At 38.4% G+C, this 144,179-nt stretch overlaps 1 protein-coding gene across 2 annotated transcripts; it reads left to right on the top strand.

The window, feature by feature from the left end:
- Window positions 1-24,397: 24,397 nt before the first annotated feature.
- Window positions 24,398-134,678, top strand: col5a1 (procollagen, type V, alpha 1). 2 transcript variants are annotated; one of them, XM_065243893.2, is made up of 66 exons: window positions 24,398-24,813; window positions 57,726-57,893; window positions 64,073-64,286; window positions 65,466-65,628; window positions 77,997-78,128; window positions 82,463-82,573; window positions 83,885-84,472; window positions 84,602-84,985; window positions 85,149-85,205; window positions 88,733-88,774; window positions 89,657-89,719; window positions 90,605-90,679; window positions 91,611-91,697; window positions 93,063-93,119; window positions 93,215-93,268; window positions 93,374-93,427; window positions 93,533-93,586; window positions 93,808-93,861; window positions 94,008-94,061; window positions 94,157-94,201; window positions 94,885-94,938; window positions 95,094-95,138; window positions 95,274-95,327; window positions 95,412-95,456; window positions 96,021-96,074; window positions 96,321-96,365; window positions 96,466-96,519; window positions 98,645-98,689; window positions 99,028-99,081; window positions 99,445-99,552; window positions 101,930-101,983; window positions 102,249-102,302; window positions 106,088-106,132; window positions 106,249-106,302; window positions 108,091-108,135; window positions 108,245-108,298; window positions 108,387-108,440; window positions 108,524-108,577; window positions 110,443-110,550; window positions 110,639-110,728; window positions 111,007-111,060; window positions 112,407-112,514; window positions 112,591-112,698; window positions 112,815-112,868; window positions 113,016-113,069; window positions 113,143-113,250; window positions 115,894-115,947; window positions 116,036-116,143; window positions 118,835-118,888; window positions 118,990-119,097; window positions 119,171-119,224; window positions 119,311-119,364; window positions 119,448-119,501; window positions 119,585-119,638; window positions 119,725-119,832; window positions 119,983-120,036; window positions 120,117-120,170; window positions 120,378-120,485; window positions 120,590-120,643; window positions 120,769-120,804; window positions 120,895-120,948; window positions 123,587-123,848; window positions 124,047-124,159; window positions 124,770-124,838; window positions 129,374-129,607; window positions 132,212-134,678. In XM_065243893.2, exons 1-66 carry the CDS (start codon window positions 24,711-24,713, stop codon window positions 132,356-132,358), a joined length of 6,048 nt encoding a protein of 2,015 aa, XP_065099965.1. In that variant the 5' UTR covers window positions 24,398-24,710; the 3' UTR covers window positions 132,359-134,678. The 2 variants fall into 2 exon arrangements, with proteins under 2 accessions (XP_065099965.1, XP_065099964.1); XM_065243892.2 differs by lacking the exon at window positions 124,770-124,838 and adding an exon at window positions 124,649-124,717 and having other exon boundaries at window positions 24,399-24,813.
- The last annotated feature ends 9,501 nt before the right edge of the window (window positions 134,679-144,179 follow it).

Raw genomic sequence — 144,179 nt, 5'->3', positions numbered from 1 at the left:
TGGGTGCAGTACAAGTCATAAACCCCGCCTTCTCCATTAAAACGAACGAGACTCAGCTCTAAATCAAAAAGAAATTACACTTCCAATAAAATTTTCCGAAAGATGGATTTGGTCCTTTAAGGTAGTTATTACGTCATTTTTGTAATAAGTTTTATTTTAGCTAATAATTTGATGCTATAAAAACGGGGCGTGTCATTATGATTGACATGTGTGATTGACAGCTTCTCTGAGTGGACTCTCGGAGCTTCGAGGGAGGATATAACCTAACTTTTAATTTTCGATTTCCCTGTTATTTCACACCGAAAAAAAAGAGTTGTGCTTAACTTACCTTATTTAAGCCAGCCAGTCAAATGAGACGGTCCAGTGGCGTGGTTGAATTGGGCGCGCGGGCGTTTGGGTGGAAGTTTGATACCTCGGCTCCACCTTCGGGCTCCATGGACGATTCCTTCTGCGCATGCCCTGGCTCCAAACTGACATTTATTTGCGCAACATAGCATCGCCCATGGTCAGACATTTGCGTTCAATTCATTACAATGGAAGGAAGCGTAGTAGTTTCATCCATCTTTTTTTTTTTACAGTCTATGGTGCCACAGGGATGACGTATTTTTGTAGGCAAACCAGAAGCGAGCATTTAGCACTTACAGTTCCATTGTCCTGAAGTCAATGTTTTTTTTTGTAGGGTTTTGTTTCAACTCCTTTAATAAGATTTTGGGTTAACACAAGCCCAAGATATTTTCACGTCTGTTTTCACACCAGCAACACAGTGCACAATTCCCATCAAAGATTAATCTGCAGATTATTCCCTTATCAGGAATGTTTTAAAATGTGTTTAAAAGAGCTGTCAGAACTTTGTGGTGATGACATTAATGTCGAAAGACTGTGGTGTAGTCCGCTTTTCATTTCTAGTAAACGCATTTAGACTTCAAAATTCATAAAAGTTGTGTCTTACTGTGAACTTGATTATTTAACTTGACAAAACGTGTAAGGGTCATAAACTTTTGTTAAACATAGATTTTTTGCGAAATTCAAAAGAATATTGGAAAAATTAATGGGCCATATATTGAGGGAACCAGTGTGCCACTTACATTTGGGTTTGCCTACAAAAGTGCATCATTCTTGCGACACTCTATATGACTGACATGTAAAGCAACCAATCACAGTTCGCTTTGTGCCACGTAACAATAACATACCGCTGTGCAACCGGTAAATCATTCATTCACAAGCGTAAAAGTTTATAACAACAATGGTAAACACATTAAAATATCTTCACAAATTGCTTCAAACAAAACTCTTTTAAACATCTTTTAGACATCTTTTAAAAATCACTTTATGCCGCGGCACTTTTGATTGTCGATGTAAATATGGCAGCTTTCTTCTTCAATCAGGCGGCTTTGTGTTGTTTCTGGGTGGGCTGTTAAAGAACGCGACACACACGTCTCCCGGAAATCCTGTATAATTCAATCAATCAGAGGACGACTTTGAATCTGTTGAAGTGTTTCCAGTTAAGTGTGCTTTATGTATCAGATGTAAAAGTAAATATTGGATAAAGTAAATATTGGACAGAACCAATAGTTGGGTTATAAATAAACTGATGCTGTTTTTTGTTATCCAACAATGGCTTAAAACACCCCAACGGTTTGCAGGGTTCTTGCAGGTTTCAGCAAGTTAAATTTAAGACCTTTTTAAGACCTTTTAAGACCATTATGAGTAAAATTTAAGACCAACACGACACATTACTAGAAGCATTCAAATGATCTCAGCAATTCTTAAAACGTTCTATTTTTATTGATTCAGTTATAGAAAAATATAAAATTAACGCAGTTTTAAAACAGATAATCAAAATACATGGAAATACATTATGCTTAACTCTATTAGACCGCGAGTGTTGGCGCCGACAAATTTTACCCATAGCCCTTTAGGAAGAGACTTCTGACAATGGAAGCCCAAAAATGGCTCATAGTGAACCATTGAAATACATTGAGTTAGAGGCAAAGAGCTGTGATTTTTCTTAATTAATAGTCAAGAAATGCATTGATTTACAATATTTATACATCACACTAAAATGTGTAAGTAGTATTTTTATAAAATTCTATCAACAATGTTTTTTGACAAATAAAATTCACTAATATTAGATCAGTTAGTATGGTCAGCTGCTGGTTTGTGCCTAGTTTTACACTGCTTCATACAACTTTAAAGCTTTAAAATGCATCACACTCTGTAGTACATAAGCTTATAGGGGAGGTTTCCCAGACAGGGATAAGAGCTTTCCAAACTTGAAAACAATTTGCACTGACATATCTTAAAATACATCAAAATGCACACATGTAATGGTTTTAGTAAGGCATGTTTATTCAAACTAGTTATATATGTCATAATTAAACTAAGACCTAGTCCTGGTTTAAGCTAATCCCTGCCCGGGAAACCACCCCATAATGTTTAATGTACAACTGACTGTGTGCTGTGTATATATCTTGTGCCTGTTTATAAATATACAAAGAACAAAAGATCACTTTCAATTATTATTAATCCCTAAAAGCATTAATATATGCATTTTATTAATACAAGTTTTTAATAAATTAATGTATTGCATTTAATTGAATACAGAATCACAGAGCCAAAAAAACACTCCACCCATACGTTTTATGCATAAATATGCACTATATACTGCCATCAGGTTTAATAGCCTCTCTAATTACACAATAACGGATGAATCTGCATTAAGAAAATGAAATTTACCATTAAAAGGCTGTTTGATATGTGTTGCTAACATTATCCACTATTCTTAGTTAATCGTTAATTGTTGTAATATGCTTATGACTTGCGAATGTAATGCTCAGTTAACTTAAATAAACCAGGCGATGCTGTATGCAGCAGCCTGCCTATGCGAAAGGGCTCTGATCTACCGCTGTTCATTTAACCGTAACTCCTGAAGCATTTGCGCAATCAAAAAGTTTGAATTGTTCCTAAAAGACGACAATTGCACTTTTTTGAAATATATGGTTTATTACGGTACTTTCTTGCTTTCCGTCTGCCAATCGCTGATGTATGTGGAGAGCTGAAGGGGGAGCGCGTTAGGTTCAAGTGCATCGCAGCAAAGAGCAATATTAAAGTCTAAAATATAAAACTGTGTAACACTAAAGTTGACACGCTGTTGGTGGCTCGTGACTCGACGGCCCGACTGTTTAAGTTGATTTTCAATAAAGCAGCATTGATTTTTGTTCGCTTCTGTGTCCTCTATGTTTCAGAACCTGGCAAATGCTCAGGTAAGCCACGGGCTTATAAATTACCCCGAAAAAGATTTTTGCTTATACAGAACTAAGTTTAAGGATTGTTTCTCGCCAAACCCACAGTAAACAGTCAGATCACAACACCTGAAATATATCTTATGGCACGATTTGCGTGGATTATGACAAAGTGCGGAACGTTTCTTTTTAGAGACCCACCATCATACACTTTCTGCCTCCGCCACTGATTAAGTTAGTTCTTCAGCGTTTTAAATTACTATTTTATATTCTGCGGACAACGCTTTTTGGGAATGAAAAGAGGTAAGAAATTTAAGACTTGGGTAAATTAAATTTAAGACCTGGGATAAAAATCTGGGTGTTTTTAAGACTTTTTAAGGCCTTAAATTTAACATTCTGAATTTTAGACTTTTTAAGACTTTTTAAGACCCCGCGGGAACCCTGGTTTGGTTGAAACAACCCAGCATAGGTTTATTTTTAACCCAATAATTGGTTCTGTCCAATATTTGCCCAACCATATAACCCAACATTTATAACTGTGTAGTAAATAAAACTTTACCATGTCACCTGGGGTTCTGAATGCAAAACATCATAGTCAACATCACATGGTTGAGTCATATGAAAAATGTGATGTTGTTGCTGTAGTTTGATTTAAAACTTTGATGTTTGGCATCGTATTTAAAAGCGTAGAAAACTGTCGCCTGTGATGTTAATTAAACACATCTTACTGTCTGGCACTCCACCCTTGTGTGTTTATAGCAGTGGATCTCGCGCTGCCGACAGCACTGACTTGAGAACCGTTGGGTTGGTTCTGTGCCGATGTATGTGGTTTCGCCGTGGCTTGAATAAACTGATCCCACATCAGATCTCGCGCATGTGGTGTGTTGGTAATTACGTGCGCTTGCCGTAAGTGTGTTTTGCAGGCGAGATCTGTTGTGGATGGGGAGGTGGCCGCGTTTAACACGGACATCGTGTTTTATAGTAATGAGAGAACATGCTCGAAGAGTCCCAGGAAAAGCTTTACTTCAGGGTATATTTAAATTAGTTAGAATTACACAAACAACTCAAAAGAGGAAAACATGACATGGTTAATTATATGACTCCGTGTTTACTTCCATTTTTGTTATTTCTGCGTGCGGATGACTTTGATTTGTTTACTTCAAGTACTTGTCAGAATAATAAAAAATGAGTTATGTTCGGTGTAAATATTTTTGTTTTGAAAATATGTTTGTCGCGCATTAATGCTAAAAACATGTCTTAAGTGTTCCTGTAGCTAAGCATGGGAAAAGGTTGAGGGTTCGGTCCCTTGAGAAACAAACATACTGATCAAATCTATTTAGTAAGTCACTTTAGATAAAAGTGCCTGTCAAAGGCATAAACCTAAACGTAAAAAGCGTCCGATCTTGTGTCCACTGTACAGACATCAACAATTTTAACATTAAACTCACAATGAAATTAAAAACTTTATTTTTTTTCAGGATTATTAGTAGTAGTATTAGGTTTTTTTTTATTAATGTGCTCTCATAATCTTTAATCAAAACGCAAATCTCCTTACCTCCCCGAAACGATTTCTCTTTACTTCTGCTACGAGAAATGGCGGGAGGGCGGGGCAAATAGCATCATGACCCAACTTCCATCGATCCAATCAATTCTCGATAGACGACTTCTCAAGTCCCGCCCTATCTTTTTGCTTATTTCAAAAGCCGTTTCACTTGGATATACGTCACGATAGGGAAAATAAGTCAATCGCTGCTTTCGTTTCATTGTGACTTTAAACAAAACCTGTAATCTAATGAGAACTCAGAAAGTTGAGTCTGAAACATTGCGTCAGTTATCATTGTGATGGTGACAGACTTTGAGACTGCTTTTTAAATACACATAAATCCTTGACAGTCCTTTCAGTCGGCCAGAGATGAGCCTTCAACATTAAATGTCTGAAACAAACAGTGTAGTGTTCTGGAGTGACTCAGCCGGAGAGCAGAAAATCTGGACTATGACCTGAAATAACAGCTCACAATGCTCCACATCTTCATGTCAAGAGCTAAATTTGGTAGCAGCGCATGTTGGATTTATTAGTGCTCTTTGAATTTGAATGCTTTTTTAAACTACATTGAATTACCGTGTAATAAAAGCCACCCCAGTTTTTACCTTGTGGGCCAAAAGTGAAAATTGATCGGCCTTCCTGAAGAAGCGTGAGATTTGAAAGTGACACGTGTTCTCTTTAAAAGTGAAGAGCGATTAATTTCTTATCTCTTCTTCGGTGATACCACTATGGTACAAAACCATCACATTATTTAGTTCAGATGCAATCCAGGACCAAATGAAACCAAACATCACCGGTGGCTTTCGGTTGCAAACTAATCCTGAAGGGCTGCTTTTTGAATGACTCTGACACGTGAAAAATAAATAGATTTTGACAGAAAAATGAGGCAGACATTTATTTTCATTAAAAGATGCTGACCACCTTCAGAAAATGGAATAGACGAATAAACAAATAGACATGTTCCTATACATACTCATGTGTGAAGAATGAATGAAGTATTAGCTCACTAAACCCCCATATGATTCAATTCAGAGTTTCCAGACCAATTAAACTGAAAGCTGGTTTGTTTCAACGCATGGTTAGGTCAAATATGGAAATTTCTTTTCTTAATTTAACCCAACTGTTGGGTTCGTTTATACGTGTCCCAACTACTGAATAAAACAACCCAACATTTTGTACCCATGAGCATTTAGTGCTGCCTCAATTTCACCAGTCAAACCCGATGTTCACCTAATTTTAAGCTTCAGGGTAAATCTACAGCACGCGGAGATTACGGAAAATGTAAAATGCATACGGGATTTGTCCGGGATCATTGAAATTTTGGTTCGTTCACACTGCCAATGATTTTCCGGAATCTGTGCGTGCATTCACACACAGTGGTGGCTTGTGACTGCTCATCCAAGGGACGCAAATTCAAAATATGTGTTTGTTGCGTCATGTGAACCATGTGCATCACTTGTTTTGTCAAAAAAAGTGCCTGCTGCACACGCGTGAAAATCGTTTATGATAAAAGAGACGCTCACGTTCACAAAACACACGCAAGACACTCCCTTAAGACTAAACTCTGATTAGTATATGGCAAACGCGGGCATCTCTTTTATCATAAACCCTTTAGACGCGTCTGCAGCAGGCACTTATTTTGGCAAACACATATGATGCACATAGGTTCACTCGACACGTCAACACATATTTTAAAATTACGAACCACACACATGACGGGATTCATACATATTGTGACAAGTTTTAGCCTAGAAATCTAGACGCACCCTAGCGGCCGCAAAATATATTTGCTGCCAGGGTTTAGTCTAGGCACTCACAATACACTTAACAGCTCCAAAAACCAAAATTTGGTCAGGCCAATCACATCGTGTGTAGCGTCTGTGGGGCGGGCTTAACATGATGACGACAGAGCTGCAACGGTTCCTACTTGAAAACAAAGAATGGCTGCTGCTGCTGGCGAACAGCTTTCTTTTGAAGCGGCATTGGCCGCGACTCTGGAGGACTTAGACTTATTTTTTTCTTTGAAAGAAGAGCAAATAACCCTATTGAAGTCCTTTTTAAGCAAGAAAGATGTGTTTGGAGTTTTGCCGACTGGTTACGGTAACTACGTCACCTTCTTCGTTGCTCTGATTGGTCATAGCGCTATCCTATTGCGTGCAGAGGCATTTTGAGGGACAACCTTATATCCCGCCCCTTGCATTGAGCCGTTTGTGTGAAGAGTTGCCAGACCTTACATCTTGAACCAGGCTAGACAAGTTTTGCATCAAGCACCCTCGAAAAAAGAAGTCACCGGCCGCCACTGTTCACACACATAACGTAAAGATATCAAAAATACTTGTGATGTATTTTTTAAAAAATTCCACAGTGTCTGAAGTTCCCTAATTATTCATGATTTATCTCTCAAGAAACAACACGTGCATTTTTGTTAATGTTTGTTTTCATAAGGAGCGCGTGATGCCCTGTTCTGTCATGCTGTTGAATGATCTCAGCTTCAGCGCGGATAGTGACGAGTCCAGTTTGCCACATTTCTTTTTTGTGAATGTTGATCTGTGTTGCGTCTTAGTGCTAAACCATAACTTCTTGTTGCGATGACGTGTCCTCACTATGGCACGCCCCTTACGGCATCGTTGCTGCCGCCTGTTCACACAGGATGCTTTCCGTGAATGTTACCAGGTCCTCTTTACGGAGCAATATATTTGAATTATTATTGCATTTAATGTATTTTACCCTAACTGTAAGGCAAAAAATACTGAATCGAAATAAGTATATGTAATGGACACAACCCACCTGTTTCCAGATCAGTGCTTTAGGTTGTATAAGATACTTAATTGCACTGTCACAAACACACAGGGTGCCAGATTATTCACTGAACATCACAGACAACACTTTTCTTTGTTTTTATGCCAAACATTACAGTTTTATATCATATGTTCCATGAGTCTGAGGACCTACAGTATGAGGATGATGACTTTTCACCTAAACACAAGTGATTTTTCCTACAGTGTGTTCTGGTCTTTTTCCACCATGATGAGTCGACCTGCCTAATGTACATTAAAATAACTTTTACTAAGCTGGAGTCTCATTAAGTGTACATCATCTTATTATACTGTCAAAAAAAAGGTAAAATAAAGGTCCCAAGCTGTCACTGGTGCAGTATATGTCCTAATATGACGGCTATAAGTTAGATATATTTACACCACGTGGCTGTTGAATGCTCTATTCTGATTGGTTGAGAAATGTTCCATAGGTACTGATTATTTTTCTGTAAATCACACACCTGACCTGTCAAATGTCGTAAAATAACAACCAGAGCAATGTTAATTGCCCCAGTGACAACCATTTTCTGACAGTGTAAAACACTTTCTAAATTTTGTTCTCGTTTTATTTAAAGGGGACATTTCACAATGCTTTTTTAGATGTAAAACAAATCTTAGGTGTCCCCAGAGTAAGTATGTGAAGTTCTTGCTCAAAATATCATATTGATAATTTATTATTGTAATGACACGTAATGAGCGGAAGCAAATGCAGGAGATAAATAACACAATGTTTATTAATAACAAACACAGAGAGAGTATTGAGAGTCAATGCGGAAGTAAATAGTCCAGTGTTGTTGTTGTTTGCAATGGTGGCGAAGACTACGGTGGAAGTTGGTGTTTGAGTGCGACGTTGGTGGAGTGGTGAGCAGTGGTGAAATCCAGGCTGAACACGGGAACATCCACACGAAGACGACGACAATACACATCCAACTGAAACTGTAATCCAAACGACACGAGACAACCAAACAACACGGAGCCGAACACAAAGTGAGAATCTGGCAGGGAACAGAAAGTCAGGTGAGTATTTATGGAGGTGATGTAATGATGAACAGCTGGAGCGAGACAATCAACACACAGGTGAAGGGAATCACTCTAACGAGCACATGGCTGGGGTGAGTGAACAAACAAACACACACACACACACATGACACGGTGGAAACAGTGGATTTCCTACCGTGACAGTACCCCCTCCCCTAGGAACACCCCTTGACGTTCCCAGCCTGCTTTACCTGTCGATTGTAGTCATCGATAAGGCGGTGATCCAGTATGTCCCGAGCAGGAACCCACCTTCTCTCCTCCGGACCGTAACCTTCCCAATCCACCAAGTACTGAAATCCGCGTCCCCTCCGTCTGGAGTCCAGAATATGGTTAACCGAATAAGTGGTCTCCCCATTAACGATACGAGGCGGGGGGGGAACCGGGGCAGGCGGATTAAGACGGGATGAAATCACCGGTTTAATTTTGGAAACATGAAAAACGGGGTGAACCCTCCTGTACGCCGGTGGAAGGCTCAGACGCACTGTTACCGGATTGATGATTTTGGTAACAGAAAACGGGCCAATAAATTTGGGAGCAAGCTTATTCGAAACGGAACGCATCGGAATATTCTGGGTTGAAAGCCACACTCTTTGACCGACGACGTAACGGGGAGGCTTTGACCGGTGGCGATCGGCCTTGGCCTTGGTGCGCGACTTTGCCTGGAGCAAAGCTCTGCGAGCTCTGGTCCAGGTACGGTGACCCCTCTGGACTAGTGCGTGTGCGGAGGGGACCGACACCTTGGATTCCGTACTGACAAAATTAGGTGGTTGGTACCCTAAACTACACTTAAATGGAGACATGCCCGTAGATGACACTGGCAGAGAATTGTGTGCATACTCCACAATTGAGAGTTGCTGACACCAGGACGAAGGATTCTTGGAAACCAAACATCGTAACACCCTTTCGACATCCTGGTTAGCTCGTTCGGTTTGACCATTGCTCTGGGGATGGAACCCGGACGAAAGACTAACAGTCGCTCCTAGCAGTTTACAAAATTCTCGCCAAAATTTGGACACAAATTGGGGACCCCTGTCAGAGACCACGTCTGTCAGGAGGCCATGTATCCGGAAGACGTGGTCAATGACAGCTACCGCTGTTTCCTTGTCTGATGGTAATTTGGGCAAGGGAATGAAATGAGTCGCCTTCGAGAACCGGTCCACTACGGTTAAAATCACTGTATTACCCTTAGAGGGTGGGAGGGCGGTAATGAAATCTAGCGATATATGGGACCAGGGTCTCGAAGGGACGGACAACGGTAAGAGTAACCCATCAGGAGGACGATTGGAAGTCTTACCAGTGGCACAAACCGAACAAGCCAAGACGAAGTCGTGGACGTCACGAGCCATACCAGGCCACCAAAATCGTTGCTTGACTAGGAACCTAGTTCTACTAACCCCTGGGTGACAAGCACACTGGCAGAATGACCCCACTGGAGAACGTCAGACCGTAACCTCTCCGGCACAAACAAACGATTCGGTGGGCACCGAGCCGGGGGCGTTACCCCTTCTAAGGCTGACAAAACCTTCGATTCGACCTCCCATCTGATCGCGGAGATGATGATGGTCTCCGGTAAAATGGGCTCGGGAGTAGCAGTGCGATCGGAACGCTCAAAAAGACGGGATAAAGCATCGGGTTTGATGTTTTTGGAACCCGGCCGGTAAGATAATGTAAAATCGAAACGTCCGAAAAAAAGTGCCCACCGAGCCTGCCTGGAGTTAAGTCTTTTGGCGGTTCTAATGTACTCGAGATTCTTATGGTCCGTCCAAACAATGAAAGGTACACCCGACCCCTCAAGCCAGTGACGCCATTCCTCCAGTGCTAGCTTGACAGCCAACAACTCTCGATTGCCAATGTCATAATTAACTTCCGCAGGAGATAAACAGTGAGAAAAATACGCGCAAGGATGAACCCTTTCGTCTGAGGATGCGCGCTGGGAAAGCACTGCTCCTACCCCCACCTCTGACGCATCGACCTCCACTATGAATTGACGTGAGCGATCAGGGGTGACAAGAATGGGAGCTGAAACAAAGCAGCTTTTCAGTTTGGCAAACGCAGCCTCGGCTGCGTCCGACCACCTGAACGTCAAACTAGGGGAAGTCAAGCCGGTCAGAGGTGCGGCTAGTTGGCTGAAATTGCGAATGAAGCGCCGGTAAAAATTGGCAAACCCCAGAAATCTCTGCAGGGCCTTGCGAGATTCTGGGGATGGCCAATCCACCACAGCCTTAACCTTCTCAGGATCCATGCGCACACCCTCAGTCGAAATGATGTGTCCTAGAAAAGAAACAGACTGTGCATGAAAAACGCATTTTTCCGCCTTGACAAAAAGCCCATTCTCTAGCAACCGCAGAAGCACTCGTCGTAGATGTTGCAAATGTTCCTGGAGAGACGAGGAAAAGATCAGTATGTCATCCAGGTAAACATATATAAACTGATCGATCATGTCTCGCAACACGTCATTAACGAGTGCTTGGAAGACCGCTGGCGAGTTTGTGAGCCCGAAAGGCATCACGCAGTACTCAAAATCGCAACGAGGGGTGTTAAAGGCAGTCTTCCATTCATCCCCCTTCCTAATACGGACCAAATGATATGCATTACGTAAGTCCAATTTAGTGAAGACGGACGCTCCTTGCAACCTCTCGAAGGCAGAAGACATTAACGGCAAAGAATAGGTATTCTTTACCGTAATGTTGTTCAACCCTCGGTAGTCAATACAAGGTCGCAAGGACCCGTCCTTCTTACCCACAAAAAAGAACCCCGCCCCCGCTGGAGAAGAGGAAGGACGAATGAACCCCGTTGCCAGAGAATCAGAAATATATTTCTCCATGGCCTCCATCTCAGGAACTGACAGAGAGTATAACTTGCCCTTAGGCGGAAACGTACCTTGCAATAATTCTATCGCACAGTCATAGGGACGATGCGGAGGAAGAGAATCAGCCCGAGACTTACTGAACACCGCCTTCAGGTCGTGGTACTCCGCGGGCACGTTAGACAAATCCACTGCTTCCCCTTGAAACACAGACTCAGAAACAGTTAAACAGGCAGAGACAAGACAGGACTTATGACACTCCTCGCTCCAGCTGGTAACAGAACCCAGTTTCCAGTCAACAGTGGGGTTATGGGAATGGAGCCAAGGATGTCCAAGAGCAATGGGGGAGAGAGCAGTGTCAGTGATAAAAAATAAATTGTCTCCGTGTGATTTCCAGAAGTGATGAGTGTGATGGGTGCGGTGGTGTGCTTGATAGTGGGAAGTTGTTGTCCGTTGAGAGCGAAGGGCGCAATCTGGTGGGTGAGAGGAATAACGGGTATCTGAAGCTTACGTGGCAGTGAGCTGTCGATGAAGTTGCCCTCCGCCCCCGAATCCAGAAGTGCGTGACCAGTGTGAGACTTGGTGGACCACCGTAGCCTCACCGGAAGGAGAGTGGATGTTGTCGAGGTCTTGCTGGCAGAGATCCCGCCCGATAGTAGCCTCAGTCTTACTACCAGGCTTGGTCTTTTACCGGGCATTGCTGACACTGATGACCCGGCTCACCGCAGTACAGACACAATCCCAGGGATCTCCGCCGATTCCTCTCCTCCCGGGGTAACCGAGCTCGACCCACCTGCATGGGCTCCGGATCTGAGAGACCGCCGGCGGAGATTTCGCTGGGCAGATGGGAAACCCCGGTACGTGGCTGGGATGTGGCGGATGACTTCCTACGGGCGGCAATGGATATTCGAGCGTCGACCCGGATCGCCAAATCCACCAGCCCGTTGAGCGTCGTGGGTAGCTCCGCCGTGACGATCTCTCGCTGGATCCGATCCGCCAACCCATGCAGGAAATGATCCCACTGCGCCTCCTCGTTCCACCTGCACTCCGCCGCCAGGGTCCGGAACTCGATGGAATAGTCTGAAACCGACCGCTCCCCCTGTCGAAGCTCCGTGAGGAGACGGGCGGCTTCCTTCCCGGCGACGGAGCGATCGAAGACCCTCTTCATCTCCTGGGATAGCAGGGTGAACGAGGAGCAGCAGATGTCCTTGTTCTCCCACACCGCCGTCCCCCAGAGGGCAGCCTTGCCGGTCAGGAGTGAGAGCGTGAACGCGACCTTAGTTTCCTCGAGGAAAAATGACCGGGGCTTTTGGGCAAAGTGGAGAGAGCAATGAGAGAGAAATGTACGGCAGTACTTTGGCTCACCGGAGTATTTTTCTGGGATGGGTAACCGGGGTTCTGGAAAAGAACTACCCCCTGGAGGTGAAGATGATGCGGGCGGCGTGGGTGGCGCAGTGGGTAGCATGGTGTGTGGAGATCGCTGGGAGAGCTCGGACACTTTCGCCACCATTGCATGGACGGCCTTCCGCATCTCGTCAATGGCTTTGTCCTGATGATCCATCCTAGCCAACGATCGCTGGAGAAACTCTTCCAACGAGGATATGGGTTGTTCTCCCGCTGCTTCCATGTTGGCCAGATTCTTCTGTAATGACACGTAATGAACGGAAGCAAATGCAGGAGATAAATAACACAATGTTTATTAATAACAAACACAGAGAGAGTATTGAGAGTCAATGCGGAAGTAAATAGTCCAGTGTTGTTGTTGTTTGCAATGGTGGCGAAGACTACGGTGGAAGTTGGTGTTTGAGTGCGACGTTGGTGGAGTGGTGAGCAGTGGTGAAATCCAGGCTGAACACGGGAACATCCACACGAAGACGACGACAATACACATCCAACTGAAACTGTAATCCAAACGACACGAGACAACCAAACAACACGGAGCCGAACACAAAGTGAGAATCTGGCAGGGAACAGAAAGTCACGTAGTATTTATGGAGGTGATGTAATGATGAACAGCTGGAGCGAGACAATCAACACACAGGTGAAGGGAATCGCTCTAACGAGCACATGGCTGGGAGGAGTGAACAAACAAACACACACACACACTTGACACGGTGGAAACAGTGGATTTCCTACCGTGACAATTATAGCATGTTAAAATTGACACTTTGTAGGTGTGAGCAAAAATGTGCCGTTTTGGGTGTGTCCTTTTTAAATGCAAATGAGTTGATCTCTGCACTAAATGGCAGCGCGGAGGCTGAATAGTGCAGATTTAGGGGCGGTATTATCCCCTTATGACATTACAAGTAGGGATGCTAAACAATTAATCACGATTAATCGTTAGCAGAATAAAAGTTTTTGTTTACATCACATATGTGTGTAAACTGTGTATAATAAATATGTATATATATAAATATGAACACATTCATGTATAATTTTAAGAAAAAAAAATTATATATTAAGTATTTATATTTATATATAATATAAATTATACATAAATATACAAATGTATATACACATGTAAACATTTCTAAAACATATACATGCATGTGTGTACATTTATTTATACAAAGTTATTATACACAGTTCACACACATATATGATGTAAACAAAAACTCGCGATTAATTGTTAAGCATCCCTAACACAAGGGGAGCCAAAATTCAATGACGTATTTTTTCACATGCTTGCAAAGAATGGTTAACCAAAACTTAATCATTTAACTTAATCATTAGGTTGATAAAAGCACTGATATGTCCCCTTTAAAGGTTTGTGCTTTTGTACCTTTACATACACACATCTATTTCTAGTATTTTGTTGTTGCAAATTGGCTTTACAAACAATACATTTTAGCAATACGGAGATAAAAGAGAAGTATAAACAATATACAAACAGTATAGAAATATGTGACTCTGGACCACAAGTCATAAGGGGATCGCACACCGGCCGCGCAGCTAAGCGCCGCGTCGCGCCTAGGAGAACTCGGAGGTATTGTAAACCGGAAGTGCACATTAAATAGCGTGAGCTTCGTCAGATAGCGTCTACTTCAAAATGCAAAATATACGTTAGCAGTCAATGTTAATCATTAATGATTTGGGACAAATATGATGTTATTTAATGTTAAACTATGTGAGTGGCGCTGTGTGGCGCGACAGGGATTTGAGCAACTTCCTGAGTCACAGCTGGGCGGCGCGGACAGGCGCCACCTGGCGGCGCCGTGTGCGTATACTCTTAGAAAACAATGTGTTCAGTTGATTTAGAACGGTGCGGCGCTGAGCGGCGCGGCCGGTGTGCGATCCCCTATAAGTCGCACAGGTATATTTGTAGCAACAATACATTGTATGGGTCAAAATTATTGTTTTTTTATCATTAGGATATTAAGTAAAGATCATGTTCCAAGATATTTTGTAAATTTCCTACAATAAATATATTAAAAATGTATTCATCATTAGTTATTTGTTTTGCTAAGGACTTCATTTGAACAACTATAAAGGTGATTTTCTCAATATTTAGATTTTTTTGCAGCCTTAAATTCCAGATTTTAAAATTGTTACTTGGCCAAATATTGTCTTATCCTAACAAACCATACATCAATGGAAAGCTTATTTATTCAGCTTGTATTCAGCATGTATGTTTCAGACCTTATTCGATCTTATATTTTCTTTATCCCTTTATTATTTCTGCCAAGAGATGAGGTCATTAACCATTGACATTTATCTGGAAACTAAAAGGATTTAGATGAAGCAATTCTGTACTTGGGGTAAATTCAGCTCAGATGATCAGAGCCAAACACGCTGGAGATTCCCTCGATGGCCCGTGATTGATAGCATTCAGCAGAAATGAAAAGAGATGATGGAAGATCACGCACACACACACGGTTTCCACATGTACAGAGCGATACAGAGATAAGGAGCCTACTCTTCAAACATTAAACTTCTGTAACTTCTGTAATTGTTCAGTGTAAAAGATTATGTGTAAATGAGTTGTATAAGATTGGTATAAGATTCAAATAATTCATTTTCCAAAATGTGTGTCCACAAAAGAACAAGGATTGGAAATGTATGAAAATCTGGATCCAATATCAATGGGTTATTTCTATAAAGGTTCAAAACCCTCTAAGTTGAGGTGAGTTTTTAAAATGAAAAGCGGGGACATTTCTAAGTTCATTGGTCAAATATCATTAACATCTCATTTGTTACTATCTATGAATTAAAAAACGAGGACAAAACCTTTTTGAATGTTTTCGTCTTTTTATTGTTCTGTGTTTGTGGAGGACAGAACACCAAAATACGGGACTGTCCTCGGAAAACGGGAACATCTGGTCACCTTACTGTAAGTGCGTCTGAAATGTTTTCTTGTAAATTAACATTTTGTTTTAGGCTCTTAATGGATTCTGCCAACAAACCAGTATTTCTGAATAACCTAACGTACTGAGGGCATTCAGTTAATATCATTGTTTTGTTTTTGATGGAGGTGTCGTTTAGTGGCTTTTGCATTTGAGCCCCTCAGTTGTTAATCTGATTGATTTGTTAATGCTCACCTGAATGTTTTGGAGTTTATAAAGGAGGTTTAGTAAAAAGCACCGATTTGTTACCTGTATAGATTGACTGATGGACACCCGAGGGAAGAGTGCAGTCTGAACCTCTGATGTTCTGCTTTGTAAGCCAATATGTCCATCACTATTTTTCTCTCAGTTCTTTTGGCAACATATTATCTTCTACATGTTCTCAATGCAACAGGTGGGGATATCAAAGTATTAAGTGCGTTCAAGGTCTTCTCGGGTCCAAAGTACCTGAGCCAAAATTACCCAAATCATTTTTTACCCACCAAGGTAACCGCTAAAATTTACATTTAAAATTTATTGACAGGTCTGTCTCAACGAAAATTAACCACCAGCCACACAATGTCGCAAGTGATTTTGGCAAACAGAGGAAGGTTTGGAAAAGGACTTGATGCACACACAATAGTTTCGGTCGTCCTGGGTCTGCTCGACAAAAACATTTATTTTAATTAACCAGAGACCTGATGCCGCAATTATTATACCCGACCCGTGTCCAAAACACACGTGAAACTTTTAGACCCAAAACCACTCAGTCTCGAGTTGGACCTCGGGTTTTCAGATCTGTGACGCTTTTCCATCGCATAGTACTCCATGGGTCAGTTCATGTCAACTCACTTTGGCTTGGTTAGCTTTTCCATCGAGTTTAGTACCACTTAAGAGTGGGAAAATTTCTAGGCGTGTCGTTATACATCCCCATACATTAATTTACTTCTCTGTCAACCATTTATCAAATTCATCAAAATTGACCCCCACAAATAGATGTTTAGGCGTTAAGTCGACACGCTCCGCTGAGCCTTATTTAAGTTGCAAAAATGCCATGCATGTGGGCATACGCGTCGCGAATGTACCGCCACAAACCGAAAAACAGTTCAGAGAGGGAGGGAGGGAGAGAGAGAGAGATAGAGAGAATTAAATTACTCACTGTAAAATTTAGTTAATTTAACTTAAATATACATATATATTTTAAATACTTTTTTAAAGTTATTATTTTTTATTTATTTATTTTTTAATATTTTTTATGCAACTTTAAGTCAACTAACATCTTTAAGTTGAATGAACTCACCATTTTAAGGCAACCATGTAACTTACTTTTTTAAGTTGAACCAACAAATAATTTTTTTTACAGCGTTTAATATTCAGGACACAACCTGTGGGGTTGCCTTTGCTACCCAAACTGTCCTTTGGAACCAATACTTCGACTGTCGATTTAAAGGTCACGTTCTTCCTGATCCAATTTTTCAAACTTTAGTTAGTGTGTAATGTTGCATAAATAATACCTGTAAAATGATAAAGCTCAAAGTTTACTGCCAAGCGAGATATTAACAGAATTCCCCTTTAAAAGCCTACAGCGAACGGCCGGTTTGGACTACAGCCCTCTACTTCCCGGTTGAATGACGCCAATAAAACACAGGAATACGTCAGTCGCTAAGCTAACGGCACTGCTAAGCTAAGCTGCTATCGAATCGCAACACACTAAACAAACCACACAATCAGAACACATAACATATTTCTGGCACGATATGGCACGTCATTCATTCACAAGGCGCAATCAATCACCCCTGATACTAAGAGTATATAAGCCTTGTACTCACCTGCGTTTGCGTTCATAGATACTGATGCCAGCATTTACAACCCACCCTTCCTGCCACCATCACCAGGTCAGTTCCGCCCATACTCGAGGGGGATTAGATTCTGGCCTGTCCTTATCTTCAGACAGGAACCGCAAGAATCTGTGAACCCCGGATTCGAACTATGGTTGGGCCTAAACCAAAGAACTATACTGTTACATTCCAGCCTTGGTTGCTAACTACTGTTAAATAAACTCATATAAATTCTTAACCTATCAAGTCTTTCTGATAGAACAAGGAAGACATCAGCTTGTTCTTAAGACAATGAAAACAGCGCTATACAGATAAGTAAATTTTGTTAAAAATACCACGTTTTCTACACGTGAAACATGAACACATGTTATATTGCACACTGTAAACACAATCAAAGCTTTAAAAACAGAAAGAACAGGACATTTAATTCTACTTCACTAGCTGAATACTTTTCAATCATTTTGCTTGACAGATATAGTAGCTTCTTCAAGACGCTTCAAATGATTCAAAGGGAAAACTTAATAGCTTGGTGGAAAAGAATTTACTGCAGATCTACCATCTTTTGACACAGGCCCATATGTGTGCAACATGTCTTTCAGAGCGTGTTCTAGTTTAAATTCTTCCAATTGGAATTTCTCTCTCAAATCCCAGAGGATATAAATTGGATAAAGTAGCTCTCTCACCCCAAAGAAAGCATTTTGTGTTCTTCTGGAAAAGACAGACATAGGCAAATAGCCTAAGTTATTATCCTAGCAAACGATTGCTGCAAGAGTAACGAATGTTGCAGCTGGATTGACTCCAGTGATGAATGCTGTTTACATTTATGAGTTGTGTACAGTACTGGCGTTTAGCCATGTTTAATAACTGTCTTCTATTCATAAATGGAAATTGCTGTTGTCATGAGCACATGCTGCTGAGGGCTCTCTGTGATGGAGAGAGAAAGATTATATACGGGAAAGGTTCTCAGTTCTTTAATCATCGACATTAACTCACTCTCAAATGACAGATTACTTGATAATGATCATTTTCATATATACAGTATCAAACTTTTCTCTGTCCCCCCCCAATTTTCCATGATTATTTTGTTTTCCTCTTTTTCGAACATCTGTTGTTTAACCACAACCACAAAATAAGTTAAATACACTTTGTAATTATTTCCACCAATCAGAGTAGAGTATTTGCCCCAGTCATGATCAATGTGAAGAATAACATTGGAATGGGGCTTAGTAGAATTTGGCCCGGTTTCACAGACGCGGCTTAAGCCGAGTCCTAGACTTAAATGCATGTTTGACATGCTTAACTGAAAACATCTTGCCCTGACATTTCTTTAAATTGATCAGTGCCATTGTTTTTTCAGCGGCACATTTATAAAAGCTACTTTAATGTCTTAATTAAAGAGCACATATTTTCCTTTCCATGATTTAAAATTTCTTTTGGTGTGTGTTAGTACGTTAACGTTCTGTAAAGTTACAAATCCCAAAGTATACGATGATGCGAGTTATCAACGGATATCTCTTTTCTGGGACTACAATGAATGCAAGGATTTATATCTTATGTGGCGTTCACACCAGACGCGGAAGAGGCGGCAAGCGCGAGTGATTTACATGTTAAGTCAATGCAAAGACGCAAATAGGCATCCTGCGGCGCGGTACGCACGAATGGGGCGGTGCGAATGGCGCGGCACGGGAAATGCGCAAGTTGAAAAATCTGAACTTTTGCGGATATTTGTGCTGCGTTAACCAATCAGGAGCTTGCTCTAGTAGTGACTTGATTATAGGGAGCGAGTGGAGTCGCAGAAGCCCCTGCCATGATGCGAATTTCCGCATGAATGTCTCGAATGATAAGAATTTTATGCGCGACTTTCACATGCGAATGAAGCGGGTAAACTCAAAATGTTCAAGTGTCCAACTATGCGCAAATAGCACGTTTTTGCCACCTCTACCGTGGCTGGTGTGAACGCACAGTTAGTATCCTTACCTTTTTAATATGTTACGAATATATACTTAATTCGCGCTGACAAAGTTAATTGATCAGCTTGGTCATCGGCATTTTCTGGATCAGATTCAGGCTCTATTGATAAAGTATTAAAGATATTAACTCCTAATGGGATCTGATATTTTAAATATGGTAAGAAGCGTCACATTTTCGTCACACCTCTGTCACACACTTGAGGTATTCGGCCAATCACAACTCACTGGATAGCTGGCTAATCGGAGCACACCACGCTTTTGAGAAAGATAAGCTTTGTAGAAATCAAAGGCAGGGCATAGAGGAGCAATTGTGTACGTTATGTGGAAAATAAATTAAACCATAAACCATGCGAACACATTGTATTTCACCAAAAACTACAATCAAATATTATTTTTAGCAACATAATAGGTGCTCTTAAAACTAATGCTTACTCCTGGTCAAGCTACACAACAAGGATGTAGTAAAAAACGAAAAAGTTTATCCTTTGCATTTATGAACGATTTCACGTACACACCACAGCGCTGTTAAAAAGATCCGCGTTTACACAGATCTGTAATATCTCAATAGTATTACATGTGCCATGCCAGTAGATGGCGATGTTACTTTGTAAAGAAAGAAAAACAACACGCCTGCACACATACATGAGGTATGTTAATTACTACGCTTACTAAGTGACCCTAGACTATAAAGTGGCAAAATTTGATGGGGAAGTGCTAATAAATGCAATACCTTGAGCAGCACAAACACAAGTAAGCTGCCATTGTTGTTTTTTTGGTTATACTTTGGTGCACGCCTATAAACTAAATTAATGCCGCGTTTAAGGCCAGTTTAAATGTCGCACCTCATGATGTCACCATGAGACAATGTTGTGTTTTTGTGCCAATTATGACAGAAACAAGTACTGGATATTTAAAAGGAATAGTCTACTCATTTTCAATATTAAACTATGTTATTACCTTAACTAAGAAGAGTTGATACATACCTCTATCATCTTAGTGCGTGCACGTAAGCGCTGGGGTGCGCTGCGACACTTCGATAGCATTTAGCTTAGCCCCATTCATTCAATGGTTACAAACAGAGATAAAGTTAGAAGTGACCAAACACATCAACGTTTTTCCTATTTAAGACGAGTAGTTATACGAGCAAGTATGGTGGCACAAAATAAAACATAGCGCTTTTCTAAGCGGATTTAAAAGGGTAACTATATTTTATGGCGTAATAGCACTTTTGGGAGTACTTCGACTCGGCGCAGTAACACTCTCCCTCTCCCATTATGAGATGGAGAAGGGGAGCGGATTTTTTAGGCGAGTCGAAGTACTCTTCAAAGTACTCCCTTTAACCTTTATGTTAATACATCGTGTGAACTATAAAAATTGTTTTAAGTTTGTTTAAGGTTCACATAAATTTGCGAAGAGCTAGCCGTCATCTTGTTCACAATGTCAAATGACGCATTTCACTGAGGTCGGGGTTCACCTTTCCAAATTCAAAGGTCCAGACATTTGCCGTACTTCCCTGTTTGAGGGAATATCCGAAGTCCAAGTTGTCTGTAACACAGCATTACACATGACGATACATTTACATGAAGACGACAAGGTATCATTTTCAACGTCCACTTGGAAACCACTTTTCGATAGTTTGCGTTTCCAGTACCCCAAAACGCTGATGTCGTGTAAATGAACTGCTGCCAAACAACCCCATAAAAACTTTACCAGTTTACCGCTTTACCCTTATGTAAGCCATGTCTGTGAAACCAGCCTTTGAAAAATAAATTTTTTTATTTTCAAAACTTTGTTTGCATTGATTTACATTGAGTGGTAACAAAAATGAATAAAGAAAACAGTTTGTAATTAATTATACAAATCATTTTTCAATCGTTAATCAAAATTACTTTTTTAGGATTAGTATGTTGATAAATATGTGTACTGTAATGTGTGGCTGCCTGTTAATGGCCCTTTCTTAATCTTTTTATTGCAGGTGTTCAGGTGTCAGTAGGATGTTTAAACACGTAGAGTATTCTCAGGTATGCATTATAGTACAGCCCATCAAACAAACCCTCACAGCCAATACATTTTCTGTCTTCCCTGACTGAGGTCCTTACTGAGGTCCATGTTGCACTTTCCAAACAGGTTATTTACCCAAGCCAGTTTACTCTGATTTCATTGCTTGTTGTGTCTTATGTTTAACTCTGTGTGTGTCTTTATTAAGGGCTCATACAGGAGTGTTTGCCCCCCGCTGGTTCAGTGACACCCTGCACAAAAGAAGCTGCATTCTTCAAATTCTCTCTGAGGTAACCTGAGGTGGAGTGATACATCACCCCTAAAACATGTGTAACCTGGAGGAAGATCTTTTAACAGTAAACCTGTGCTGAACTACAATTTGATGTCACCTTTCTGATGTCATACACTTAAAGGTAACATGAGACTGGAATTCACGATTGCAAGATTGCAATGCTAAGAAATTAGACAGATTTTTCCAAGATGCAGATTTGTATACGTTGACGTACTGTAGATGTTTCAGCTGCAGATGTCCTGATCATCATGACTCCATCATCTATTATGTGTTTGATTGATTTTGAATGGAAGTGAACATTTAAAAATTTTGTTTTACGTATAACATGGACAGAATTGTCATTCCCTGTTTACATTCAGACTCGTGTCACAAGGTCATGACCTCAATGGCCTTCTTTGCTTCAGCTGTCGTGTGCGTCAGAAGTCCTGAATCGTTTCAGACTCAAAATAGTTTACAAACTTTAATTTTAGGTACAACTCAATATAACCCTCAGTTCCCGTGCAGAGCACTGTTTCTGTTTAACTCTTAATATGCCAGAAGTTTACAAAGCAGTACACTGTAAAAAAAATGCAACATTTTTGTCAAATCAAAGTCTATTTTTATATACAAATTAAGTTAAACAATTTCAACTTGTTTTTATAAGTTATATCAACTTTTTTAATTGGTAAGAAGCGTGTGTGACTTTGCAAGTTGGTTTAACGAATGCTGCATTTTTTTACAGTGACATTATGAAGATAAGTTATTAAAAATAATAAAAAAAAACAATTATTTACATTTTATATATGAAATATACATATTTTACTTATTTATTTTCGAGAGAATTATTTATGAAACAATTTTTTTTCTCGTTCTGTAAATTATGTGTCATCACTTAAAATCATTAAACGTGTCAAATGCACATTGAATGCTTTAATTCAAAGTGACTCACACTGCATTCAATGTATGCATTTGTTCAACATGTGTATTCTTTAAGAATAAAACCCAATATGGGTGATTCTCACGAAATCCAGATTTAAAAGGTATCAGATTTTTTTAAAAAGCCATTGAAGCCAATTTTTTTTGCACATGTAAGATTAAGGTCTGAACTTACTACTGTATAACCATTATTTTTAGAGGATTTAAAAAATATTTCCTATAGAATTATTTACATTTATTAGATAATCATTATCAAAAATGATCATTACCGCAACATGATATTACATTAAATATATGCATTTACAAACTCATATTTCAGTAATGAGAACTAAAAAGTTGTCTAGGTGCTATGACAAACACAATTTCAACTTTTATCTGGAGAGAAAAAATAAGAACTGCTTACCTGGTAGCCATCTTGAGTGTCACAGTCATTTATGTCCCTTACAACAATTTTTTAAAATTGTTAGTTCCTTGAGGGCTTAAACAATGATTGAAAGTTGTTGCGGAGGATGAGAAAATTGGTCTTGGACACATTTATATTCCTTATTATTGTCTCTACATTTACCAATGTTCACCAAATACCACAAGTTTCTTTACTGTAGATGTTTATAGTATAACATGCACTGAAGCTTTTTCTTTTTTAGATTTTTTAATTATAAATATTTCCATGTCAAAGAACCCAAATCCAGTCATGGACACATTGCGGTAATGAAAATTTTCCACTTAAATGTGGAAAAAAAACAAAATTGGTTTGTATGATCTCATTTGAAATCATGTGCAAAATAGTACATGAAGAGATGTTTGTAACTGTATGCTTATTATTTTGATACTCTTACCCTGCATTTACTTTTTTATCAAAATTTTTCATTTCAAGTCTAATTTCGCGAGAATCACCCATATGCATTACATTTACACATTTGGCAAACAATTTATCCAAAGCAACTTACAGTGCATTAAAGTTATACATGTTATCTGTATGTGTGTTTCTTAGGGATCGAGCCCATGACTTTTGTGTTGCAAACATAAGGCTATACCAATATACATTATTTTTGGCAGACATGTTATCCAAAGCAACCTAAGGTGCATTCAAGTTAATCAAATTGAGGGGATCAAACCCACAATCTTTGTGTCGCATGCGCAATGCTCTACGACTTCTATCACTGTAAAAAGCATTCAAAATCTAAAAAACTTACTTCAGTTGGTAACACCTAAAACATTGAAATATTTTCAACTTAAAGTAAGAAAATTGAAGTTAACAAAACTTCACATTTTTAGGTGTTACTAACTGAAGTAATTTTTAAGTTGATGCAACTTTTACTTTTTACATTGTATCTACTGAGCTACAAGAACACCTTTTGCTCTCTGATGTCCCTAAAAAAATCCTCTGTCGCCTATTCTTAGAAACTAAAGATGAGTCAAAGCCTCAAAATGAACAATACACAAAGTAGCAGACAAAAAAGAAAAGGCCTCACTGTACAAACGGGCCTCCCTCTTTTAGCACAAACCAATCAGGAGCCGCGCATTTTTGGATCCTCTCTCCAATGGGCTGCGCTCCTCCTGACTGACGGCCAGTGCGAATGAAGTTTGTTTCCACTTTGGCTCGGTGCAGTTTCAGTGACGGGGGCATCACCGCAGCTGGAGAGAGAGAGAGAGAGAGAGAGAGAGAGAGAGGCAGCGCACCGCAGGCAAGAATACACGGGAACGACGGGAAGAGAGGAGGCTGCCCCATCCATCCGTCCATCCATCCATCCTATGAAGTTTCCCGCAGGACTTTATTCACTTATGGCTGCATGAGAGGCTCTGTACCTCCACGTTCCCCTCTCTTGCTCCTTTTGGGACTTTTGGCTTACCGGTTGTGTCCTGATATAAAGCAGTTGTCAAAAATATAATCCGAGCTCTGTCGATCCACGCGTGGTGTGGACGGGTGGTCATGGATACACCTATCAGATGGAAAGTAAAGAGGAGGTTTAAGGAGTTGCGGCTGTCGGTACTCGTTGTGTTACTGACGTTTGTCACCTCCCGAGCGAGCGCAGGTAAGCGGCGATCAGATTTGCACGGATTGTAACTTTCTTGTATCGCTGTGTTGACGCGGGCCGCGCGAAACCGGGACTGCGCGCGAGCGTCTCGCACGGTCTCTCCGGTGTCCCGGAGCTGGGGTGACCGGAGGAGGAGAAGGGGGGCCTGGAGTGCAAAAACTAAAAGTTTTGTGACTTTTGTGCATACATGATAATAGAGTTAGGATGAGTAGGGAATAACGGAACCGGGAAGATTTCCCGTGCACGCAGCTTTACGTTTGGGATCAGAGCGGCACGGATCGCTATCGATGTACAGTAGTAGCCTATACTCAACCATTGTTATGCAAATATGCCAATAAAGTCCAGGTTTGGTGCAGTGCACAGCCCAAAAAAATTCCTTAAAAAAGTGTGCAGCTCTGCAGGATTTCTTATGTGAGGTTCCTAGTAGTTGGCTGTATTGAGGTTAAAACTCTTCCTGGTGCTATGCTTGTTCTTCAGCATATTGGTTTGTGTGCACCACTACACATTTTTAGAAATAAAGGTCCTTAAAAGGTTCTTGATAGGCATAGAAGAACCATTTTTGGTTCTTTAAAGAACCATTCGTTTTATACCTGTATATAATCTAAAGATCATTTTGTTCATCACCTTTTGTGTAACAAAAAGGTTTTTCAGATGTTAAAGCCAATATTGGTTCTTCTGTGGCATTGTGGTGCACCTTTGTAGTGTACTTAAAAACTAGACACAGTTTGTGGAACTTAACACGGTTCTCTTGTGACATCCCGTCTCTTTTGATCAGTGCCGATGTGTAAAGTGTCTGAACATCAGGCGTAACTCGGCTGATGTTTTATACTTTTAGATGTTTTTAAACGTTTGAGATGCTCTTCCTTAAGACATCTGGCAGAAGGAAGCTTTCTCCAGCAGGCGTGCTGACTGCAGAACGTAATTGGAAAAATATGCAGGATACAGATGAGAAACACACGAGAGAGAGAGAGAGGGAGAGAGAACGCTGTGTTCAGTTTTCCATAGGCACGTACAAACGCAAGCATCCCACCAGCCCACCTCGCCTAAGTCCTGATAGTTTGGTGATTCACATGATAAGAATAAGAGATAAATAAATGTAAATGCCTCTCTCAGAAGGGTCACGACTCCTTGTGTGCTTTAATGGAGAACATCAGTGGGTCGGGTGGAGTCGCCACACGTCCTCTCTAGATCAAAGATGCAAGGGGTGCAACTTGTAATTATCCTGTAAACCGAATGATTGTTGCAGTGTATAGTTTACTATTTATTTGCTTTATCCCTTATGCATGTATTAAGTTATAAGCATTGCACACTTATCAACTGTATAATATCTGGTAAAGTGAATGTACATGTGAATGCCCTATTGCACGCTATGTGCTTTAAGAAAAGTTTTTTTTCTATTCAGCAAAAGTTAACATTTGAAGGTTGTTTAACATCTGGTTTTGGTGTTTCATCATTGTAATGTTTTCTGGTTTGATAGTGTAAATGTGAATCTGTAATTTGTACAGTAATCACAAAGACCAAACAGATGGGATACAATCTCTCATCTTCCTCGGCTCTCCAGCCTATCCCAGGGAGTACTCTCTCTCTCGCCCTCTCTCTCTCTCTCTCTCTCTCTCTCTCTCTTTTACTCTCCTCAGGCTGGAGGGAGGGCGAGAGAGAGAGAAAGAGAGAGAAGGAGGGGAGGTGGGTTGGATATTCTGCTCGGCGTGCGATTAGCTTCATGTCTGATCATGGCCATTTGGCTGCTCATTACAGTAATGAAGTTATTTTAACACATTTAACACATTTTCAGTTCATGAACTTTTTAAAAACATACTCATCGAAAACAGTAAATATAGGCGTAGTTTGGCAAATGCATACTTTGTTTTAGTAATAATAGATTTAGTCTTTAATTGAAAACTAAAAGGTTTTACAGTTTAATGTCATAGGTGAAGCACATGCATGTTTATTCTCCAGTTTTTTTCACAAGACTTTTTAAAGATGTAAAATAAATCCCCAGAGTACATATGTTTTAGCTCAAAATACCATGTTGTAGGTAATTTATTATAGCATGTTAGGTGTGAGCAAACATGTGCCGTTTTTGGGTGTGTCCCTTAAAATGCAAATGAGCTGATGAAATGCAAAACCTGATCACCATGATGTTGGCTTGTTGAAATTAAAACTCAATTGTGCTGTCAATTATTCTCTCTCTTTCTCTCTCTCTCTCTCACTCTCTCTCTCTGTGCACTAAATGCCAGTGCCGTGGTTGGATAGTTGCAGATTAAGGGGCGTTATTATTATAATAAGATCCCCTTCTGACATCACAAGGGGAACCAAAACATGCTTGCAGAGAAAATTTTAATTTTTTTTAAATTTTTTAGGTTGATAGAAGCACTGGGGACCCAATTATAGCACTTTAATGTTAAAATGTTAAAAATCAGCTACATTATGTAAAAAAGCAAAATTTTGATCTGAAGGTTTTTTAACTCTTTCACCGCCAGCATTTTTAAAAAAAGTTGCCAGCCAGCGCCAGCGTTTTTCATGATTTTCACCAAAGTTTAATGCCTTCCAGAAAATGTTCTTCTTTAAATATACAAACATACAAACATATATAAACATATACCAAATGAAAGAACAGACCCTCTGCTTTCAAACAAAAAAAACCGTTTCATCCTACCTTTAGTGGTTCTTTTGCAATCAGCTTTTGAATATGGGTAGGTTTTTGCAAAAACACCATATTTTGAGCAAAAAGCAGAGATAATTCAATTTTTGTGACGGATTTTTCATAGAGATCATATTCAGAGCGATCTTTAAAACAGACACGGACATGCAGCAGCTTGCCATAGGGCAATACTTCCGGTTTTAAAAAGTTGCGGAAGGGCGCCACCTGGTGGATAATAGCGGTATTGCGGAAAGACGGAAAATCTCGTCATTGGCGGGGAAGCGTTTTCTCTTAATTGACGAGATATCTCGTCAATGGCGGGGAAAGAGTTAATGTAACATCTTGAATTTCCCAAGAGTACAGTTCACCCAAAATCATTTACTCACCCTCATTTTGTTACAAAATTTCTTTGTTCTGATGAAACTTTGAAACGTTGAAAGGAAGTTATTTGTAATGAAGCAGAAAACAGAAGCACCATTGACTTCCTAGTAGGAAAAAAATACTACTACTATGGAAGTCAGTTGTGCTTAAAAATGGTTTGGTTACAAACATTGCTCAAAATATCTTCCTTTGGGTTCAGCAGAACAAAGAAATGAATACATGTTTGTTACAACACAGACCTTTCATTTTTGGGTGAGCTATCCCTTTAAGAACTGACTCAATCCCCACACCTCCAAATTTCTTGGTAAGAATTTACCAGCTGGTTATTTTGATGTAATCTGTCGAGTTTAAAGTGTCTCACAAATACGTGCTGCTGACACTTTTGGTTAAAATGAAAAGAGGCTGAACTGATTGCAGTGATGTATTTAATGATGTTTAATGTAAAACATCTGTTATTAAGCTCATTAGAGTAAGTTTAAGATGAACGAATGCTCATTAAAGTCACGTTGATTTAAAACGAGACTCTTTGGTTTCCTTCACAATACCTCAAAATAATGTGAGCTCTGTCTTCAGCTGTGATCCCTGTGTAGTGCATTTCATTTCGTTTCTGAATGCTCCCTCGGTCAAGGCAGAGTACATGTGTTGTGCGGTAATGCAGAAAAGATGGTGGATTTGATTTATTGCAAGTTTTCAAGGATAAACTTTGGAGAGCTTTGAATTTGATTAAGTCAGCAGCTCTCACTGTTTCCATGTGATCTAACAATGATGTAATTCAAGAGGAGGGGCAAAGCCGAATGACATCCGCTGGTGAAGGGTGACGTGTAATCAGGAACTTTTTTGGTGTGGAGTAGTGCATTGTGGGAAACGATGAGACGGTGCATTGTGTTACAGATTAGACAGAAGCAGCTTGTAAAATAAAAATGGCTGACAGGGTCGCAGGCAGCTACACTTCCTTTCCAGGGTTATTCTCCTTTATTACTCCTTTTTATGAGTTTTTACGAACGCGTTCTGTGGACCATCCACACTCATTCAGGCCATTGGGTGTGCTTGACTCCTGGGAGTAAATGGATTCTTTTTAAACAAATGGCGTGTTGTAACGATAGTTTATTGCCCACATGTGTTTTCTCTGTTTTTGGTTACTCTTTGTTATTATCGTGGACATACCTAAACCCAAACGTTCGAAGCCAAACTTTCACACCCTTGGAGCATTTCAAAAATTGTTCTTTCTTGTAATGAGAACAAGATGTCTTTTCCTAATCGTGCTTCATCCAGAGCTTCAGAGTCGTTTTGAGGATAACGCAGAAATCAAATTCATGTTGCCTTTGGCTAAGAAGGTCCATTAACTGTAGAAGTGGTGTTTTCTTCGAAGTATTAAAAGGTTCACATTTGGTTCCAACAGTTGGAGAATGACGGGTTTTCCTCACAATCAGACTGAATCCCAAATTTCATTATAAACATAAGATGAGTGCGTTTCAAATCTTAAGACGTTGATAACCGTATGTCTGTAGTACTATATTTGGTGGATTTTGAAAGTATGCATTTACTTGCATATTGTTATGATTAGGGTTGCAAAGTTTCAGGAATTTTTAAGGGTGGAAACACATTGGAATTAACGGGAATATATGGGAATTAATGGGAATAAACTGGGAATTTGAAAAAATGTAGAATTAGGGTATAACAGGGAACTTAAATGTAGTTAAAAAAATCTTACAGCATAATTTAATGCAATTTCACATGCAAACAGCACACTTCTTACTAGAGATGCACCGATACTGGTATCGGGTATCGGCCTCGATACTACATTTTCTAAAGTACTCGTACTCGTTAAAAGTCCCCCGATACCTGGAATCGATACCAAGGTCTGAGAAAGGTCTATGTTTGAGCGGCGTGTAAGGGGTTAATGCCTCTTGTGTTGTCCAAAGAGGCAGAGTTTACAACAAACTGGAAAACTAATCATTTGTTTTTTTGTTAAATTATATGACGAAAGCTGTTACCTGTAAATTTAAATCATGTTTTTTTTATTAAGTACTCGGTATCGGTATCGGCAAGTACTGAAATGCAAGTACTCGTACTCGTATTCCAAAAATGTGGTATCGGTGCATCCCTACTTCTTACTAAAGGGCCATTGAGGCCACACCCCCTGCATATACTTGCATTTTTCCAAAACATGCCACCCAAAATTTGGACACATTACTATTTTTGATGTTTTTGCAACAAAAAGTCTCTTAAGGTCTATCAAGCATGCATTTACTTGATTAAAAATAATTCAGAAATCATTAATATTAAAATAATTTCTGAAGGATTTTTGATCAAATAAATCCACGGCTTGATGGGCGTAAGTATCAGGATTCTTTAAAATTTGTTTTACATGCATGCATGTCTGCTTATGACCAAACATAATGTTTATTTGAGGGAGTGTATATGATATAATTTCTATGAATTTCTCAAAATTTCCAAATAATTCCTATAGATTCCTGTTAAGTTTAATAATTTGGTCAACCCCAGATGCAGTTCCCATTGAAAGTTTCCAGAAATTTAATGAAAACTTGATACCTTTTTGCAACACTAACTATGATTAGTATGCTAAATTATGCACCAATGTATTGACTCATAATCAATATTGGCAGATAAATGGATCAGAACTTGAAAATGTATTTTTGTCGAGTTTGAATTTGGTAACAAAATTGGATTACGAAAGCTCAGCACTAATAGGATTTCACAACATAACTTGAAACAAAGTGTATAAAGCAGAGCCGTCGATATGTATCGGCATCGGCAAATGTCATTCCAAATAACTGAATATCGGTATCGGCACAGATCTTTTGTATCGGTGCATCCCTAATAGTATGCTGATGCTGTTTCAGATTTTTAGTATGCACCTGTGCATGCTTTTGGAGAGAATATTGCCCATAACTTGCAAGGGCTTTGGGGGAGTCACTTTGAAAGCATACTTTAATAACAAAGTATGTTGCAATACTGTTGTACAGGCGTACTTCACCCTTAAGACTATAAACTTTCCAGCAGTACGTACTTGTCAAAAATATGCGAGTTGGGATGCTGTCTCAGCGCGGGTAGCCTGGAAGCAAAGTGCGATTTGGTTTTACAGTAAATCACATAAAATGCTTTCAGAAGTCACAGAAATCTCAGTTTAGATGCTGGTTCGATAGTTACCATGTCAGCAGATGTAAATTGATGGGTGTTACGTAACAGAGCGGCGCTCAGCCCTGGCTCTGCCCTCAATGTGTTGGAGGTCCAGATCTGGGATCATAAGACAGAGACGTTGTACATTTTGTACAGCATTAGACAGCAGTGCTTCTTTTGGTTTGTGTGGTTTGGAGTTTATAGCATGTGTTTGCAGTGTTTTATGATTTAACCCTATAACTGTCACTGCCCCTTTTGAGTGGGGGGGTGAAAAGGTGATCTGCGCGTTAAAATTACTATAACTCTGGCATTCTTTGGTTTAGAAGCAAAATCTTGGTCTCTTTTTTAAGAAGACAATTTATAGTTTTACACTGAGGTGTTTGAAGTTGTAAATATTAAATGACAAAAAAGTTATACCCGTTTAAATTTATTTTAAATAATAAAAATAATGCAATAAAGTATATACTCTCTAATCAAATGTATATAAAAATTAAAATGTTTTACTCTCAAAACACCACACCAGTAAAGACACAAGTCTCAACTAGTTCTGAACCAAATTTTAGGTGAAAATAACAAAAAATGAAGTTTCTGTCACACTTTTAGTGGTTTTACCAACCAAGGCCACTAGGTGTCAACGGTTAGTTGCAATATCTTGTCAAAAGTTGATAAATTACTGTCTCTGCATTGTGTTTAATGCAAAAAGGTTTTGAAATATGAAAACTACATTCTTAGAGCTTTCCAACGATATATAGTTTGTCAAGATTTTTGAAGATTCATATATTCATTTTGAAGAATATTAGAATTATGAATATATACGAATTCATATGGACTCCTACTGAGTCAGTGACAAATAACAAAATGACTGTCCCTACTAAATTTCCATCCTCAAATGGCCTTGAAATATGAAAACTACATTCCTAGAGCTTTCCAACAATATATAGTTTGTCAAGATTATTTCAAGTTTATAGGGTATTAGTGTTATAAATTTATAATCATTTATATGTATTCCTATGGGGTGAGTGACATTTAACAAAATAACTGTCCCTATACAAATTCTATCATCAAATGGCCTTGAAATATGAAAACTACATTCCCTGAGCTTTCCAACAATATATAGTTTGTCGAGGTTATTTCAGGTTAATGGGATATTTACAAATAAATATGTAATAACATTTTGGGCCCAACTGTTGGTCTGCGATATTTTAGAAAATGACTCTTACTACATACATTTTTTTTCAAAATGGTGTTGATATATTAAAACTACATTCTTAGAGCTTTCCAACGGTATATAGTTTGTCAAGATTGGTGTAGGTTTAGACTATGTAATTATTGTTTTAAATATGTAATGCCAAACGTCCCACCTGTGGGACAGTGACAGTTATAGGGTTAAAGTGCTTTGTTTCTCCCTTCAATCTAAACCCACATCTGGGAGGGAGATAGTTGGTCAAAACCTTAAAGTTTTATTCACAGACAATTAAAATAAGACATTGTGTCTCATTTTGACCCAGACATGTTGACCCAACCTTTCCCCAAATCACATGTCTGTTGTGTAAAACCAGACATGAAGTTAATTGTCGTTGCTATGTTATGCAGTCAGAGACAAGTGATTAATAAATGAATCGTTTGATGTCTGATTCTTTTTTAGTGATTCATTTGAACCAGTTAGCAGAATGATTTATTACTTAATTGTAAGATCTTTGTGTGAAAAAAAGCAATGCTTACATCTTAACATGCAATATTATAATAGTTCAGTGGTAGATTATTGGGTAAGCAGTGCAAAAGGTCATGGGTTTCGAACCCAGGGTACACACATACTTATAAAAATGTACACCTTGTAATGCACTGTAAGTTGCTTTGGATAAAAGCATCTGCCAAATGCATACATCTAAAAAAATTATAATAATAGCCAACATTATTAAATTAAATACAAATTTGTGAATTGTATACTAGTTCATGGAAAAGGATTCTTTACAATAAATTGACTCAACTAAAATTGTTGTGTTGTGAGGCTGAGATGTTTCATTGAATCATTGAAATGAATCATCCAAATGATTCGACTCGCTAAAATGAATCGGCTATGTAGTAAGTAGTTTATGTGTGTCTACTAAAGCAAGGGAAAGTGTAAAAATGATCTGAGTTATAGTAGCTAAAGACAGAAGACCTACAGGAGATGAGGTCAGAGGGTCAGAGGTTAAAGGTGAAATACTGTGGGTGGTGACCTTTAGATTATGACCACCCCAGAGGTTTATAGTGTTGCACCCCAGGATACAGCATCTGGAAAACACATCACACTAAGGAGAGATAGCGAACGAGTGAAAGAGTATAAAAGTGTAATACATTACACCATTTTGAAATGAAAAGTGATTTTGTGAGTTTGTTGTTGTGTCACCAATCTTTTTCAATGAGATCATTAGGAGGCTTTCCTAATTCTGGTTGTCTTAGCAACAGTTATAAACAATTGAGTACAGGGGTGTGCACACCAAAGCTTTTAAACGCGGATAAAAAAGCCAGGCGGATGTCGACTGCTAGCTTTTTTCAGCTGAGAGGTTTGGTTGCTATGATACTTCTGCTTTGTTTATCAGTCGTTGAACGATGCGCTGGTTGGTTGTTGTGATGTTTATCCTGACCCTCCTCCACTGTTATTGGATGGCCATGTGAGAACTGACATCGACGAGCTGAGCTTTTCACACAAAGTTGAATATTTTTCAACTCTCGCACTCAGTGCGGAAAATAAACACCAGCTGCTGGCTTTTTTTGAAAAGTGCCGCACTTCCATTGGAAACAATTGAAAACATACGCTGACCACCTGCGTAAACGCTTTATCCCCCCTCCTCCACTGTGATTGGATGGCCATGTGAGAACTGACATAGACGAGCTGCGCTTTTCACCCACAGTTAAATATATTTGAAATCTCGGCACTTAGTGCAGAAAAAAACGCCAGCTGCTGGCTTTTTTTGAAAAGCGACGCGCTTCCATTGGAAACACCGCCGGCGTAAATGCTTTAGTGTGCATGACCGCTAACCGTCCTCTTAGTAAATGACGAAAGACAGACGACGTGAACGCCATCGCTTCACTTTCAACGGTAGTCGCTCCTACAAATTGCTCATTATTTGCATAAAGTTAAACTTTTTTCAACTTTGTAACAATAACACGCACACTTCTGATCACTGTCACTTTTTTACCAAGCAATCAGAATTGCGAATGCATCAAAATCCCACATAGCATTACAGTTGCGCTATTTTCATTAAACATTTGCGCAAAACTTTAATGTTGTTTTCTAAACGTCGACAAAAAACTTGCGAAATGACGGTTTTCCCATTAACCGTTGTAAGTCGAACCCACCTTTTCTGTCTTGTCCTCCAACCAAACATACCGTGCCATATTTAAAAATGATAATGTGACTTTTCCGCGCGTCAGGTAACCTGTAAATGCAAAAAAACTGTTTCTATTGGAGTTTTGCGATATATTCCTTTTTTGAATTCGCCTAAAAAACCACCTCATCCGAGAGTAACAACTTTTTGCGATATATGGGAGGTAATGCGAAATTTTCCATTGGGCTCATTTTCTATTTGTTATTTCAGTTTGCGCAATTTGATGGGTATTGGAATCGCAGCTACTGACAGAGAGATCTTACCCAGCAAACAATTTAAAAATATGTTTAAAAGCCGTCCAAAGATAACCCAGGCGTCTAGACTAAGTTTGGGCTGTCAGTGAATATTTAATAGACGACTAACCATAAATAAATGAAATTAAATAACTAAATAAATGGAATCAAACTGGAGTATCATACATCCCACAAGTTATTTAGGCAAAAACTACAAACCAAGTTCATTTAAGTGGGTTATAGTCGGACTATATCGGGTCTAAATAGTTAACCTAGACGCTGGTGAAATGACGCCTGTTGCTTGCTTGGTAGTTATATCTAAAGACTTGACTATCGTAGGATCTTTCAGGGTGGTTGCTAGGGTCTATCTGAATAAATTTTATCAAGTTGGTTGTTTATCTTTCGGATTACACCTGGTCCTGATACACCCCACCACCCGTGCAGCTCAAATGCATCACATTGTTTCAGTCATGCATGCGTTTAGATCTTCGGTTCCCAGAGTTTTAGAGTTGAAGTTTTGGGGTATAGCATTTCTGCTCCGTATGAATGGACCCTTTCATGGCGCTGTTAAACGGACGCCATGTTTGGGCTTTGCTAAGGCTTTGTTGTGATTAATTGGGCGGGTCAGAATGTGTGTAAGTGTGTACTGTAAACGTGTGTGTGTGCATCTGGCCCGTCTCAGGTTCTGAGCGCTCCTGCAACGTCTCGAGATTCCCCAGGGCTGTCAAGAACCCCACACATGTCCGGACGCTGCCTCTAGAATTACATTCCCTACATACCTGTACTAGCGCGGCACACTTAGCGTCTGCGGTCGGCAGCAGATGCAGATGATCGCAAAGCATCGTGGGATGTTTGTGTTTTTGGAATGAAAAGCCACAAATGGAGCAACATTAACGGTTTTATTTATTTTATTGCATTTTGGAGGATGAGAGAGAGAGAGTAAGGGAGAGTTGTGTTGCTTTCACATCTGGAAGCTATAGCCGTCATTGTGATGTCTGCTGATTCTGGAGAAAAAGAGGGAAAAAAGAAGGGGGGAAAGGAAAAAATACGTTCCAGATGTTTTTCCTCCCCTCTCTGTGGAACAGCAGAGGGATAAAATACTGTTTCATTAAGAGAAGAAAAATACACGGTCCTTGCAGAAATCTGATAGAGTTTCAGGTTTAGACGTTCAAAGGCGAATTTTACATTTATCGCCCAAAAAACGTATGCTGAACGGCTTGTGTTTCATGCATTTTTGTGTTTGTTTGAGATTCAGAGGTGAATTTTTTGGAAAATGTATGAAATGTTTTGCATTACGCCATGATGTTGCCGATTGAAGCAGGACTCTTGTGCTATTGTTGCTCATAGTATGTGTTTTAAAATGGGATTATAAAGGATGTATTTCTGGTAAAAGCAGATGTCATTTCATATTTTGCATGTGTGTTTGGTGACCTCTATTGCATCCTCTTCCTATATGCCTCATTCATGACCCTGAAACAAAGCTTTATGGGACTACCAGGGGTTTATGGCACACACACACACACATTTTTATGGGATTTTATGGGAGCGAGGCTGACTTCTCTTCATCTTTTAGAAGAAGAAAAGTTTCTTTGTTACAATACAAAGATGAAAAACATCTATATTCATATTCTCAGAAATTTCACACGAAAAAATGTGATGTTCACAGCAGATCAGACATCTGGACCGTCATCCAAATGCTGAGGTCATAACCAGAAACCAGAAGTCTGATTTTTCAGATTTCCAGAACAGTAATCATAGTTTACCCCAAAATAGGGTAGTTACATAGTTACTATAAAATAGCAAAGTAAATGCTATGGGATATCCATCAAACTGCGTAGGAAATCTGTCAAAATACTTTTTTCTAAAGCTTGCAAACTTTTATATACTTGGTATTTTGGCAGGACCATAAAGGTCAGCACATGAAAGCTTTCAGTGTCAAGACTATTTGAGTCTTCAGAAGGTTTTCATTATGCTGTGGATGAAGCCAGTAGTCCCGTAATGGATCATTTGTGCCAAAGGTTACATGCTAAACTCTTTCATATACTGTAGGTGTGTGTGTACAGATCAGATGTTTAGCCCTTATACGTTTCAGCAAGCTGACATCAGCACCGTTTTGACCGTGCACACCTGGAAATGCTAATGAAGTCATGTGTTAAATTCGTACGGATATGTGCAGGTTTTTACCTCGGTTACCCGACACGTGGACTGAAGTCAGTAATGAGCGATTAATAATTGAATGTTCAAGGTATATTGAGGTGATGTTTAAGGAAACCTGCGGGTCCAGACACGAGGGAAGAACTTTTGGATTCTGGAGCGGTTTGTGGAAAGCTAACATTCCTTCCACTGGCCTCATACAGAGAATATAAAATAGTCTCTCTCTCTTTCTCTCTCTCTCTCTCTCTCTCTCTCTCGCTCTCTCTTTCGCTCTCTGCAGTAGCACATTATGAACTAGCCACAAAAGCCACAGAAACGTTCATCTCTCTCCAGCAGAAAGAATTAAGTGAATCTGCAGACACACTTCACTTACACTTATAGGGCAGAACAGAAAGGCTTTTGTATGTATATGTTGTGTCATACGTGCCTGTAGTCATCATCAGCTATATCATATGGCTTCAATTAATGAAACACAGACAATATATTTGATTTATGAACGGTTTTACAGTTTATGATTTTGATGGATTGCAGTGATAGTTTCAGCAGAATGTAAACGTACAATAGGACAACCCTGTTTTTTACATGGTGTCATGGCTTTATACACATGCACCAGGATACTTAAACTGTAATCTTTAAAGTACCTTAAAAAACCATGTTAATACTTTACCACCATGGTACATAAATATTTGAGGAGCTCAGATGCGTTTTACTTTAGCGATGATGAAAATGTTTATTTTAGATGATAAAATATCTTCATGGAACATGACCTTTAATGATTTTGGCATATAAACAGGATAATTTTGACCCATACAATGCATTGTTGGCTATTCTAGTAATATACCTGTGCAACTTATGACTGGTTTTGTGGTCCAGGGTCACTTCATTAGTATTTGACAAATTTGACTCTCTTTTGCTGCAAAACCCTCTAAGTACATTCAAAAAAATGTCTCCAGTTCTTCTTTTCTGTCCCTTCTGAATAAATTATGCTAATATATATTAAATAAATCTTCTTATACTGGTTAAAAAAACTCTTGGACCCCAACGTATGCATGACATCATTTGTCCAGTTCTTTTTTTGTGCACTTAGAGGACTTTGCCAAAAAATCTGAATTTCTGAATGGTCTGAGGCCAGGATTAAGCAGATTTGAAGTGAACGTATTTAATGAACGTATAATATGTGCCAAAAGCATTCAGTCTATATAATTATCTTATTTTTGATGGAGTGGCTTCTGCATCTGAGCTCTTTATTTACATTTATGCATTTGGCAAATGCTTTTGGGTGACTCTCACGAAATCCAGATTTAAAAGGTGTCCAGCATCAGAATTTTCAAAAAGCCCTTGAAGCCCATTTTTTTGCACATACGAGATTAAGGTGTGAACTTACTATAACCATTATTTTCAGAGGATTTAAAATATTTCCTATATAATTATTTAAATTGTTTAGATTATCATTATGAGAAATTATCATTACCGCAACATGATATTACATTAAATATATGCATTTACAAACTTGTCTAGGTACTATGACAAACAAAATTTTAACTTTTATCTGGAGAGAAAAAGTAGCCATCTTGATTGTCACAGTCAATTATGTCCCTTCCAACAATTTTTTTTGAAAAAGTTAGTTCCTTGAGGGCTTAAACAATGATTGAAAATTGTTGCGGAGGATGAGAAAATTTGTCTTGGACACATTTATATTCCTTATTATTGTGTCTACATTTACCAACGATCACCAAATACCACATGTTTCTTTACTGTAAATGTTTATAGTATAACATGCACTGAAGCTTTTTATTTTTTAGATTTTTAAATTCTAAATATTTCCATGTCAAAGAACCCAAATCCAGTTATGGACACGTTGCGGTAATGAAAATGTTCCTCTTAAATGTAGAAAAAACAGCACAATTGGTTTGTATGATGTTATTTGAAATCATGTGCAGAATAGTCTAATTTCGCAAGAATCACCCTTTTATCCAACGTGCCTTTACAGTGCATCCAATTTTTACATTTCTTTTATCAGTACTTGGTATCAAACCCAAGACCTTTTTGTTGTTAACGCAATGCTGTTTACATTAATGGAAGTCATTAAGTACAACAGTCTCTATTAAAGTACCGTGGTATTGCTGTTTGTTGTAAACCTAGTTGGGTTTTATTGTTCTCACATGTGTGTGTGTGTGTTTGTGAGAGATTGCATCTGTTTTGTAGTATTATTATTATCTGATAGGAGAAACTGCTCTGTTCAAAGCCGTGCAATCGTGCCTGGATATGTTGTTGAAATTGGATGTATTTGTACATGAACGTCTGTGTATGTGTGTGATCGCACCAATGAGTCAACGTTTCCATGCAGCGACTAACACACATGCTGTACACCAGCCAGAGATTCAGTCACTAAATCTGTGCTGTTTAACACGGAAAAACACTCCATGGTGCTTTTGCACGAACAAACATAAAAGAGTAACATAATTTTTACTTAATTTTAAGTCTGCATGAACGGATATGTGTGCGACAGACAGACGACGAGAGGTTTTTGCTGAATCAGTCGACCGTCGGTCGCTGCCCTCGCGAACAGTTTTCTGACCAAACCACCAGGCTAGCACACCATGAGCACCAAACCATACCATTATACAGTACTTCAAACAAACCACCAAAAGAGAGAGAAATAAAAAGATAAATATGGGTTTGTAAGCCATGGTGGAGAAAGATAGTATACTATACTTGTACCACAAAAAAACAATGGCAACCTCAGTGAAACTTTATGCACCTGGTGGGAATACCTGTGCTTTTTACCCGTTTGCCCTTTGAACCCTGCCCTCCTGCTCATTATGCTTTTGTCCAGGTGAAAGGTCAACAGCAAATAGTGACATCATGCATGTTGTAATATGTACCTTCACCGCTGTCTTACCCACAGGGCACTCCTTCTGCATGATTGGCTGCTGTTGGGCTGTCAATCACTCAGCTCCAGCCTATCATTAAAGTGTCAGCGCTGGTTTTAGTCCTGCCCCCAGACACGGGTTAGAGATGGAAATGACTTACTGAATTGTCTTAGTGGTGCCTGCCAGGCCGAGCCTCACTATTACTTTTGCTCTGGCAACCTCGTGGTAACATCCGCAGCCATGCAGAGCATCGTATCAATCATAGCAATGGCTTGGCATCGTGATTCGGTGTCGTTCACGTTTTCGGGAGAAATAGTAAAACATTTATGTTTGTTTGAATGCCTTGTCTGTCTTTGTATTAAAGAGATGTGATTTGTACAACGAAAGAGATTTACAACGCACACGGACAGTCACGAACCCGCTGGCCTTTCAACAGAAAAATGTCTTTGATGAAGGATGTATTTCAGAAACATGGAAGTCTCTCTTTCGCTCACCCCTCCTCTCGCTTGCAATTTCCTGAAACATTTCCAAACTACTGAAATGTGTCCACATCAAATGCCACTAAAGCTGAGCCACAGTACTTTATCATGGTGTGCTTTAAATGTTTGATTTTTTTACTGTTTACCTGCAAGTCGGATTAGTAGCACGTAATAGTAATTCTGGTGTGGTTTGGTAGAGCGACTTACAGTATGACAATGAAACCTCCCAAGTCTTTATCTTAAACTCTCATATAGCTAAAACATTTAAAATATGTCTTTGGTTAAAATCCATGCATGCTCACTGTAAACATGAGACATTTTTACTCAGTCCAGATGTGATCTGGTGAAAGTTTTTTTTATGATGCAATGTTGTCTTATAAAGTTTTGTGAAGGAATTTTGATACTATGTGAGAGTGTTGCATTGTGGGAAACTGAGTTGCTGCATGTTAGTTAGTTCTATAAGAAATAATTGACGATTTTCGAAAATAATCACACCTGAGGTAGAGAAAAAAAGTATTTATTTTAGTATATGTGTATTTATTGTTTTTAGTTTTATAATATGAGGAATGAAGGCAATCAGTTTGTTTACTGTACTTACTGTACTTTTTTTAAAATTCTTTTTAAGGCTGTCAATCGATTAAATTATTTATTAATCGCATGATTATTATGAGTTAACTCATGATTAATCTCAACTTAATCGCACATTTTTATCTGTTTTATATTTACCTTAATTAAACACTTTTTATACTCTGATCAGGATGGGCGTGGACAAATATGGATGCTTTATGCAAATGTATGTTTATTATTAGTGAAAGAGTCAGGCAAAATAAAAATCTAGTTAAAGGCGGGGTGCATGATCTCTAAAAGCCAATGGCTTTTCCAAAGTGTTATTCAAAAATCATGCACCCCGCCTTTAAAGATTTTCTAAGGTTCAAAAACAACATCCGTATTATGTTAAACTTTTTTCTGTTTTTATTGTTTGATTGACATTGAGACACATACAGCTTTACGATCTACTCTAATGAAAGGATCTAATATAATGTTACACATTAGATATTTTTTCCCAACAGTTAAACATTTACTTAAGACATAAAAGATTATATCTGCATGAATTCTTGTCAAAACAGATATTTTTAAATTCTGTCTATGTGTGCATATATCGCCCTCGCGTGCCTGAAGATAATAACTATTTAAACTTTAATCAGGTCCCGAACTTTATCCATCTTAATAACTATATTAACATCAAGGATGTCCTGCACTTTATTTTCTAAAACCTGAATGTTTTAAAACCGAAACCAAAATCTCAAATGCGCATGTGGATGGACATGCATCATTTGTATTAGTTAAGCATTTAGGATGGTATAGATCGTTTCAGCAGTAACAACATAAACAAGCGGCTTTCGCGGTCCGCACGTAACTTCCGGTAAACTCCGCTAAGAATAAATAACAACAAAGTTCTTTAAACGTAGTTTATTTGTATAACAAGCAAAAAACAACAACACATAGATTACCTAGGAAACCAAAACATTTGTTATTTTCGACGAGGCATTCTTTCAACAGATCAGTTTATTAACTAGTCAGACCATTAAAAAAACGAAACCGGAAGTAAAGTTCGGATCCAGACGTGTATCACGTGCGTCCGATGAAAGCGACTATACACTGTCAGAAAACGTACAAATAAAGTTCATTTTAGACGCTTGATGACTGTCGCTGCAACATGATCTCACAAATTTCCATGGTGTAGTCACGGAATATTTTGCCCATTTATCCGTGTCATTGTCACGGATCTCCGCATTTTTCTGTGTCCGTACCACAAACTTTTATTTTATTCATTCTTTTAATTTATTTATTTCACTCCCACATATTTATGCTTTATTTGTTGAATTTAATCTTGGCGTAGTGATATGGCGTAGTGAACTTTAATGCAGTCGACAGACCTGGAACTACTTCACAGGTGTGCATTAACAGAAGAATAATCAACACCCTTAGAAAACATTTGTCAACCAATCAGAATGAAGCATTCAACATTCATCCATGATATCTCTGACTTACTTGTACCATAACACGATTCTGTTGTCTGATGTTTGGAAGATGACATATAAAGAGACAAAATAGTATAGCAAGCATTTGTCAAACAGCCATACAGCTCTTTTCACTAATGTGCTCATATAATTTTTGACTCAATGCTTTTTTTTGCTTAAAAGAATAGTTCATCTAAATACGAAAATGTAGTCCTCATGTTATCATGTAAGTTTGATGTTATTGATGTGCCAACATACTTGCCGATGCATTATGGCATATCGAGTCCAGTGATATAGTTCCATGAGTCTGTTATGTATACTTAAGAGGTATGTTAGACAGCATCTCATTGTGTAGATAAACTTCGCTGTACAACTCTGAGATGGAAAATATCCAGAAAAACTGTGTGTGTGATTTTGTTAACAGCAGAGAGAAGTTTGGACGTGTTTCGAGCGGTGGAGTCAATTTTTCCACTTCACAGAATTAGAGACGCACATATTTATCTGCTCTGTGTGTTTGGAAAAGAGGAATCCCTTTGGACAGGCAGGTTAGGAAAAGGACACACACACTTTAGACATGTTGGGTGTGCAAAAATGTATACAAATGAACATATAACAAGTTAAAATTATTATGGCTCTGTCTGGTATATACTTGTGTGTATGCTTGTGTGTGAGTTTCTGATCAAGTCTGTTTCCTGTTGTTGTGTTATTAAAAAATAGACCATGAGTCCTGGCTGGGATCTGATGATAGGAAAGAGAGAGAGAGCTTGTTTTGTCAGCTCTCTTTCCTCTCTCTCTCTCTCTCTCTCTCTCTCTCTCTCTCTCTCTCTCTCTCTCTCTCTCTCTCTCTCTCTCTCTCTACCTTCCTGTGTATGTGTGTGTTTCCTAAAAGCATGGGGGGGTTGAGGTGTGACTGAGCTGTCACATCAGATTGTGTGCTCGAAAGCACTAAAGACTTAGTAAGCGTGTCAGGAAGATCCAAAATAGAAAATATATGCATCTCAAGCACTAGTGGATCCAATATTTTTATAGCGTGACCTTGGTGACCCCTCAGAGCTTAAACTTGGATGACCTCTGATGAAACTGAGCATTATTTTTATCAGCCGCGACACTGACCTGCTGTGATTGGTCCTCAGGGGAACATGTGATCAGTTCCTTAAATATTCACAGAGAGGTCAATCATGTGAAGAGATGGTAATTCTGACCCATAATAGTGTGACGTTAGATTGTATTTTTGCTCATATTACAGATTAATATTAATAATAAAGATGGTAAAATAACCCAGAAAATGCTTACATTTGACCCAACAATTGGTTAAAAAACCCATTTTGTGCTTTGGGTTTGTTCATTTAGACCCATAGTGAAGGTCTGGGAACCATGGCCATCAGGACTGCCCAAGAAGTCATATGGCTGACATGTAAAGCAACCAAGTTTTGTAGATGATTGACAGAAAATAAGATGCATGCTAAACCTGATAATGTTAAAGGAAAACACCACCGTTTTTCAATATTTTACCATGTTCTTATCTCAACTTAGACGAATTAATACATACCTCTCTTTTTTCAAGGCGTGCACTTAATCTTTGTGCAGCGTGTCGTAAATGTGTTAGCATTTAGCCTAGCCCCATTCATTCCTTAGGATCCAAACAGAGATGAATTTAGAAGCCATAAAAAACTGCCATGTTTTCCCTATTTAAAGACTGTTACATGAGTAGTTACACGTGTGAGTATGGTGACACAAAATAAAAAATCTGAACTATGTTGCATGGCAGAAGAGCACTTAGTATGCAGCAATTCGACCTTTAAAGCCACAATATGTAAGATTTTTGTAATAAAATATCCCAAAACCCCTTGCAGATTGTGTTATATTTCATGGTGTTGTGTACTTGGATAATCCCAAAAGTTCAAAAGGATTTGTAAATCCAGAGAAATTCCTATTTTAAATCATGTCTCGTCCCTTGTCTCCCTTGTTATTGTTGCCTATTTAGTGACTTAATATCCACACTATTCTAGTTTTCAGTTGTAGAAACTATGGCAACACAAGTGGACAAATGCGAAAGTGGAGGTTTAGCAGCTGTGGTGCCTTGCAGCCGATTCATTACGATGACATGTGATTAAACGTACAGGAAAAAAATGAATTACCTAATCTATGAACATAATTGGATAATAAAAACATCATCTCCCATTGTTTCACTCTCCTTCATAAGCTATATATGAAATAGCGACCTCTAATGTTCAAATCCTACATATTGTGCCTTTATAGGGCACCAATTATGGCCTTTTTACAAGATGTAAGTCTCAGGTGTGCACAAAATATGTCTCTGAGGTTTCAGCTAAGATCATTTATTATAGCATGTCCAAAATTGCCCCATTTGGGTGGGAGCAAAAACGAGCTGTTTTAATGTCTGTACCTTTAAATGCAAATGAGCTACAGCTCCTCACTTCCTTACAAACAGACAGTGAGCGCTTTCAGTTCAAATAGATCTGATTAATACAGTCTGAGACGATCTAGTGGACAACTCGCTAAGGGTGAAAACTATGGTAATGCAGGACTGTAAGTGGGCTGGGCTTTATCAATGTGACCTCACATTGATAAGAGAATCAAAACGGCATGTCTAATGAGACTTCTTTGGTTTAATCGGGATTCAAAGAGAAGGAACCAATGGATTTTTTTTATCAGAGGGTGGTTATGTTAACACACTGCCAACACACATTATGTCCAAAGTGGATTTTGCATGATAGGTGCCCTTTAAAAAAAGTCAAAGATCTAAACTTGTCTAATAGCACCACTGTTCCTTTAGGAAATGTAAAACGATGGATAAGCATTCCAGTAAAGCTCTTTAATTCAGTGCGACTTGATTTATTGAGCTTTAAAGAAGCTTACACATGTATAAAGTGATCAAGTCATTATGCTAGGACTTTAAAATGAGGTGCTTGCATTTACGACATTTTGTCTTATACAGCCAATTTCATTTGATCTAGGGTGTCATTTCAGAATGGTCTGAGATCATGAGCAGTGTTTTTTGTATGAAAAGTGTCTTTGTGTGTGTGTGTTGTGCAGTTATTTGTGTAGTTTGTACTTTGTGTGCGGTATGGTTTTGGATGTGGTTTTTTTGATGGCAGTGTTGTGTTTATGTTTGGGAGTGTGTGTGTGTGTGCCTTGCATCTGTTTTTGCTCTCAGTATGTTATTAAAAGCTGGCACTGAAAACCCATTATGTTTTATGATGTGCATTATATTCATTTAAAACTTGATCTTGTAGGTGTTTTTTATTGTAAAAGTTTTGTGTCGTCTTGTTGCAATAATCTCAAAGTGTGTGTGGCTGTGTGGTTAGGATGTGAAGTTCCCTCTCTAATACCTTCAGTGTTATTACTGTAGGTGTTATGTTTGTACACAAACACACACGTATACACACCTGAGCTGTGGTCTGCCGGGATGTTTGCTGTAGGAAATGCTGTGGTTAAGGTATATGTGAAAAAGCAATATTTCTCTTCCTCTGGGACGTCTCTTTAACAGAGTAAACACCGACACGCATAGTACAAACACTCCAGCTCAGTTAATGTAAGGTTAACCTCAGTTTACCTGAGCAGGTCTGTGCGAGTCAATACTCGTGTGTTGGGTGTGTGTGTGTTACATGGGATTTTATAGGATGTTGATAGATTCCACTCAACCAGAGCTGTAAAGTACCTTGTTAAAGATCAGCTGCGCTTAGGGTGAAAGTATTTACACACACCTGGAGACAGGTAAAATATGGAGAACACACACCTGATGCAGCATAGCAGGTGTGAATAGTGACAAGAAAGTGAAAAAGTTTATGTCATGTTGAAGATGACCGACTAAACCAGTACACTACAACGAGAGAGAGAGCGAGAGAGAGAGAGAGGGAGAGAGAGAGAGAGAGAGAGAGAGAGAGAGAGAGAGAGAGAGAGAGAGGCCAAAGGTGGGCTTGCTTGCATTTCTATTGGCCTTAAAGGTGCAATCTGGGACTTTTAGCAGCATCTAGTGGTGAGAATGTGAATTGCAACCAGCGTCTCAGTCCATAGCTCAACCCTCCCTTCGCAACACATAGTGAAGCTACGGTATCCACCATAGGACAAACATGACATCGGCCGTGACATCGTCTGTGACAACAAAGTGACGAAACGCTTTGTAGAGCAGTTTGTCCATTTAGGGGCTGTGTACACCAAAACTTTTAAACGCGGCTGAAAACGCCTTGAGGATGCCGAATGCCAGCTGTTTTTCAGCTGAGTGCCAGCTTTCTTCAGCTGAGCGCTTCGGTAGCTGTGATACTTCAGCTGCGAGCCGGCTGGTTGCTGTGGTAATGTCCCGCCCCTCCTCCACTGTGATTGGGCGGCCGTGTGAGAACTGACATTGACGAGCGGAGCTTTTCTCCCCAAGTTGAATCTCTTTCAACTCTCGACGCTCAGCGCCGAGCGCGGAAAAACCGCCGAGCGCCGGTTTTCAGCGCGGAAAAAACCCGCTAGCTGCTGGCTTATTTGAAAAACGCAGAGCTTCCATTGGAAACAATTGAAAACAGGTGCCGGCCGCGGGCGTAAAAGTTTTGGTGTACACAACCCCTTAGGGCTACTGTAGAAACATGGCGGCACAAAATAGCGACTTCCATATAAGGGGTCCCGCTGTGTATGTAGTTAAAAATGGCTCATTGTAAGGTAATAAAAACAATAAAGTTAATTTTAAAAGGTCTATAGACCACTGATAATATAGTGATGTATAATATAGTTATGCATTTCTGTCAAAAGATCCTTCTAAAAGTTACACGATGCACCTTTAAATCTTTTTATATACAGTAATTAGAAGTTCCCTTATCAGTTTGCATAATTATTCATGATTATAGTGTTGTTTTAGTTTGTTTTGGTCTCAAGTTTGAGGCTGTTTACACTTGGCATTAACATGTGTTTTCGTCGATCGGATCACAAGTGGACGACGTTAATGCCAGGTGTAAACGGTGTTCAAAACGTTTTGAGCTCGTCCACTATCGACCACTTTCAACCACATCCAGAAGTAGTCGAAACCACTTTCGATCGGATCGCTTTGGAGTTGCGGAACGCATTTGTGGTTGAATGTGTTCGGACAGCCACACGCGACCGCCTTCTCTCCGCCCATTTATCTAATCTGAGGTATTAAACACAAGTTTTACGTCTTTTTTGACTTCTGACGTGAACATACGGTGAACAGCGCTATTTTTAGCCTTTCGTTGATAAACCTAAAGCGGCTGATCTCCGTAGTTTTGTTTTGAAAGCATGTGAAAGTTGCGCGATCCTATTTCATCAATTGCGCTGAAAATTCAGAGAAAGCTCTTACATACACACGTACAAAACACTGTGCAGCATGTTTACTTGCTAAACAAGCAGTAAACTCCGACATAATATTAGTTTGCGTCCATATAAACTCATAATTACTCCCGCTCGCGTTTGAATGACAGCAGAGAGACTCGCCCACCGTCTCACAGACCATCCCCTCACAGTATTCAAGACAGAAGGGGTCGAAAGTGGACAAAAGAGACGGATTTAAATACCAGGTGTAAACGTAATGTGTCTCTCTCGTCCACTTGTGATCCGATCGATGAAAACACATCTTAATACCAAGTGTAAACAGCCCCTTTGATGCCATAAGCATTTTGAAGTGGCTTGAAGTGTGCAGCTTTGTTTGATGCGATAATGTAATTTCCACTGAAACAGGACATTTGGGCGGGGCATATGGATTGACCACTCCCCCTTTCAAAATAGCTAGTAACTTTTAGTTTACATCATTACAGCGTGGATTCTGTTGAGAAGCTGAAGTGCAAAATTATGTCATAAAACTCATTGATCTGTATTGGTGGAAGTGAGAGACTTTGAGTTCCCTTTCAATACGGTTCACTTCGCATTGCGTCAGTTAGCTGACGCTATGGGGGAAACTCCTGTTTACTCCGTGACTGAAGCCTATTGGTTAACGTCTGTACAAAGTACAGACCAATGACGTTTGAACCCGCGCGCGGGAGGAACGCGTCCCTATATAAGTGCGGTTCAATCGTCAGGAGCTCTTTATTTTCTCCTTCAGCGCGAACCTCTCGCTGCTCCGAAGAAAAAGAAGAAGCCTTACCTCGCCGTTGACAAAAGCCCTGCAGCGGAGTCCAGGCCTAGCGTCTTCCCCTGCCGTTTTCCGGCTGAGAACCGAAGATAGCAGAGTCCAGGTCTAGCGTCTTCCCCTGCCGCTTTCCGGCCGAGAACCGAAGATAGCCTTCGCTTGCCGTGGTACGAGCCCTGTGCAGCGGACACACGCCTGACGAGGTCTCCCCTGCGGCCGCCCGGTAAGATCAATATTTTTAATATAAAGCTATAAGCTAAAAGAGCAGGCGCTGTTGTAATAGCGTCCAGCACAGCGGCTCGGTGAGCCTCTCTGCTATGAATTTCCTCCGAGCGCGTTACCGGTCTGGCACCTCCCACGCCGGGACCGCGCTTATGCTTTGGTTGTCTTATCCATGTTTCGTGCTCCCCCTGCTGTTCCTCTCTCGCCGGGATGAACACACGGCGAGCCATGAGACTAGATGGATGCATAGACAAGCACACACGGACTAACCCCCCCTGTGTTCTGTCACACCGCAACCGTTCATGCTTACAGAGTCCCTTCGCTCCTCTCACATTCAGTGGCGAGATCTCTGGCACATATATTAATCCCCCGAGTGCATCGGGTGATACCGTCACGACGCATGGCTGTTCTGTCTGTGTTGCTGCTCCCCTCTGCCGTTCCTCTCTTGTTGAGATGAACAAGCGGGGAACCGTAGACCTGGATAGATGCATACGACAAGCAAACACGGGCGGTCTGCCCCTGTCTCTGTCATAGCACAGCCACTCGTGCTCCACGCTCGCGGAGTCCCTCGCTCCTTTCCCCACAGTGGTGAGGTCTCTTAACGGCTTAGCTAGCACGCGGTATTACGGCTCGCTGCCTCTAAATGCAGCTGTCCAGTGTTCAACGATTACAGAGCTTCATGCCCCTCCCCTCCTGGAGCGGCGCGATCTCATTCGTCTGCTCGATAGGGCCAATTCGCCGCTATTGGAGCACCAAGAACACTCATTATAAGAGAGCTTCATGCCCCTCCCCTCCTGGAGCGGCACGATCTCATTCGTCTGCTCGATAAGGCGGACACGCCTCTATTGGAGCGCTAAAACACTTATTATAGAGCTTTACTGGCCTGAGCCGATCTCACTTCAGATAGCTCATTTTTCGTCTGCCTGGTAATTTCTCTCTGGTTTAGACGGAATCAGAGGCAGAATGAATTTGTTTATAATATACTGAGGCCCGAATACCTCCCTTTATTCAGTCCCGTCCTATATCAGTGCGCTGAATATTGGTACATTCTTATATATATATACCCGGTTTTTCTGCCCTTTTAATAAACGGCAAAACCGCGGGCCTCGCGGCAGACTTCCTCTCTGCGATGGGTTCAGTCTGACATTAAACTACCTAGACATACTACCCTGCTCCGTGAGCCGTTCGGTCACCGTCACTACTGAGGCTTGTGCACCTGAACGGCTGAGCTCTGGTCTCCGCAGCATAGCTGCATCAACAGAGAACGAAACTGTCTCGGAAAAAGGGGTTATGTCGCGCCTCGGCTGGACTGCCCTGAAATGTTTTCTGTGTGCTGTTTATCCAAACATACTGTGTAATACTGTCGGCTATGCGACCTCACTATAGTGGCGAACGGTATTTAATTCCTCTAAAAAGAGTAATTTCCGTGCTTACTATACTGTGTATTGACACCCACGGTTGTACGGTGTCTCTAAACACTTTATCGCCTTACTGACAAGCAATCAGTAATACGCACACACGGCCCGCTGTCCATAATTCTATCGACGCTAGCCGAAAAAACCCCGGTTTGGCCATATACTGTGTATTGACACCCCACGACTGTACGGTGTCTCTAACACCTTTCCGCCAAATTCGCTCGCAGCCCACCTCAGTTTCTCCGCTACGATGCTGATGGCGCAAACGAGCACGGTCTTACGGCTGTTATTCTCTCTTCCTAGAGGAAGGACAGCCTCAGACTTTTGCATGGCTCCAAGCGTTTGAATCGCGCCCTCTCCGGACGGCCACTCAAAGGCTTACAGCCAAGCGGTTTATGACGTTTTTCGGCCATATAGCTGATTTATATTAGCGGATCCGAAGACGCTCACACCTCCGCTCCAATACTCGGAGATATTAAGGGTAATATCAACCTCAAGTGAGCTTGCTACCCGCCACAATAAGTTTCAAAGCTTAAAGCGCGCGCACAGTCAGACGCGCGCGGCATCTCGTTTAAGACGGGCGCACGTACCCCTCTAACGAGCCTCAGAAAGCTGAATATCGTGGCATTCTGTTCATAAGTCCACTTCAGTTTGACTAAGCAAAGGTCCCGCCCCGAGCTGACGGCCGGGAAGCTTGCTTAAGTTACACACTGCTGCATGAAGTGCTGTCATTACGAGCTAGCCCAGCATTTGCTGTGGGTTGAACACGCTTTACGACGGCAATCAGCCTTCGGCGCGTGGAACGCCGTTTGTCTCATATAAATCACCTTGTACTGTGAATACGGTACATTAAGAGGATGATTTAGCACTGCAGCACTCTCGACCGTGTTATTGTGATAATGCGGTCGGGCAATCTACGGTGGTTTCATTATTTACCGAACCAGACTGAGATCTCGCCCCCTGAACAAGCTGACGAGTCATCTCCTTTATAAACTCATTGCATCGCTTTATAAGCTATGTTCAATCAGAGTGATACGCATCTCATGCTTAAACTACCAATATTAACCCATTACGATGGGCGTGCGGAGATGGCATCCGTGGGACACGACCTACATTACGTGCCTTATGACACATTGACACAAGCTGCTAGGACCCCTTTCACGAGGCGTCCTTATGCAAAGTCTGATCCATTCTGTCTAGTGACATTTGAAAGTCAATACCCCCCGCGAATCGTGGGTGGAACACTTTTCTCCTCACTACAGAGGCACGGCGGCTCTCTCCCCTACCTATATCTATGTGGCCGTGATAACAGCGAACCACGCTTTTACGACCGACCATTCATTTCATTCACAAGCCTGTCATCTCTCAGATGCGGACGGCGGCGGTAACAGCGAACCATGCTTTTACGGCTGGCCATTCACTTTGTTCATAAGCCTGTCATTTCTCAGATGCGGACGGTGCCCGAGGCACAGCGCTCTGGAACTGTCCAAGGTCCTGGATGACACATACGTCTGACGTACATCAGACGATCAGCTGTTCATCTGCGTCACAGATCACTCAAGCACCTGTCAATACAGGCTATTTATGGATCGTTGACGTTATCACCTCCCGTGACAATTATGCTCACTTGTCTTAGAGCATGGGCATGGTCTTAGAGGTTTCTCATTTGACAATTGTGACACGGCCGGCTGGTCCCCGCCGTCCACGTTGTCAGTTTACAGCTTCGACATCCCTGCTTCGCACTACTGAGGTTTGTTGCATTAAAGGTGCGCCCATTAGCTCACCTGTATGCACGATATGGTTTTTAATTATATGCGTCCACCGTGCGCTTAGAGAAGCTCACATGTACACGCTATAACATTTTGGTATACAATAAGATGCGCTTGGGAAAGCTCACCTGTATACACAGCTGTGTTATGATTTGTGACACATACATTGTTGTTCATCTGTGTACGTTCACGGTGCGTTGGGTGCCCACCGTTACGTTCATCAATCATATTTGTACACATTCACGGCGCGTTCTGTGCACTGATTTATCCATACGCATTCACGGTGCACTGAAGAGTTCACCCGTGTGCGCACAATTTATTATCAGAACACATGACGGCGCGCTCGAGAATCTTGCCGGCCTGTGCATTATAACACTCTGATTCATCTATATGCATTCACGATGTATTCAAGTGTTCACCTGTGCCCGTGCAATTTATAGTCAATACACATTTACGGCGCGCTTGGAAAGCTCACCGATCTGTGCACTATAATACTACCTATATGCATCCCGATGCGCTCGAGGGTGCACCTGGGTTCACACTATTGTGGTATCTGTATAATCCCACGCTACGAACCGTTCTGCCGCATATTATAGTCAGATCGGCCGTTCGTGAGCTTCGCAGATCACTCACTACGTATGTCTGTTGCTAACAGTGGTTATTTAGATGGATTGTTGAAACCATCGCACTGGCTCACGCCCCTCTATGAGCTATGTCCTATATAGAGCCCACTCTCTGCGAGTTTGGCTTCTTCATGAACTTGGTCTACAGGGGTATCTATATCTATATTTGATATCTGCTACGCGGCCGGCTGGTCTTCGCCGTCTACGTTGTCAGATTGTACAGCTTAGACGTCCCTGCCCTACGAGCGCAGGTTCTCTCGGCTCAATCATGCACGCTCATGCGTTTTATGTGTACACCACGGTGCGCTCAGCGAGCTCACCAACGTGACTCTGAATTTACTTATCTCGCACACGCACAGCCGCGGCGCGCTCGGTACCTCGCCGTCTTGTGCTATGTTATGTGCCCCCGGTGCGTTTAAAACCCCACCGTGTGCGCGTCAACAATTTATATGGTGCTTACACATTTGCTTTTTAAGCTGTGAATATGCCGGGTATAGGGCCACACGCAGTGTCTCTCCGGTAAGGCACTTCAGTACGTTGTGTATGCACGGCGTGATGGGATTACGTTCCCCCATAGCGTCAGCTAACTGACGCAATGCGAAGTGAACCGTATTGAAAGGGAACGCTTAGGTTACTCACGTAACCCCGGTTCCCTGAAATAACGGGAACGAAGCATTGCGTCTCTTGCCGTGCTACAAACGTCTACGCAGCGAGTGTTATTCGGCTGCGCGCTTCAGTCGAATAATAATGAGCTCCTGACGATTGAACCGCACTTATATAGGGACGCGTTCCTCCCGCGCGCGGGTTCAAACGTCATTGGTCTGTACTTTGTACAGACGTTAACCAATAGGCTTCAGTCACGGAGTAAACAGGAGTTTCCCCCATAGCGTCAGCTAACTGACGCAATGCTTCGTTCCCGTTATTTCAGGGAACCGGGGTTACGTGAGTAACCTAAGCGTTTTGAATGCTTGAATGCTTTTATAATTTAAATGCAAATTTTGTCATTGTTTTAATGCACAATTGTTTATCTTTAGGCTAACATATCCTTAATTAACGGGACACTCCACTTTTTTGAAAATAGGCTCATTTTCAGGCTCATTTTCCAGCTCTCCTAGAGTTAAAAAAAATATTTTTACCTTTTTGGAATCCATTCGGCCGATCTCCGGGTCTGGCGGTAATACTTTTAGCATAGCCATTAGCATCATGTTCAAAACTAACCAAAGAATTTTGATATTTTTCCTATTTTAAACTTGACTCTTCTGTAGGTACATCTGTAGTTACATCGCAGTGCCCGAAAATAGTCAGCTGCTTTTGAGAGTTACCAAAAGGACTATTTTTGGACACTGCGTAATATCATTGCGCCTGCTGCAGCCATGTTACAGCAGCAAAGTCCTTGATTGTTACGCCAGAATGATAGTATAGTTTCTAGCGATATCCTCCTAGAAATTAAAAACTTTTAATTTTCCGTCGGTCTTAGTACACGATGTAACTACAGAAGAGTCAAGTTTTAAATGGGAAAAATATCGAAACTCTTTGGTTATTTTTGAGAGCGATGCTAATGATCTAATCAGATTCAATGAATTATGCTAAGCTATGCTAAAAGTGGTACAGCCAAACCCAAAAATCGGCTGAATGGATTCCAAAACGGTACAAATCAAATGTTTAACTCTAGGGGAGCTAAAAATGAGCCTATTTAAAAAATGTGTAGATTCCCTTTAAAGCAAAAAAAACCTTTCGATTTTGATTTATGGAGACATTAAGTTCGAAGAACTTATTATAACGCAACATCAATAACCTTACATAGCTAAAATGTCATAAAAAGATAATTCATTAGACATCATTAAAGATCATTAATTTTTTTAAAGAGGGGGTGTAGCTTGCCAAAAGTGCTGTCTTATATCTAATAAAGGTAAAACATATTTTATGTTAATTGTGTAGGTTGGTTACTGGTTTAAATTGTGTTTGCAGGTCTTTGTGTCCTCCTGTGAGTTTAGCGTTGGCACATGGTGGTGCTTGTTTGAAATTAACTGTAACATGGACCTAATTGTTGAGAAAATGTATACATACTTTAATGTGTCTTTGACCAATAGCAAATGCATACTATGGTAAATATTATCTCTTTCTGCCAGTGGTGATGTTTTAAGCTCCATAGCAAGCGTGTGTTGATATTGGAAACATCTGTGCCTGTTTACATGAGAGATCATTCTTTATATACACCCTATATCAAACCAACTGATCTTCTTCATGCTTAATAGCTGGCAATAATATCACAATTTAAACTATCAATCACCTAGTGCACACTTCTGTATCTTGCATGATTGTGTCCTAGCGTTTGAAGTTTGTCCCTACTGACGAAAAGTACAAATTATGATTTAGACAAAATTGCAGTGGATGCTCGCCAGGATTATGTTTTTTTCTAACAGAAACATATCATCAGATGGTTTAAACGTGTTATTTTAAGACCTTTAAATAAAACTTTTATGGGGAAGCCCTTGGATTTCACGTTTGGCATCATGTTTCGAGCTTGGCAAACTTCATTGCTACTTTGATAGGGATTGGTGGACAGGTTTGGCTAACCAGAGAACCTCAGTGTGGTTCAAAGTGTTACTGTAGATGAACTGACGTTGACGCCTCTGTCTCCCTTAGCAGGTCTCTTACAGCGTTTACATCTGATATTATACTGCTCATGATTTCTTATCAGGGAAAAGTGAAGCTTTTTCTTAGTATTTGTGTTCCCGAAGGATTGAACATTGAATGCAGTGCTATACCGATACACACATTTTCTTTAAAATCAAATGTTGATGATGATTTATTAACACTTTGGTGTCTTGAAACAACACTGTAATCCGATCGTAATGCTACCGATGAGATGTTTCATGTGATGATGATAACTTGTTTCTCAGAATGCATATGTTTTGATTTGGATTTCCATGGTACAGGTAATGACGGCTAGGTATGACAAGATTAATACATTTTAAGACATGAATATATTTATATACGGGTAACAGGAGTGGATTGTGTGCTATACATGCTTCTTATGATTCTTAATTTTCTTATAGACATAGTTCACCCTAGAATTAATTGATCATGTCGCTTTACATTCGTAAGACATTCGTTCATCTTCGGAACACATTAAAAATTATTTGTTTTTTATAAAACCAAAGCCTAGAAAGACAGTTAAGACATTGTTAAAATAGTTTTTGTGACTACAATGGTTCAGTCTCACTTTATGAAGCAACCAGAATATTTTATTTGTCTCCGACACATATTAATGAAAGCAGCACATGCATGTGTTTAAGTGTCATATATTGTATACGCACCATTAAAGGCTGCGGTCAAAATGGAACGATTAAATGTGGCATCTATGCATACTTATGTCTATAGCTAACGCACAATGCACATGTTGCTTTTGTGAATACGGTGTAGTCGCTTCGTGAAATAAAGAACCTCTGTAGTCACATGGACTATTTTAACAAATAAAAACTGAAAAATGTTCAAATGTGTTCTGTTTTTTATTTTAATTAAGTATTTTATATACAGTCTAAAACTAACATATCTCTCACTTACGTTTAGCTTAAAGTTTCGGTCTTTCTTAAAAATTATTTGACATATTGTTATTTAATGCTATGACATTTCTTAAGTGTTTCCTAAGTGTCCAAATACTTTCTGAGTAGGCCTACTTGAAATGAATCATGTGACATCATAATGACACGTCACTGTACGTTACCCAATGATCCGATTTCTCTACTATTAAAAATGATGGTATCAGATCCAACATTCTTTCTGGGTTGATCTTAGCGAGTGGTAGTAAAATGGCCAGACAGATTTTAGTATAAATATATCATTGAAAAATGTAAACTTTTTGAAGCATCCCGGTGCTGTCGACTCGTAGACTAAATCAGATCTGATCAGACTGTAATGGATAAACAGTGTCTGTCTCATTCTTTCTGTCTGTCTGCATCATTAAAAGCCTGGCTTAAAGGGACAGTCGAACCAAAAATGAAAACTCATGATTTGCTGACTTTCATTTCATTCCAAATCCATGGATTTTTCTTCTGTGGAACACAATATAGGAATGTTTTGGGATGTGATTACAATGTAAGGGGACTAAAGATTGAGCTTTAAAAATATCCAAAAGCAGAATTAAATTAAAGGTGGACATTATTCATATATATTTTTTTATTTTATCAGTAACACACTTAAAAACTATTGATTACTAATAAGTAATTAATTATTAATTATTATTATTATTAAATAAATGTATGTTATTATTTTTAATCTTGTCTCCATAGGTTCACTAATAAAAACGATTGTCCATCTTTTGTCATATATGCATAGCTGTTTATTTTTTAATTAATTTGCATTCATCTATTTATTCAACTATAATAAATGTTCGTATAATGAAAGCTTTTGCACCGAAATTAGCTTTTCTCCGATGTTGGCACAGATTTAAGCTACAAGTATAGTTTTTACTCATACGTGAGGGTCTACGTACAATGCACGTGACGCAAATTTCTTCATCAGAATGGTATGCGCGTACTATACGTGCACCGCTGGATTTTTGCAATCGTGCATACTTTTTACACGTAGGTCGCGCATCTGCATACAGGAAAATATAGTATGTAGCCCAGGATATGAATTGCCACGTTTGTGTATGTTTGACCGTACGCATACGTTTGTGTACACTTAAAAAAGCTATACTTCGGGCTTCACGATCAAACTGAATTTCATTACGACTGCCATTAGGGGGCGAACATCGACAGTTGTGTCTGAATGTCGTGTGCAATGAAAAGGCGCCATTTGTGTTCCATGCAAGAAATAAAGTTTGTAATGAAAAATAATGAGGGTGAGTGCATGATTAGTTACAGGGTTACAGTAAAGGGGATTTCAGATGATACCAGATGGTCTTCTCTTAATATCTCCACCCAAACATCATTTATTTATTAAACGCCTGTCACAAAGCAGACGCATGAACTGTGTGTGGTCTTCACTCGGTATCTCAACTAAAGAGAGCGTAATGGATAGGAGGGATGAAGTTGTGTGTGTTTGTAAATTGTCATTGTAGGAACGGGCATTCGGTGTTCATATGGTCCGTTTAACTTGACTCTAAACACATTAAACGCTTGGCTGTGTTTATTTTTCTGTGGTGGGTCAGAATTGTTTTTTTTTTGTGTAGTGGTGACTTTTAGTTTGCTAATTATACATTTGTGGTTGTCTGGGCACATCGACTATGCTACATATGAAAAACTGGTATATTGCTTACTGCACAGTATACACTGTGTACTGCGTACTTGTACTGCGTCACTGATATCACATGGAGGCGTGGCCTAAACACAGTCTGCTGCTCAGTGATGTGTAACAAAGTAACCCGGCTTGTAAAGTTATATTTGATCATTAATGGCTTAATAGGTTTTAGTTTATTGTCCAATGTAGTTTTATTATATATGTTTGGTTTTTTAATAGCTTTTAAACTGATTTTGCACCTCTCTCTCTTTGTTTTACAGCTCAGCCAGCCGATCTCCTAAAGATTTTAGATTTTCACAGTTTGCCAGATGGCGTAACAAAAACGACAGGTTTCTGCACACACAGGAAGACGTCGAAAGGGCCCGACGTCGCCTACAGAGTCACAAAAGATGCACAACTCAGCGCTCCGACTAAACAACTTTATCCCTGTAAGTACACAAACAGACACGTGTAAGGTTTTTTTACAGACTTTGTATTTTATACCCTTCTACCCATAACCTTTTTATATTTTATTTAGACCTTTGTATTTCTGGCATTATTGCTTTTCAAGTGATTTCTGTGTGTGTCTATAGTAACATACAGGGGCACAGGAGGATAAAATATAAGTATGTTTGTGTCTTTGTTTAGTTTTCGCGGTGTGTGTTTGGTCTGCAAGCGTATTTTAGTGTCTTCAGAGTTAGGTCTCTGCTTACCATCTTTATGACAGAGTGTTTATTACTTTTCAACACTTTATCCCTAAATACCCTTCATCGCTTCTTCATCTTCTCATCCCCGGCAGACACACTGTATACAGTAATCCACTTAGCTAGTTTTCTGTTAATATGACCCAGTGTGGCTCTGAGAATGCAATGCATGTATATACCGTATATAAATGTATAAGCTTGTCGTCTCTTTTTATTAAAATACAAACAGAAAGAACAAGAAATATGGTCACAAAACGATCAGAACAAAATGGCTTCTTTTGGCAAAATCAGTATTTATTTTCCTCTTGGGGTTAAAGACATCTTGAACTCTTTTGAGAAGACTGAAGTCAATTTGATTCGAATTAGAAATGAGATTTTCATTACATTTAGGTTTAAGAGATCCTGCAGGTTCCTGCTATTGGTCAAGTGCAAGAGATCACACCAGATAGCTTATACATTGATTTCGTTTTTAATATTGCATACATATTTCCTGTATTTTCTGCTTTTATTTAAACATAATAATATGCATGCATGCTCATTATACCATTGCATAAACAATAAATCTAATGGTGGCATGGTGGCTTAAGACATTTGCACAGTGCGATATGTTTGTGTTGCATTATGATTTGTGTGTTTGTATGTGGTTGTGTGTGTGTATGTGTCTGTCTGTGCACCTCATCACTGCATTATTAGACGTAATATCATCATGCCCTGAACTCGGCCTTTGGCAGGAATGCCGAAAATTTCAAGAATTTAGGGGAAGGAGGAAGAGAAGCTGTGAATGAGAGAGAGAGAGAAAGATGCCCGTCATGCAGAATAAATAAAAAGAGGATTTCATTCAAACTCCTGTGAGCTTCATACTTAGACAGGATTTGTGGGTATCATAAAACTGTCATAAATATAAAAGCTTTTCAAACATTATGCTTCCTTATTAAATACTTAAAAAAGTCAAAGGCAGCATTGCATGCACTCTTTATAGGCAATGCAATCACAGAATACATTGCAATGAGCTAAACGTTTATGTGAAGATTAAGGAGAGAGTTGTGAAATGTCAGTATTAAAGGGAAAATTCACCCAAAAATGAAAACTCTGTCACCATTTTCTCATCCTCATGTTGTTCTTAAAAAAAGATATTTTGATAAACAGTGGTAAGCACACAGCTGACTGTAACCATTGACTTCCATAATAGGAAAACCAATATTATATAGTATTGTGATAAATGATGAAGAAGATACATTTTTTGATACATTTGTTGACAAAATATTCTTTTGTGGGTGAACTATCCCTTTAAATAACCCTTTAAACAACTTTTAATTTAGTATTAATGTGTTTTATGTATTAGTTTTATATATTGTTAATGTGAGGACCTCCAGTGACCCTTATCTCTCACTTGAGGCTTTGTTAAAGTTAGGATGCTGTCTAAGAAGCATGCTTCCTATGTAGACTGCCTTCAGGACAGCTCACTAGTTTTGAAGAGAGACTGTTTCTCAGTATACAACCTTTTATTTTTTAATAAATCTCTCATTCACAGTTTTTTACAAAAAGTACTACTCGTCTTTATCCATACCTATAGGTCCAATGTCTTCCTTTGTCCTGTGTCTCCATGGCAACAGAGAGGGGTCATAGGTTACTGAAATAGGAATATATAAGGTAGAGAGCTAGACCTGTTAAAATTACACCTATTTGTACCTAAACTCTCAGAAAAAAGGTACAAGAAGGTAGCAAAAGCTTTCACTGGGGTGCTTCCTTTTCAAAAAGTACACTTTTTTTACCTAAAAGTGCATACTGGTACCTCAAAGGTACATATCTGTGCCAAATATTAGAAACTTTTAAAAACTTTTACACCTTTATTTCTTAGACTACCTAAACAAGTTTGTTCAAGATTCTTATAATAACTGTACACCCTTAAAAATAAAGTTCCTAAAAGGGTTACACTGCAAAAAATTACTTCTTAGTTAGTATTTTTGTCTTGTTTTAAGTCTGGTTTTAAGACAAAAAATATACAATTCAAGTGAATTTGTGCTTTAAAAAAGCAAAAAAAAATCTGATAATGGGGTAAGCAAAAAATCTTGAACTTTTTTCTTATACACTTAATTCAAGAAAATTTGCTGACCCCATCGGCAGATTTTTTTTGCTTGTTTATGCACAAAATCACTCAAATTTGATATTTTTGGTCTTAAAACTAGACTTATTTTCTTGGGTCGTTTTGCTCATCAAGAAAAAGCATCTTAATTTAAGATTGTTTTGATATTTTGACTGAAAACAAGACAAAAATACTAAGAAATCTTTTTCTTGAAAATAATTTTTTGAAGTGTTAGTGCTAAAGAAAAACGAAAACTTATTTCAATATTTTTTTCTTACCCCACTGGCATATATTTTTGCTTGTTTTAAGCACAATTTCACTTAAATTGTATATTTTTTATCTAAAAACTAAACTTATTTTCTTATTTGTAATTTTGCAAATCAAGAAAATCCATCTTGATTTAAGAATTTTTAGATATTAAGAAAGTCATTTTTGCAGTGTATTCACAGCGATGTCATAGAGGAACCATGTTTGGTTCTCTAATGTACATTTAATGTCACTTTTTATAGTCTATCGCCCCTTTTCCACTTTTGTGGCACATAAAGGTTTTGAGGATATTGGAGGTACCATACAGCCCAACAAAGACCACTTTAGGAAGCTTTATTTTTATGACTTAAACAAAGATAATAAAGAAAACATCTGTAGACATTTAAGGCTTTTAAAATGATGCCTGAGTAATTCCGAGCACAAAGGAGCAGTATGGAGTAGAGATGAGACTATAGATATGACTTTATTTCTAAATTCTTGTGTTTCGTGTTACCCTGGTGATGGACAGATCTCGTCTCCAGAGGGATGGACAGCGTTTTGTACCCTTTGACCCCTAGACTGACTTCGACCCTGTCACACACACACGCACGCACACACACACACACGAAACCAGGACAAAGTACATTGAATGTCTTGTTGGGATCTGTGTGTGTGTGTGTGTGTGTGTGTGTGTGTGTGTGTGTGTGTGTGTGTGTGTGAATGAGATGTGTTACAAAGTTAGCTGCGCATTTCTTTAAAAAAAACTGGATAGTTGAGTATTTCTTTGTTTGTGTTACTGTGTAATTCTTTTGTGATTAATCACACACAGCAAAAAAACTGAAAACAGGCGTGTGAGACACAGATGCCTTAAATGCTCTGAAAAGAATGAATGATCAAATAAGAAATGAGATGAAATAATGAGGAAAACATAAACTCTTCCTTCATATTTTCTTCTTTCTTTACTCCCACCCATTCATCACTTACAAAACAGTAAATAATATCCCTTATGAAGCGGTAAAACCATTTCAACAAAGCCACAGTTTTTGATGCTCAAAAATACTGTAGTATAGTTTAGTATGTACTATAGTAAATATGTAGTATTCTGTAGTATTACCTATAGTGAGTTAATAAACTGTAGTAAATACAGTAGTATAATTGTAGTATAAATAAATTTACTACACTGTAAACACTGTAGCATATACAGTAGGAATGTTAATGCAGTTTACTATAGTAAATACAAAATTTACTGTGGGTAAGTCTTAAAAACGTACATTTGAGTCTTACATAATAGCAGGTGCCATCATTTCATTTTTGGACATGTATGCCCATGCAACATTTTCCAAATCCTAAGTCACATATTTAAATCAAACCTCCAATTTAAATGAATTCATTTATCAGGAAACATAAAAAAAACCACAAAACTCAAAAATACCCCTGTTGGGTAAAAAAGGGGCAGATAGTAGTGCAGTGAGCTGAGGTGGGGTTATGCTTCACATTTATGCATTTGGCAGACACTTTTATCCAAAGTGACTTACAATGCAATCGATCCATATGTTTTTTATCAGTGTGTATGTTCCCTGGGATTCGAACCCACAACCTTTGCGGTGCTGATGCAAAGCGCTACCTCTTCAGTTACAGAAAGACTTTATTAACACATTCCACCCACACTATGAGCTCATGTACTGTATGGATGCTTTCTCTGTTTGTCTGGAAAACTGACCAGCGCAGATTTTCCCAGAGGTCTCAGCGACAGGCATCTGTCTGGCACATGTGTCTGCGAGAGGAGACATGTCTGTTTTTCTACTTTTAGAAAGGGACTGTTTTATTTCACCTCTTTGTCTGTCTCGGTCGCTTTTGCTGACGTCCACCTTTTTAACATTCTGTTTTTCTTTCTTTGAAGTTTTATAGCTAAAATTTCATTATTAAAATCAAAAAGGTTGAGGTATGATGTTATAGGAGAAGCATTATACAATTATTCTTTGAAACTTCTGGCAAATGACTTTTGGGAAGACAAACTCTGTCATGTACAGTGATAAATGCACAGGAGACCGACTTTGTCAAAGATCTTAAATCTCATTCACATTCCCATATAAACAGGACGTCATATTTATTTGATTTATTTGAGTTTATTTGATTTATATGCCACTTTTTTACAGTGTTGCATTGTTCAAAGCAGCTTTACATGAAAATAAAAGAAACCACAGAAAATGTGGTGGACATAAATAACCCCAAGTTAGAAAACCCCCATTTAAAGTCATAATTGTACAGAAAAGATGAACTCTGAAATATTGCTGCATTTTTTCTCACATGAAAGAAATAGGAAGACATGACACAACTAAACAATGAGTCACATTCACTAAGCATGCATACACACATAAACCCAGTGTTTTATGTCTGGCTGAGCTGGTCCTTTAAAGGAAAACACCACTGTTTTTCAATATTTTACTATGTTATTACCTCAACTAGATGAATTAATATATACCTTTCTTTTTTTAATGCGTGCACTTTTAACCTTTGTACAGCGCTTCGTGAATGTGTTAGCATTTAGCCTAGCCCCATTCATTCCTTAGGATCCAAACAAAAGTTTTATTTTGTGTCACCATACTTACTCATGTAACAGTCTTTAAATAGGGAAAACATGGAAGTGTTTGGTGGCTTATAAATTCATCCCTGTTTGGAGCCATAGGAATGAATGGGGCTAGGCTAAATGCTAACACATTCATGAAGCGTTGTACAAAGATTAAAAGTGCATGCATTAAAAAAAGATTAATTCGTCAAAGTTGAGATAAGAACATAGTAAAATATTGAAAGGAAGATATTTGTAATCAAACAAGAAACAGGAGCACCATTTACTTCCATAGTATGATGAAAAATACTATGTAAGTCAATGGTGCTCAGAAATGAGAGTATAGTTCCCAGCCATACAGTATCTGCCTAGAAAAACGCAACTTTTAAATTTCCGTCGGTCTTAGTATACAATGTAACTACAGAAGAGTCAATTTTTAAATAGGAAAAATATCAAAACTCTTTGGTTATTTTTAAGCTATGTTAAAAATGGTAGCGCCAGACCCAGAGATCAGCTGAATGGATTCCAAAACGGTAAAAACTCTAGCGGAGCTTGAAAATGAGCATATTTTCAAAAAAAGTGTTGTGTCCCTTTAAGAGTTTTATTTTCTTTACTATAGTAATTCTTTCTGTTTATACTCTCCTCCAGTCTCCTTTGGATAAATTGGAGCAATAAAATGTCTCTTAAAAGGAACAGCTGTTCTCTTCATTACACTTTTCTTTACTTGCTCGCTCTTTCTTTCTCTTCTTCCACTACCTCAGTAGATCCAAGACTCTTATCATCACACACACACATACACACACACACGCACGCACGCACAGATAGTAACAGAGTTTCCCCAAGATGTGCCAAGTCCCCATCAGAAGATCCAGAAGTTTTCCATGGTGCTTCTTTCCATGTCACACACTTTATCTATGTTACCTGACAGTATCTCTCTGCCCCAGACGTGATGCAATATTGTCTCACACACTGTCTCTTTTCTCTTACTCTTTCAAAATAGTTATTATTCATCACTATTTCCCTCTTTAGCATCCGTGTTTCCCGAGGACTTCTCTATCCTGGCAACGGTGAAGCCGAAGAAAGGCAGTCAGTCCTTCCTGCTGTCGGTCTATAACGAACAGGGCATCCAGCAGCTCGGATTAGAGGTTGGCCGGTCTCCGGTCTTCCTGTACGAGGATCACCTGGGTAAACCTGGCCCAGAGGACTACCCGCTCTTCAGAGGGGTCAACCTGGCAGACGGAAAGTAAGTAAATGTGTATTCCTAACCAAACACATGTTGGCTGTGATTTTTTATTTAAATAAAGAAAACTTGTTTGATTCTTCAGTGCTGACTTTGATGTCTGGCCAACTTAATCTGTCATGCCGGTACAAAGAAACACCTGCACAGGTGTGCAGACATAGGTGGCAGACATACTGTAGATGAATATGTTGTGGCAAATGTGCAGGTGAGACAGACAGGCAGACATAAATATAGATGGAAATAAATACATGAATAAATAAATAATCTGGGAATACAGCACGTGCTAGCATGCCCACATTCGCCCCTGATAATGGACACATGGCTATTTCGATTTTTAATAATGATTTTCATTACTTTATTACTGTCATAGTCTTTGTTTGTTAGTCTGTTTCTCATTTTTTCCATTTAATTCATCATCATAGTCATTATCCTGTTTATTAGCTCCTCTTTTGTAACTTGTCGTCCTCACCAGTGTCTCGCCTAGTCATCATTAGTTTTTGTATTTATACTGATTATGATTATTATTATAATTTTATTTCAAGATATTTATTGTCAAATGTATCTAGGCACAATGAATTAATAACAGTAACATTAAATAAATTACAAGACAACAGAATATTCACTAAGGACAAAGTAGAAGAAATACAAAATATATACAATACACAAAAGTACAAGGTTAGTTTACAATTTAAGAGATCCCAAGAGAACCCTATTATTATTATTATTATTATTTGGCTATTATTGTTGTTATTATTATTATTATTGTTATTATATTATTATTATTATTATTATTATTATTATTAGGCTGTTGTTATTATTATTGTTATTATTATTGTTAGTATTAGGCTATTATTATTATTGTTGTTATTAGGCTATTATTATTATTATTATTATTAGGCTTTTGTTATTATTATTATTATTGTTATTATTAGGCTATTATTATTATTATTATTATTATTAATAACCTATTATTATTATTATTATTATTAGGTTTATATTATTATTATTATTAGGCTATTATTATTATTATTATTATTGGTATTAATAGGCTATTATTATTATTATTAGTAATACTATTATTATTATTATTGTTGTTGTTGTTATTATTATTATTATTATTATTATTATTATTATTAGTCACTCCGATCAGTTAATAAATGGAGCCGTAAAATTTTCTTTCAGGTGGCACCGTGTGGCGATCAGCATTCACAAACAGAGCATCACTCTGATTTTGGACTGTAAGAAAAAGATCACACGGACGCTATCCAGAAGCCCTCATCCCATCATCGACACCAAAGGGATTGTGGTCTTTGGAACGCGTATACTGGACGAGGAGGTGTTTGAGGTAAGAAAACCTTCTTCTAAATCTTCTTCTAAACCTTAGTGTCTTCTCAGATGGTCCTCAGACTTTAGCAAACGAAGATTTTATTTCTTAACAGTTGCTTTATTGTTTTTTTGTCTGTTGTTTTTCTTAAAATTCTTGAGTTGAAATTAAAATGATCTAAGACTTTACACAAATTATAAGAGTAAAGGGCTATATAATATGTACATTTACAATAAATTTATGATTTTAATACTTCAAAAAGTTAGATTGATGCATATATATTTTATTATAATTTAATTTTAATTTACAAATTTAAAGTGTTATTGCATTGCGCATTGCATATCACATTTATCTTCAGTATTGTGTGGCCCTAGATAAAATGTAAGAAATATTTGACTTCATATTAAAATCTTTGACTTTATTGCTGATGTTGGTAATTCTGAGCTCATTGTTGAGATTTATAAATCTCCAGAGGGGAAACACACATCTCAAGATCAACATTGGAGCTACACGAGACTCCAAGCAGTCTAGGAGAGATCATTGAAATATTTAAGTAATCTTACTGAAGGTTTTGGTGTCTGAGGATTGCGTTTCTTTGTTGGTGTTGGTAAGTTTGTTAAGGGTCTTTATCAGGGCTGTGTGGACGTGTGACTGTCACCCTTAGTGAATGTTAAAATGTTTAGTAACTTCCTGTGACCATTGCGTGAAGATGTGAAAGTTTGTTCAGCACTTAGTTGCGGTTATGTAGCACCAACTTAAGATTGTAGGGTGACCTGTGCCACAAGGTTTTATAGACTGTAATGTGTTGACAGTAAAGGTTTAATGATATACTTTTTTGGTCAGTACTTTGTTGAGTCAAGCGGCACTGACATTTTCTTTAGTCTGATTTAAAAAGTCTTGCTGTAAATTAGGATTGAATGTCTTAAAGAACCAAAGGCTTGTGGTGTCTGAACAGTCCATGATGACACGTGAGACGTTCAGAAGGACAGTAGGTAATGTTTTTGTTTTCTCTTGCGGGTTCGACCGCAGACACACAGATCTCATGGAACGTTGACGTGTCTTCACGGTTTGGTCTACCTTTTTATTTGAAGCTCAAGTGTTTGGAGAAAATGGAAAGAGTGGTGTGCTTTTTTCCACAGAGCGAGACTGCAGGTCACCACAGAACCTTAACCAAACCCCTACTGAAAAATAACCAAAAACATATTTCATTTTAAGAGTCTGCGATGTAATTTGGTTCTTGTAAAGCTTAAAAATTTATAGACGTTGGATTTTAAAGATAAACAGAAATATAGATATTTTATATAGTAAGAAAACAAGTTAAGGGTTGACATAGAGAGTATTTAACACCCAGGAAAGATGCAGAAAAGTGCTTTCTGCACTGATTTATTTTATAATAAACACCTAGGGCTTCATCATATCCAGCGCAATTCGCAACACAAGTGTCTTTTGCTAGTTTCAACTTGGCGCAATGATAACTTTCACGTCCAGTGCCACAATGTTTAAATAGCAAATGCATTAGCGCCCAATTTTGTGCCCATGGGCGTTCTGGTCTGAAAACGAGGTGTGTTCAGAGCGCATTGTTGGCGCGTTGCTATTTTGAGGCAACTAAAATAGACTACGCCATTGACCGACTAAAACCTGCTCTAAAGTCAATGGCACAATATTGTTTTTGTTATTTAATGAGCGTGTTAGTAATATGCACCTATAAACGGGACGACAACGCGTGTTTGCTTAACACATGAATGCGGCAGCGCATAAACATTTTAAAATATGAAAAATCAAAGGATTAAAATTTAAAAGATTATTTTGAGTATCTTGGACATAAATGAGGACCGATTTTTAATATTTAAAAAGAATATATTTGTTAAAGGGCACCTGTTATTCAAAATTTATTTGGACAATAAATGTGTGTTGGCAGTAAAAAGATGGACGACGCCCGTTCGCTCTCTTCCATTGGTGAAAAGTGAAGCCGTCAGTGTCCCGATATGGTGCTGACATCTCGAGTCTGTGCAGTAGCGATTTCGGGACCAGTCCTGCGGAGTAGTGAGCAGGAAGTAAAGCCGCGAAAGCAAGGCCCCGCCCTTGCAGAATACGCATATCACAGCTGTCAATCATGACGTGACACCATCGTTTTTATAGCATTAAATAACTAACAAAAAACAAACTTATTTTAAAAACAAACATTTGAATTTAACATCAGCGTGATAAAAACTACAGTAAATGACAGAAACCTGCTTTGGGAAAAAGATAATTGAAGTGTAATTAAATTGTTTAGTTGGTCTCAAGTTCCATTGAATAACATGGGGAGGCGGGGTTTATGACCTATACTGGGACCAGTCACTGGGGGGCAATCGAGACGTTTTGGCTTCACTTTTCAGGGCTTGTGTGGCGCACAACAACCCTACAATAAAAAAAATCTACCCACTCCTTCTTCTTTAATCTCCATGCTGTTTTGATTCTCCTGTTAATGTGACATCACACTGATAAAGCCCCACCCACGACCACTGACTGGCAGTCTTCAATAACCCTAGTTTCTCCCTCAGTGAGTTGTAAGCTGTCTGCCATATATCAAAAGTGAGATAATATTGTCTGAGATTGTGTTCACACGAGTTTAATTGAAAATGCTCACTGTCTGTTGGTAAGGGAGTGAGGAGCAGAAGCTAATTTGCATATAAAATGTGCACACCCACCATGTTATAATAAACTTTACAGACAATTTGGGTATGCAGTAATAGGTGCCTTTTAACTATTTTAACTTAGTTAGCTATTTAACACATTGTTTGTGACTTCTGGATGTAACAAAGGATATAGAATAGCAGTCGCATAGCAACGCCTAGTCAACCACTTATATCAAGTTCTTGTATAGCTCAGTGATAATACATTGCATTAGCACCGCAAAAGGTCATGGGTTTAAACAAAGGGAATACATATACTGATTAAAATGTATACTTTTACAGTGCATTATAGTCACTTTGGATAAAAGCATCTGCCAAATGCGTAAATGTAAACGTAATAGCTTGGGTTTGACTCCAGGGAGCGCACATAAAAAGTTTAGGTTGAATCCTCTGAATGTCGCTTTGGATAAAAGCATCTGCCATAATGTAAATGTTAACATTACCACACACGCAGTTAATTAATGAAGCATTTTGGTTTGATGTCTTTGAGATGGGGGATAAGGGGATGTAGGTCGTCTCTGGAAAGTTCTGGTCAGGATGACGATGATGTCTGATGACATCATTCGGGGGGTTTCCATAGCGTCCAAACAGGTCAGCAGAAATGTGTGTGGGAGAACGTCTCCCTCGGATAGGAAAAAGTCCTCCAGACATGTGGATAAAATCAACCGTTAGACAATCGCAGGCTGTATTCCCTCGTTCACACGTCTGGCTCGCATTCTCTCCATCTTGCTCACCTGTCTGACATCATAGGACATTGCTGTTGACCAATCAGCATCCAGGACCAGAACCACAACGCTGGCACAGGTTGTGGCTTTGATTCTCTCGGATAAAAATGCATGCAAACATTTGCGTCTGCCAAATGCAAGAATGTAACTCTAAATTAGGAAATGAAATGTGAAAGACGGCTGATGGACAGACAGAGAGGGAGGGGTGGGAGTGAATGAACATGGTAGACAGGCATGTTGCTTTTGGAAGAGGTTTTTGGCACGGTGTGTGTCACTGCGGTTTCCGTGGTTTGGTTTTTTTGATGTTGAAAATGCCCAGACGTGGTCTGGATGTGTGTGTGCACACGTCACGCGTGTGAATATGTGCTTATGGCAATTGGTCTTGAGTTTGCTCTGATCATTTTTTCCTGTGTTGAATGCTGTGTGTGGATCTTTGCTTTATTTCACGCACGCCACGACGATATAATGTGGATAATATTTGTCTTGGGCTGATGAGGTCATAAGCAGATGTAATGATGTCATGAAACTAATGAAGTGCAATATTTGGGTAGATGGATTTTGTGTGAATGTATACTGTATGGGATGGGTGTTATTGCTAGAAAACCTGTCAAGAATATGTCTGGCTTATTGTTCATTTCATAATCAAGTTAAATAAGAATCTTTAGACCACTACATTTTTTTTTTTGCTTTATTATGACTGATTTTTTTATTACTGAACTACAGAAATACACATAATGGTGTTGTTTTGTATTGTTGTATTTATTTTATGTAATAAATTATACTGCGGTACTGAGTATCTAAAGAGATGAAAAATTTGGCTGGAAAATGTGCTGAAATATTGTGAAAATATTATTGGTAATTAAAATAGCTTTTAATTTATTTATTCTGTGTTTTTTTTTTACATGTAGGATCCAATTTAAGCCTGTTTTCATGAGACATGTACATACAGTACATGTGGTATGCATGTGTGGTAAAAAAATTGGCAGTGGTAAACAAGAGATCGAGACAAAATGTTGTTGAGCGCTAAAGGGAACTTGTTGTTCCCCGGGCGTCCTACCAGAAAAGTTTGGGATCATTTATACAGTTTTATTACAGTAATTGACTATAGCACCATCTACCGCCCTCCTCTGGTGATGAAGGGAACTGCATCCATAAAATGATAATTTTTGGAAATACTTTCACCATGTGTGAGCATGTGTATGATGTTTTGGCTGCACATGTGGACATGGGCAGATGCTGAAACAGTTTGCCGGAGCTCAGGAGGGATTTGGAGAGATCCGGAGGAGGAGATGCTCATATTTCAGAGATGCTGACAATGCGATGTCTATTATTTTCTTTCTCTCCCTGTCAGGAATGTGATAAATGTCTCCAAAATCCCAGAATAGATCCATTATCTGTTTATACACCCCCGTCTTTTTCGTTCTCTGTGTTTTGTTTTTTGGGTTGTCATAGCTGCATCACAGTTCTTGGTTTTGTGCATCAAATAATAAATAGTTGTGATGTGCTTATGTCAGCTTTTAGTTTAGTTATTCAGTTTGATATAATGGCTTAATCATTTCAATGTGGTTTGTTTTGAGCCTATACTACAGTAAAAGCTATAAAGTTTTGTAATGAAGTGATAAAATGAACATCATCATGTTTCATTTTCTGTGATTGAGTCATCAGATGTTGTCATTTTTTATTGTTTTTTTTTTTTTACACATAACATTTCAGTACAAATGATGAATGCACTGTTTACAAAAATAATAAAATAAAACAGTAACAACAACAGGGTAAGTCACAGTTCAAGCATGGTTATCAGTCATCCCTTCCCAAGGGGTTTGGTTGCCAAGCTAAAAAAAATTAAAGTCATTATAATGCGAGATTTAAATACACTGTTTAAAAAATGCAGCATGACTTGGTTTTTGCACGTCTATTTAACCTACTATTTTAAGTTTTGACTTGTGATAAATTAACATAACTTATAAAAACAAGTTGAAGTTAATTTGTTAGGTTAAAGGTGCAGTGTGTAATTTTTAGAAGGATCTCTTGACATAAATGCAAAATATTATACAAAACTATATGATCAGGGGTGTATAAAGACCTTTCATAATGCACCGTTATGTTTTTATTACCTTAGAATGAGATGGGTTTATCTACATACACCGAGGTTCCCTTTACATGGAAGTTGCCATTTTGTGTCCACTTTCTTTACTAAATTGTCTCCGACGATGACATGTTTGTCCGGTGGTGGCTGACGTAGCTTCTCTATGCGTTTCAAAAGCGAGGGGTGAGCAGTGGACTGAGCCGTTGGTTGCAATGCGCAACCTCACCACTAGATGCTGCAAAAATTTACACACCGCACCTTTAAAGTAACATAAAGTATATGTGACCAGTCACGGAAAGTAGGGACACAAGTCGGATCTGGGCATTTTGAGTTATTCACAGATTCTGAAAGTGCAGTTTCTAAGCTTTCCAACGATGTGTAACACATGGAAATCTGATAAGATTTGGAGAAGTTGTGGCCATTTGAATATAGGAACTCAGAAATACTCAAACCGAGAAAATCGAGACGAAAGGGACACTTCTTTTCAGCTGGGGGAGACAATAGGGCTCATTTACATCTCATTTAGCTAAGCCATGCCCCCTGTAAAACCCTTTTTGAGATGTTCTAGCATCATATGTAGTATTTTATGACCAAATGACAACCCGCAAAAATAAACATGACTCTTTTACCTTTGTGGGGATCACAAGTCGAATCCAGTCTGTTTCAGATTATCCAATGACCATATTTGTCCACAAATGCGTATAATCCGTGAAATATAGATTGTTTACATCAGATTTCGCATGAATGTCTGGTAATACAATATAATATATAATCTGAAGACTATTTAAATCGTAACATGTAAGGGTATATGAGCTTACACTCCGTTAAACACATGAACCCGCCTTCAAAGTTTGTATTTAAAATAGGGAAGTAGTATAATAGATCATCCAAACAGCGCCGTCGAAAACGTGACATCCTTTAGAGAGGTTACCAATGGCTCGCTCGTTCCTCCATCAGCCAATGACTTCATGGAAAATATTGATAGACAAAACATGTAGCCAATTATATGAAGAATACAACGATATCTGTGTAACTTCTGTGTGTTTGGACTCATGCTGCGCTGCAAGAACTGACATACAGATGACGTCAAAGTACAGCGAGTCGAAATTAAACTACTCCGTAAGATTTCTTGAAGAGCTCTCGCGGTACTTTGACGTCTTCCGACTGCGGCGCCGCATAAAGTCAGTGACGCGGCTGACGTACGATGCGGCTGACTGTTATTTGTTCCGCCCCAGCTTCTTTTATTTTTCTTTTGTTTTGTGCGCCCGAGCTTTACAGTCTGGGGAGACGCAGGCTATAAGTTTGAAAAAAAAAAAAACTTAGCAAACATATCTGAGGAACAGGGCAGCGCGTCACTACAGTCACGTGACTTCAGGCTCGAGCCGGAAGAGAAGACAATGCTGAATAAAGTCGTAATTCTGCTATTTTTGGACCAAACTGTATTTTCGATGCATCAACACAATCTTACTGACCCACTGATGTTACATGGACTACTTTGATGATGTTTTTATTAACTTTCTGGACATGGAAACCATACATAGATTTTCAATGAAGGGGATAGAAAGCTCTCGGACTAAATCTAACGATAAAACATCTTAAACTGTGTTCCGAAGATGAACGGAGGTCTTCCGAGTTTAGAACGACATAAGGGTGAGTCATTACTTACATTATTTTCATTTTTGGGCGAACTATCCTTATTTAGTAGTCACGCTGTTCCCTTTGGGGGCGGAGGCGAAAACAAAAGCTTATACAGTATGTAAATATACACACAGACAATGACGCCCCCCGCTGCACGCTAGAATCTCCGGAAAAACAAGCCTATTTTAACCGCAAAATGTACGCTTTTAAATATACAAAAACTGCTATCTCAAACATGGAGAGGCTTCTTCGTGATCTCAACTAACAGATTCTGCAATAAAACGAAAATCACAAATTTCGAAAAAAAAACTTTGTTTCTCATTTTCTCGAAACTTGTGCTGCCGACTTGAGTCCCTGGTTTCCGTGACGGGTCACATATGTTGAATTGACAAAAATGCTGCATTTTTTTACAGTGTAGTAGTTCTTCAAGGAAAAATAAAAAAAATACAATTACAGAAATAGTTGTAATATTTAAAAAAAAGTAAAACAAATCTCTTTATTCTCATTATATTGACTTTATTCTTAAAATATTACGAGTATTCCTGTAATGTTATTTATTGTTTTAAATAAATAAATAAATAAATATTATAGTATTATATTATATAATTTTTCCCATAATTTTACTTATTTTAGCTATATAAAATATATTATAATGACTTAAATATTGAGTATATTTTTTTTATTTTAGCTTGGCCCTAACCCCCCCTGGTAGTGTAATTTTCATTCAGTTTAGCTAATTGTTTTTTTTCCGTATGATACATCCCTAATCATAAATTGAATCCACAGTTTAAGTGCAAGATATTTTTTTCCGTATGATACATCCCTAATCATAAATTGAATCCACAGTTTAAGTGCAAGATATTTAATATCTTTGTGATGTGACTGCTACCACAGTAACAAGGGAGGACTTGTTATTTTTAATTTGAATTCAATATTTATTGAAGATTTATTTAACTTCCTCCTTAAGAATACCAGTTGTTCACACAAGAAAAATAATAGGATTCATAAAGGTTTATTTACTGTAGTGGTTTCAAATATTTAAGGTTCCAATTTGTGTATATGTGGATTAGGGAGAGTCTGGAGTTTAGATTTTGGATGTAAAACGGCTGTCAAGTTCAAACACATGTTTATACTGGCAAAAAGCATCAGCCAAGCAGAGATGACTACAGTCATTGTTCCTACAGTTAAACCAGAGTACATTGTCATAAGTGATGTGACAATCTCATCTTTCCGCATCCAAAACAAAATACTGTGAATAGAAAATGTAAATTGATACCACTTGAAAGTCCTTTGTGCATACTCAGCAAAACTGTTATATTTTGGAGTTTTTATGTTAAAAACATGATTTGTGTTGTACAAATAACGTAATTCCCAGTAGCAATGAAAATGTGTCTATGGAGAATTATGCAAAATTGACTGTGTTATGTAATTTGTTCAGCTGTTTCAGCTGTTGTGTTTTTGTGGTCGGCACTGGACCGTTCGCTCTGTGCTGTTGAATTCTCTTTGGGTCGAGCTCCACAACTTTGTCTGGTCTCACAGCCAAATCTCCATAAAGCCTGGAGAGCCTTCTGCACTGCTCTCTCTCTCTCTCTCTCTCTCTCTCTCTCTCTCACTCACTCACTCACTCTCACTGTCTCTGTCTGTCTTGTTTTCCCATAATGATTTAACCTCTATTAGATAATTTGTGTGTGTGTGTCCATGTGTGTGTGTTAGTCTCCTCATGTTTCTGTCTGAATGCACAATCGCTTTGCACACTTTTGCTTTGCCTTCTTGTATAAACATTATTCGATCGCTGTGGGAAAAATGTGCATTTGTATACAACAGAGGAAATTCACTCTTAGGCTGATTCATGATCAGTTATTGGCTGATGGTCAAAGTAGGGGCTGCAGAAGTGTCCAAACCACTGTTACCATAGGGTCAGGTTTGTTTTTTTTTGTTCAATCAATAACACACTTCAAACCAATAGCTGTGTTTCTGATTGAATCATAAGAACAGTTTATCAAACAGTTTAAATTAATTAAGTATTAAGTGTAGTGTTGTACTACTCGAGACCGGTCATCATTTTTTGATGGTCTTGGTCTTGTCTTGGTCTCAGACTTACAACTAGACCACAACTGCGGGAATTACACTAAATTGCTGATGCATTGTGTGATTTATGTGTTAACATCATTATTGTGATTAGATGTCAAAACTTCTGGCTTTAAAAGCAATCATTGACTTTCTTTTTTTTACTGTTGTGCCGGTAAGATATGAATGGGGGATTGTCCAAAAAGAAATCTGTCAACAGATGAATACAAAAAATTATATTCAAGATATTATTCCATCATTTTTTTGCTGGTCTTGGCATTGTCTCTGTCTCGACTGTCTTTGATCTCAGGCTTGTCTTGGTCTTGGCCCCTCAAAGTCTTGGTCTTGTCTTGGTCTCGACACCATCTGGTCAAATAATGTGTCAAGAGATTAATTCAATTCAATTCAATTTTATTTATATAGCGCTTTTCACAATTGGTAATTGTTTCAAAAAAGCTTTACATTAATAGAAGCAGTGAAGAGCACAGAAAATCGACAGATAGCCCAACATAATACACGATAGCATAAGCAGCTAAATTTGCTGCGGCTAGGAATCAACATAAGTGAGCATATTACTAATGTAACGTATTGAAGAGGATGCTAAGTTAAGCCCAAGAAGGCTGCCTCCCGGTTGGAAAACCCCCTAGGAGAAAAAAACCCCCTGACTTTTTAGCCGGGGAAATAAAAAACGTTTTAGGAGGGAAAAACCCTCGGGAGATATATATATATATATATATATGTATGTAAACGTATAAGGAGATTAAGCGGAGATTAAGCAGAGATTAAGCGGGTTCTGCCGGTGGTTGTTGGTCAGGCATGAGCTGGGCATCACGTTGAAGGACGGCCAGTAAAGTGTCACACAGTGATGTGGTTTAAATCAGCTTGGTTTCAGACAGGTTAACTATTGCGGCATAAGTATGTTACCCACAGTTGAGGATTTAGCAAATTGGGGGCCCAATGCAAAGGTATCTATGGTAACTATGGGTCACCATCCGATCTTTAAAAGAAAATGAAACATTAAACATCATGACGAATGTTACAGTTCATTCTAGGGTAACACAGTCTCACCCCATGGCGTCAATATTTGACGACACTTGACCATGCGTCAATATGTTTTTTGACGAACTGGGGACTTCAATACTATTACGTCCGTTGCATTCTCTTTCCTATTTTCTTACCATTTTCGCGTCGGTTTAGGGTTAGATTACGCAAAATTAAACAGTGTACGCAAAATTAAACAGTTGTCACCTGGCGTTGGGGTTAGAGTTAGGTACGCGAAATTAAACAGTTGTCACCTGGCGTTGGGGTTAGAGTTAGGTTTGGGTAGGGATGTCATTATGTAAATCTAACCCTAAACCGACGCGAAAATGGTAAGAAAATAGGAAAGAGAATGCAACGGACTTAATAGTATTGAAGTCCCCAGTTCGTCAAAAAATGACGCGAAAGGTATACCCTCCGTGTCAACATATTGACGCATGGTCAAGTGTCGTCAAATATTGACGCCATGGGGTGAGACTGGGTTGTCTAGGGATGCACTGAACATTTTTGGCCGAAAGACTTTTATCACCGAAACAAAACGGCTGAAATGTTGTGATGACGCAAACAGAAACCGCGACCTGCACATGCTTGTCTGAAGCAACATGTTTGCGACATCTCCTACACATGAGTGGGGTCAAGTTAAACATTTTAGTTTGAATTTTATTTTATACTGTGCATTGTTGCAATGTGCTAAATAAATATTTGCATAATTTGTAATTGATTTATTCTTTGAATCTTGAATTTTAGTTAATGCAATTGCATTGCCTTGATTTTAGTAAAGTTAGTACACAGTCATAGGATAAATGCAATGGAACTAATAATTGGCATAATTTCTTTCGCTGTTTCGGTTTTTGGTTTTGGCCAAGAATTTTCATTTCGTTACATCCCTAGTTCATTCATCAAACTTGAAAAAATAAAAACAAAATCAATTCAGTTCAATTGCATGCAGTGTGCTCTATTGTATAGTGCATAACTAGACAAATGCACTTGATGGCTAGACACATAGAAAAGTACTCATATATAGTATATCATACTGCAGAAACAGTGACTATCATGTGTGATATATAAGTGTACAGGTGTCCTAATTCAAATGGACAGCAGACTGCGAGTCAAAAGTCTCTCCTCCCTGTATCTGACCCACTTTTAGTGTTTGTGTGTGTGTTTCCTGTCTTTGTTATTTCAGCATGTGTTTTCTTTTTTTAGTTTTTAAATGAAAGGGTTCATCTGTCATGCAGAAAAATAAATCTTGTGCGGTATGTGCTGTGTATGAATTTGACATTGTCCTGCACATCTTTTGTGTGCATTTCTAGTGCTCTAGTGTTATAGGGGACATCTCATGAAAATCTGACTTTTTTCATGTTTAAGTGCTATAATTGTGTCCCCAGTGCTTCTATCAACCTAGAAAATGTGAAAAAGATCAACCCAGTACCTTAGTTTCTCTGCAAGCTTGTGAAAAAATATGTAATTGAAATTTAGCTCCCCTTGTGATGTCAGAAGGGCACAATACCGCCCCTTAATCTGCACTATCCAATCATGGCACTGTCATTTAGGGCAGAGATCAGCTCATTTGCATTTTAAAGGACACACCCCAAAAACTGCATATTTTTGCTAACACCTACAAAGTTGAGAAAAGTATACAGTAACAACTCAAAGAGCATGCATACTTTGCATAGTAAGCAAATTTACACATGCATGCATAAAATACCTTTGGTACTACACTTGCTAAAATCTCTTTTAGACTTATTTGATCTGCTAAATGTGGAATCACATTACTGATAACTAAATCAGTGCAAATAAATGCAAAATAAATGTTTTTGGATTGTAACTAAACACTCCCTGACTACAGATCATGTGATGAAGTCATGTGACAAATGCTGCAAAGTGATGTCAACAGTGTTTCTGACAAACTGTGAGATGTTTAAGTAAAACCAGCTCTTGATATAATGTACAGTCATGCTAATGCCAACTTGAGTACTACACAGTGTAGTATATATTACAAAGTATTAAGTGAGTGGTAATATAGGGAAGCGGCTGCAGATATTGTGGTTCGGAGCTAAGGAACAAAACCTGATATACATTTCGCCCCTGCATATTTGTGTGTATGTGTTGTGTGTTTTATTATGAAATGAATATAACTGTTTGGTTTCTTTGTTTTATCAGGGTGACATTCAGCAGCTGATGATTGTAGCAGACCACCGGGCAGCATTTGACTACTGTGAGCACTACAGCCCTGACTGTGAGGTTCCCGCCCCAGAACAGCACCAGAACCAAGACCCAAACACTGATGAATATGTAAGTACTTTGAAATTTGTAATAATTAACCCCAGACTCCAGAACTTTTGAGGATGTAAGATTTTTACAGTAAGATTTTCCCAGAATTCTTTGTGTTCTGTGTGGCCCAGTCTGAAAACAGACAGCAGAGATGAGTTGTTTGTAAATTGTGCATGGACTTGTCTTGTTTTTTTCTGCGGGTTAAAAATAAAAATATTTCATTGCTTAGTCATTTCATTAGTATTTAAGCTGTGAATAGTCATTGGGATGCTTTTGGGATAGTTTTGAATTTCCATTTGGGATGGTTCTCATACGAGAATCTGGCAACCCTGGCTGTGCGCTTGTGCATACGTTCGGTTCAGATTCTAAATAATGTACATGTAAACGAACATTTAAGTCAGATTGCAATGTTTAGGGTGCACGTAACCTGTATCGTCGTAACCTTCAATCATATTCAATTCAGTCAGATTAACAAAATTTTGTGCATGGAAACATGGCCATTGTAGCTATGACAGAGATCAAATCTAATGAATTGAAGAACATCATCCGGAAAGCATGAATTTTGTTTCACCTTGGGACCTAGACAACCGCTTTTCACTTGAACCTACAAGCACCCATCGATCAACCACCCAGAATACCCTAGCAACCCCATATGAACAGCAGCCGCATGGCAACGTCCCAACACATCCTCACATGATGAGTTTTCAATTCTTTCTTTAATGGAAAATGGTTTTGGGGTTTAAATTCGGTCAGCTACAGCTTGTCTGCTGTGTGTTTATTAATGCATTAGTTTAATGCACTGAAATAGGGAGCAAATAAAAATGCACTAATGATACCTGTCCATACTTGTGTGTCTGTGTTTTCAACCTTGTTTATTCTTTATGGCTTTTTCCATCTCATAGGAAAAGACCCAGCTGCAGGCGGTCTGTTTAGAATTTAATTTTCCATCTGAACAAATGATCTCATCAGTCAGAGAGAGAGAGAGAGAGAGAGAGAGAGAGAGAGAGAGAGACTTTGTGTTTAGCATTTGTTCTTATTCTTTTTATATCTATAACTTACGGTTGCACTTTTAATTCTGCACTATATACTTTTTAGCTTTATTTGCGCTCTTTGTATGCAGCCCAGCAAATGTTTTGGCAATACAAATGTATAGTTTTTGCCAATACAGCACACTAAAATTTAAATTAAACTTAGAAAGAGAGAGAGAGAGAGAGGAGAGAGAGACTTTGGCTTTTGTAAGTAAATCATGTCTCGGCCTGTATTTCATTTGGGTGCAGTACACGAAAGCGTTCACACCTGTGTTATGTTATTAAATCTAACAACAACCACAGGTGCTAAATTCTTCCTTAAAACCTCATAAAATAATTTCTTTGATGTGTTTATATATTTCCCATTGCAACTGGAAGTAAGGGTGTGGCATATATTCCTTTATTAACTCGCCAGTACTGATGCAAACCCTATGCAGTTCAAATCAAACAATTGAATGCATTAGGTATTCAGTGCATTCAGCTTTAGCCGGCCCGGCATTAACATTTCTCATTCGGGTCCAAAATTGTCGTGATGGAAGTTGAAGAGAAACTTGCTGAGCTAGTTAAATCTTCTAAAGATGTTATTTATTTACTGTGTGAATGCACATCTGGTTTAAGTCCAGCAGACGTTTGAACTCCATCACCCTATTGAGCGCTGAGGTTTATTACAGCCAACATAACCCAAGAATGTGTACAATAAGCCGGTACACATTGTACATGGGCATACCTTATGAAAGTGAATGCTTTTTCAGTCACTTCATGTATTAAAGCTTTATGATTTGATGCCATAGAATCTATAGCAGAATAATCAAGTGTTTCTATGTGTCTTTCTGACCATCTGGCTACACTCAGATGCCAATATCCTCTGAGATAAGACAGGAAGAAATAGATTTAAATAAAAGACTTAAGCATGTAAGCCAAACAATTTAACCATGTGTTTTATACCCGAATGTTTTTACCTACTCATCTAAACACGGCTGTCTGCTTGATGTTATTTATAAGTTATGTCTGTAAAAGGATATAATGTAACTAAAACATGTGTTACATTTTATCATTTCGAGCTTTGATGTCAGCATGTCGCCATGGAAACGAACCTCATGTTCACCTTCATCATGTGAATCAGTAAATCAGAGTGAGGGGTGTCAGTATGAAACTTTCCCATCTATAATAAATGACCAGAACCGTGTTTAAGGGTGAACGCGTGATGAGTTATCCGTCACTAATGTGTGGGATTTTGGGAGAGAAGCAGAGCGGTAGATCTGAGCGAGAGGTCACAGAGCGGTTATAATTCTTCACGTTCGTCGCTTTAGATAAGAGGACATGGATTTCCTCTGGATTCAGCTGAAGGGAATCCCTTCTTTACTCTTTATCCTTATTAAATCAGAACCGATGCTTAAATATCATATTATCATGCAATAAGCAAGTATGAAAAATCGTTTCAGCTGCTTATATGAATAACCAAATACTTTAAAAAAAATTTATTACAGATTATCTATTTATACTAAGTGCAAATAGCGTCCCTTGTTGGCAAATGATATTTACACTAGCTCCACCCACCAAAAATGTCGCAAACAATAGTGAGTAAGGGTCATAGCCTTGGCTTTTGACGCCATGCCACTGGTTTGAATCCCACTCGCTCTTCTCCCTTTCCCTACATCGTATCACATCGAAAAAGTATATATTTTTTTAATAAAAGTGGAAATAAAGTGCTGATCAAGCGTTAAATAAGAATAAAAGTATTAATCGTATGGGGTTAGATGACAGAAAGTGTTTTTCTTCTAATAATGCAGCATCCATTTAATAATTGTAATAAATATAATCATTTACACTTTGTTATTATAGCATCTTGTTAATGAGTTGCAAATTATCTTCCAATATAAAGTATAAAAAGCATCTAATTATTATTGACACTTATTTCAGAGACCTGCTACTTTTACATGGTCTTAACTCTTTCACCGCCAATGACACAATACCGCTATTATCCACCAGGTGGCCTTCTACAACTTTTTAAACCCGGAAGTATTGCCCTATGGCAAGCGGCTGCATGTCCGTGTCTGTTTTAAAGATAGCTCTGAATGGGATCTCTATGAAAAGTCCGTCACAAAAATGGAATTATCTCTGCTTTTTGCTCAAAGTGTGGTGTTTTTGCAGAAACCTACCCATATTCAAAAGCTGATTACAAAAGAACCACTGAAGGTAGGATGAAACGGGTTTTTTTTTGTTTGAAAGCAGAGGGTCTGTTCTTTCATTTGGTATATTGTATGTTTATATATTTAAAGAAGAACATTTTCTGGAAGGCTTTGATGAAAATCATGAAAAACGCTGGCGCTGGCTGGCAACTTTTTTAAAAAACACTGGCAGTGAAAGAGTTAATAATATATCGCTATTTTCACCTACTGTATGTAAATAGTATATCACTAGAAAAAAAATTTTGTTTACGCAGATATGATAGCAGAGGATTTTTAAAGAGCACCTATTGTTCGATTCACTTTTTAAAATTTCCTTTGGTGTGTAAGTGTGTATTAGTACATCGTTACATACAACGATAGGCAAAAGGTACATACCGCAAAGTAAACAATGACGCGAGTTATCGTCTCCAACGTAAATCTCTTTTCTTGGACTACAAACAAACACACGAATTGTAGGCAACAGTTTACTTCCTGGGATTGGTGATGTAGACAAGACCGACATTATCATAATTCCTCCGCTTCGGACTGTAAGTTAACTCCTGTTAGCATAGCATTGTAAGCGAATCTTTCAAACATAGTAAGGAGCGTCACATTTCCTGCTGACGTCAGAGGTATTCAGGCCAATTACAACGTACCAAATACACAAAATAACGTTGTTTTTTAGCAATAAAATAGGTACTCTTTAAATCAGGAGAATACATAATGTTGACTGTTCCTAGTAACGATAATTCGCAATACACAGCACTTATACCGATCTGATATCGATTCTGAATCGCAAAGGCGATGTTATGCACAGATCTTTCATGTACTACGGCTCTTTGATCAATAGTAAGTCCTTATCAATCTAAAATCCCTGTGAGTTTGAGTTATACATTTGAAAAAGCAATACTCGTCAAACATAATCATTATACATATTCTTTATTATCATGAAAATACCTGAAATGGTTTAAAGAACAGCAATATAAATATGCTTATACATTTCCTGGAGCTTCATGTGTGATTTTACTTCTTCTGCAGCGCATAATAAGTTTATGCACAAGAGCGCCCTCTGGCTTTTGGATGTAGCGGCATTTGAACACCAACTATTCTTGGACAATAAAATAAATTGGATAATTAATTTGTAATATTTTACTTTTAGAACACCGATGAAAACTACTATTATGAATATCCATACTATGAGGACATGGAGAAGACGGACGAAACGCCGACAACCGATGAAGCGACTGGAACGACGACAGAAGACCTGACGGTAATGAGCTTTGTTCATCTATAGCACCTCATCTGTCCAATATACAATCACAAACCAGAATTATAGGGTGCTGGCTACAAAATATAGATTTTACAAGGAAAAGACATTAAGATATAAAAATATTATTATATTTTATATTAATTCCTACAATTTACCTTCAGGAAGGTATAAAAAAGTAAAAAAGATCAACCGAAAAAGTTTTGTGGCTTTTGGTAAATTACAGATGCCGAATGTGTGTATGGATCAACTTACATTTACATTTACAATATTTTTACATAAAATCATCTTACATAATATAAAAGACCATTCTGTGAAATATAGAAAAACCAAATATAGTAATCAATGATGAAATAAAATTTTGATGCTTGATGCTCATTAGATTTTGAGATTTTACCAGTGACTGCCCTTGAGGGGTGGGAACTTAAAATTTGTGTTCGGAGTGTCATGCGTGTGGCTCATCATGTCAAAATATGTGTTCGGTGAGTCATGTGAACCCTGACATGTCAAAATACGTTTCTGCTGCACATGCATCAAAGGGTTTATGATTTAAAAAAATGCTCATGTTCACAAAATACTCGCAAGACACTAACTTAAAGGTGCAGTGTGTAAATTTTAGCAGCATCTAGTGGTAAGGTGGTGAATTGCAACCAACGGCTCAGTCCACTGCTTACCCCTCGCTTTTGAAACACATAGAGAAGCTACTGTAGCCGACACCGTACAAACATGTCATCGTTGGAAACAACTTAGTTAAAAAAAGTTTGTCCGTTAAGGGCTTCTGTAGAAACATGCTGGCCCAAAATGGCAACTTCCATGTAGGGGGACCCCCGGTGTATGTAGATAAAAACGTCTCATTCTAAGGTAATAAACACATAACGGTTCATTATGAAAGGTCTTTGTACACCCCTGATAATATAGTTTTGTGTATTATTTTGCATTTCTGTCAAGAGATCCTTTTTAAAATTGCACACTGCACCTTTAACACTAAACTCTGATTACACATGAGATTAAGTGAGTATCTGGCAAACATGAGCGTCTCTTTTATCATAAACCCCTTTGAAGTGTTCACATGACGCGCCAAACACATATTTTGACTGGAAGAGGGCTAAATACATGTTTTGATGAGCTTTGCATCATGCACCCTTGAAAAAGAAGTCACTGGCCGCCACTGGATTTTGCTCTTGATAGTTACAGTCAGGGTCACAAATCTGGAAATCTGTTGTAATTCCCAGCCTTAATGATATTCATTCTTACCTCTCCAATGTCAAATCCTGTACATATTTCTAAATTGTGTCATTTCTACGCAATCACCAGGTGTCTCTTCCGGATAACAGTCGTGTGATTACCTCAGTTATCTCTGGAAGTTCAGGAAGAACTGGAGGATCCAGCAGTTCGTCCAGTAGCTCTTCGACCTCCTCGTCTTCCTCATCTTCATCTTCTGGCTCTTCCCCAAAAACCGGCGAGGACGCGTACGAATCCTACGATGGATACGATACCGGTTACGATGGCTACTACGACGAGTCGACCTCGCGGCCCGACGGCTCTCGGACCATCACGATCACCAGCACAGGTACTGGCGGAGAAGTGGACCTCGGATTGGGCGGAGAAGTGGATCTCGGCTTGGGCGGCGAGGTGGATCTCGGACTGGACGGTGAGGTGGATCTCGGACTGGGAGGAGGAGTGAACAGGCGCGTCATCACATCTGGAGGAGGAGGAAGTGGCAGAGTTCACACAACCTACACTATCACACATAACGGAACCTCTAGTTCTGGATCCGGTGTGAGTACCGGCTCCGGCTCAAGTGTGAGTACCGGCTCTGGCTCCAGCGTTAGTACAGGTTCCGGCTCCAGGGTCGGTGGCGGCTCCAGCTCTAGTGTCAGTACCGGCTCCAGTTCTACCTCGGTCAGTTTAAAAAATGTATCTTTGCAATTACTAGTTAATATCTGTTTGTCTCTATACCTATTTTACTGTGATTTATGTAGATTATTATCATTATTGAGTCGGCATGTGTACTTTTGTGTGTTTATGCAGGTCAGTGGTTATGATGACAACAATTACGGAGACTATGAAGTTGGTAACAATGGAGGATATGAAGATGGAGATTACACACTGGGCGGTGGCGGCAGCAGCAGCAGCACCTCTGTGTCCGTTGGAGGTGGGTCTGTTTCTTCAAGTGGCTCAGTGGGAGGGGGCGGGTCCACCAGTGCCGGCACCAGCGTGGGGACGGGATCCACTGCCACAGGAGCTGGACAGGGAGGAATCGACGGAGAGAGGGGATCCATTGATATTGACAAGTTCAAGGAGGAGTCCATTGGAGATTACACAGATGAAGACCTGGAGAATTATGACTATGACAACGAATACACTGATCCAATTAAAGGGCTTCCTGCGGAGACCGGCGAGTCCTACGGCCAGGTAATCTCTTGTTGCCACCTCGGTTATCTGTAATCCGAGTTTATACAGACCTCAAAAGATCTTAATTAGGAAATTTGGGACTTATTACATGGGTGTTAGATTGAGTCCATCTATATGCACACAGCCTAAATTCAATCAAGCAAATGTTTGTGTGTTTCAAAAGGTGGATGGAATCAGAGGAGAGAAAGGCCAGAAGGGAGAGCCTGCTATCATTGAACCAGTAAGTAACTTGTTTGATGACATTTATAACCGTTTCTTTCTAAGAGTAACTTAGATTCACTTCTAATCTGCATTCACATTCAAAAAGATCAGGTCAATTCAGTTTTAGACTCAGCAATGTGACTTGTTTTTTATTCACTCAGCATCACAGCTGAATTCTCCATGCAAAGCATGAAATTATATTCATATGATGGAACACACTGGACTTTTTATGTTTTCTTTGCATAATACGCTCTCCACTTTCATGAACTGCTCACGTGGCTCTTGATGTTAAACAGCTGTGAGATGTCAAACAGATGTCACTGTAAAGTATGTGTTTGAGTAGATTTGTGTGTTTTTACATTTCTGATTTCCTTTACAACATGAGAGCATGCCGTGGTAGGCCATCCGGGACATATGGGTTTATTTTTAATAAGCTCAGAGTTGTTGAACATTACAATAGGTTATAGAAAGGAACCAAAGCATAAGAGCTGAAAGAGATAGAGAGAAAGAGTGAGAGAAAGATATGTAAAGGAAGCAAACTTATTTCAAACCAAGGGAGAAGTGGCCATTGCCACTACAGCACTCTCTGAGGATGCCATTGTCAAAATTGCTCTTAAAACACAGTGCATTCAACTCTTTCAACAGAGAGTTGCACACTGTTTTCCACTAGATCTCTCATGAGCCTCTTGTATCTCATGAACCTGTGCTCTATATCTTCCACAAAGCAGTACTCATGTATCTCATGAACCTGTGCTCTAGATCTCTCATGAACTTGTGCTCATGTCTCTCATGAACCTCTGCTTTAGATATCTCATAAACCTGTGCTCTACGTCTCTCATAAACATGTGCTCATGTCTCTCATAAACATGTGCTCATGTCTCTTAAAAACCTGTGGTCTACGTTGCTCATAAACCTGTGATCTACGTATTTTATAAACCTGTGCTCATGTCTCTCATAAACCTGAGCTCATGATTCTTATAAACCTGTGTTCTACGTCTCTAATAAACCTATGCTCATGTCTCTCATAAACCTGTGCTCCACGTCTCCCATAAACATCTCTCTAGATCTCTTATGAACCTGTGCTCTACATCTCTTAAACTTGTGTTCATGTCTCTGATAAACCTGTGCTCTAGATCTCTAATGAACCTGTGCTTATGTCTCTTATGAACCTGTGCTCATGTCTCTTATGAACCTGTGCTCATGTCTCTTATGGACCTGTGCTCTAGGTCTTTCATAAACCTGTGCTCATGTATCTCATGAATCTGTGCTCATGTCTCCTATAACACTGTGCTTATGTATAACATGAACCTATGCTCATGTTTCTTTTGACCCTGTGCTCTAGATCTTACAAGAACCTGTGCTCTTGTCTCTCATAGACCTGTGCTCATGTCTCATAAACCTGTGCTCATGTATCTCATGAACCTGTGCTTTACGTCTCTCATAAACCTGTGCTCCTGTCTCTCATGAACCTGTGCTCCTGTCTCTCATGAACCTGTGCTCTAGATATCTCATGAACATGTGCTCTATGTCTCTCATAAATCTGTGCTCATGTCTCTTATGAACCTGTGCGCTAGGTCTCTCATGAACCTGTGCTCTTGTCTCTCATAGACCTGTGTTCTAGGTTCTTTTTATAAACCTGTGCTCATGTATCTCATGAACCAGTGCTAATGTCTTTTATGAACCTGTGCTTTACATCTCTTAAAACTGTCTTCATGTCTCTAATGAACCTGTGCTCATGTCTCTTATGAACCTGTGCTTATATCTCTCATGAACCTGTGCTCTAGGTCTTTCATAAACCTGTGCTCATCTATCTCATGAATCTGTGCTCATGTCTCCTATAAACCTGTGCTTATTTATAACATGACCCTATGCTCATGTCTCTTTTGACCCTGTGCTCTAGTTCTCACAAGAACCTGTGCTCTTGTCTCTCATAGACCTGTGCTCATGTCTCATAAACCTGTGCTCATGTCTCTCATGAGCCTGTGCTCTATGTTGTTTATACACCTGTGCTCATGTCTCTCATGAATCTGCGCTCTACATCTCTCACAAACCTGTGTTCATGTCTCTCATGAACCTGTGCTCTAGATCTTTCATACACCTGTGCTCATGTCTCTCATGAATCTATCCTCTACGTTTCTCATAAACCTGTGCTCATGTCTCTTATGAATCTGCGCTCATGTCTCTCATGAATCTGCACTCTGCGTCTCTCACCAACCTGTGTTCATGTCTCTCATGAACCTGTGCTCTAGATCTCTCATTAACCTGTGCTCTACATCTTTCATACACCTGTGCTTATGTCTGTCATGAATCTGTCCTCTACGTTTCTCATAAACCTGTGCTAGATCTCTCATGAACCTGTGCTCTACACTGCAAAAAATTATTTACAAGAAAAAAAATTCTTAGTATTTTTGTCTTGTTTTCAGTAGAAATATCAAAAAATTCTTAAATGAAGATGCCTTTTCTTGATGAGCTAAACGACCCAAGAAAATAAGTAGTTTTTAGACCGAAAATATCGAATTTAAGTGATTTTGTGCAAAAAAATCTGCCAATGGGGTAATACTAATTTTTTTTCTTCTTGAAAATCATTTTTTGCAGTGCATAAGCCTGTTATCTACTGTAGATCTCCCTTTAACCTGTCCTCTACTGTAGATCTCTCATAAACCCGTCCTCTACCCATAAACTTGTCCTCTTGATATATCAGAGGCCTGTGCTCTGTGGTCCAAATCTCTTTGTAAGTTCCAAGCCTTTTTGTGACTGCTCTGTTTTATTTATGACAGTTGCACTGTTTCGGTTATGATGCAACTCGTGCAAGCTGCATATTTTGATCAACATTTAAACGTAACTGATGATTTCTAGATAAAATATCTCAGTACAGTACTGTAAGTCATGGAACAGATCACAGTTTACTGGGTGTGTGTGAATACAACATTTGTAAAGCTTGTGCAGTGGAAACATGGATGTGAAGGCCACACAGAGAGGTTGTCCATTCACATAAAATGAGAAAATGAGTGATTAGTGAACCACAGTGTAACATCCTTACTTTCCGTGGTAAAATCACTGACTTACTGCTTTGGTAAAACGGACTAGAGGTGACAATAAAGTTTGTCAGTAATGACGTAAGTTGCACAATAATTTTTTTTTGGCTCTACGTCTTGATCTTTCTGATCATTTCCATAAAAATTAATAATTTCCACGTATTGGAATCTGCAGTAGCAGTTATTCCAACATGATGTGAATGCAAGGTTCAGAAATTTCATGCTGCTCTCTGGTATGTTCAGTCTGTACAGAAGATCATATCAAATGCTTCATAAACAGTCAGAAGTAGAAACAGTGCTTTTCCAGACTTTGTCATGTAATCTGTTTGGTACATTCATTACAGAGAAGTCTCTCTCTCTCTCTCTCTCTCTCTCTCTCTCTCACACACACAAACACTGAGAAAGAAACGGACAAAAAGGAATTAAATATGCTTGTTTATGCTAAAAGATCATCACATTTTTGTACATGTTGTGTTGACACTGTTGTGTTACTGTGTTTGTGTTGCTCTAGGGGATGCTGGTTGAAGGACCTCCTGGTCCAGAGGGTCCCACGGTAAGTCTGTGTGCGTCCACATGTGTTATTTATGTGTTTGAAAACAACATCTGAAACTGAATTTTTTGCCAAGCTGCTCATAATTGTTAAGGAGGGTAAATTAAATCCAAGCTGCTCCTGTTATGAATTTCCAGATGAAAAATAAAGAGATTATTGATAAAAAGATGAATTTTAAAAATGTAAATAAATTTAACCATATAGGCCTTCTGTACAGTACTTACTGCACCATCATCTGCCTTTCAGCCAATCAGGTAGGGCCATTAATGCTTGGCCTATTAATGATAAAATCCATGATGACCTAATTATAACACTGATGTATATAGCAGGTTTTCTGTTTGATGTGTTGATTGATCTATAGGGCTGTTTTATTAAAGGGGACATATCATGAAAATCAGACTTTTTTCATGTTTAAGTGCTATAATTGGGTCCCAAGTGCTTTTATCAATATAGAAAATAAAAAAAAGATCAACCTAGTAACTTAGTTTTGGTAAACCATTCTCTGCAAGCATGTGAAAAAATAGCTCATTGAAATTTGGCTCCCCCTGTGATGTCAGAAGGGGATAATACCACCCCTTAATCTGCACTATCCAACCACCGGCAGTGTCATTTAGTGCAGAGATCAACTCATTTGCATTACACACCCAAAAATGGCACATTTTGCTTATACCTACAAAGTTGCAGTTTTAGATAATAAATTATCTGTGGGGTATTTTGAGCTAAAACTCTGGAGACACCAAATATTTATTTTAAATCTTTAAAAAGTCAAAATTTTTACATGTCTGTGACCTAAAAATGCTACAAACCTCACCGATCAGCATCCATGCTTAAGGTGTATGTGATTGATTTGTGTTCATTTCTTACCGAGCCTTTGTGTCATTCTAGGGTCTCCCCGGTCCTCCAGGTACATCAGGACCCCCAGGTAGCCCGGGAGAGACTGGTGAGAGGGTAGGTAACCTTGACGACCATCACAAGCTAATACATGCATCTTATATGCTGCTAAACGTCCAAGTTGGTGCCACTATGACTGGGTGCGTTTCACGAAAACTGTATGGGTCATGTTTTTAATCCTCTGGTTGAAGATTTTGATTTTTATGTGGAAAGCTAAGCAGAGAGTTTTGTTTATGGATATACATAATTTATTTACTCTGGTATCAGAAGAAGATGATAAATTCTTTTCGCACGTACCACACAAAAACAGAGGTTTTTGTCCATTTATGGAGTTAAACTGTGAAACACCTGGGACTATAAACTGAGTGCTACAAAAGTGTTTGTAAATTTAAGAGTTTGTATAAGAAAAAAATACAGGAAGGCTATAAAAATTGATGACTAATATGCTTAAAAAGATGATGATTAAATGCAAAAAAATAGGGTGTTTGGGGTGAGGATTGGGGTTGATCCAGTTATGTAGTAGTTGTTTTTTTGTTTGGGTTTTTTTCTTCTTTTTTGTTGTTGTTTTTTACATGTGCTTCAATAAGTGACAGGTATTGTAAGATTTTCTTCCTGTTTCTTTTCTTTTCTTCCGTTCATGCATGCAATGAATGAATGAATTAAATGAATAAAGTATTGAACTCAATCCTGTAATGCAAAAAATATACATTGTAGATATAATATGTATGCGGATATGTAGATTATATCCATCCGAAATGAATTTATAACATTTCTTGCATTACATTTGGGGTGGGATATTGTGTTTTAAAAATGCCACAATACAAAAACCTTTTTTGTATTTTAAATGGAAAATATGACCTTGACATTTATTTGTGAATGCATTCCTCTTTTAACACACAAAGCTGTGAAATGCATCACCCAGAATCCTTTGCTCTTTGGCAGGGTCTTCCTGGTCGCTCTGGTCTGCCCGGTGCTGATGGTCTACCAGGACCTCCAGGGACAGTTCTGATGTTGCCTGTATGTATATCTGTACATGTATAATGCACAAAAACTTTGTTATTATTTTAAAATGAGATGGGTGTATTTAACTAATACTAATCTAACTGTTTGGGTAAAGCATTTTGCCCCTTTGATTTGCTGTACTGTACTGGTTTAATTTACACTTGAGTGTTTTAACAGAGATAATTATGTCAGAGAGTTATCAAAAACAAAGTTGTCCCTATAATCTTCTCGATCAATCATGCGCTGGTAAATGTAGCGAGACGTTTCCCAAATTCCACATATTGCCGGCTGTTCCAAATGTCCTCTTTCCCAGCCGTTACTCCAGTATTTTTACTGCAAGGATTTTGATACCGGAACATCTATAAACATCACAGTGCCTTTCAGTTTAGTGGTCTGGAACGCTTCCACGGCGAGCACAGATGTTTTCAAACATCATTTTTATATGATGTTGATGATGTTGTCTGTGGTGTATATATATGTGTTTACCTTTAACATGTGATTGTAGTTATATAGTCAAACATTTCCATCCTCTACTCGTGAAAATCAATTGCAGGTCACATTAATAATCATCTTTCATTTAAGCAGAGAGATTCACTTTAGACGCAGCAGTCTGACTCACGAAAGTGTAGTGATGCTGTTCAGCCACCAGATGGCACCTTTGAATAATTGAACTCGTGCATACTGTAGATGCCGATACAGCAACCAGAGATGTCTTGTGTTACTCAGTATTACAGTTTCATCTCAGAATTGCATGACTTTTATTGTATTTGTTTTTAAAAGTGTGACGTTTGTACAAGTGGGCTAATATTTTAAACAGTTTGACATAATAATATAAAATTTTTGGAATATTAGAAATAGTTCACTGACAAGTTTTAGGCTTTAAGAGTTTATTTGCACTCATACACAGTTTTCGTGATGTATTTTGGATCTGTATTTCTCTCTGTAGTTCCGCATGAGTACTGGAGGAGACAGTAAAGGTCCTGCTGCTTCTGCACAAGAGGCTCAGATGCAAGCCATCATGCAACAGGCCAGGGTACGACACACAAGCACGCACACACGCACATGCATGCACGCACGCACACACATATATACACACACAAGCCATTAGGGCTGCAAGATCATCAAAATATTGTAAATGTGGATATCACAATAATACACATTTTGCAATAATTTGCAATAACTAAATGATTTAATAATGCAAAAAGTTATTGTGAATCATGCATGTTGTTATATAATTTTTATTTATACCACGGGCCTCTTGAATGCTTTATTCTGATTGGCTGAGAAATGTTCCTCGGGTGTTGATTATTTTTCTGTAAACCGCACACCTAACCTTTTAAATTTCTTTAAAACAGGCACCAGAGCAATGTTTGTGGTATACGAGCCGAGGTATAAGAGGAATAATTGACTCCGGTCCCTTGAATTATTTGAAAATAATGCACACTTATTTTATTATAATTTGATGGCCCGTCGTCAATTATTCCTTACATATATTGTATTATTCAAATTGATTTAAAGAACTTCTAAAGAACTCATTGACGAATTTACTTTGTCAATTAAGAGAAAACATTTCCCTGCCAATGATGCTTTCCTGGCGAGTTTTTACGGTAATCTGTAATTTTGCTATCATCCATTAGATGGTGCTCTTAACCAATTAATTAAAAAAACTGAAGCAAAAAAACTAATTTAACTAATTTTAAACTCTGAGTATGTTCTGATAATCGTTATTATGAATCTTATTTCTAACAAAATTCCTTTACAAAAATGCAATTATTTCAGATTTTGCTCAAAATTTGGTATTTTTGGAAAAACCTACCCATATATAAGAGGTAATAAAAAGAGAAATAAATTAAGATAGGATGAAAGTTTTTTCCCCCCGTTTTGTTTGTTTGTTTGTTTGAAAGAGGAGGGTCTGTTCTTTTATTTGATATATTTGTATGTTTATATATTTATAAAATTTTCCTGAAAGGCATTTTGCAAAACTTTCAAAAATTACCAAAAATGCTGGTGGGCAACTTTTTAAAAAAAGGCTGGCGGGGAATGAGTTACTGTGGCTTGACGCCAGCCGCGAGTTCAACGATTTCCGCGAGTAGATTACATACAAAGTCAAGGCAAAGACGCAATCAGACGTGTCCTCGCGTGGGACGATGCGAATAACGCGATATAGGCGACTCGTTTGCAGGAAAACATTAACTTTTAGCCTTAAATGTGTCTTCACCAAAATTGAAAATATTCATTTCGAGCGAAATATTTGCATATAATATTGTGCAGCCCTACAAGGCATCATTCAGCAGTCCCGCATACATGCACAATACACACACACACTGTGAGACTAATACACAAACACACAATGTATATAAATAAAGCTGACATTGACATTAACATTGTTTTTATACAGCTGGCAATGAGAGGTCCAACCGGACCAATGGGATTGACCGGCCGTCCTGGTCCTCTGGTATGAATATCAGTGTGTCTAAAGCTATTGTGGTCAATACTGTACCACAATGATATAGGTTATCTTCATTATTTCGTTTGTTTTTTATTCCCCAGGGTCCTCCTGGTGTGCCTGGATTAAAAGGAGAGTCTGGAGAGGCAGGACCACAGGTTTGCCCATTACAGATTACCCACAATCCTCAGACGTCAGCTATCTTCAACTACTAAAATACAGAATAGAGCTCTTGTGATATCTGTGTGTGTGTATTTTTCTAGGGTCCCCGTGGTCCATTGGGATCTATGGGCCCTGCTGGAAAGCCAGGTAGAAGGGTACGTTTACATTTACATTTTGTCCAAAACTACCGGAACATAACCTTAACATTAAGCCACTACGATTGTTGCCCGTTATAATTTTTCCTGTGTTTGCTTCTTTAGGGTCGATCCGGAGCAGATGGAGCGAGAGGAATGCCTGGGCAGACCGGACCGAAGGTAAAGTTGAATTGACTAAGAAACACAATCAGGGTCAAAAATTAACCTGGAGGGCACCAAAATGGTTAATGGTAGTTAACGCAACACACGTAACGTGACCCATAGCTGAGTCATCTAAAAATTCATCTACAAAACAACTTAATTTTGCGTCTGTCATGATGTAAACTACATTTGTATTTTTGCATTTTGTAAATGTTTCCACCGATCTCTGTGCTTTACAGGGTGACAGAGGATTTGATGGTCTTGCTGGTTTGCCTGGTGAAAAAGGCCACAGAGTAAACATTCAAGTTTTTTAGCATTTTAAAATAATTTTTATATGACATTTTTTAAAGCATACACCTGAAGCACCTGTTAGTACTGTAAGACATCTCTATAATATCCCTATATGAATATTAATGAGCATTTATTTTTGGTTGTTTAGGGTGAGACGGGACCTCAGGGCCCACCGGGACCTCCAGGAGAAGACGGAGAAAGAGTATGATATGTTTCTTTTTAATCCTTCACCATGTCATTTTTATCTATGTTTATATCTGTAAGTGGATTGTAATGATGTCATTTCTGTCTTTCTAGGGTGACGATGGTGAGGTTGGACCCAGGGGTCTGCCTGGAGAGTCAGTAAGTAAATAATTTCTAAAGTATCCCACCTAGGGCTGTTCACGACTATTCGTTTGCAGAATAAAAGTTTTTGTTTACATAATTATTATACACAGTACATCAACAAATATTGTGTATATAAATACAAGCACATGTATGTATAATTTTAAGTCAAATATATTGATATAATAAATATTTATATTTATATATGATATAAATTATATGTAAATATAAAAATGTTTATACACTTGTAAATATTTCTTAAATATATACATGCATGTGTACATGAGATGTAAGATGGGGTTGAGAGAAGTATAAACCATTATAGAGACAAAACCTTAGATGAACTGTCAATTAATTCACTAATAAAAAACTTGCAGTTTTACATATTGTCCAGCAGGCGGCGCCCCATATTTGCATTTAGATTGAATACATGGGGCACAAATATGAACACTTTTCCAGTTTAAAGATGCATTAAGATTTTTCACAGATTATGCATATATTATGAAAAATATTTGGATTGAACAGGTGCTAGATTCACACCTGTAGTTGAGTTAACCAGCGAAACAAAAATTTAATAATTAATGCATTTTTTACACTAATAAAACATAATTCATATTATAAACAAATTATTAATATAATAACATTATAATGTGAGGTTAGTAAATATAGGAAAGTCACATCTCTCTTTCTCTCTTATTCAGGGTCCTCGTGGTTTGCTGGGCCCCAAAGGTCCCCAGGGTCCCCCAGGATCTCCCGTGAGTACAAACATAATCTGAAATAATTAATTGAATTCATTGTGAAGTCAGCCATCTGCTTTCATATCACCTGCTTAATGAATTGCCTTTTTGTTCATCAAAATCACAATCAAATTCATTCCTGTTTATTTTGATTTATGGCTGTTCATCTCCAGGGTGTGACCGGAATGGACGGTCATCCAGGACCTAAAGGAAACATTGTAAGTCATGTGACACAAACACACACAAAGGTGTACACATTTTTATCTTGTATTTCCTGAGATTTAAAACCTCAACTTCTGCGATAGAGAAATGCTTTAACGCACGATGCTCATGTTATTATTTGTTTTTATCAGGGACCTCAAGGTGAGCCCGGCCCTCCTGGACAACAAGGCAACCCTGGAGCTCAGGTAAACAGATTTAAACTATTCGACCCACCTGTTATTTACTTTATTATCCAATCAGAAAGCTTTAACTCCATCCTTATTCTACAGGGACTTCCAGGTCCTCAGGGAGCAATCGGACCACCAGGAGAGAAGGTAAGCCCAAGATAAATATTTGTTTTGCCTTTAATGGTGTACGTGTATAGCCCTTGTTACTGAGAGATTCCTAAAAATGCACTTTAAATGTGTCCAGGATTAATCCGGAGTTTAATTTTGTTTCATTCAAACTACCAGTGTTTTTTTTTTGGAATTTATGCGTGCTTTTCCACACATCCCATAAACGTCCTGTTAAGACACGTGACGCATTTGTAATCATGCACTTGGTGCTTGTGGATAGCAAGGAGATCCTCAGATTTGTTTACACAGGGCTCATTCCGGGACTGATCCCGGCAATGGTACTAGGCCCTCATCCTGGGATAAATCCCGGGATCAATTCTGGAAAATGTTTACGTTCAAATAGAAGGCGCTTTACTGTAGCAGTTTTCTAGGATTAACGCTCTGCGTACAGTTCATATAATTGCGTTGCGGGCCACATTAACCCATCGATTAATCGAAGTACTCAGTGTTATGTATGTGTGTTGCACTTGAAGTGTGCAGCGAACGTGTTTTATGCCGGTAATGGGTTGTGAGTGCCTCTTACATTGGTTTTTCTCTCCTTAGGGTCCCAATGGAAAGCCGGGACTACCGGGAATGCCAGGAGCAGATGGACCTCCGGTGAGACATGAAAACACACAGACAGATATATACAGACTATATTCCTGATGCATTAGGGAGATGTCATGCTTAATGTACTGTATGTGTAATCATGATGTCCCGACTGACACATTTCCAGCTTCACAGATGCCCATTGTTCAAATTTGTTCATCTCACGGCCTGTTCTGTCAGCTGAAAGCTCATTGTAGATGTAATTATTATGGTATAACTGGTAATTTCTCATCTTTATTCTTTATGCAATCACAGGGTCACCCTGGTAAAGAAGGACCTTCTGGGGAGAAAGGACATCTGGTACATATTTATGTCTTTTCTTTTATGAAAAATTACAGTTTGACAAATATAACCTTAGACAGGTAAACTCAGACTTTAAAGGTTTTTTTGTATTTTACAGGGACCACCTGGTGCTCAAGGGCCTATTGGATATCCTGGGCCTAGAGGTGTAAAGGTAGGTGTTTTAAATCTTGCATCTCATTGGTCACAGTACTATCTTCGATCGGTTATTAGTGGATTTTAGTGTAGTCCTTCAGTTTTGTGGTTAAGATGTTATTCAAATGTCCCACCATTGGCTTAAAAGCATTGCGTTTAGCTTTTTACCCATAATGCACAGAGGCAGTGGTGCTCGGCTGTCTACTTCATAATTTTTAATATAATTATGATGCCTTCCTTCTTATGGCCAAAATCTAAAGCATTATAGTGCTGTAGTGTGTGTATCACAAAGCCCAGCAATCCCAAAATGCAATGCAAAATGCAGTAATGATTACATTAAAAAAAATCCAAATAAAGATCATTTACATCAGGGGTTCCCAAATCCCTGGTGGTTAGTGAGGGAATTGCAGGGAGTTTGTGAGTTTTTTTTAAATGACAATTAAATGATAAAATGTAAATAAAAATACTCACTAACAGAAAATATGTATTTTATTTGTTTAATCTGCATGTCGTATAACCATCACACAACAATATATCAGAAAACTGAAAATATTTTATGTAGGGCTGTCAAAAGATTCATTGCAATTAATTGAATGCAAGATAAAAGTTTATGTTTGCATAATATATTTGTGTGTGTGTTATGTGTAATTATTATGTATATATAAATACACTCATACATATATAAATTTATTAAAAAAAATTATATACTTATATTTTTTGTTTATATTTAATATATAATATTTAAAAATCTAAAAAAATATACATACATGTTAATGTTTCTTAAATACATGCATGTGTGTGTATTTATATATAAAAAATAATTACAAACAGTGCACACACATATATTATGCAAAAATATATATATATATATTGTATGCGATTAATCGCGATTAATCTTTTGACAGCCATAGTTTTATGCACCAATAAACGAAAATGACCAGATTAAAGTCCAATAACATGTAATAATAACAATAATGATGTAAAATACTACTGATACAAACTGGATAAAAAATGTATGTTTTTAATGTTAAAGATTACAAATGTGCTATTTAATTATTTAAAATTTTACTTAAAATCTTAGGGAGTACTTCAAGTAAATAATTTAGGTCAAGGCGGTTCAGCTGACAAAAAAGTGGAAAACCCCTGATTTATAATATATAAAACAAAAACTATTTTTGGTTAAAAATGAACTAAATAAATTAATATTAAAAAATAATTACAAATGGTGCACATGCATATATTATGCAAAAAACTTTTATTTTTTTATGCGATTAATCGCTATTAATTTTTTGACAGCCCTAATTTTATGCACCAATAAATGAAAATGAGCAGATTAAATTCCAATAACATGTAGTAATAATAATAATAATGATTTAAAATACTACTGATACAAATCAGATAAAATAATTACGTTTTTGATGTTAAAAATTAAAATGTGCTATTTAATTATTGTCATTTTTACTTAAAATTATTTAATTCAAGTAAATAATTTAGGTCAAGGGGGTTCAGCTGACAAAAAAGATTGAAAACCCCTGATTTACAGTATATAAAACAAAAAACTAGTTTTGGTCAAAAATAGACTAAATAAATGTATAATAAATATTAAAAATAATTACGATTTATAAGTTAAACTTACGGGGCCGCATTTTGCAGGAAATGTCTGTTGTGTTTCAGTAAAGATATGTAAAGTAAACTGCAATTTTACCTTTCAAACAAAGATGGCGATAAAGAGGCAAAAGTTAAACTTTAGCTGTGATTTAGTATTAAAAAATAGTGTCAAAGGGGAAACTTTTTGACAGTCAAGTATCACAATTGATCTAAATCCATCCTATATTTAATGCAATTTGTTTTACTCAATATTTGTGTGTGTGCTGTGTATTTTCACAGTCGGTATGTATGCGTCAAATGTAGTCAACGTAATTTTCCTGTATTTTTTCATCTAAAGCTACTTAGGACAAACCAATATGAATTGAATCAAAATTAAAGTTTTGCATATAATAAACAGCGTTTGTGTGGCACAAAAGTTGCAGTTTTTTCAGATCATTCACTTCTATTTCAGTATATATATGTCGCCTTTAGAAGTCATTTATGTAGGCAGCGGACAACAGGACGGCTTACTGTTTTATTTCTTTGTTGATCTGCAGGGTGCTGATGGAATCCGCGGGCTGAAAGGAAACAAGGGTGAAAAGGTAATTTTAGCGTGTGTGCGGCTGTGTTTGTGTTTTTATGTCTCGAGGACCGGCTGTATGGATATGAGTTGTTGTGTGTGCAGATGGCTAATGCACCATTCCTGCGCCATTAATGTTTCATTTGTGCGTCTGAATATGAAACCCATAAAATGCTCAGAGATGGATGTTTAGACCTCTCGCTTGAGTTGTTAAAAAAGTTTCAACCTGCCAGAAAAATAAAATCAGGCAAACAGCAGGAATAGCAGTTGCCATGGAGATCGGTCCCTCAGCATTTGTCAAAAAGGGGTAATATGTGTGTCTCAGTGTCAAATATTAATCTGAACGTCTTTTTCTTTTAGGGAGAAGATGGTTTTCCTGGATTTAAAGGAGATATGGGCATCAAAGGAGATCGGGTAAGACTGGCTATATACAATAATATCTCACTTCGATAAAGAGTGCATTTGTGTTCGGTTCTTTAGAGAAAGTTTTTGTCTATATTCTACTCTTTTGTTTGTAAGAACACACTTTTAATTGATCGCCAGCAAGTTTTGTTTCTATCGTTTCCTGTTGAGTGTCAAGAGTGAACCACAAACACATTACTCCTTTCATGCCAAACCCAATCTACTGCAAGACACACTACATCAAATAAAATGACATAGCTGTATGACACCGGCTGTATATAGATATAAAAAGCGTCACTCCTCATTGTGAATCTTCAATTAGCAATGAAATCAATGAAAAATCTTGAAAAATGTTCATGATGTTTGTGTGTTCAGGGAGAACTTGGAGCCGCTGGACCCAGAGGTGAAGATGGACCAGAAGGACCCAAAGGAAGATCCGGTCTCCCCGGAGACCCTGGACCTCTCGGGTCAACCGGAGATAAGGTGAATATGATGCAGATGCTCGGTTTCAAACCCCAACTGGCATTGACTAAATGAATGTGAAATCCAAAACAGTACAAATGTCATAGATTTAAAGGGGACATATCATGAAAATCTGACTTTGGCCATGTTTAAATGCTATAATTGGGTCCTGGTGCTTTTATCAACCTATAAAATGTGAGAAAGATCAACCCAGTAACGTAGTTTTGGTAAACCGTTCTCCACAAGCATGTGAAAAATAGGTAATCATAATTTTTCTCCCCTTGTGATGTCAGAAGGGGATAATAACGCCCCTTAATCTGCACTATCCAACCACGGCACTGCCATTTAGTGCAGAGATCAGCTCATTTGCATGTTAAAGGACACAATATTTTTGCTCACACCAACAAAGTGGCAATTTCAATATTTTTTTAATAATAATAATTTATCTATATGAAATTTTGAGTTAAAACTTCACATATGTACTCCGGGGACACCAAAGATTTATTTGACATCTTAAAAAAGTCTTGTGAAATGTCCCCTTTAATACACATTTTTTTACTCGGAGGCCGCGATTTTGTTAACATCACAATTCATGACATCAAAAATCCCTTCTATTAACACTACAGCGAGGTAAACACGATAAAACGTCTTCATTCAATAAATTGTGAAATGATATTGAACAGAAAGAGAAGAGTTATAAATGTACACAGACAGCAGGTGGCGCTTTTTAAACGTGCATGCCATTAAAATACAAGAACATCAACGTCTTTTGTTCAGGAGTTTTAATGTGAACCAGAGAGTAACATAAATGATGAACAATACAGAAAACATAAAAGGTAAAAATGTAGGAGTAAAATTCTCCCATAAAACATTCTCACGTAAAAATCTACAGTAGATACCATAGTATTTACAATAGTAAACTGTAGTTATATTTCGCAACAACCATTCAAATCATCGACCCAGAATGCACTCTGCAAAAAACATAATGGCGCCCTCCATGGTTCAAAATGAGTATTACATGTTGGGATTTTTAAAGGGGACCTACACATACAAGCAGTTTTGGGAAAAAGTTTCTTTTTTGAAAAGTAAATCATTACAATATTAAGTTACTCCCCAATAAAGTAACTAATTGCGTTACTCAGTTACTTTTCATGGAAAGTAATGTTTACGTTACTTTTAAGTTACTTTTGCGTTGCTTTTTCTTACTTGGCTGAGGCTTGATATCTTTCAGGCCTTGCAGGTGTTTTTTATGATCGCTAAAATTTCAAGCACTGGCCTGCTATCTCCGTTTCTGACTCAAACTGTTCCTGGCGCACAGAGTACGCAATTCAACGTTAATAAGTTCAGTTTAATTCAGTACATTATTTTATTTTTAAATTGAATTAATTAAACTGAAAAGTACCTCACATTACTTTTTTTTAAAGTAACTGAAATATTAAAGTGTACATTTATAAAGTAATGCGTTACTTTACTCGTTACTTCAGAAAAGTATTATTACGTAATGCACATCATAATTTATCATAGCAAAAACGCGCTGTTTTAATGTCTGTACCTTTAAATGCAAATGAGCTACAGCTCCTCACTTCCTTACAAACAGACAGTGAGCACTTTATATTAAAATATATCTGATTAATACAGTCTAAGACAATAATATCTAGTGGACAGAGTACAACTCGCTGAAGGTGGAAACTATGGTAATGTAGGACTGTAATAGGGCGGGGCTTTACCAATGTGACCTCACACTGATAAGAGTATCAAAACGGCTTGTCTAATAAGACTGATTTGGTTTAATGGGGATTAAAAGACAAGGAGCGGGTGGATTTTTTCATCTATGGTGTCCAACAAACATTATGTCCATTATTTATGGATTTTGCATAATAGGTGCCCTTTAAAGTAATGAAAATATTCACTGTTTTGATTTTAGTATGGATTTTCATTGCTTAAAGATAAGTTCTAATGCTTTTTCGAGGGAAGTTGTCTATCTAGGGTGTAGACTGCAGGGTGAAAGTTTAAACTGTGCTTTGTGTGTGTTTCTTTCATTAAAGTACTTACTCTCATTAGCTGGAGAGTTTCATTTATCTTAATTCTAGAGCGACAGCTGTGATGTTTAGATGTTTGTTTTCTTACGGCTGGCCGTCCAGCACGACCGCTTTTCATTGTTCATTACACCTGAGTCTCTCTGTCTGTCCGCTTTCTTGTTCAAAAGAAAGGCAAGGTTCGAATACTAACAAGGTACCATAATATACCATGGCAATACCAGGAATCTTTGGATATTATGTCTATATTAGATGATGTCTTGAAACACCATGGAAGGAAAACTCCATTTACCCATTCTTTATCGCCTGTTATCTCGACTAAACTGACCAGCTGCTTTTAATTTCATTTGTTTTGATTTTAGGGTAAGCTCGGTGTGCCCGGTTTGCCAGGTTATCCAGGAAGACAAGGCCCCAAGGTAAATCTACTCAATATCTGCCTGTTATCGTAAGCGCCGTTTGAGTGTTTGCATGCATTGATATTAGTGTGCGCGCATGCATTAGTGTGGTATTGGAAGGCAGACATGTTTGAACTTCTTGATCAAAGCTAAGTGGATTTACCCATAATGCCATCTGGTGTCAGCTTTCCATTTAACCGTGACCCAGCATGCACTGCTTCAACAGCACTTTTCTTTTCGCTTTGATGGACTTGTGAATTAATCTGTCTCTTTTTTTCCTTTCTAGGGTTCTCAAGGATTCCAGGGTTTCCAAGGAGCCAGTGGAGAGAAAGGCACAAGGGTATGTCGAAGAAAAAGATAACATTCTCTTTTTGTCCTGAGTATTGAGTATAATGCGCTGGTATACTTCACAATCAATAATGGCACATTAATGGTTCCTGTATCATGAAAAAAACAAGCCGTGCAATAAGCGCTTGTAAAAAATGTGAATGAATTATTCACCAGTAGATTTGAAAAGACATAAGAGTGAAATAATAAGAGAAATTTTGGGTGTACTGTCCCTTTAAATTCCGCGGTGCATTATTTAGGATTAATTCGGAAGTTCATGGCTGCTTTCTCAGTATGTGGAAGGCTCAGAAGTGTAGTTATGCCTGCGATCAAAGCCATTATGACTGAGTAAAGCTGGGAAAGTCTGAGAGTAAACTCTCTGCTCTCTGCCTGGATACTTTATGGGCTCAGTATATCAGCACATTTAAGCTGAGAGCAGCAACCGCCTGCCATTAGGAAGACAATGCACTCCCATAAACACATTATAATACAGAAACCTCTTATTCTTTTAGACCATTACACACACACACACACACACACACACACACACACACACACACACACACACACACACAAAACACGCACTAAAACACATACACTTACATTAGGTTCATTCCATAACTCTATACATTAAGTATTTATAAAAAGGATAGTGCTAACCTAATCTACACATAATTCAATTACTAACATTATTTTCAATGAGATTAAAGAATGTATTGCATACAGTTTTATTTTTAATTGACCATTGCATTTTTAATAAATCCTAAATTTGTTAAAAAGGTTGTATATTAAATCATTTATGTTGTTCATCTTTTTATACTGTAGCTTCAGCTTTAGTCCTACATCTAAAGCATTGTAGGGTAACACTTTACTTGAAGGGGTGTTCATAAGACTGACATGACACCTTCATAATCATGACATGACACGTGTCATGAACATGAAGGAGATTTTATGCACATTTATGACAACTGTCATTAAGTGTCATTTATATATTAACCTGTCATTTAAATATCATTAAGTGTTAATACTCTGTCAAATAATTTTAAATACCTTAACAAAACGCAAAAGATTATACTTAACTTCATATATGTGCGCAATACATTAAAAAAGGACAACTAACAGAATTTTTCATTCTTCCTCACACAGAGGGTTCTGAAATTTTCTGACATAGAAGAAAAAAATAACAAAACATTTCATTAATTTAATGTAATGTAATTAAATTGTTTTCCAGCGATATGGACCCAATGGCTTAACCCATTATGTGCTGTTTTCATTTAATTTGAGGTGAATCGATCTCCAAATGCAATAAAATGTAATTTTATCCATTTGAATTATTGTTATTATTATTATTGGATGATTGATTTTATTTCTTAAACACATGGAGGAAACTTAAAAAAAACATGACCTGAAGAATATTTATGATGTTGTTATAAAACTATATGACAGAGTATTAACACTTAATGACATTTTAATGACAAATTATATTTGTACCACTGTAGTCGAGGTCAAGAAAAATATTCATGGCGCTGTTATAAAACTATTTGACAGAGTATAAACACTAAATGACATTTTAATGACAAATTATATTTGTACCACTGTAGTTGAGGTCAAGAAAAATATTCATGACGCTGTTATAAAACTAAATGACAGAGTATAAACACTTAATGACATTTTAATGACACATTCAATTTGTATCACTGTAGTTGAGGTCAAGAAAAATATTCATGACGCTGTTATAAAACTATTTGACAGAGTATAAACACTAAATGACATTTTAATGACAAGTTATATTTGTACCACTGTAGTCGAGGTCAAGAAAAATATTCATGGCGCTGTTATAAAACTATTTGACAGAGTATTAACACTTAAAATGACATTTTAATGACAAATTACATTTGTTCCACTGTAGTTGAGGTCAAGAAAAATATTCATGACGTTGTTATAAAACTATTTGACAGAGTATTTACACTTAATGATATTTTAATGACAAATTATATTTGTACCACTGTAGTTGAGGTCAAGAAAAATATTCATGACGCTGTTATAAAACTATTTGACAGAGTATTAACACTTAATGATATTTTAATGACAAATTATATTTGTACCACTGTAGTTGAGGTCAAGAAAAATATTCATGACGCTGTTATAAAACTATTTGACAGAGTATTAACACTTAATGATATTTTAATGACAAATTACATTTGTTCCACTGTAGTTGAGGTCAAGAAAAATATTCATGATGTTGTTATAAAACTATTTGACAGAGTATTAACACTTAATGATATTTTAATGACAAATTACATTTGTTCCACTGTAGTTGAGGTCAAGAAAAATATTCATGATGTTGTTATAAAACTATTTGACAGAGTATTAACACTTAATGACATTTTAATGACAAATTATATTTGTACCACTGTAGTTGAGGTCAAGAAAAATATTCATGACGCTGTTATAAAACTATTTGACAGAGTATTAACACTTAATGATATTTTAATGACAAATTATATTTGTACCACTGTAGTTGAGGTCAAGAAAAATATTCATGACGCTGTTATAAAACTATTTGACAGAGTATTAACACTTAATGATATTTTAATGACAAATTATATTTGTACCACTGTAGTCGAGGTCAAGAAAAATATTCATGATGCTTTTATAAAACTATTTGACAGAGTATTAACACTTAATGATATTTTTAATGACACATTCAATTTGTATCACTGGTAAAAAGTGGTCAGTTATGTTGTCTTGGTAATGTCAAGTTGTCATGACAAATTATGATGTGTTGGTTAATGTCAAGTTGTCATCATAAAGACATCTCAAACAATGACATCTTTGCATAAAAAATTACCCAATTGAATGAAAGTTGTCATCAACGTGTTCATAAAATCTCCTTCATGTTCATTGCATGTGTCATGATTATAAAGGTGTCATGTCAGTCTTATGAACACCCCTTCAAGTAAAGTGTTAATGCATTGGTGACTATACTTATTGTTGGCTACTTGTTAAATCCTCTATAAGTCACTTTGGATAAAAGCATCTCCTAAATAATTTAATCTAAATGTATTTTACAGCTGTCATTATTTCTCTGCTACAGTTTAATGGCCTAAGTAAGGAATTTTAAAATAATGCACATCCCAGGTGGTAATCGTGCATTATTTTCAAATTCTTAAATGGACCAGAGTCAATTATTCTGCTTATAGCACAGTAACCACACAATAAGTCAATAAGCCGGATGTTTAATTTAAAGACATTTGATAAGTTTTGGCCCTAAAATGCTGTTGTAATTGTATGTAGGACTATTTTCTCATCTGAAGCCTCAGTGTTTGCAGTAATGGGAACAAGTTGGCCTATCAATATTTCTGTATTATTTGTTTCATTATATTCTTATGTGTTTTTGTTTCATATTATCAGGAATGAAGCAAAAACAAAACTGAACAAGCTTGAGTTATTTTATTCATTCTTTTTTAATTTCTTTCATTCGCTAGCACACATATATTTATGCTTTATTTGTTTAAGTTAATCTTGGGGTAGTGATATGAAGCTGTAATGCGGTCCACAGATCTGGAACTACTACATAGGTGTGCGTAGACAAAAAAATAATGCCCGCCCTTAAACGTTTATCAAACACTGAGGATGAAGCATTTAACAGCCCTGTGGTATAGACAATGTAACTTTATTTATTTATTTATTAGCTGTCAATATATATTTACATTTTAATAAAACAGCTGTCAACAAAAACAGTAAACAGAATTAAATTTTTCCTTAAATTATATATATTTTTTCTCACACACACAGGGGACCCCAGGGAAGCCAGGTCCACGGGGACAGAGAGGACCAACGGTAAGAAGATAAAAAACATGTCCTCTTTTTCTGATCTGTTAATAGCGCCATACATCAGTACTACTTGACATGAATGACTTTCTTAGACAGTTTTCTTCTTCTGATTCTCTTTGTAGGGACCTCGAGGAGAAAGAGGACCCAGGGGACCCACAGGAAAAGCAGGACCAAAGGTGAGCCGATACTTTAACTCCTGCATTTTGAAGTACGCATACGAAACGAGTGATGGAAACGCCAAATTTTAAATAAAAATCCTTTAATTCGCAAAAACAAGTTTTTACGCTAGCTCAAAATGGTTTTTGACTTGTGCGAAAAAGAGTCAAATGTGAATAATGGGAGATGGAATCCAATTTGACAAATAAAATCTGACATAGCGGACATTAAACACTGCAAAAATGACTTTCTTACTTAGTATTTTGGTCTTGTTTTTAGTAAAAATATTTAAAAATTCTTAAAATAAGATTTATTGTCTTGATGAGCAAAATGACCTAAAAAAATAAGTGTAGTTTTTAGACAAAAAATATAAAAATGTAAGCGAATTTGTGCTTAAAACAAGCTAAAAAAGGGTTTATGAAAAAAGTAAACTTATTTCAAGAATTTTTTTCTTATTCCATTGGCAGATTTTTTTTTTTGGTTGTTTTAAGCACTGCAAAAAATATTTTCTAGAAAAAAAAAATCTTAGTATTTTTATCTTGTTTTCAGTAAAAATTTCTAAAAATTCTTAAATTAAGATGCTTTTTCTTGAGCAAAACGACCCAAGAAAATAAGTCTAGTTTTTAGACCAAAAATATCAAATTTAAGTTATTTTGTAAATAAAACAAACAAAAAAAATCTGCCAATGGGGTAAGCTAATTTTTCTTGAATTTTGTGTTTAAGAAAAATTTTCAAGATTTTTTTGCTTACCCCATTGGCAGATTTTTTTGCTTGTTTAATCAACAAATTCACTTAAATTTGATATTTTTGATCTAAAAACTAGACTTATTTTCTTGGGTCGTTTTGCTCATCAAGAAAAAGCATCTTAATTTAAGAATTTTTTGACATTTTTACTGAAAACAAAACAAAAATACTAAGAAATTTTTTTCTTTGAAAAAATTTTTTTGCGGTGTAATTTCCTTAAAGTTTTTATTTTTTGTCTAAAAACTAGACTTATTTTCCTAGGTCATTTTGCTCATCAAGAAAATACATTTTAATTTAAGAATTTTTAGATGTTTTTACTAAGTAAGTACAAGGTTAAAGTAAAATGTTAAAATACTAAGTAAGAAAGTCATTTTTTGCAGTGAACCCACGTGATTGATCGATCAGCTGTATCAGGTGACATTGTTTTTCATATATGGGGCTCAACTTCGTCTTTATGCCCTTGCTGCTGGTGCCTGCATCAAAAGGCGAAAATTTTGCGCATTTTAAAAAGATTCGCTTTACGTTTGGATGGAAACCTCACTACTGTTGTGTTCTCAACCTTTACATTTAATAGTTAAATAGCAGGTGTGTGCAGTTCATAGTAAATAGCAATATATTTGATATTCCCTTAATATTCTCTTAATAATTGAGTCCATGTGTATAATGACTGCTGAGTTACTTCATACAAACACAATTAATAGCACATAATAAAGTCATACATGCATGTACCTGTAATTAATTATCAATGATACAGTAGTTTGGAAAAGATTACGAAATGCTCTTTTATAACCGAGACATTTCCCGTTTCAACTTCAGGATATTTTAAACCTCTATCATAATTTTTAAAGCCATGAATTTCAGTAGCAGTTAATGGTTTCCAAATCACATTATAAAGTAATGTTTCTCTTTACCACTTAGCAGGAACAAATGTAAATTCACCAGGGCTTTTACAGATACATCCTTTATCAAACCATTTATTAACAAGCACATTTGCATAGGCGTTTTATACGGCATTCTGTAGTTCTTAAAACTTTTTTTCCTAATCTCCTAATGTTTCTCTACAGGGCAACTCAGGAAGCGATGGCCCCCCAGGACCACCCGGTGAACGGGTACGGTATAATGATGATTAAATCCTTCCTCTTAGTGTTGTAAAGTATTGATTGTTGAATATCATCTTAGAAAGAGATGCTTAACAATCATTACTGTGTTCTCTTACAGGGCCTGATGGGACCACAAGGGCCTACTGGATTCCCCGGCCCCAAGGGCCCACCTGTACGTGCCATTATCCTAAAGAAATCAATTACCAGAATCAATGTTTTTAAACCCACGTCTTAATCTTTTAATTTTTTCTGATTTCTAGGGACCAGCTGGAAAGGATGGGCTGCCCGGACACCCCGGCCAGAGAGGAGAAACTGTGAGTGATTTGATATCACACCTTACACGCTTTTATTCACACATCTGTAAAAACAAAAACTCACACATGCCGTCTTTTCTCAGGGTTTCCAAGGTAAAACTGGACCACCCGGACCCCCAGGTGTTGTCGGACCTCAGGTGAGTGAAGAACAACATGCTTCTCTTTTATCGAGAAATTTTTCAGATCTTTTGTTTCGAATCAGTGGTTCGGAGCGTGTTTCAAACTGGCCAAGTCACGTGATTTTCGCAAACGAGGCTTCATTACATCATAACGTTTTGAAAATCCGATGATTCACCACTAGGGGGAGTTGATCACAAATGACCAGTGTCTAATATGGTTAGAAGATCTCGGGTCAGTTTTATTATGGAAGTTCATAAAACATTCATCCTTCTGACTAATAACACTACTATTTATCTACTTTTTTTTAATAGACAGATTTAATTACAAAAATGTGCATAATAAAAGGGGAGATAGTTGAATGATTTGTTTGCCCTAAATAAAACTAAAAACACATAATACAATTTTAATTATGTCTTAATTAAGTAAAATATTTTTTTAAAAACATAAAAAAATCTTGCTATTATTTAAAAAAAAAGAAAAATGTTTGGACAGAACTGCTTTTACATTATTTTGACCAGCAGGTGTCGCCAGCGTGTGTGGTGTTTTGAATGCTTCGAAAACTGAATACATTTTCAAAGCAATTGTTTAAAACTTATTAGAAAACAAACACAAAACAAAGTTTGTCAACATGATAAAAATATATGTAATTTCACATTTGGCTCCTGTCCCATTTGTTTACATGGAGAAGGCGGGGTTTATCGATCTAAATGTTTTGGATTGACGACGCGTTTGGCACCTCTGCCACAGATATAAAGATGAATGAAATGTTCATGGTGTTACTGTGGGTTCACACCAGCAGCGTTTGAGGCGTCAAATTCGCGTTTACCGCGTCTAGTTTGCTTGCTTCATTCACGCGTGAAATTCTAGTCATCAAAAACATTCACGTGGAAATTTGCATCATGGGAGGGGCTTCTGCGACTCCGCTCGATTCCTGTAATCATCTCACTACTAGAGCAAGCTCCTTATTGGTTAACACGGCACGTTTTTCCACCAAAGTTCAAATTTTTCAACTTGCGCGTTGAAAAGACCCCCAGACGCGCGGCAACGCATCTTCACATTGACTTAACATTGAAATCACTAGTGCTTGACGCCTCTACCGCGGCTGGTGTGAACGCAGCATTACACATTTAACATATCGCACATTACATGTTATACATTTACATATTTCTAAATATTACTCATACCTGGCTAGTTGTAAGAAGCAATGAAAGCAATCTGACTGTACATATATTCATTAGACACTGGGCTGAATCTAAGATTCAAAGAATACATTATGAAGCATTTTGAAAAAATGACAGTAAACACACACACTTGTTTCTCTCACCTCAGTACCACAGACAGAGGCCAAAGATACATCATCCATATTCATGAATCCGTCAGCAGTCATCGCTCGTTCATTAGATGATCTTAAGGTGTCCTGAGGTTGTCATTTGGGAATCATAATGGCTCTATTAGGCCACATATGGGTCATTTGTTGGACTGTCTGCATTTGTCTCCCGACATGCTTTTGTTTATGCGGTTAGATGTCGGTGCTTGGCGGGTAATGAAATATTCATAAGCAGTCATGAGATTTTACTTATTATGCAAATGCTGAGGTGGGCACAGGTTTAAACAGCCAACCACCCACTACACACATATGGACGGATGTTCATGCACACATGCATATGGATAACACGATTTCAAGTGCTTTACTAGATTATTCAGTTTATATACAAATCTTTCTGACTTATAATATAATAAAATAAATAGATGTTTGAAATTTGAATAAAATGTCTGGCAATGCAAATGCATGAATTTATCAAATATTACTTACATAATAATTGAATCAGTTGACACCATCTGCTATCTAATATTTCTAATCCATCTTTCTCTCTCTTTTCAGGGGCCAACAGGTGAAACAGGACCAATGGGAGAACGAGGCCACCCTGGACCCCCAGGACCACCCGGTGAACAGGGTCTGCCTGGACCTGCAGGCAAAGAGGGAGCGAAGGTGTGAACATTTATAAACATCTCAAATCTCTTCATTTCCACTCCAATGAAATGCTTTGAAGATAATCACCAATTTTGTATAATCACAGGGAGATCCAGGTCCAGCAGGTCCCACAGGTAAAGATGGACCTCCAGGGCTACGAGGATTCCCAGGCGAGAGAGGTTTACCAGGCCCTGTGGTGAGTACGACAAATTAAACTTAACACTTTATATGATGGAAACTCTTGGGCAAGTTAGCAACATCCTGTACCGATGTGTACCAGGCAAGCATCTTCTCTAACTTCTCAGAAATAAATCTAGTTTTGTGAGCTTTCACAGTTGTTGTTGTTGTTGTTAACCTGGTGCTTTTCAGTTTGCCGTGAATAGAAACATCCCCGGTGTCCCGTCTAACCATTAGATGTGTCATACAGGCACACATGAAAGAGTTCATTCAGCAGTTTTATGGTTTTCTTTGCAGGGATCAGCAGGTTTGAAAGGAAGTGAAGGCCCTCCTGGTCCACCTGGACCTTCTGTAAGTACACATCTCATCTGTCTTTGTTTATTCCCCGCTGCTTGTTTTATACCGGGTCTTACTTAATTCTCTTTCTCTCTTTTATCCTTTTGCTACAAACATTGGCTTTTCAGTGAGTACTGTGACTTAAGTACGGACAGATGTATGCTATAGATGATTTACTGTTATTTACACTACCGGTCAAAGGTTTGGAAACACTTCATATTTGTCCATTTGTCAATCCTAGAAACCTTTTTAATATAAAGGCTTCTGTATAGATGCAATCAAATAAGTTATCATAACTTGGTAACTAGATAGGATTTAATGGGATTCATGGGAACTCAGTACTAGAGGTCTTCTCGGGTCCAAAGAAATATACCCAACACGAAATGACAAGAGTCACTTTTTACCAGAACCCAACGTGCATAATTTTTTTTTTAAAGACCCAACCTGAGAAAATTAGGCATGAGTCCGTGCCGAACCAGTGGCCAAAAAAAGAAAGAAACCCCGTTGCCTTGCATCCAATTTGGCGCGCTGCTCCATTAATTTCATTTGTTATCTAATGACAACACCACGGGCATGCTACAATGTGTATTCAAAATTGATTGACATGTCTGTCTCAACGAAAATTAACCTACCGCCAGACACACGATGTCCCAAGCACTCTTGGCAAACAGAGGGGGTTGGAAAAGGACTTGATGAACACACGTGAGATAGTTCGGGTCCGAAAAACACATTCATTTTAAATTACCCGAGACACGATGCCGCTAATATTATACACGTCTGTGTCCGATGCACACCTAAAACTCACTCGGGTCTCGGGTGGGACCTCAGGTTTTCGGATCTAAGTGGCCCCATGAAGACCTCTACACAGTACTGTTTAAATGCATCCAGTATGAATCTCTTGAAGATGCTCAGATTTTTAGTCACTACATAATTACAAAAACGTTTAAGTTATTTCACAGCCGTGATGGTTTAACTTTCATTAAAAAATAGTCCAAACTATGAGTGAATATGTCCAACCTTTGGATGGCTAGTGTGTCTTTAAATGAGATATTATTGATGATTCTCTCTCTTTCTATTTCTCTTGATACCAGGATTTTAATATTCAATCGTACAGATCTTTTATATAACGTCAAATATGCACAGTTGCGTAAGGGATAAATCACGCACTCAGCGTTTATTTCTGCATTAAAATCTCAGCTTGTATCTGCATGCCGGGCTGTCAACGCCTCCGTGTGAATTTGGTGAATAAATGAATAATAAATCAAAAGAGACAATCGAAGATTACAAGCACACGCTAGTCGTTGTAGTTGTGCCAAAATCAGTTAAGAAATATTAACAAGTTCATGTTTGCATTCTCTCAGGGTTCTCCTGGTGAACGTGGTCCTGCTGGCCCAGCCGGTCCCACCGGCCTACCGGGCCGACCCGGACCTCAAGGACCCCCGGGCCCTGCTGGAGAGAAAGGTGGACCTGTGAGTACACATCTAGTCTTTATTCTTCATCACATTTAAGCAAATGCTTAAATCTAATCCATCTCTCTCATATTAGGGTGAGAAAGGACCTCAAGGCCCAGCCGGTAGAGATGGCATTCAGGGACCGGTTGGACTTCCAGGCCCTGCCGGACCAATTGGACCTCCGGGAGAGGATGGTGATAAGGTACAGAAGGGGTAGATGGAAAGGGAAGAATATTTGGGACTAACAAGATTTTAGGGTTGTTTTCTATAAAGATTTGATGTATTTGCATATATGTAAATGCTGTATTTATATGACAGGGAGAGATTGGAGAACCAGGACAGAAGGGAAGCAAAGGTGACAAGGGCGAGCAGGTGAGTCACTCCGAATTCATCCGTCATCTCAGATAAATCTCAGAGTTTTGGCGGTGCGTTTATGAAATAAAGATGTTGTCTTTGCTATGAAAATGAGTGATTAACCGGTGTTGCTTGTTTTTTTCTCTCTTTTTCTGTCATGTTCAGGGTCCTCCAGGGCCAACCGGTCCCCAGGGGCCCGTGGGTCAGCCTGGTCCTTCTGTAAGTATCCTCATACGTACCATTGTCTTCCTGTGATGAAAGCAGTGTTAGTGATGTCACTTCCTTTTTACAGGGTGCAGATGGAGAGCCAGGTCCCAGAGGTCAACAGGGTCTGTTTGGACAAAAGGGAGATGAGGGATCTCGAGGTTTCCCGGGACCACCCGGACCCGTCGGCCTTCAGGTGAGATGCATAATTCATGAATGGAGTATGATCCATATAAGATTTATTACGAACATCAGCTATTCAAGGTTTACTGTCAGCTTGTTTGCATATTGTTACCTTGCTTTTTATAATAGAGATGTAAATGGTGTCATTTTTATTGACCGGTTGGAGGATGACTAGTCAACTAGCCTGTCTTAAAAAAAGTCCCGCTGATTTAGCATCAGAAACAGGGCAGATGTGTTGTCATGGGGCGTTCACGTAAGATTAATATTTCTGTTTAAAGATCTGGCCGTAGCACAATCGAATTGGACAGAAGCATCGGTTTTAAAAGCGAACTACTTTTAACTTGATATGTTTATGTTTAAAAGCTTATCATAGTCTTCACATTCTTCATAGCGGTCAATAGAAGTTTTTATATTTATTGCAAAAGCACTTTGATGTCAGTAGCAGCGCAGCTTCGAAGTGGATTAGTTTATAGACACTTGGAAAAGTTCCCTGACAGTAACATAAACATGCTGTCAGTACGCCAAAAACTTCTCGGAGAAAATGAAATAAAAATGATATAAAGAAATGTAGAAAAACTAGACAACCTCTCTAAACATCTAGTCAGTCAGTGGTTAACTAATGGCTCATCCTTAAAGGATTACTTCACTTCCTTAAAAAAAATCGGATAATTTACTCACCCTGGAAGTCATCCAAGATGTTTATGTCTTCCTTTGTTCAGTCAAGAAGAAATTAAGTATTTTGAGGAAAACATTTCAGGATTTTCTCCATATAGTGGACTTTTCTCAACAGTTTACAGTTTTAATTCAGCTCTAAACGATCCCAATCGAGGCACAAGGGTACATTTACATTATAAGCGACTTTGTCACTGTGTGTCTCTTTCAAAGAGGCGTTTCTTTATCTAGTTGTCATAAACAAATGAGTAACATCCACTCCAGTCACTGACGAGAGTTGAATGACGTGAACTCCACTGCTTCGTTCTCATTGGTAGTCTCTCCCGAAAGTCACTCATAATTTGCATAAAGTTAAACATTTCTCTTGACGCGCGACTGGGCACGCCCCATCCAGTCGCCAACGGTCACTGACGCTCGTCGCTACTGCTACTTTTAGTTGCTGCTAGTCTGAATGCAGCTTAAAGGGGGTAGCACACCGGACGCGCAGCTCAGCGCAGCGTCAAGTCGAGTCTAGGACAACTCGGAGGTATAGCGTGTGTTTAGTCAAATAGCGCCTACTTCAAAATGCAAAATATACGTTAGCAGCCAATGATAATCGTTAATGATTTGGGACAAATATGATGTTATTTAATGTTAAACTATGTGAGTGGCGCGACAGGGATTTGAGCAACTTCCTGAGTCGTAGCTGGGCGCCACGAACAGGCGCCACCTGTTGGCGCCGGTGTGCGTATACTCATTCAAAACAATGTGTTCGATTTTTTTATGGACGGCGCGGTGCTGTGCGGCGCATCCGGTGTGCAACCCCCTTAAGGGTCGTATGTAGAGAAACGATCGTCACTTATCTTGCACTAGCCATGTGATGTGCCAGCGTGACCTTACGTAATCACGTCAAAAGGTCACAGATGACGTATGCGAAACTACTGCTTCAAGTGTAGAGAAAGAGGAGCGTTCAGACATTGTATTATGTGTAATGATACTAATTAATTTAGTCTTTGTGTGGGTTTATTGTTTAAAGTGGTCCGCAAGTGTGCATTTCACATATGTAACGCATGACCTTTTGATGTTATTACGCAATACGTAAGGTCGTGCTGGTGAAGTACTTTTTTGTGTGAAAATGACGATCATTTCGCTAGATAAGACCCTTATGCTTCGGTTGGGATCGTTTAGAGCCTTTAAAGCTGCACTGAAATTGGAAACCACTGAGGTCCACTAAAGTTCACTATATGGAGAAAAATCCTGTAATGTTTTCCTTAAAAATTTTTTATTTCTTAACAAATGAACAACGAAAAACATCTTGGATGACATGGGGGGGATAATTTGGATTTTTTTAAATCAATTCCATTATTTTTTTATAGCACATTTCACAAATGTTTAATTGTTTCAAAGTAGCTTTACATTAATAAATGCAGGAGAAAAATCTGACAACAAAAGCAGCAGAATACAGTGGCTAAGATTAAATAATACTAGCGAGTGTAGTAATATTGTAGGATCCTAGGAGGGAAAAAACCCTTGAGAGAAATCCAGAAAGTAGAGTAATCCTTTTATATAACTAGTTGATTTTAGGCAATGCGATTAAGCTCAAAAACACACTGTGATCAACATGCAAAGTGAAAATACAATCATTACATAAGCCATAACTATATTTTACATATCCATACGCAAGGTGTCTGAGATCACTCACTGTTCGCTGTGCGGTATAGCTGCATACTTTTACTATTTAGGGAAAGAGTGAGTGAAGTGGATTAGTGGATGATGTTACATTCGCAACACGTAATATAATAAAAACTACTCAGAGAGTTCAGACCAAGAGTTCAGATTTCCCAAAATTTGATTTTGGGATTATTTCGAACCACCTACTGTATAAATGTCGTTCAGATCAGGTTTGTGAAAATGAGACTTAATGTTTTTTCCACTACCGAAAATTGATTTTAGTATGCTTCGTACTGTATATTGGTCTAAACTGGTTTTAATGGCTTGTGTGCAGGGTCTACCTGGACCACCTGGTGAGAAAGGAGAGACTGGTGATGTCGGTCAGATGGTATGATCAAACATATTTGTCTATAAAATCAAAAAGATAAAATACGATTTGTTATTACATTTAAACTTGATTCCTCTCTCCTTCTCAGGGTCCTCCTGGACCACCCGGACCCCGAGGACCCTCTGGACCCCCAGGAGCCGACGGACCCCAGGGACCTCCAGGAGGTATTGGAAACCCAGGAGCAGTGGGAGAGAAGGTACAGAAACATCTCTTTTTTAATATTCATCTCCCTTAGTCTGAAACTTTTTGAAGTATTAAAACAATTTGGCTAAAACCTTTGTTTTATGCACATTTGCTGCCATATTTCAGAATGATTTGACAATCTGCAGTTATGCTTAGTACTTTACTGTTCAGAAAAAAAACTGTGCTGTTTGTCGGCATCTCTGTGAATTTAATACAAAGACACAAAGCGTTTTCGGTCAACTGAGTGCCATCCGCTGTCAAGATTATTGAATATAATCGTTCAGCCATGGAACCAAGGACCCATTTAAGTTCACAGAGGAGTTTGCTAAGAGAAATGACCCTGGAAAACAGAGAAGAGATGTCTACAGTAACAGATGATGGAATAAGAGCTTGAGACGGTGTTAACAGCCGCTGAGAGAGAGAGAGAGAGAGAGAGAGAGAGAGAGAGAGAGAGAGAGAGAGAGAGAGAGGTGATGTTTGTTGTCAGGTTAAACCGATGGGGTGTAATCACAGCCCTGTTTGAAGGTGTGCTGAGGTTTTTGGGTGTTAAAGTTAGTGAAGTGACTGATTTGATACATCTACAGTCGTGAATCATGGCATCGTGTACGAGGGAGTGTTTCAATACTTTCCTAATAGATATGCTGTACTGTATGATGTTCACCGGCGGTGACAGTGAATTATACAAACTAGGGATGTTTATATTGACTGGTTAACCGAAGGTAAGAATTTATAGCAGTTAAAAGAAAAAATGTGTTAAAGCACGGCAAGCTACAGACATTTTGCCACTTTTCTATCCTTAATTTGTGAATGGCCTGTAAATTAATCAAATTATTTTATCAGTTAACGGTAAATGTTTGGTTAACAAGCTGCGATTGTCGGTCTGGAAAATTAACTGAAATGAACATCCCTTGTAAGCTGTGGATGCGACCTCAAAAGGCAAGCACTCGGGGCCCTGTTTTAATGATCTAAGCGCATGGCCTTAACGGGCGTGTCCGAACCCACTTTTGCTAATTTAACGACGGGAAAAATAGTTTAACCCTAAATGGGTTGTTCCTATTCTTGTAATGAGTAATAGGTGTGTTTTGGGCGTAACATGCAATAAACCAATGAATGTCTCAGTTCTCATCCCCCTTAAAAGCAACTTCCGCCTGGCGCCATTTAGAAAGCGGAATTTGGAGACTGAAAAACTAAGCAAAGGAGGAAGACCACCAGTTTAAGATTGAAGTAAAAAAAATATGTTGTTTTAATTTGTATTTAAATTTTTATTTTTTATTAAAACCTTTAAAAGCCGTTTTCTTCAGTCATGGAAGTAAAAATAACAGGCTTTTAATTGCTGTAAATGTATGGATAACCTACATAATCATTGTAATCTCAGAAAATAATTTGCAAATATGCAAGAAAAAGTTTGTACTTTAAAAATACAAACAGGAGATAAAGGATTTACAAACGTACGGAGAGCCGTTTCAGCACTCGGACAGCGCCATGGGTTTTTTGAAAAAAGCATTACTTAAAAATGTTTCTCATCTCACCATATCCACAGGTACAGAGTCATCATATACAATAAATCCATAGGGTAGCATTTGTTTAAAGCTAGGCATTTATTTACTTACCAGGCTACAGGTGATGCTGCTCTTTACCCCTTCTAATGTCTTATAATCGATCCTCATTTATGTCCAAGAAACTCAATAATAATCTTTACATTTGAATTTTTCATATTTAAAAGCTTTTTTTTGCTGCTGCGCATCCACGAATGCACTCATTAAATAACAAAAACATTATTGCGCCATTTAGTTGCCTCAAAATAGTGCCTTAACACACCTCGTTTTCAGCCCAGAACGCCCATGGGCGCAAAATTGGGCACAAATGCATTTGCTATTTAAACAACGTGGCGTTAAACGTGAAAATGATAATTGCGGTGGGTTGAAACTAGCAAAAGTCACTTGTGTTGCACATTGCGCCGAGTGTATGATAGAGTCCTCGGTCTTTAAAGGTCGCAGCCTCCGAAGTCCACGAAGAGAACTGAAATGAGACGGTCTAGCCTTTGGAGGATCCATAATTTGTGCCACCATCTGTATATGACCAACGCACATTTTGAGGCTTCATTTTAGGCATCCTTCGAATTGGGTCAGCCTTACTAGCCTGCTGTGACACAAACAGTCTTTAAATACGTCCTTCGAAGGTCGCAGCCTTCAAATTTGGACAATCCAATGAGCTAACATTAAAGAACGGACCCAGGCCACAAGTAAAGAACACCCACCAACTGCATAGCAACCACCCGAAACATGAACATGTGCCAGTGGATTTGGCATGATCACGCACCATTCAGAAACACTCATACGTTGTAAGAAATTGCATACCTTGAATACACCATCAGTCATTTTGGATAAAAGCATAAATGATTTGAAGGCGTCAGGGTGCAGTCGGTGTTGTGATTGCTGACTGATGATTGTCATGTGTCCACTAGATTGCAGTATGTTGAAATATTGATGTGGTGCCGTTTGTCATTCAGTAAGAGATTTTCAGAAAGCGTGGCAGTTTTGCTGACGTGACAGTGAATAATGATGCTGAACTGCTCTTCTGTCCAGTAGAGAAAAACTCTGTTAAAGAGAGAGAGAGAGAGTATATTGTACACTCCTGCTGCATTTTAATATTAACCTTAGTTTTTAAGGCCACATACTTCACCCTCTTTTTCTCTTTTCTGTAGGGTGATTCTGGAGAACCAGGAGAACCGGGTCAACAGGGAGATGTTGGCCCTCTGGTATGACACAAAACACATTTGACTTACAATAAAGTTATTGAGTAATTTTAGTCTGCTGGACATAGACAAAATACCTATCTGCATGTGTCCGTGTGTGTTAGGGCCCAAGAGGAGAAAGAGGAGAGAAGGGAGAATCTGGACCTGCTGGTTCCGCTGGTCCTCCTGGTCCAAAAGGACCACCAGGAGATGATGGTCCTAAAGGAAGTCCTGTAAGTTTCACTACATCCAAATAGACTCTGATGCTTAACAATGCGTCTTAAATAATACGTCTGTTTTTTTCAGGGTCCTAGTGGATTCCCTGGTGATCCTGGTCCTCCTGGAGAGCCTGGGCCACCTGTAAGTCTTGAATTAATGAATGCATGACTGGGCATTAAGTAAGAGTTTTCTGTAGGTAGTGACATCACTTCCTCTTCCTCTCACAGGGTTTGGATGGGGCTGCTGGAGATAAGGGAGATGATGGAGAAGCTGGTCAGCCAGTGAGTATGCATCTATATCAGTCAGCATCTCAGCTTTTGGCTGCACGTATATGACCGTGTTGAATGCTGTTTGTTTGTTGTAGGGTTCCCCTGGACCAACTGGTGAAACTGGGCCCACCGGTCCTCCAGGAAAGAGAGTAAGTGCTTGCATCTATAAAATATTTCGATAGATAGAACCATAGATGTTAGTCTTAGTCTTATTTTTATTTTCCCCGCTCAGGGACCTCCTGGACCTGCTGGACCTGAAGGAAGACAGGGAGAGAAGGGTGCCAAGGTAACAAACAAACTTGCTCATCTGTTTATATTTTGTGTTGCATGTATAACAACGTCATATGTTGCGTCTTTATCTTTGTGTTTCAGGGTGAATCTGGTCTGGAGGGTCCGGCTGGAAAGACGGGTCCGGTTGGACCCCAGGGAGCTCCTGGAAAGCCTGGTCCTGAGGGTCTGAGAGGAGTTCCTGGTCCAGTGGTGAGTGAACAACCTGGTATAATCAAATATTAATGTCAGAATCTGTGCTAGATAAACAAATAAAGAAATTTGAATCTCATTGCAGTGATCTGAAATAATGATAATGATCCTATTTAAACAGTATTGTAATGTATGATGGTTTTGGTTTAGGGAGAACAAGGACTACCTGGTTCTCCTGGACCCGATGGACCTCCTGGACCGATGGTACGGACATCCCAGAATCTGTTTATTAAACTTATTAAAAATAAGCTGTGTCTGAAATATACTTCTTCTCTCTCTTTTAGGGTCCTCCTGGTTTACCTGGTTTGAAGGGAGATACTGGTGTTAAAGGTGAAAAGGTGAGAAAAGCAAATTCATCATTAGGTCATGTTGAATTATTTAAAAGTTCCTCTAAGGCGACTGTTCATGACCCAGTCTGTCGATATGTTTTACTAAAGTGTTTGGCGCTGTTTTAATTATTCATATGTTCAGTAGATTCATCGATGTACAGTATGGCAGTATTGATTATGAATAAATACGTTTATAACAGCCGTGTGGTTTTTCAGGGTCATCCTGGTCTCATTGGACTGATTGGACCTCCAGGAGAGCAGGGCGAGAAGGGTGACCGGGGTCTGCCTGGTCCACAGGGTTCTTCCGGACCTAAAGGAGACAATGTACGACACACATATATATATAAAAAGCATATGAAACTTGTTTGAGGTTTGGTATTTTAGTAAAGCAGGCTTTATAAACTCTATGTGTGTGCCCTTTTCTTTAGGGTATTTCTGGACCCTCTGGACCCCTTGGACCGATCGGACCTCCTGGACTTCCGGTACTGTATCTGACATTTCTCTCAAAATTTAATAAAGAAATGCTGTTAAAATATTAATGTTTTTTTATGTGACCATATTTAAAACCCATTTCTAATTGTAACCTTTATTATGAAATCTCGTTTAGGGTCCTCCTGGTCCTAAAGGTGCTAAAGGATCAAGTGTAAGTTATTCTTGAATGTTACACCAGCTTTGATGTGTGTATTTTTGTTGTGCCCCTTGTCAAAATCCAGTTCTTCTTCTGCCTCTGTAGGGTCAAACTGGTCCGAAGGGAGAATCTGGACATCCGGGACCTCCTGGACCTCCAGTATGTAACAGAACAAAACTGCACATAAAACACATAAATGATTTATTTTGCTTTTAGAAAACATTTAAATGAATTATTCTGCAAGAGTTCTTATATAACTACAGGCACTGAACTGAATCTGCTGTTTATTTGCTTTATTTGGGTACCTTTGTGAGATTCAGTGGATATTGCTTTTTCGGGAAAACCTGATATGTAATATCCACAGATGTGTATTTCTTTCTATTTTGGGTAAAAGAGCCGGAGGTCACAGAGAGAAATTTTTAGTTAAATTAGTATTTTTTTCTAATTGTTTATATTTGTAACTGTATGAAGCTGTATGAGTTTACAGTATTACAGTACAGCATTTTCTACTTTTTCTTTTGGTCATTTTACTACATTTAAGATATGGCAGGTAGGGGTGTGCCGGTTTCAGAATTGGTGATGACGGTTATGACGTGAGTCAAATGTGACGGTTCATCACATAACCGTCTGTGGGGGGCGTTTTGCTCGTTTAAATGCTCGTGGATTGACGGGAAAGTGTCATTTTACCATAAAATCATGATTGTGATGCCAAGCACAGTAATACACAGTAATAACTTTGAACAATTTAACAGAACGCAATGAAATATTAAAAAAACACACTGTTGCCAGAAGACTGCGCTGTCACTCTCTGCCCAGCATAAATTTTAGAGTTCTAATGACGGTGTTCAACTATAACCGTCGGTCTCACGGTTATATAATGACCGTCACACCCCTAATGGCAGGAAATGATTAGGTGAAGAGCAAGGGATGATTAGGCAATGTTGGGTTCAAAATTCAAACTCCTTTCACCTGCATGACCCAGGTGAAAAAGTAGTACACTTCCTTAGTGTACTTAAAGTGCACTTATTCACACACTAATTGTGTACTTAATATACTAAAAATTCCTCTTAAGTACTTCTTAAGATAATTTAAGTGTACTTATTTGTACTATTTTGGGACACTATGAAAATGAACTAAAATGCGCTTTTAACAAATTATCTCTGTATTAAAAAATGTATTTGGGTCAGAGACAAAAATGGTTTGGCAATATGAGAAATTCAAAAATGTTTTAAAAGCACACATAAAAAGCATGCATCAGGTTTATTTCAATGAACATAGTGTATTTATGTAAATTTTATGCAATAAAATTTTGCACCATTTTTATAAAAGTTAAGACTGAATGGACATGAAAATGTCAAATGGTATAACCTTCATTTGCGCCAAAGAATGAGAAATATAAAATATTTTATCCACCTTGATGGCATGTAAGCGTAATCATAAATAAATTAATAATAATAATAATAATAATAAAGTATAATTTTATTAGTTATTTCTAATAAAATGTAATTTTAATGTGTTTTTGTAATATTTGTCCTGACATAAGCTGAAAACAGCTCTGTTTGCTAAATAATCTTTGACAAATGTATGTAAAAAATAATATTACACTAAACTAGATAATTATATTTTATTCCACATTTTTTATGAATATATTTATAATTTCATTTAAAAAAATACTAGTTACACCAATTGAGACAGACCGGTTATACCACATTGACATTTTTGCAATTATCCCCTAAATGTTCTGTCAAAATGAAATAAAACCAGAAATTTTAGACTTGGTCCTCAAAAAGGAGAGTGTATGCAAGTAATCTGCAAATTTATTTTGAAATTTTAACCCTTTTACATTTAACTTATCCATACGGACACAAAATAATTAACATCACGTCATTGACCCATTTACAGTAGTTAACACTTGTATTAAACTCTCATACAAAGATTTTTTTACAAAGTTTACTACAAGTGGTACCTTAATACACTTTTTAAATATATTTTTTAAGCACATTTTAGTTCAAATTAGTGCACGAAAATAAATAAAGGGTATTTTTTTTCACCTGGGGACCACAGTGCTGACAAACCCCTAGAAAGATGCATCACATATCAGTGGTCTAGTTTATGGTGCTACAGGGTTTCGCGCATAAAATTTGTTATTTAAGGTGGTAGGGTTGGGTGAGTGGGCAGGGCAGAGGGCGTGGCAATCAAAGGGGTGGGGCGTATGCGTCATGATGAAAATTAAAATATTTTTATTTACAACTAATAATGACCTACTTAAGGCGGTAGGGTTTCCAAGCTTAGGCGGGCCGCCTGAACTGAAATGTGCTATGGGAAACCCTGGTGCTATATAGCTAAGTGGTAGAGCATTGCATTGTAGCACAAAAGGTTATAGGTTCGACCTCCTGGGATAATTCATAGTGATAAAAAATGTATATTTAAAACTACTTTTTAGATTAAAGCGTCTTTTAAATGTGTAAATGTAAATGCATTAAGCATCTGGCCACTCAAAACCCTTTTGGAAAATGCATAGCAACACCTTAGCAACCACTCAAAAATGTTCTGCTGAGTTTTATTTTATAGTCATAAGCGCCGTTCCATTTTTTTTGTTTACTCTTTATATGTGACCCAGTCTGTGAAAACCCAGCTATAGTAATTTTTAGTGGTTTGCTGTTTTCTACAACTCCTCCTATATATGTCATGACTGAGTAAGGTCATGTCAAAGATTGAAATTAAACTTCGATTCTCCAGATCTCATAGAATGGGTCACGTGACGCCACATTAATATAAACTTAATCTTTTTCTGTAGGGTCCACCCGGTGATGTCATCCACCCTCTGCCTATCCTTTCCAGCCCAAAACGGGCGAAGAGGAACATCGATGCCAGCCAGATGATGGACGATGCTGCAGATGCCAACTACAAAGACTATGAGGATGGTATGGAGGAGATCTTTGGCTCTCTGAACTCTCTCAAACTGGAAATTGAACAGATGAAGCACCCGCTGGGCACACAGACTAACCCCGCCCGTACCTGCAAAGACCTACAGCTGTGCCACCCAGATTTCCCAGATGGTGAGCGTCTCATTCCCTCTATCACGCACACACAATTTTCGATTTCAAAGTGTTTTATTTTCACACCTCTTTTAAATTTCCAGCTTTTAGCTGCACTCCTTAATGTTTTGATGCTCTGTCAGAAACCGATCACGTGTGTACATGCAATCCTTATTAATGCATTTTCATCACGATTCACCCATTCTGTGTGTTTTGTAGGTGAATACTGGGTCGATCCAAACCAGGGCTGTTCCAGAGACTCGTTTAAAGTGTACTGTAATTTCACAGCTGGTGGGGAGAGCTGCATATTTCCTGATAAGAAGAGCGAAGGGGTAAGAAATATTCTCTTGACTGCTACTCAACAAAACACGCTAACGTCCCAGAGACAGAGATCTGAGCTTTAAAGGATTGCAGATCAAAAGAAAATTCTCCAGAGTAATGTGTTTGGGAAATCACAGTATAAAGCTCGAGCGTAATCATGTGATAAAAATATCCAATCTTGATTTAATTACGATTCTCATTTCATTGCTCTTCAGCTTCGCTGATGAAGAATCACTCAGTAGGGTGTGAAGGTGATTCTCACAAACCAACCACATTTCAGTTCCTTCACAGGTTTATCTCAGCACGAGCTTTCAAATGGAAAGCACAAGGTCCCTGTGGACCTTTACACTGGATGCAGAATTCACTTTTTATTTATTTGTTGTTTTTAATATGTATGTTGTTTGATAACCGAACCAGCATATTGTATTTACCCTCCCTCACATTTCTTTTCGGCATGGACTCTATTTAACTCTGTCTCTCTCTCCCGCTGTGGTGTGCAGGCCAGGCTCACCTCCTGGGTGAAGGAGAATCCAGGGTCGTGGTTCAGTGAATTCAAACGTGGTAAACTGGTAAGAGTTACTCCTTTTCCTCATCCTCCTGAAATAGTCTTCTGTTTTACAGAGCAAAATGGCTCGCTGGCCCAAAGACAGTCCGGGCACATGGTATAGTCGCTACAAGAGAGGGTCAATGGTAAGTAGGAGTGCATGAGAGAACGGGCCTGAGGTTCCACCGATCCTCTGTGGTTCTGAGGATCTGGGTTCTGTCTCTGGAGACCTGCGCTTCTGCATGCTTGTCAGATCTGTTTGCGCCAGGGCATGGTCATCATCAGAACGGCGGAAAACGTGTGTTTTTGCTCAGATTTATGGGTAATCTGAGGGCTGTAGGCAGGGCCATGAGTCAGTCTCTTGCAGTAGAAACGAGAGCAAAAACATTTACAGATGTACAGTAAACCCCATCAGACAATCACACTAGCCAAATGTAACATCAATTTGTAGATATTTCGAGATTTTGCCGGGAGAGGTCTGACTGATGGAATCTGTCTCGTCTATAAACACATGATTTTTGACACACTTGTTAGCTTTGGTCTAAACCCTAGTGAGCATTCTACATGCTGTAGATTGCAATTTAGGTGGCATATTTTTGCTAGTCAGAACAGCAGGCATCAAAATGACACTTTATAAAAAAAATTATTTAGGGCAAAATCTTTGCACAGCATTAATTGTACTTTTCTCAAACCAGGTGAACGGAGTCAAGCAAATACCTTTTTTTAATTATTGAAAATAGTTCCACATAGTTTCAGCGAGACAGTGAGGCAGCTGGCAACGAAGCAGCAGTATGCAGTGAGACATCAGTAAACAGTGAGGCAGCAGTAGACAGTGAGGTAGCGGTAGACAGTGAGGTAGCGGTAGACAGTGAGGCAGCAGTAGACAGTAATGTAGTGGTAGACCACGAGGTAGCGGTAGACAGTGAGGTAGCGGTAGACAGCGAGGAAGCGGTAGACAGCGGGGCAGCGGTAGACAGCGAGGCAGCGGTAGACAGCGAAGTAGCGGTAGACAGCGAGGTAGCAGCGAGGCAGCAGCGAGGCAGCGGTAGACAGTGAGGTAGCAGTAGACAGAGAGGTAGCGGTAGGCTCTGAGGTAGCGGTAGACAGCGTGGCAGGGGTAGACAGCGAGGTAGCGGTAGACAGCGAGGTAGCGGTAGACAGCGAGGTAGCGGTAGACACGGAGGTAACGGTAGACACGGAGGTGAGGTAGACAGGGAGGCAGCGTGGTAGACAGCGAGGCAGTGGTAGACAATGAGGTAGCGGTAGACAGAGAGGTAGCGGTATACAGTGAGGCATAGGTAGACAGTGAGGTAGTATTAGACAGCGAGGTAGTGGTAGACAGCGAGGTAGTGGTAGACCGCGAGGTAGTGGTAGACAGTGAGGTAGAAGTAGACAGTGGTAGACATTGAGGCAGCGGTAGACAGTGAGGTAGTGGTAGACAGCAAGGTAGTGGTAGACAGCAAGGCAGCGGTAGACAGCAAGGCAGCGGTAGACAGCAAGGCAGCGGTAGACAGCAAGGCAGCGGTAGACAGCGAGGTAGTGGTAGACAGCGAGGTAGTGGTAGACAGCGAGGCAGCAGTAGACAACGAGGAAACGGGAGACAACGAGGTAGTGGTAGACAGCGAGGTAGTGGTAGACAGTATAGCAGCGGTATACAGCGAGGCATCGTAGACAGCGAGGTAGCGGTAGACAGCGAGGTAGCGGTAGACAGCGAGGTAGCGGTAGACAGCGAGGTAGCGGTAGACACGGAGGTAACGGTAGACACGGAGGTGAGGTAGACAGGGAGGCAGCGTGGTAGACAGCGAGGCAGTGGTAGACAATGAGGTAGCGGTAGACAGAGAGGTAGCGGTATACAGTGAGGCATAGGTAGACAGTGAGGTAGTATTAGACAGCGAGGTAGTGGTAGACAGCGAGGTAGTGGTAGACCGCGAGGTAGTGGTAGACAGTGAGGTAGAAGTAGACAGTGGTAGACATTGAGGCAGCGGTAGACAGCGAGGTAGTGGTAGACAGCAAGGCAGCGGTAGACAGCAAGGCAGCGGTAGACAGCAAGGCAGCGGTAGACAGCAAGGCAGCGGTAGACAGCAAGGCAGCGGTAGACAGCAAGGCAGCGGTAGACAGCAAGGCAGCGGTAGACAGCAAGGCAGTGGTAGACAACAGGGTAGTGTTAGACAGCGAGGTAGTGGTAGACAGCGAGGCAGCAGTAGACAACGAGGAAACGGGAGACAACGAGGTAGTGGTAGACAGCGAGGTAGTGGTAGACAGTATAGCAGCGGTATACAGCGAGGCATCGTAGACAGCGAGGTAGGGGTAGACAGCGAGGTAGTGGTAGACAGTATAGCAGCGGTAGACAGCGATGCATCGTAGACAGCTAGGTAGCGGTAGACAGTGAGGCAGTGGTAGACAATGAGGTACCGGTAGACAGAGAGGTAGTGGGAGGCAGCGGTAGACAGAGAGGCAGCGGTAGACAGCGAGGCAACGGTAGACAGCGAGGTAACGATAGACAGTGGTAGACAGCGAGGCAGCGGTAGGCAGCGAGGCAGCGGTAGACAGTGAGGCAGCGGTAGACAGGGAGTCAGTGGTAGACAGCGAGGTAGCGGTAGACAGCGAGGCAGCAGTAGACAACGAGGTAGCGGTAGACAGCGAGGCAGCGGTAGACAGTGGTAGAGAGAGGCAGCAGTAGACAGCGAGGCAGCGGTAGACAGCAAGGTAGCGGTAGACAGTGAGGTAACGGTAGACAGTGGTAGACAGCGAGGCAGCGGTAGGCAGCGAGGCAGCGGTAGACAGTGGTAGACAGAGGCAGCAGTAGACAGCGAGGCAGCGGTAGACAGTGGTAGACAGAGGCAGCAGTAGACAGCGAGGCAGCGGTAGACAACAAGGTAGCGGTAGACAGCGAGGCAGCGGTAGACAGTGGTAGACAGAGGTAGCGGTAGACAGCAAGGCAGCGGTAGACAGCGAGGCAGCAGTAGACAACGAGGTAGCGGTAGACAGAGGCAGCAGTAGACAGCGAGGCAGCGGTAGACAGTGGTAGACAGAGGCAGCAGTAGACAGCGAGGCAGCGGTAGACAACAAGGTAGCGGTAGACAGCGAGGCAGCGGTAGACAGTGGTAGACAGAGGTAGCGGTAGACAGCGAGGCAGCGGTAGACAGTGGTAGACAGAGGCAGCAGTAGACAGCGAGGCAGCGGTAGACAGCGAGGCAGCGGTAGACAGCGAGGCAACGATAGACAGTGGTAGACAGCGAGGCAGCGGTAGGCAGCGAGGCAGCGGTAGACAGTGAGGCAGTGGTAGACAGCGAGGCAGTGGTAGACAGCGAGGCAGCGGTAGACAGCGAGGCAGCGGTAGACAACGAGGTATCGGTAGACAGCGAGGCAGCGGTAGACAGTGGTAGACAGAGGCAGCAGTAGACAGCGAGGCAGCGGTAGACAGCAAGGTAGCGGTAGACAGCAAGGCAGCAGGGAGGCAGCTGACTATAGACACAGGAAGGCAACAGTAGACACTGAGGCAAGAATGAGGCAACTGACAGCGAGGCAGCTGTAGATAGTGAAAGCGGCAGTGAGGTAGCAGCAGACAGTGAGGTAGCAGGAAGCAGCTTATAACAAAGCAGCTGACTAAGGTTTAGAACGAAGCTGTTCTGTGTCTGTTTACCCACTGAGCTTCTGGGTTCAGCCACTCTTGACATGCAGCTGTAAACATGAGGTAATGTGTTCAGGGCGTGGATGGATGTGGGGTGGGTTGCATGCACAAAGTATGTGTGTAACTTGTTTCACTGTGCTTGTGAGGACCACATTTCTGACTGTTTTAACAAATAGATGATCTAAAACTGACTTCACTATCAGGTACAAAAAGTACTGTATTCATACCTTGGTTCAGTCACAGTACTATAATGTATCTCAGGGGTCCTCACAAGTATTTGTGTACAAGTTTACAAATGTGTGTGTGTTAAGTCACACATGCATGCAAGGTCAGTAAATATGAGAATATGTGTAAAGAAGCTCCTACTCGTAAGTATACACTATAATGTTTTGTGGCATGTATGCTGCATGCGCTTCACTCTCGCAGTCAGTCACATATGTGTGTGTTTGTGGATCAGAGGAGATGGAGTTTTCTTCTCAACACGGGTTGGTATAATAAAAGAATGGAAACGAAACGTTTGCATATTTTTGGTCATGCAAATGTTGCGTCACACCACAAAGGGAATTTGCATATAAAGCAGCAACTGGTTTGAATGCATTAGTGAAATCTCTGAAACATTTAAATAAGATTATACTCCATGTCTGAATGTGAATTTGTTTTGTTTTTAACACAAGCAGAGCAGATCTGTTTTGAGGGTGCATTATGGGTAATAGAGTGTGGCATGGCTATCAGAAACACAGAAGCATTCAGTAGCAAGAGATCATAGAGAAGATTAACAAAACCAAAAAAGTTTTAGGATCATTATTTTTGGGTTTGAAACGACTCTGACTTTCCATGTGAAATTCATCTTTGAACCTTTAAATGAGAATTTAAGGTAAAAATCAAGTTTTTAGCTTGAACATATGAATAAATCCAAACCCAAAACAGCATTCATTGACCTTGAAGTACAATAAGACCAAAGGGGTGTGATGTGTAGTTTTCAACAGAATCTCTGGGTGCCGTTTATCTAGCTGTTATCTAGACCAGACTTCTTTTTGTTTGTGGATGTAGCTCTCTTACGTGGATGCAGAAGGAAACCCGATCAGTGTTGTCCAGATGACGTTCCTGCGTTTACTCAGTGCCACGGCACGGCAGAACATCACCTACAACTGTTACCAGTCTGTGGCTTGGCACGACCAGGATCAGGACTCTTATGACAAAGCCATCCGCTTCCTGGGCTCCAACGATGAGGAGATGTCATACGACAACAACCCGTACATCAGAGCCGCTGTCGACGGATGTGCGGTAAGCACATGGCCTGACGAGAAATACATTCATTCAGAAAGTTTAAAAAGCATTTTCATATGAATGAGTAAAAGAAAATGTCATGCTATTGATGCAATAATTTCATGCAAACTATCGCCAGACACATACTTTAACCTGTATGCCAATGCAAGTGAATACATTAGCTTTTGCATTAGGGTCAGTGATGTGCTTTTGCATTAGGGTTAGTGACGAAAACGGTCTGGCAAGATGAGAAATTCAAAAATCTTTTTAAAAACTTGCAGCAGATATATTTCAATGCACATGAAGTATTTATGTTGATTTTATTACATTTGCACAATTTTTATAAAAGTAAGACTGCATGGACCTAAAAATGTCAAACGGTGTAACCGCCAATTGCGACGAAGAATGAGCAATATTAAATATTTTATCCACCTTGATGGCATGTAAGTGTAATCATCAAAAAAAAAAAAAAAAAAAAATCACTTTAAAATATCACACAAAAATACATTTTATTAGTTATTACTAAATGTACATTTTTATGCCTTTTTGTAATATTTGTCTGGACATATTCTGAAAACAGCTGTTTATAAATAATCTTTGACAAATGATGTTAAAAAAACATATTAAACTAAACTAGATGATTATATTTTATTCCACATTTTTTATGAATATTTTTTTTTATTAAAAAAATACTAGTTACACGAATTGACACAGACTGGTTACACCACATTGACATTTTTGCAATTATCCCCCAAATATTCTTTCAAAATGAAATAAAACCGAAATTTTAGACTTGGTTCTCAAAAAAGAAAATTTATGCAAGTAATCTGCAAAATTATTTTGAAATTTTAACCCTTTACATTTAATTTTTTCATACGGACACAAAATAATTAACGTCACGTTAAGACTGAATGGACCTGAAAATGTCAAATGGTGTAACCGCCAATTGCGACAAAGAATGAGAAATATGAAATATTTTATCCACCTTAATGGCATGTAAGCGTTATTAAAAAAAATCATTTTAAGATATCACACAAAATACATTTGATTAGTTATTACTAAATGTAAATTTTATGTATTTTTGTAATATTTGTCCTGACATATGCTGAAAACAGCTCTGTTTTTTAAATAATCTTTGACAAATTATGTAAAAATTTATGTAAAAAAAAATCATATTAAACTAAACTAGATGCTTATATTTTATTCCACATTTTTTATGAATACATTTATTTTTTCATAAAAAATACTAGTTACACCAATTGACACAGACCGGTTACACCACACTGACATTTTGCAATTATCCCCCAAATATTCTTTCAAAATGAAATAAAACCAGAAATTTTAGACTTGGTCCTCAAAAAAGAAAATATATGCAAGTAATCTGCAAATTATTTTGGAATTTTAACCCTTTTACATTAAATTTATCCATATGGACACAAAATAATTAATGTAATGTTAAGACTGAATGGACCTAAAAATGTGAAGTGGTGTTACCGCCAAATTGTGACAAAGAATGAGAAATAATAAATATTTTATCCACCTTGATGGGATGCAAGCATAATCATAAAAAAAACTTTTTAAAATATGACACAAAAATAAATTTGATCAGTTATTACTAAATGTAAATATTTATGCCTTTTTGTATTATTTGTCCGGACATATGCTGAAAAACAGCTCTGTTTTCTAACATTTTTTTTTTTTACAAATGATGTAAAAATGTATGTAAAAAATCATATTAAACTAAACTAAATTATTATACTTTTTTTTTTACTCCAAATTTTTTATGAATATATTTATATTTTCATTTAAAAAGAAATATTCACACCAATTGACATAGACCGGTTACACCACATTGACATTTTTGCAATTATCCCCCAAATATTCTTTCAAAATTAATTAAAAATTTTAGACTTGGTCCTCAAAAAAGAAAATGTATGCAAGTAATCAGCTAAATTATTTTGAAATTTTAACCCTTTTACATTTCATTTATCCATACAGACACAAAATAATTAACATCACATTAAGACTGAATGGACCTGAAAATGTCAAATGGTGTAACCGCCAATTGTGACAAAGAATGAGAAATATTTTATCCAACTTAATGGCATGAAAGCATAATCATCAAAAAATATATATATTTTTTAAAATATCACACAAAACTAAATTTTATCAGTTATTACAAAATGTAAATTTTTATGCCTTTTAGTAATATTTGTCCTGACATATGCGGAAAAACAGCTCTGTTTTCTAAACAATTCTTTACAAATGATGTAAAAATGTATGTAAAAATATAATTTGATATATGAATATATTTTCATAAAAAAAAGTTCGACCAACTGACACAGACCGGTTACACCACATTAACATTTTTGCAATTATCCCCCAAATATTCTTTCAAAATGAAATAAAACCAGAAATTTTAGACTTGGTCCTCAAAAAAGAGAATAAATGCAAGTAATCTGCAAATTCATTTTAAAATTTTAACCCTTTTACATTTAACCATACGGACACAAAATGATTAACTTCACGTCACTGACCCGGTAACAACATTGTCAATCCTACAGTGTTGCCATTGATTCGTCAAATAACATACTAACATTTCCTTTTTCTTTTACTTTGCAGTTGAAAAAGGGCTACGAAAAGACTATTCTTGAGATCAACACGCCAAAGGTGGAGCAGGTACCGTTTGTTGACATTATGTTCAACGATTTCGGCGGAGCGACGCAGAAGTTTGGCTTCGAGGTCGGACCGGCCTGTTTCATCGGCTAAGACTGCTCACCGAGCACACGCAAAAACATATTCATTTCCTCTGAAACAAAACACAAGAAAGAAATAGGACAACATATTTGTAAAGTTTTGTGTTTCCAAAAAAAAAAACAAATTTGAAGAAAGAATGGATGTCTAAACAATGGGTTATTAAAACCTCAGTGTACCCTCTTCATCACATGCAAGTTTTGAAACTGGATGAGGTCATCGCTCATATATCTCCAAGCCCCACCCACTTTACACCTGTCTGAGTCTTCGCCCTGCCCCGCCCCCTGTGATGCCACTCCTACGGGCTATAATGGTTTATTTCCGCCGCGGGGAGACCCCTTCTCCGTGTTTCACGTACGAGAAATAGTTTTGTCTGTTTGTTTACTGGGGTTTAATGTTGTCCTCCCTTCCACATTCACATCAAAGCTTTGGTTTTTTGTGCATACTTGTCTTCCATTCCCTGGAATGGTGATTATATATATAAATATATATAAATATTTTTTCTATGTTTGTAAGTACTTTCTGTATATTTTTTTTCTGGTGAAGTGATTTTTTGGCTCTGGCTTCAAAACGTGCATGTGAACCCATTGAGCGATAAGGACAGAGCTGCTTGGAAAGAGTAGAAAACAACGTAAAGTATCAGATATCTGAAACACCCCCAAATAAAGATATGCATCAGAGGGTCTGAAAAAGAGACAACAAAATAAAGGAAATTAATAACAAAATGTTTTATTGCAGATGTGAACGGCGTCTTTTGTGCTTTAAATGACAATAAACGTAAGATAGAGAGTGCACACGGCCACAAAGTCAGCATTGATTTGCTCACACGGGAGTCTGAGCTCACACGTACAGGCCGTCACACTGAGGAAACACAATATCGGTAAACTAGGTGCTATTTCCTTTTGTCTGTGGTGCTACAAATATATACCTTTCCTGTTTTTTGTTTGTTTTGATTGAACTTGGCTCTGCGGTGACTCCCAAGCAATTTCACGTCTTATGTCTCTGCCTAGGTTGTTTGGGGAGGAGGTGGAGTATTTTTATGCATGTCGTACAATCATATTCACTCATAATTGAAAACATGTTTGCCTTTGAATGTCATTCCTCTGATTTGTCCAGATTCAATTCCTATTACTTGTGGAGAAAAGTGATGTACTGATCCTCTGAAGCACTTACACTTTACATTACAATGTTCATATTACTGATTTCCGACTCAAACATCTTGCGTTGTGCTGGATGTACAATGGACTTATAACGCCCAGCTGCTCGTTTCATTTTCGTTGATTTATAACAGCATGTATTGCGTGTAAAATGGGCTTTGTAATGTAAAGTGTTACCGTTGTTTAGTTACAACACATCTGAGGGCTTGAATTTTTTGTATCGTTTCCTATATGGAAATCAGTGCAATGGAACAGCTTTCACCTCAAACGTTTAACATATTAAAACTTTAAACAGTTCGGATAGCTCTGGAAAATTGGTTTGGGACTCTGTGAATATCTTAATGGAGGATATCTCTTACTAAACGCTTATGCAAAGCAATGAATAGTTTAATGATTTTTTTCTGCCGATTTTAACTTTTCCTCCAAAGATATTTCTCAGTTTTTGAATATAAAAAAATCAAAATTATGTTGTAGATTACAAATTTCTGCTAGGTACTATTACGTTGCTTTCATGCACACATAATACTTCACAGAAATGTTGAATTGAATAGAGCCACCCTTTTATTCATGTAAAGTCCAATGCTATTCTGCATCTTTTGCCACTTCGTGCGCTTTCCCTTTCGCTTTTGACCACTAGACCTGCAAAATCTTGCTCTTTAATTTTTTTTTTTAAATATGACTTGAACTATTTCTTTAAAGACGATTGGAAATGCAAATGAACAATCCAGTTCGATAAACAATAAAAATGATCAACTAATTCTTCTGTACATTTAAAAACAAGCAGAAAATGCTGCCAATAAAGTTTATTCTTATTTGTTTTTGTCTTTGTAATGTTTGTTTGTTTGTTTGTTTTGAGTTCCTGTCAAACCTGTGTACGAGCAAATAGAGAGATACTGGTGTCAATAAATTCAAGTTTTCTGTGTCCACCCATCTTTGTATGTCTTTTGAAGCATTAAAACTTTTCTGTATGCATGAAATTGTTAAGCTTTTTCTCTTAATGTTTCTTTCTTTCCCCAGTTTGGCCGTATTATGATCTAGACTTGAAGTGATCGATGAAAACGGGCCTGTCCTTCATTGTGAAATGGAGCGAGAGCGATGATTGTTGTAACGCTCTACTAAAGCCCATGTTCCTTTGTAGTATATTTATTGTATTATTTAAAAATAAATGTTAATTGATACCAGTAGTGTTCTTTATATCTGATAAATACATATTTGAAATCAGTTACATATCATTTGATTTTGCTATTGATCTTATATTTGTAGTGATACAGCAGGGGTCATGTATGTATAGTACTGTAAATGTGTGAAATTTAAGGATGATCACTCTTTTATGTTATGCACATCAGATGTAGAAAGTAAAAATGCACAAGATTTTACATGCATATGTAGATGCAGTAAAGATCACATACATTAAGATGGATTGGTGTGTTCGCCCTCTTAGTATCAATAGGTCCAGGTATTGATGGAGTCCTCTGATGATACCTGTAAAGATGGAAGAGTGAAACATCAAATGAATGCCAGGTATGAAAGCACAAGAGCATGAACCGTATTAAATAGGTAAAAAATAATATGTGACCCTGGACCACAAAACCAGTCTTAAGTCGCACAGGTATATTCGTAGCAATAGCCAACAATACATTGTATGAGTCAAAATGGTCAATTTTTTTCTTTTATGCCAAAAATTATTTGGATATTACGTAAAGATCATGCTCCATGAACATTTTTTTTACATTTCCTACTGTAAATATCTCAAAACTTTATTTTTTGTGAATGGATGCATTTGCTAAGTACAACTTAAAAAATGTTTTTACACCCTCTGATTTTTTTATTGACCAGATATTGTCCCATTCTAACAAAACAAAGCTTATTTATTCAGCTTTCAGATGATGCATAAATCTCAATTTCAAAAAATTGACCCTTATGGCTGGTTTTGTGGTCCAGGGTCACATATATATATTTACATTATTAACATCTAAAACAAGCATAGAATAAGTTAAACTAATTTTGTTACACCAACTTAATACATTTAAATTCCTTGGTCATGAAATAACTTGTTCAATAAACTTTGTTCAGTTACAAAAAACGTCCACGAAATTAGTTCTGTTTAACAAGAGTTCTCTTTGTTTAAGATCATTCAATCAAACAATGTCTTGTTGAACTAACTTGATAAATGTCAGTTAGTGTATCATACACATTAGCATAAACACATGTTAGTGTGCCGGTAATAATTGCATATGACACATGGGATAAACACATGAGATGAGACTTATCTTCACACTGGTATTAACACAGTTAGTGTTCATTAAGTCCCTCACATCCCACAACCTAACCACAAGCACCACTCGTCTGCACCAAGGTAACCACACTGAACAACATGATTGAATCAAGTTTTCTTAAAATAAAATTAAAAGTTAATAAATGTTAATTTCATTTTAACAACATTTAATCATGCGGAACAGGTGTCCACAAGTTCTTTTTTCAGTGAAAAAAAATATATACGATAAACGATAAAAATATAAAATAAATAAACATTAAACACTAACAAATCCTTCTCTTTACTTGAAAGTAAATACAATAATATTTAACTAAAAAAATACTCTCCAAATTGCATGCAAAGTATTCTGGGAAATACAGATTCACTGCCCATTTAATCAACCTCCAACCCATATGATTGATTTCGTTTGTCCATTTCACCAAATACGACCAAAAGATTTGTTTACTAAATTAGCGTTTCTACTGGCAGCAGGTGAAACTTAATATATTAGTGTGTGAAATGATATTTTGGGGTTCATTTTGCTATGATGACTTGTACAATTCAATTTTTTCAATTCAATTCAATTTTATTTATATAGTGCTTTTCACAATTGTTAATTGTTGCAAAGCAGCTTTACATGAGTAGATGTAGAGGAGAACACAGAAAATCAATAGATAATATAAGAAGTAGAATATAGCGGCTAAGAATAAACCATGCAAGCGAGCGTATTAATAATGTAACGTATACAGTACAGTGCTAAGTTAAGCCAAAGTTGGCTGACTCTCCCTGGGACGAAAAAAACCCTGTGGGAAAAACTCCTAGAAGGACAAAAACCCTTGGGAGAAATTAATATATATTTAGGATAAGGATAAGATTTTCAAAACTGCCAGGATTAAGTATTTTATTACACATTACACTATTCAGGCATTTAGGGCAAATAACGTACCCATTTATTTATTATATGATATAAACACTGCATACAAAACAGTCACAAGTGTACCGAGGTCAAACGATCGATTTATTTGAAGAAAAATAAATGATGACAATCCGCAAAAGTGATGACAATCCGCTGTAAATATCAGATCCGGTGTACACCGATTCAAAAACTGCCGCCAGAAGAAGCGATGATACGTGAATGTGTCTAATTTAATAAGGCAAAAAACTTAAAACGTAACAGGAGGACACTCATCCCTTAATACATCACTGTACGTTATTACGTTAACACCTTATGTTAATAAGGTGCTTGCACAAACCACATATGAGGTTATTATTTTTTAGAGGACAGTCTCATTTAGTAATATAAAAAAATCATTAGTAAAAAATCAGTCCCAACACAAATTAGTTAAGTTAACCAAAATTTTGGCAAATATGTCACATTTAGGTTGAGACCAAATGTCCAACAATCATGCTGTATTAACCTTTATGTGTTGTTGTTGGGGATGTTTTTTCTCCACTGTGGGGTTTTTGAGTCTTAATTTGACCACAACTTTGGCTGTGTTTCAGCAAATGGAATGCTTTTTGGTGACATATCTTATATTTAAACATATTTTAAGATGCTTTTGAAAACTCAACAATATACTGTGGGCAAATTTACTACCCTTTTGTGTTGTTAGTGGATGAAAACATCCACTAAATTAACTGTAAAAATGTATGTAGATTAATACACACAGACCCGCACGCACGCACGCGCACACACACACACACACACACACACACACACACACACACACACACACACACACACACACACACACACACACACACACACACACACACAGATAAGTACTCATGATCCCTATTTTAAACCTCTGATTTAAACTGAATTTAGAGTTTCAGGCAGAAGCTTTAACACCACACTAAATCCCAATAAAATAAATGAACTTTTTATCGGTTTGAAATATGAGTTATACGCTTTGCAAATTGCCAATATAAATCGACCAGACATTTTCTCATAACCTTTTAGAAAAGCTGAAGTAATGAGTTACATCTGTAATCACAGAGTCTCACTGGAGTGTTTTTGTCTCAGGAGGCTGGAGTCACTGGCCTAGATCCATTTCAAACAGCCCAGACTGGAATACCTGGACTGAAACTCATAATATTAACATATTTATTCACCAGGAACATATCAGCTGTGCGGGATCCTCCACAGATCATCAAACAGTAACATACTGTAACCAAAATCTAATTTTATCTTGCAAAATCCAAGCTTAAGTTTCTTCTACTTAAATATCAAATAGCTGAAAATCAAAACTATAAAATAAGCTAAACTAACCCCTCAAAATTAAATCATTAATAATAATAAAAAATTTTTTTTTAAAAGGCGCCTTTCATGGAACTTAAGGACACCTTACAAAATCCATAAAAAAGACATTAAACAATAAAACCAGTACAGCAAATCACATCAGTGGAACCAAAATACGTTTTCCTTTAGGGTGTTAAAAGATGTCCGAAATAAGTTTTTATAAGCTGTCGATTCCAAAAAACAATCGTTTAAAGACACAAAACTGGAAAACAGGCAACTTTTTATAGTACTACTATTAGTAGAATTGCGCCCACTAAAGGGAAACGTAGTACACAATCCACTTTATTCTCCTTAAAGTTTATGGTTCGACAGCTTATAAAAACTTATTTCTGGGTTTTTTTTGGCGTGTTAGCTGTACACATTTTCACACAGCAGCTTTTAGGGATTATTCTGTTTTTGTTATAAGCCAGAAATGACGAGGAGGGGCCTCTCGCAATACAAAGTCAATAGAGAAGGTTGGATTGTTTTCCCCCCGGTGGGCGTGGTTTTCAAATTAGCAAAACTGCTCTCTGTCTCTATACTGATTTGAACATTTGCATAACACCGCCCTAATGTACACGCAAAGATAGAGGGTTTAACTTTCAATCACGCTGTAGTATTGTTGTTTCCGCTATGATGAGTACGCGCTGTGTGTAAAACTACTTAGTTTGGCCTTCCAATAGAGTAAACATTAAGAAACCAGGGGACTCATTTATAAAGCCTGCGTACGCAAAAAGATTTGATCGTAAAGTGTGCGTAGGCGAAAATCCACGGCAAAGTCCATATTTATAAAAACCGTCTTTGACGTGGAAAAGTCCTTAGCGCCACGTCAGGGTCTGAGCAGACTAAGCACTTTTGCTTGTCTGATTGCTGCAGGTTTTTGGAAATATAAGCTATTCTTGCTGTTTGAAATTCGGTTTAAACATTGACAAGCGCTTTTTATATGTCTGACATTAATTACACATCGTTTAAAGGCGGAGATCTGAAACTGCTCGGCTGCACGCACAAGTTCAAGTTAATTTCTGATTTATAGATTTGAAAGGGGTACGCGCGTTTTCTGCGCGTACGTTCGGTTTATGAATCACACGTACGCATTTTTGTGAAATGATCGTAAGATCAAATTTAGGATGGTTTTTACGCAGCATTTTATAAATGAGGCCCCAGGGGTTAGGTTTTATTTACAACACTGTTTCAGAACAGTACAGCCCAAATGTTCGATTGTGTGCTGCACATTTTACGAAAGGACTACTTTCCAAAACACGGGGGAGGACAAGGCTGGATGTACACAAAGACTTTGTCTAAAAGTGGAGCATCTACAATTTGGTTCTGCTGACGATTCAAATGCGAGTTTTGTGCAGTGCAGAGTAGCGCTTGTTTGTCATTTGTACAATCACAAATGTAGACATAGTTTTATCTTTTAGAATCCTTACCCTACTAATCTGTTATGTTATGCTTACATCACGCTGCTAAAGTTGATTGATCTGCATTTTCTGGGTCAGATTCAGGGTCGTGTTGATAAGGTAGTAAATTCGATATTATCCCCTGGCTTAACTATTGCATGGCAGTGAGCGTCACATTTCCATTTACGTAATTGAGGTATTCGGCCAATCCAATGCACTGGATAGCTGACCAATCGGTTCACACTGCGCTTTCTCAGAACAATGAGCTTTGTACAAAATGACCAGTTACAGAAGGGTGTACTTAGGGGTGTTACAAAAATTTACGGTATGTGGAAAATAATGTGTTTTTTAAACCATAAACCATGCGAACACACCAAATACACAAAGTAATATGCTTTTTAGCCACAAAATATGGGCCCTTTAAGCAGTTATGCAGCTCAACTACAGAAAGAGGCATCAAACCAGATAATATGTTTGAAATACAGTAGCATACTACTTAAGCAGCATGCATTTATTCAAACATAGATTTTATTTTTGCACCTGAAATACTTGGAATGATTTTATAACCACATGCATAAGATCTCTGACTTAGCATATAACAAAGCATAAAAATGTGAAGGGGGAACTTGAGAAAGTCAATGAGATGTCTAAAGGTGCAATAATTTATGTACAGGATGAAAGAACAGTAAACATGGCCTTTAGGATTGTTTGAAATACACCACAGGAGGAAACTGAGATGCAGAGAGAGAAAAAGAGAGAGAGAGACAGAAAGAAAGAGAGAGAGTGTGTGTGTGTGTGTGTGTGTGTTTGCGTGTAGATCAGAGGTCTGGATAATGTTGAACCATTGTGATTAAAGGTTCAAACTGACAGCCTGTGTGCACATGTGTGTGTGTGTGCACACGTAAATGCGAAAACAAACCCATCATCTATGAGATAGACACTTAAAAATGACAACAAACCAAAGGTCAGGTGCGATCTGAAAATGTGATAATTGTTACAGTAAACACAAACCTCGAACAGATTGCGACTGTGTTTGTGTCACACAAATAGGGTGTTTAATTTCATTATCTGCACTTATTATAGACCATAAGGATGAACATATGGCCCTTAGCTTTGTTATTTTGTTACTGCAGGGTTGTGGTATTTTTTGGCAGCAAGTAGTAAGAGTTAGCACATGCCCTGCTATAAACACACACGCACCGCACACACACACATAGTAATGTAGGGATATCCTATCTTCTAGCCCTAATCTTAATCCAACCAGGTGATTCTCGCGAAATTAGATTTATTGGGGGTCATGAAACATTTTGATAATAAAAGTAAATGCTATCAAAATAAGAAGCATACAGTTACAAACATCTCTTCATGTACTATTTTGCACATGATTTCAAATGACATCATACAAGCCAATTTTGTTGTTTTTTCCACATTTAAGGGGAAATTTTCATTACCGCAACGTGTCCATGACTGGATTTGAGTTCTTTGACATGGAAATATTATGGTATAAACATGTGGTATTTGGTGATCATTGGTAAATGTAGAGACAATATTAAGAAATATAAATGTGTCCAAGACCAATTTTCTCATCCTTTGCAACAATTTTCAATCATTGTTTAAGCCCTCAAAGAACTAACATTTACAAATAAAATTGTAAAAAAAAGTTCTCATTTTTTCTCTCCAAATAAAAGTTGAAATTTATTCCTAGACAACTTTTTAGTTCTCATTACCGAAACATGAGTTTGAAAATTGATATATTTAATGTAAAATCATGTTGCGGTAATGATATTTTGATAATGATAATCTAAAAAATTTAAATTATTCTATAGGAAATATTTTTAAATCCTCTGAAAATAATGGTTATAGGAAGTTCAGACCTTAATCTTATATGTGCAAAAAAATTGGCTTCAAGGGCTTTTTAAAAATTCTGATGCTGGACACTTTCTAAGCCAACCACTAACCCTATTTACAGTACATTTATGTCTTTGGGAAAATTTCCCAGCCCTAAACAGATTTTGAAACCATTTAATAACTTTAGTCAGTATTGTAGTATCATGTACATTATTAAGTCCATTTTACTGTGACTACAAAACATATAATTTATATTTGCTTGTATATGCCAAAATTACATTTTTAGTTAATGTCCCTGGTAGAGCAATGGTTCTGTGTCCACACCTTAGGAAGATGCAAACTGATAAAATGTATACCTTGTAATGACTGTAAGCCGTTTTGAATAAAAGCGTATGTCAAATGCATAAAATGTAAATGTAGTTAATGATTATGTGCAAATTGTCAATTCACAGAAATACTGAACTCTCTTACAAATCTCTTTCCTACACTCAGTCAGAATAGAGACATAATTGGGCCAATCAGGAGGCTGATGATCTTAAAACCTATGATCTCAGAGTCTATAAAGGAAGAAAGCAATATGATGTGAAGTGCAGGATGTGGAGGATCTCACATCACTGTCAAGATAAACACGCTGCTTTAAAAGGATAGTAATGTGATACTCTGATGAGCCCTGAAGCACCATCATCATGGTGCTTATGTCATCTGAAGATAAAAGATGAATTCATGCAGAAATGCATTAACTTGGCATTAATGCAGGAGAATAAAATGCTGCGTTTGGCTGCACTTTGATCAATCCATTTTTTAATTATTCATTTATAGATGAGCTGCCATCACTCTCTATTCTCCTGTCATATCAAGCAACAACTGCTTCTCAAAGACTGAAAGATCTCTTGATAAAAACTGAGGGATTCATGCATCATCAGAAGATAAGAGAGAAGATGAGGTCGATCACAGCTTTATAACAAGTTAAAAAACTGCACACCAAGCTTAAAATAAGAGGATGGGCTGAGTCAAGTTTTTGTTTTCTAAAAATGCTGACAAGTAAGTGAAGGTTGCGAGGTAAGTTGGGTTTAAGAATGTGGAGAGGCACCACGTGGCTCGATGTGATGTAAAACACCACCTTGCCTTGCCTCACAAAAAGAAGGTCCTTGGATTGAGTCTCAACTAACTGTTTCTTACGCAAAAGTGTCGCTTGTAGGCCGAATTGCCAATAGGTGAGAATGTGGATGTTGATGGGTTTGTCTGTGTTATGTGGACTGGCCACCTGTCCAAAATGTTCCTCAGCCCAAGATACTTGGGATAGACTCCAGTACTCTGTACAACTGGTGTAGAAATTCTTTTTAGGCATTTCATCTTTAAGCATTTCTTTTCCTCTCTCTCACTGTTTATTCAAGTCTCTGAGAAGAACAGTCTGTATTATAGGCCATTTAATCATAGCAAACAGTGCACCTGATCTTCAGTATACACAGATAGTGATGTTGGCTTTTGGAGGCATGAGAGAAAGAAGCATGAGGAGAACGATGAAAATGTGACAGTAAATGAGCGCAGGAAGAGAGTTTAGCATGAGGAGAAAGGAGAATGGGACGCATGAGGAGAGAGTGGAGCAGGAGAAGAAAGGTAAATAAGAAAATTGATGAGAGAGTGAATCATGAGGAGAAAGAGAAGCAAAAAGAAAGAGTGGAGGAAGAGGAGAAAGCAGAACAATAAGAATGAGGAGAGAGTGGAGCATGAAGAGAAAGGAGAATGGGAGGCAAAAGGGGAGAGTGGACCATGAGGAGAAAGGAGAAAGGATAATGAGAAGAATGAGTGAGTGAGTGGAGTATGAGGAGAATGAGAAGCATGAGGAGAGAGTAGAGCAAAAGGAGAATGAGAAGAATGAGGAAAGAGTGGAGCATGAGGAGAGAGTGGAGCATGAGGCGAAAGGAGAATGAGAAGAATGAGGAGAGAGTGGAGCATGAGGCGAAAGGAGAATGGGAAGCATGAGGAGAGATTGGAGCAGGAGGAGAAAGGAGAATGAGAAGAATGAGGAGAGAGTGGAGCATGAGAAAAAAGGAGAATGGGAAGCATGAGGAGAGAGCGGAGCATGAGGAGAAAGGAGAATGGGAAGCCTGAGGAGATAGTGGAGCATGAGGAGAAAGGAGAATGGAAAGCATGAGGAAAAATGAGAATGAGCATAATTAGGAAAGAGTGGAGAATGAGGAGAATGGGAAGCATGAGGAGAGAGTGGAGCATTAGGAGAAAGGAGAATGAGAAGCATGAGGAGAAAGGAGATTATGAAGAATAATGAGAGAGAGTGAGGATGAGGAGAAAGGAGAATGAGAAGCAAGAGGAGAATGAGAATGAGAAGCATAAGGAGAGAGTGGTGCATAAGGAGAAAGGACAATGGGAAGCAAGAAGGAGAGAGTGGCGCATGAGAAGAAAGGTTAATGAGAAGAATGAGGAGTCAGAGAAGAATAAGGAGTCAGTGGAGCATGAGGAGAAAGGACAATGGGAAGCAAGAAGGAGAGAGTGGCACATGAGAAGAAAGGAGAATGAGAAGCAATAAGAGACAGTGGAGCATGAGGAGAAAGGTTAATGAGAAGAATGAGGAGAGAGTGGAGCATGAGGAGAAAGGAGAATGAGAAGCATGAGGAGAGAGTGGAGCAGGAGAAGAATGGGAAGGAAAAGGAGAAAGTGGAGCATGAGGAGAAAGAGAAGCATGAGGAGAAAGAAGAAAGAGGAGAGAGTGGAGCATGAGGAGAAAGGAGAATGAGAAGCATGAGGAGAGATTGGAGCAGGAGGAGAAAGGAGAATGAGAAGAATGAGGAGAGAGTGGAGCATGAGAAAAAAGGAGAATGGGAAGCATGAGGAGAGAGCGGAGCATGCGGAGAAAGGAGAATGGGAAGCCTGAGGAGAT

The sequence above is a fragment of the Paramisgurnus dabryanus genome, chromosome 18 (assembly GCF_030506205.2).
Source record: "Paramisgurnus dabryanus chromosome 18, PD_genome_1.1, whole genome shotgun sequence".
NCBI classification, from domain to species: domain Eukaryota; kingdom Metazoa; phylum Chordata; class Actinopteri; order Cypriniformes; family Cobitidae; genus Paramisgurnus; species Paramisgurnus dabryanus.
This window is presented reverse-complemented; position numbering and strand designations above follow the sequence as displayed.

What these genes read in the sequence shown, in the direction of transcription:
- col5a1 (XM_065243893.2), top strand. Translation starts at nt 24,711, where the DNA reads ATGGATACACCTATCAGATGGAAAGTAAAGAGGAGGTTTAAGGAGTTG. An exon ending in CCGGCTCCAGTTCTACCTCG is followed by an intron (nt 84,473 to 84,601) that starts GTCAGTTTAAAA and finishes GTGTTTATGCAG; the next exon opens with GTCAGTGGTTATGATGACAA. An exon ending in ATGGACCTCCTGGACCGATG is followed by an intron (nt 120,037 to 120,116) that starts GTACGGACATCC and finishes TCTCTCTTTTAG; the next exon opens with GGTCCTCCTGGTTTACCTGG.